This window comes from Melospiza melodia, chromosome 5, assembly GCF_035770615.1.
Source record: "Melospiza melodia melodia isolate bMelMel2 chromosome 5, bMelMel2.pri, whole genome shotgun sequence".
NCBI lineage: Eukaryota > Metazoa > Chordata > Aves > Passeriformes > Passerellidae > Melospiza > Melospiza melodia.
The window spans coordinates 71,630,920-71,775,098 of record NC_086198.1 but is presented as its reverse complement, the minus strand read 5'-3'; the positions used below and the strand labels follow the sequence as shown (position 1 = coordinate 71,775,098).

Genomic DNA, 144,179 nt, shown 5'->3' with positions numbered 1-144,179 from the left:
GTGACTCAAAACCAATTATCTGCATTCTGTATGTACTACAATAACCAGAAGAAATGTATTTTTGTTCAAAGCTCCCACAGAGGTCTGGATTTTGTTTTCCCTACCCTGTTGCCTCTCTTTTTCCTTTTTATATTTTCCCTGTAGTGTGCAGAACCAAAATCAAGAAAGGTTAATTCCTACAAAAAAAGTTAAGTGCTACCAATCTAGTCCTGGCTGGAAAACCACTATAAGAGTTCATACACTGTGTCAGCTTACTTGGCAGAAATAATGAGAATATCTGGCACTTACTAAATGTTAAGAATAGGTCAACTTCTTCTTAAAACAAAAAGCATTGACCCTAAAAACACTGCAAGAACCATGGAGCTGATGGACAGCCTGGAAACATTTACATTCTTTTTATTTCATCTCTCTCTTAAGAACCAGCAGATACAGTGCATTAAATTCATACTGCTAAATTCTTACATTTATATTTTAGACCACAAGATTTGCTGTTTAGAGTCAGGAAGTGCCTCTAGGGAGAATGATAGATCTCTTGACTACTCACAGTGACTGACTCCTGCTCACTTATTAAGCATTACAAAGGCTTACCTTGTAAGAATGATAGCTAAGATCTTTAAAGATAGCAGTTAAAAAAGTATCTTAAAAGCTACTTATACCAGGTACACACACTAATTTCCCAAGTTGCCAGTAGCAGCTCATTTTAGTAACACGAAACTGTATTAAAATAGGACTAAAAAGATTGTTGCTTGAAATGAAAATGTGTTCTAGTTTTTTTTCCAATCCCATTTTCAAAGAATAAAATAAAGCTTCAATATTCATAATTACATGTCTGTATCCATTTTGAAAGGGTAGATATTTGTTCCACTGAAGTCAGCTGGTATTTTTTGTTAACTTGAATTTATTCAGAATTAGAACTCCAAACCCTGCCTCTCCCTCTCACCCTTCCAGTTCCGTTTACTCTGCAATAACTTTCTGCCTCATAAATAGTATTTAAATGTATGCAAAACTGCCTCTTAATTCTTTTAACAAAACAAAAATCACATTTCTGAGATAACAATAAAGCAACTTTCACTCATGTGCTAACAAGTCATGAATCAGCACAAACCAGTAGTGAACATTAAATCCTAGATAATGGCTAAATAAATAGATTAAATTAGATACTCTTGAATTTTTAGTGGTCTACAATGATGTTTTTATGAAGAATTTTGGGCCATGTTTTCTTACAGAAATTCCCTATCAAGTGTCTAACTTGGACATACCTCAGCAAATGTATGCCTATATTTCTTGACAAGTCTTAAGGCTTCCTGCCTGGCTGAGAAACTTCTTTCTATCAATGTTGAAAATACTCAAAACAATCTTTCTCTAACAGTCTTGACTAGAAGATTACATGATTTTTCTTTACTAAACCCGTAACGCTAACTTTTTGTATTATTTACATCTCCATTTTAAAAAGCCCTCTACTGCCTGGCCATTGGTCAATACACAATAATGTTCTTGTCGATGTTACTAGATATTCAGAAATACAGATGAGTCACATTCCTTTAGACCCCATGGTCTTCTGCTTTAAACAGCTGAGAGGTCTCCACACGTTGCCTTATGCAGATGTCAATGCAGTGTCTGAGCTGATGTGCACAGTGGGCCCAGACCCCACCTCACAGAACAGAACCCCTTCCCCAGAAGTCTACTCTTCTACCCTTCTCCTTGAAATCTTTGAATTTTACTTCCTTTCTATTCAGTGCTTTGTCTTTTTATGAGGAAGATTTTTATCACCTCCAGAGAATGGACTCTTCAACTTCACATTAGCACAGGAGCCAGAAATGCATCAACCTTCCAGCGACACAGATCCCACCTGTCATTTGCCCTCGCGAGATTGCACCTGAAGTAGTGTGTCCAGCTTGGCTGTCCTCAGCACAAGGAAGATGAGGACCTGTTAGAGCAGGTGCAGAGGAACCCATGTAGATAACCAGAGGGCTGGGACACCTCTCCTGTGAGGGCAGACTGAGAGAGATGGAGCTGCTCAGCCTGGATAAGAGAAGGCTTCAGAGAGACCTCGTTGACGTCTTCTAATGTCTTAACGGGTCTTATAAAAAGAAGGGAAAGGGGCATTTTATACAGGCAGTGACAGGATAAGGAGTAATGGTTTAAATCTGAAAGAGGACAGGATTAGTTTTGATATTAGGAAGAAATTCTTTATTCAGAGGGTGGTGGGCACAGGTTGCCCAAAGAAGTTATGGATGCTCATTCACTAGAAGTGTTCAAGGCCAGATTGGATGGGACTTTGAGCAACCTGGTCTAGTGGCAGGGGGCTTGGAACCTGATGTTCTTTCAACCCTTCCAACCCAAACCATTCTGTGATTCCCTAATTTTAAAACTCTCCATTTATATGTTTGAACTACCCTACTGACTTCTTGCTTCACCGTTTGCCCTCCCTGGGGCTAAAACTTATTTTTTCTGCTCTTTGGTTGGTTGTTATTGATACGACTTATTGCTGCAAACATCTTCAAAGGTTTTTACAGGCCATAAATTTCTGATTTAGGTTATATATTTGATTCTGTGACCTGTTTTTTAGTCTTGGCCTGAATGCAACAGTGTAGGAGACCGTGATCAGGCAGAGCCTGGCTGACAGGTGTGAAGCTCTGCACTGCTGCAGCAGTCCCTCCATTTGGTTGTACCTGTAGGAGTAGGATGAGGAACTCCTCACCACATACCAGGGTTTACTGTTACTAATCATGGTGATATAATCAATGTGTCAGCTTATGTGTGTTGACAGCTCCTGGTGGAAACGTAGCAGCTATGCAAAGTCACAAGGAGCTTAATCTTTTCATGAACGAAGGTACGATTATAAATACATATTTTCTAATTCAAAGAAGAAAAGGGAATTTTTTTATGTAAAAACACTCAGATATAATTATAGTGAATTTCAAATAAAAGTCACACCCTTAACTGGCATTTCTCCTAAGACAATTGTTTTGGCACAGATCAGAATTTTGATTACAGTATATCTGTTCTGTGGAGATTTAACCATCTTATATTTTAGATTGCTTTTTTTGGTTGCTGTTTAACACAAATATTGAAAAGATTTCTTTCTCTCTTTGCTGAGATCTTATCCTCCTTTTTTTTTTTTTTCTTATTGCTATCTGAAACCAGCAGTGCTGCACCCTTTTTATATCACAAAAATTCCTGAGAGATATTTTTCAAAATAAACGAATCAAATATAGCATGTAGATACATCTTTGTAAAAAGATGGCATTCACATTTCTTGGAAATATTACCTCATCGTTCTCTTTCTTTTGTTCTCCTTTCTTTCTTTCTTTCTTTGGCTTTGTTGTATGTGTGTATGTGTGTATGCCTGGCTGCACCATTCTTTTTTTTTGTGGGTAGTGAACTCCAGCAGCACCCCTGAAAGAAAACTCAGAATTTTATGGCACTTTAGGTTAGCTTTTAGTGGAGTTGGTGTTCTGTACTGTTCTTTAAACTGACAGCTGAAAATGTGTTATGAAACCCCCAATTACTTTTTCCCTCATCTATTAAAACTACTTGTGGCATCATCAGGGTTGTTCAAAGACACTGAGATACTTGTTGTGAAATCAAAGTCAAAATAAGCACTTGACTAAGCTTTGGAAAAAATCACTGCATAGTACAGATTTTCTTGAAGACAACAGACTTTTCTTCAAATTTGTGTTCCCTTGTGTTTAATATTTTTATGAAAATACATTCATTTCAGTAACATAAACATTCTAAAGTTGAGAGAAACACTAATTGAGAAATTTCAAATTGTCTGGTATAACTTCAGGTATAGGTTTGTCAACACAAGCAATGTTATTTTGTACTTATATTCAGGATGCCCTTAAAATGTCCAGTGATGATCCATGAGAAACTTACTGTACTATAAATGATTTACCAGAATTCAGAATATTAGTCCTAGCAAAGAATACTACAGTTGGATAAGTAGGACTCACAAACAATAATTGAGAGGGAAATGCAAATATTAATCAAATCTTGTATTTTCTCATTCCTTCACCCAATATTGACTCAATAAATGTCTCGGATATTCTTACCCACAAGAACTCCATTTTACTGACATGCATGTAAATTGCTTGTTGAATCCTATACACATAGTTAGAGACCAAGAGAGAAACTCAAAATTAATCCCAGAGATACAAAGCACTCATGAGAGCAAACTACAAATAATTTAAAGTTCATCATGCAGCCATGCACTAAGCAAGTAGATTGGATAAAAAAATCACATATTATTGCAATATAAATGTGAATTTCAGATTTCTTCGGCAGGAAAAAAAAGAGCAGAATTTTTGCCATCTCAGTCCACAGTTCTTTCTACCAGTATTTCACCAGTTTTACAGAAATACTTGTCTGAGTCAGTTGATTGTGGTTAAGCCTGTCATAAAACTCAAAAAACGAAAAGTTTCAGTTGCCCATATTTTTGAAATTTCTTGTCTGTGGTGCTTTCTTGCTATACTATTTAAATCAGAGTGACTGACGACATGTCAGCTTGCATTGTCAGTCTGTAAGTTGCTGGCATTCCTCTAAACTCCTGTACATTTCTAATGTTTTGTCAGTTACTATACTGAGAGCCACTAAGATTAACATCATATAGTAGGCTTTCATGTTGATTATTAGTAAACTCACATTCATGATAATTTGTCTACTGCCAATAAAAAATTTAATGCTGTAATTCACTAATTCTGTACTTTTTATTGAAAAAAGTACAGAATTAGTGAATTACAGAATTATTACAAGTTTCTTTGCTAAGCCAGTAAAAGTTTTTCAAAGGAAATTGCTGTTCTACCGACCTCTTGTCCTTCATTGAAGTGCTCAGCAAGTATGTGGGCAATCTGCTCTGAAGAAGCAGGGGTCTTGATGAAAAGTAATCAGCCATGGCATAAAAAAAGTCCTAGTGCAAATAGAAGTATTCTGAGAGTGGAAGCAAACAGTCAGTTTCAGTGGGTGGAATACATCTTTAAAAAAGAAGCCCGCGGTGGAGATGCAGATGAGTGTCTGCTGAGTCCTTTGCTGTTCAAAGCATCCAAAAATGGTTTGGAGAAGCAAGCAGTAAGCCTAAGGTTTGATGGTGACACAAAATTTATTAATGTTAAAATACATACGTAGCTATATTACTGTTATAATAGCAATATGAAAGTTGTATCTGAGGCAAGAACTAACTGCAGAATTGCAGAAAGTCCCTCTGAGACAAACTGTGGGATATTATAGAATAATTCTGGTTGGAAAAGACCTTTAAGATCATCAAGTCCAACCATAACCTGGCATAACTAAAGCCACAACTAAACCCTGTCTCTAAGGGCCACATCTCTACATCTTTTACATAACTCCAGGGTAGGAGACTCCACCCCATCCCTGGTCAGCCTGTTCCAATGCCTGACAGCCATTTTGTTGAAGAAATTAAGATGGCTGATGAAATCTGAAACAAGAAATTTGCTAAAAAATTAGCAAAAATAACACTAACCCCACGCATCATAATGGTTTCTGAAGTCACCCTTTATGAGTAATTTTGAAGCTGTGACAGGAGCATGATCACACAGTAGCTAAGTGCTTGGTGGCATTCACTATGGAAATAAAATATTAGGAATTAGGGAAAGACTGGAAAATAACTTTGGAAACAGAAACACTGAGACCTGCAAACTTCATAAACTACCTTTGGGTATTTCTGTGTTCTTATATAAAATGTTCTGGTAGTAAAATTACAAAAGTGACCTCAAAAAAGTAGTAACTATCCCATGCCATTACCCAAATATGACAAGGTAATTTGTCCTGTCTTCAGTGGATGCCTTTATTTTCCCCTCTGCCAAGCAATGACTAAATCTCTGTATTTTTGCTGGAAAACTTCTTGCAGAGAAAAATCTGTGACAGGACTTTGTGTTTATATATTAAGAGCATTAATTTTTTTCTTTTTTTTAATGCAGTTTTCTTCAATTTATACACTCCAACTAATCCTGAAAACCAGGTCTAGTAGCACATCAGAAAAACCATTTCCTTTTTCACTAAGGTCAATAAAACATTAGCACCTGAGTATTCCCAGCAGATTCTGGCACCAAAATTAATTTTAATCTAGTGGAGGAGAAGCTTACCTGCTACCTATATGGTTAGCTCCCTGCCAAGTCCAAAACTAACCATGACATGTGTCATCCTAAATTATGAATATATTCTTGCATCATTATAAATAAAGAACCTGAAAGATTATAAGTCCCCCTAGTTTCAACATCAGCCATACAAATAGTACTGGTGTTGTGAAGCTTTTTCATTCTATTGAGCGTGCTCCAAAGAAACAGATACAGTCAAGAAACTGACACCATTTCTGAGGTATCAGAAAGCAAGAGTTAAGATAGCCTTGAGCTTTCTACTAAGTTTTGTGCTCTTTGTTGAGATATTTTTACCACAATCTGATTTTCATTTAACAAGTAGATTCCAGCTCTAAAATAAGTCTTTAAAATACCTTTCAGCAATTCAATTTCATTGATTAAAACTGTCAGGAAGGAAATGACAAAGTAGCCAAAACACTTGTATCCTAAGCTACATGATAAATTCTGCAATGAACAAACATACCATTCGTACCACCTCCTACATTATGTAGCTAGTTTAACAAATGTAAATTAAGTACTTGAAGTCAGCAAAATTAACTGCAATAGATGAGGCTTACAAATGAGTAATTTTGTACATCTGCCATTTGCTCAATATTATAAAAGTGCTCTTAATTTGATTTAACACATCTGTAAAGTGACTTCATTCTATAGATTTATCATCTGCATTTGCATTTTTTTTTCTGCTTACAGGAGGGAAAAGAGAGCCAATTTCACTTTGAAATTCTCATTTATTAGGCTGTTATATAAATGTCTTCTATAGTGCTTTGTGATGCAAGCATCAGCAACAGCAGTGAACAGGGTTCTGTGGTAATTAGGGATAAATTAATAGATCTGAGCAAAAAAACCTCTAAGGTTTTGTTTTGTTTTGTCACTCCCTCTCCCTCCCCCATTACACCCCTGGTTACTCTTCTGCTGTTGAGTTTGAAAACCTAGACAGCTACACATGCTTGTACAATTCATAAATCAAGCTAGAAAGAAAGGCTATCTTGTTTCAGTGATTTAGCACTCCTCTATTAGTTTGGGTATAAACCCTACATCCATTTAAAAATAATGCAACCATCCATGTTAATGTCTTCTGTTGTGGTAGTTCTGTTTCTTACCTGATACACATATAAGTAAATTTACTGGCTTCAATGAGGTTAATGCAGAGTATTCTTAGCTCCACCATATTCAATATTATTTTGGCCAAAGAACATCTTTTCAGTCTTAAAAAATAGCTTAATTCTAGCTAACGACATTATAAAAAAACAATATATTGAAAAAAAGTTGCCTTTTATATCATCCATGACATTTTGACCTTAATGTTTTGAAGGACAAAAGGTCTGTAAACATATTATTGATGTTACTGACAGACTGTAATGGATCAGAAGCTTTTTCATAAATCTCTACTGTGCACTGCATATCTGGGGAGATAAGAGCTTCAGAGTGTATTCACACATGAATTCCGTAATTCAGTACAGTTATATTTATTTGTTTTTAGTTCCTTAAAATTCATACTGCTCTTATTAATTATTGGAATGTCCTATGTGTCACCTAACTTTTGTCACTGCAGTGAGGCAGCTGATGCGTGCCATTGGAGGTATTTAGAACTTGTCTACATGGACAGTAAATCAATTACCATGTTAAAGAATATTCTGAGTAGGTCTCACAATAACCTTGCCAATAAACTATTCATCATTCCATGGAATAATTCACTGATCCTGTGGCAGGAGACAGGAGGAAGCATGGCAATAAAATCAGTGGGTATTTCACTCTTCATAGTAAAAGATGAATGATAGACCTGAGTCTTATCTCCAGTGTAAATATAAAAATTAATATATGTTATAAGATCTAAGCTTTATTAGTGTTGTTGTTGTTGTTGCTATTATTATTATATTAATTACTCTGTCAATTTCTATACTAATAATTTTTAGGCCGGCATCTGGTCTTTTCCTGTCCCAGGTGTTGAGTTCCTTTAGCTAATGGGCAGAAAATCTCTCTCTCATTTACCTGAGTCCCTGCATATAAAACACTTTTATTCTGTTTACCTAGCTTTTTTTATACAAATCAGAGGAAAATTGTCTTTAAATCAATGAGAAACTTGAGACACTTAGCATCATGTGGTAAAGTTCCTCCTGCTCCTGACAGTTTTCCTGTAGCAAAGTAAAGTTGGACATTAATCTCAGCAAAATTCTCTGAGTAATAACAACACAGTCACATGTTTTGGCATTATGTAGTGGTTACACAGCTTTTAATTTCAGATTAGCTCCAACAAATTAAGATAATATCTTTTAAAGACTGAGTTTAACTTAAGTGAAAAAAGGTAACATTAAAGCTGAACTATAAAACCCAGCTAAACATTTTAAGGTCTTTTTGTTTTAGTATTTCTGAAAATCTACTGCCCATGATTGAATATGTGGAAATTTGTGTCACATTCAATTCCAGAATGTCACATAACTAAAACAAAATCATATTTGACAAAATACTCTCCTAACATCAGTAATTTTTTTCCATTTTTTGCTTGTACCATTATACTATGAAAATATTTAAAGATTTGTAAGTACTTTTGATTTTTCCTAAAAATTCTGTGATAGGGCCATAATGCTAACTAGAACTCTAGAACACAGTAAATAACAGTTACTTATTCTCATTTGCGAAGTGCTCCTGTTGTAAGGCATATACATAAACAGTCATATTTCTGAATGAATTAATTTTTATGAAAGGAAAACCCAGGTTTAAACATCAACCACTTCACTTAAACAGTAGACAAAATATTATACAATTTTTCCTAGTGTTCTGCAGTCTCTATATGTTTGGAAGATATTTAGATTCTGATCTACAGTCTTCATTTACCACATCACTGCAAAGTGGAAGACAAAGGTGTATCTGTTATCATCCATTGTATATGGCTATAGAAAGAAACAGGAGGAAAATAGACAATAGTTGTGTATAGATACAAGATTCTGTCACCCTGAGCTTCGTGTTCATTCACTGTCAAACAAATGGTTCAAAAAAGGCCTATGGAAATGAGAAGATTTAGGTTTCCTTCATTAATTATGCATTTTTCTATGCAGTCAGTGTAATAAGTAGGAACAAAGTTTCTTAATGTTCCTTGAATATTTTTTGCACATGATGAATAAGACCCTTTTAAGTCTGGAAACAGTGATAATTATATTTTGTACACTCTGCGCTGAATCTATAATTCTCATTAGACATACAAGCCCTTCCACAGTATTTCAGGTAATGAAGAATAACCAGAGCCATACTGCATTAAGAGGCTCATTTTTCCATGAAGCAATAAACCATACAACATTTATATTAGTGGCTCTCTGGAACTGCACACAGTAGACATAATAGCAGTTACAACCATCCATCTTATGAAAAACAGTGACGGGTGTTGCCCAGAGCTCTAAGTAACACAAACATCAAAAAGCACTCAATCTCTTAAAAACTGGTTAGAAATCATACAATGGGACACATATTTGATCCTCAAATAATCAATCATTCACATGTATTTCTTCTACATGCTGAAGAATGTTATGGAGAGAGGATAAAATGTATTTGCTTTGAAGCAGAAATTTGATATAGCTGAACCGATAATAAAAAGCAGATGAAAAAGTCTAGCAATTCCAGAATGTTTGCACAAGTTAAAATCTCATTAGGAATGGGAATACGGACACCTATAGCAGTGAAATTAATAGATCTGGGAAGATCTAGGACAAAACCATATAGCTGTTTTGGTTTTTGTTTCCTTTTTAGAACATTTTCATTTTGTTACTGAGAAAAGCATCCAAGTTGGTTTGAATACTTATTGAATAATATAATATTCTTCATTTTATCTCCTATCCCTTATCTTATAGTGAATAAAATTCTTATGAAAATTAGATTCCTTACCTCCAAATTTGTTTACTAATGTGCAACTTTTAATTGCTGTGAAACTTCATAGTGCTGCAATATTTTCTAAGCAAGCCTTCTTTTCATGACTTGAAATGTGGATCCTGTTCCAGCTTAGGGGATATAAAATATGTTTTACATCATACCTACTTGTCTTCAAGAATTCAGACACTCTTCAAGAATTCAGACACTTTTCCCTCACATACCGTTTGAGCTATATATATTTATATGGTTTATTCACAAGCCTGAGCCCTACTGTTCTGTGCAATATATTGTAACTCACTTTTTTAAAGAAGATAATATCCCCAGGGAAATTTTCTTCTAATAGCAAGTATAAAAAAATATTTATAAAAGGCCAAACTAATATAGCCATGTCTTTCTAGATATAATATGCAAGCTTAGAAGCCTACCCCACTTGCATAGTTCAATGTTCACCAACTTTGTCTCAGTAATTTTAGGAATCTCACAGAGAATAAAGCTTCAAATGTAAAACAAAGCCCTCAAGACAACATTGCACAGCACTCACCCAAACTTGCCACCACAATATACATACTTCATCCCTCAAGAAAGGTGGTTCACAAGGAAATCCACTTCGACTTGAATATTTTTTTATCTAAAATTTCAGCCCAATATTAAAGGGTGCTATCTGCACTGTGCCTGATTCCCATTTAGTATTTTTTATGCCTGGCAGGACTTTTGAACGTGGATCAAAACTAAGGGAACTTTTCAACAACTTGGCAGTGATAAGAAGCCTGAAAATGAATACAAATGTGATGTGCCCACTTCATGCTGTCAGAGAGATACAAAGTGGTCTCAGCATAAATAAGAAACCCTACAGAGCTTGAGCATGTCGGCGGATAGTAGCTCAGATGCCAGTAGTTAAGTATTTCTCTGCATATCAAAGCATTTATAAAGAGAAGATCATTATAATACAAAAAACTGCAGTGTTTGAGTGAATGTCTATGATGAATAGAGGTTTAACTACCTACAGTGAGTCTGAAGGACTAATTTATTTCTTTTAGTATCTGCTAGATGAAAAGATAGCAATTGACTATATTTTGTAACAGGTTTTGTCACACCAAACAATAAAAAGTAAAATAGTAGACAAAATACTGTATCCTTCATGATCTAAAGAACAAGCCATATGTTAAACAGTTTTTATTACAAAAATCTATTAGTTTCTTACAAACTAGAACTTGAGTATTTATGATGCACACAACAAATCTGTCTTGGCAATATCAAAATCCCTCAGAGACCTCATTTACATAGAAACTACTTTAACTTCCCAGTATGCTATTTATAATCATCTCAATCACTGGTTCATTATAATCTATATGAATGATCCCATTTTATTTTCAGATATTCTACTCTCATAAAACCCACACACTATCACAGAAATTGTGATGACACAGTATTGCCCCAGAATCACAGACTGGCTAAAGTTAGGAGATCTGAGGAGTCTGCCTGCTCAAAATCCCTTGCTCAAGCAGGACCATGTGGGTATGATTGCCCACATTCAGGTGGCTTTTTGGAGCTCTCCAAGAGTGGAGACTTCACAATCTGCTGGGCAGTCTGTGCATGTGCTCAGTCATGCTCAGAGTAAAAAAATGCTTCCTGATGTTCAATGGGAACATCCTGTGTATTGGCAATTTGTGTCCATTACCTGTTGTCCTGCCACCAGCCAGCACTGAAAAGAGCTTAGCTTTGTCTTCTTTGCATGCCCCTGCTCATGATCAGGTTATCTATGTCTAATACCAAGTTCCTCTCTGAGGCTTCTCTTCTCCAGTCTAAACTGTTCCAGCTCTCTCATTCTTTCCTCATAAGAAGGATTATCCAGCCTTTTCATCATTTTTGTTGCCTTTTGTTGGATTCTTTCTGGTCTGTCCATGTCTCTTGTACTAGGGAGCCAAGAATTGAACACAGAACTCCAGGTGGGGCCTCACCAGTGCTCAGTGGAGGGGAAGGAAGGATCATCACTCTCAACCTGCTGACAACCGTGTTTTTAATGCAGCCCAAGATATCTTCCACCCTTTTTTCTGGTAAGGGTACATTGCTGGATGATGTGAAGCCGGCTGTCACCAGCATCCCCTGTATATTTTCTGTGAAGCTGATTCCAGCTGTGTGACCTCCAGAATTTCTGGTGCCTGGAATTGTTTCCTATCAGCTGCTGGACTTCACACTTCTGGTTGAAGTACCGAAGGTTCCTTTCAGCCCATTTCTCCCAGCCTGCAAAGGCTGGATGGCAGCATGACCCTCTGGCTTATCATCCTTTAATTCCAGCTCTGTATCATCAGCAGGCCCATGATGAAGGTGTTAAACAGGATTGAACCCAACAGTGACCCCTGGATACACCACTGCCTGATCTCCTGCTGATCTTTGTGCCACCACTCTCTGGACTCAGATATTCAGGTAATTTTCAATCACCTCACTCTCTCCTTATCCAGCCAATTCTTTACCAGCTTGTCTGTGAGCAACAGTTTCAAAGGCCTTACTGAACTCTAGGTAATCAATATCCATTGCTCTCCCCTCATTTACCAGTTGAGTCATTTCATTACAGGAGTTTATTGAATTCCAACACTCCGGTCATGGGAGTAATCCCACAACACCTTTGTGATCCCAAAAACTCCATAGCCCTGGAACCGCACACAGGTCTTTAACTCAGTGTGTTTATTCCCCATACTGCATGTATTAGGGTACAGCACTTTAGAAATGCACCTCAGCATGTTGAGTCCCTGGAGAGGGTCTTGGGGATTTTTGTATAGTTGCTCCTTATAGGCACTTCCTTGCTTACATACAAGCATTGGGGGTGACTCAATTTGAGAAATATTAAGTTTTTACATTTCACAAGTTATGTGATCTCCATGCAGCTTCATCTCACACTGCTTCATTCAAAATACCATAACATGCCTAGTATTTTCTCTACTTATATGTAATACTAACAAATATACTGCAAAATTATGACATTAACATAAACTATATATCCTTTGTTAACTTTCCTAAGTTATAACTTTACTAAATTTAAAATCTACTTGCTACTTTAAATGCTCTTAAATTTGTCATAGAGATTATGAAAGTTACCCAAACTTTTCCAGACATTCTCATGCATTTCTAAAACTCCTTTTGTTTATAATACAAGTGTGAAGAAATATTGCCACAAGATAATAAAAAGCTTGTGTGTAAGGCTTAGATACTACCAACTTAAGAAGCATTGAACTAGATCATTGCTATATCAAAGCAGATACCCAAAGCTGCTGCTAAACCATAGATGAAGGTTAGACATATTCCTACCATCATTTTCGTTTGGGCAAATTGCAGGTATTCCCATGCTTAGTGAGAAATTAACAGTATTAATATCTCTGAAGTGTCTGTGCCATATATGCTGTGGCAGTTGGCAGATTTTCTGACTCAGACAAGAGGAGACCTATTTAGCAAACATGTCGAAATTTCACAGCTTTCACCTTTTGGATGCTCCGGCACAGTTTTGCCAAACATTTCTGCTGTTTGTGTAGTGTTCCTTGCTTCAACAGAGCACAAAGTTATTCTCACACAAACTGCTGGATAGCAGCCCAAGGTGATGACATCCTCAGGAGAGCATGAATGTGTACAAAGGCTGGTAAGAGCTCCCAGAGGCTGCTTGCAGCCCCATTGCATAAACACACTGTTTAGTATAATCTAGAGATTATTCGCTAGAGAAATTTCCTCATTACAGACAGTTTCCCCCACATTGCAATTCAGTATGTGGGAACAAAATATTTACAGCTGAACAATCAATATTACATGATTGATGTCTGCTTTAAACTCTCTTGGCTGCCAGCACCCATGTCTTTACCTCATTCTGTAGTCAGTTTTTCTTTAAATTAATAATCCTCAGTGAAAGTAGGTCCACCTTATCCTCCACAAAAATTTTTACAAATTAACCCCACCATCATATTTGATCTCTATTCAATGTAATTCTTCCCCCTCATGCAGTTACCTCAGCCTGACAACACCTGATCTAAAGGCAACATTAGGAATATGTTGTTACTGGAAGCCACTGTATCAGAAGGAGCTAGTTCTGTGTCCAGAAGGAGGATTGAAACACTACTGCTAAGCTATATCTTATGAAATCTCCCATGAAGAATAATATAAATTGTGGGGGTTTTTTTTTCTCCAAGTCTGAAGATGCTCACCAGACCTTACGAGGGAATTTGTGGTGCTCATACCTTTTGAATCCTACCCAATCCTTCAGGAATAACTGTATTCTTTTAAGCTTGAAAGCTTCAGTGTCTTAATCAAAATCCTGTCCACCACTTTCATCTATTTCCATTCCTCAAATCAGGAGCACTTAAACCAAAGTTAAAAGCATCAGACCAACACTGCCATATTCTTCTCAAATTTCAGTTAAAATTTGAGTTGTTTCTCATTTTTAAAATACATGTACTGACAAAAATAGACATTTTCTAAACTCTGCTGGAAATTTCTGAGATATAATACTACATTTAAAAAGCTTGTTGACATAAGACTTTAATTTCTAAATCATTATCTTTATTATGTTCTTAATTTCTCTCAACCTTCTGTCTCAGAAATGGGAGCAGCCTTTCCGTACTCATGTCTCCATTGTTTACTTCAAATTATCACTACATAGAAGAAGAGTCAAAACCAACTCTGTTTTAATAATTACTTCACATAAAATCACCAATGCTTCCAGTGCTGTATTGCAGAAACCATTCAAACTAGACAAAGAATCTGGAGAACTCTCAAAGGGGAAGGTTCAAACACATCACATTTTTTGAAAAAAACATGGAAGATTTTTATCATTAACCTATCTTTTCTTTTTTTCCTTGTAAAACATTGTTCAACACTAGGCAATTGCAATAAAATTAGGTAAGGTGCCTCAAGCCTAACCCTAATATGGAGAAGCATAGTTGTTCAATTTGCAACAAACAATTCATATGCATCCCAAGAATTTACTCTAAGAAGGATTGAATCAAACTTTCCTGCTTGATAGGACTGAAAATGTGCTACTGTTTGTTGAAAAGTGGTATTTAAATATAAATCAAGCTTCTAAATAGAAAGAATTGATGAAAATTAGATTAAGAAATATAAATCAATAATTAGGCTTCCATTTGGAGACTATGCTGAGATATACCTAAACTATCTTTGTCTTTCTTGCATTTTATCTAGTCTTTGAAATTTCTCTAGGTTTCACCCTTAAATAATAGTCTGCTATGCAGACACACAGAGTTAATAGTCCGTGCACAGTAAGAAGAAAACAAACACCCCATGAACTCCAGTTACAATTCCTGCTAGAGAGACCCTGGTGTTTCCACAGGTTCAGGAAGAGCAATATCCTGGTGGCTTCCCATAGTCTTCCTCTTAGTGCTCCAACCTCACTTCCCCTCTCTGGTTGCCTCCCACCAGCCCCTCAGCAGGCTGTGGGAAACATGAACTCCTGCAGAGGTTGCAGGCTCACTCCAAGGTGTCTGAAGGAGGTCATGCAGCCTGCATAATTCCCAGTTAGGCTGAACAGCCAGCGTGCTTCCTTCTATCTTCATAGTATTCTCTACACATACAACCCCGTGCATAACAGAAAGGTGAATTTCCAGATGTCTTTATTAGTGTTACCATTTATATCAGTAGTGCATGTTTGGAAAACAAAAACCTAAGACATTTAGAGCAGAAAACCATCTCATATAAAGAAAATTCCTTTTTTGACTGAAAAACAATTTAAGACGTACCATATGTGAGAACAAAAAGTGAACATGATCTATTTTAAGCTATCAGACATTGTAGTGCAGATACACTGTGTTGTCTGTGTCTTTTTCAGAGAAAATAAATGCAGATTGTTCTGAAACAGATATAGATTTTTCTGACAATGATCAAGAATTTTTATAGTTTTATTTAAAGTATCCTTGTAGTTTGTTTTCTTTGTGTGTGCAGTTGCATTGTACAGCTGTTTCATGATGACTTGAGAAAATATTGATCTTACCTCTGATCTGCAAAATCTGTCATAAGTGAATTTGATTCCCTTCATGAGAATGCATCACTTGACATGATTCATCATTCGTGGAGAAACAAATTTCTAACAATACAATGTGACTTCCATGACTAGAAAAGAAATATTCTTAGATTTTGTTGAACATATTCATATCTCTGTGGTGGGTTTTACAAGATCAAAGAAGCAACAGAAAACATCAAAGACAGTTGTTTACAAAATGTTACAGGCACAAGGCAGATATGGGCATATGTGTTAGTGCTTCAGAAGCTTGTTATGAGTTAGCTAGTTCCATATTGTGTTGCATGGAAAAGGTTTTTCATACTGTTAAAAAAAAAAGAAAGGAATAGATCTTTGGAGCTTGTGGTTCTGTGCGTGTGATTTCAGAGACTGATTTTTTTTTCCCCTAGTAACTTTCTTACTTAAAATTTTTAGCAATATTTTAAGCAAGCTTATTTAAATGGCCCATAGAATTCAGTGAATATAATATCCATTCATAGTGGTTTTATGTAGGCTGATCCATTTTAAGGTTTTACATAGTCTATTGAAAACAAACAAACAAGCAAATAAAAAGAAAGGGGCAAAAAAGGAAATTCTTATTAAGAATAAAAAAACAAAGATCTAATCACAACAACAGTAGACATCTACAATGGGTCACAAACTCTCTTCAGTTATTAAACCTAGTTAGGGAAGGATCTGATCATATATGCCTCTGTTTTTAGTCAAGTATTGTTTAGGAAAGACTGACTGAGGTCTCTGAATTGGGAAGATAGAGAAAGCATAGTAGTGACTGCAATGGGCTCACAGGAAGAGAAGGATGTAGGTACACACAAAAACAAAGAACTTTTCTTGCTAGAGAAAAAGTCCTGGAATGTGCTGCTGTGGTACTTTCCCCTCCTGGATTTAGAAGGCAGGATGGTAGCATAAACAAATGAACAATCTAAGAGCTAAACCAAACAAAAAAAACCTACCAACACTAACAGAGGACAAAAAATACCAAACTGCAGAGAGGGGTATTTTGTGAACAAACTACAAAATGCTTGATTTTACTCTACTGGGAGAAGAAGTGAAATATTCTAAAGCAAATATCCAAATGTACTAAAGAGAATATGAGAGAAAAAGGCATCGCTCATCCTAAGTTTCAGATGCAGCATACCAGTTTGTTAGTTATTATCATAATATAGCAACAAAAGCTACAAAATAACCTTGTCAACCTTGTCATTTCAATATTTTATGCATTGGATTTCTTTTCCTGGATATGTCAGTGAATTCTTCTCTCCATAACATGTTGCCATAGGCTAAAAGCACATAAAAGAGGTCTGTCAAAGACATGTCACATGTAATAACATTATACCATAAAGAACACTGTCCTTGGTTGCTTCTGGAGGTCTAAATTTCAAAGGTATTGCTGCACCTGAAATACCCCATCTCAGACTCAGCTGGAAGTACATGGTGTTTGTTCCCACGTTTAGACTTTTAGTGAAAACCAGTGTATATAAAATGACCTTCAGAAGGTCTGGATAACATCCAAATTATGCTGGAAGAAAGGTGAAGGGCTTGTCTGGCCATCCTTGTTCGCTCAGGGAATTGTTCTTGATCTCTAGGTTTTAGAGGGGCCACTGCTCCTTGGCAGTGCAGGCAGTCAATGCTGAGACCAGCCCAGTGTTGAAGCTGGAAGGATGATAAGCAGCTAAAACACATCCCAAAATGTCTTTTGGAAGTGATCAGGAGTTCCAGCAGTTTGGATGGCATTACCTTTACCTCAGTGCAACTAGTTGCTCTTTTCCATGCTCCCTTACAATTGCATTTCTTCAGGTTTATTGCACATCTGACCATCTTACCTCCTTCTCCTCTGCTCTCTTCAATCCTTATGTTTATCCTGTGTTATAAAAACTCACCAAAATTTGCTGAAGAGCCATCTGCATTCTGCTTTTGGATTAAGTACCATTTTTCACTTCACTATGTCTATTTAACTCTAAATCTTAGAAGTAAACTAACAGTGTGTGGTTTTAAAGCATCACACACACAAAAAATATACAAACAGCTTGCTTGAATGGTAATTTCAATATGTCATACATGCATGCCAGCATCATTTGTGGAGTAAAGAGTATTTCCAACTTTATTAAAATCTTAATTTTAAGATTTAAATAATGTAAGGATGAAGACCAGTCACTAGTAGATTTTGGCAAACCCTATGCTCTTCAAGGCCTTCATAAACAACCTGGATACAGGACTGGAAGGTATACTAGATCAAATGCAAAGATGATAGAAAATTGGGAGAGCTGTACATTCCCTTTGAGGGAAGAAAGTACCTGCAGAGAGACCTCATCAATTTAGAGGACTAACAAATTAAGAGTCACCAACCATACAAATTTCAACAAGGGAAGATGCTGGGTTCTGCACCTGGGGTGGGGCAGCACCGGATCCACAGACAGACTGGGGAATGAGAGGTTGGAGAGCAGTGCTGGGGAAGGGGGCCTGGGAGTCCTGGTCAATGGAAAGTCAAATGTGGGTCAGCAGTGTCCTGGCAGCCAGGAGGGCCCACTGACAGGCCAACTGAGGGGCATCTGGCACAGCACTGCCATCCAGGCAAGGGAGAGGATTGTCCCACTCTGCCCTGCAGTGGGGCAGCCTCACCTCAGGTCCTCGGGGAAGTTTTGGGAGCTATGATATAAGAAAGGCATTAAACTACTAGAGAGCATCCAAAGGAGGGCAGCAAAGATGGTGAAGAACCTGAAGGGAAGCCACATGAGGAACGGCTGAGGTCCCTTGGTCTGTTCATGCTGTAGAAGAGGAGACTGAGGAGAGACCTCACTGCAGTTGCAGCTTTCTCATGAGGTGAAAAGGAGGGGCCAGCGCTGATCCCTGTCTGTAGTGACCAGTGACAGGACTCAAGGGAATGGCCTGAATTTGTGTCAGGGGAGGTTTGGGTTGGATATCAAAAAAATGTTCTTCCCCTAGAGGGTAGTTGGGCCCTGGATTCCCAGGGAAGTGATCACAGCACCAAGACTGACAAGAGTTCAAGAGGTGTTTGGACAATAGTCTCAGGCACATGGTGTGACTCTTAGGGACAGTGCTGTGTAGCACTAAGAGTTGCATTCAGTATTTCTTGAGGGTCCCTTCCAAACCAGCTTGTTCTGTGATTCTGTGAGAAAAGCTTCACCAAAAGTGCCAAAGACAGGAAAAAAGCATAAGGGAATGATAGAGGGGAAAAAAGATAAGAAAAGAAAATAAATCAACTATTCACAGCATCAGTAGAAGGAAGAAGTTCCAGTTCACTGGAACTTTGTGTTCTTCATGCTTCAAGGGCTTTTGGAATAACAAAAAATTGTGCACGCTTTCTTTGCCAAAGCAAGTTGAAAAGACAGATGTTATCCTAACTTACAACCAGGGAGTCTGGCTGCCCATTTCAGTGGCATACTCTAGCCCATTAAAAGCTGACATCTTTAGAAGTGAGAAGCATTAACACAAGCATGAGTCCAATGCTGATTCTGACTGCAAATTCTGTATATTCTGAAAAGACACAATATTCTGAGCACAAAGGAATGTTTCATTGGTGACATTCTGCAGGCTGCTTTTAGAGTAAATCATGGTTTTAAAGACTGACTGGTATCATTGCTTGGCCTTGAGAGTAGAAGGATAAGTCCAATTCCCATTGAAATTAATGGAAAGGCTCATATTGAGGCAAATGTTTTGGGGGCAGTACTAGGTCTGAAATTTTTATTTTCTTTGTAATGGAAAACCAATTTCAGCAGTCTCCTTTAACACATTACTATTGAGCTATAATACAGGCACATTTTACCTTTTTTAATGCTTAACCTTTATATTAAATGTTAAATAGTTCTTATAATTTTTGCCTTACCGTTCACAGAGACATGTTCACAGACCCTTTAGAAGTGCTTTTTCAGCTCACTTATAACTTTTTGAAAGGACAGTAAAAAAACGTGAACTTCTAAGGTGCACTTCTACTAATGAGATAGAGGAAGGTATTCTGCTTCTTCCTCCCACTTCTATACTACTTTGTTTATAAGCAATAGTTAATATTTGTCTGAAATATTTGTCCCTTCTAAAGTTTAAAAGGGAACTTCCTTGCAAATACTTCTAATAGGAATCCTTTAATAAATATTTTTCTGTTACAACAGTTCAGTAGTCCTACCTGAAATTACTTTTCAATCAGCTGGCTTTAACATTGTAAGGAGTACAGCTATTTAAACCTAGAAGTGAAAAAGAGCCAAGCAAGGCCTCTCCAGAAAGCTGGATTAGACTACCATTAAACACTGCTCTCTGAAGTGTTTCATCCAAGGGTGCACATGTGTATTGCAGTCACATTGGTAGACAGAGCACAGAAGAGCTCCAGTATTACTTGCAGATGTAAAGATTTATTCTCTGTATTTTGCTTAAAACTTGATTGAGTTTCTTCCACCTCCACTGCAACACCCATCTCAATTGTTCTTATTTGTCATGGACTGAGCAGGTTAACAAGCTTGTCACTTGTACTGGCATTTAAATTGCTGTTTTCATCTCCTTCCTCCTGTTTAATTATCTTCTCTTTTTTTTGATAGGACCTGACATTTTTCTGACTTCTCCTTCCTACTGTTTACCGAGATGCTTCCGGAATAAAAGTAAATAAATCAAAATTAATGATGGCATGTATTTGACAGCTTCCAAGATTTGCAGTTATTTTTTTCTATTTCCTCCTATTACTCTAATAACAGATAACAGTTTGACATGGAAACAATGTGCTTCAAAACAGCAGTGGACTTATCTAGGAAGTCAGCATATTTGTTTAAAGTCTTTTAGGCAGCAGCAGTAACCATTTCAAAGCTGTAAGATAATGTCTGAACCTGAAAAGAAATTAAAGGTTGCACCTTCAGGCCTCTCTAAAGATCTATAAATCAGCTACAATTCACTTGTCTTCCTGCTAGAGACATGAGAATTGATGAGTAATAAGATTAGTGAAAACAAACTGCCACCTCACTGCCTACCAGGAAAAATGCCCAGAAAATGCACTTGCACAAAATCTTTACTTTAATTCACCTTCTACTCTGGCTTTGCTGATGAATCTGTATTTCAGTTATTTGCACTTTCACGCACTGCAGTAATTTAAAGGACAATGCCAGATGTCCTGAGTGTGTCAGGAAAAACAACAACAACAATGATAATAATAATAAAAAACCCAAACAAACTAACAAACAACAACAAAGAACAAAGTTATTATTCACTTATGGGGAAGTCCTCCTGATGCCCCTATTAATTTTTAGTCAGTTACCATTCACATCAACAACGACCTAACACAGTAATCTGACTAGCAGGATGGGTCAGCTCAGAACAGCCAACTTAGAAACAAATCAAGAGGCCAATGATGAGAGGTGACTATGTCTATCAGAGACTTCATTGCTAGTCCTTATTAGCACCCATTCATTCTGTGGGTGCACAATTAACTCTGATAAGTGTTAGGAACAAACTAGGAACCAAGGCTATAATGTGATGAGAAAAAGACTGAAGAGATATAAAGGGTATGTTCCCCCATTGCTCAGAGTGAATTTTCCCCTGGCTTCCCACCATGATATTTATCCTGCACAGTTCAGCCAGTTTGTCCCCACACGCTTCAAAATGGGGCATGAGCATGATTTACTAAGACAGTTGTTGACACTAATTTCACAAAGGTAACTCTGCTTTTATCACCTGTTATCTTGCTATTACCTGCCCAGTATTTCTCACTGTGTCTTTTTTTAAACAATTCCTCAGTATCCAATACCAAAACTCTGATGAATGACTGAAACCTTTCCAGTGCTGTTATTAAAGGCACTACATTCTGTAAAATCTTCAGACTTTCAAATGTTTGGACTCAACCTCATGACACAGGTACTCAACTCATATACCCTTCACTAGCAGGCCTGTGAGAGTTATAGAAGGAACAGAAAATTTATAGATTTTGCCACTGTTGCATTCACAGGACTGTTTTAAATATAAAATAACATTTCACTATGGCATTGGGGATGGCACTGGTTTAACACGCATAGAAACCAAAGATAAATCAGAGGTACAAACAAAACACTAAAAAAAAAATTACAGTTCTAAAGAAAAATTGTCATTAACATTTCTTGCAGAACATTCAAATTGTAACTCAGCAGTTTCAATTTGGTTTACACTTTAGCCAGGATTGTCCCACCAAGCATTCCAACTTGGGGATCTGGTTTATGGGTGGTTATGGTGGTACTAGTGGTTAATGGTTGGACTAGATGAACTTGAAGGTCTCTTCCAGCCCTGAAGATTCTGAGACAAGCAAGTGTTGAAGCTGTACAACTTTGCAGCATTAGCTTTGATTTCTTTTGAGTTTTTCTGGTTTGGTTTTTTTTTTTGTTTTGTTTCCTTTGTTTTGTTTTTTATTTTTGTTTTGTTGGGGTATTCTTATTTTAATTCAGGTGTACTGGTGTGCTACAGCACAGGGAGAAACAAGAGCCAGCTGCTTCCTCCAGGCTGGGATCTGGGACCTGAGGTCAGGCTGTGCTGAGACAGCAGGGCTGTGGGTGAGGAGCTCTCTCTAGTCCTAGATGTGGCAATATACTGGTTCAGCATACAAACAGGGAGCCCAACCAGGAGCAAAGGAAGTAGGACCAAGAGGATGGTATTCAGCTATTCTAAGAGGAAGGTCAGGCCTGGGGCTGGACACGATACGGCCACTAGCAGGGTGTGGGGAGGCCTCTGGGCAGGCGAATGAGAGCCATCACCTTTAGCGCCCTCAGGGCCCTGATGTAGTTGTTGAATTGCCAGACCTTGAGATCACAGAACAAGCTGAGTTAGAAGGGACCCACAAGGACCTTCAAGTCCAACTCTTGGCCCTGCACAAGACCATCTCCAAGAATCACACCATGTGCCTGAGAGCATTGTCCAAACACTTCTTGCACTCAGGCAGGCTTGCTGCAGTGACCGCTTCCCTGGGGAGCCTGTTCCAGTGCCCAACACCCTCAGGGGCAAGAACCTTTATCTAATATCCAACCCAAACTTCCCCTGACACAAAGTGAAACCATTTTCTCGGGTCCCATCACCGGTCACCACAGAGAAGAGATCAGTGCCTGCCCCTCCTCTCCCCCTCATGAGGAAGGTGTAACTGCAGTGAGGTCTCCCCCCAGCCTCCACTTCTCCAGGCTGGACAGACCAAGTGACCTCAGCTGCTCCTCATACTATTTCCCCTCAAGGCCCTTCACCGTTTTTATTGCTCTCCTATGGACATTCTCTAATAGTTTAGTGTCCTTCTCTGCTCAAATCAGTGATCTCTCTATAGGCTAAGTAATGGACTGCACTTCTGAAAATTTGGAATGTGTGCCTTCTACCACAGTGGGTTATGTTATAAGGCTATTAAGATTTTAGTCTTTTACTTCAAATCCTTGTCAAATGCTGACCTTTGTAAAATAACTTATACTGAAAGAACCCCATCTTTACCAAACTTGACTTAGAGGTGTCTCTATATTTATTACTTGGTGAACTTTTCCTGAATTATCCAAGCATTCTCAATAGCTCAATTACTAATTTTTCAAGGCAGGTTGTAGTTTTTACAATTCAACTGGACTGTGAATTATATGTGATTTTAATAAAAGCCTGACCTTTGTTGCTGAAACATCTAATCTTTCAAGAAGATTGAGGATTTTTTATGAAGTTGAAACACCATGGAGGCAGCTAAAATCAGCTGCTGTTCCATAGCCCCAGTTCCTCCTTTCTCTATTGTTTATTACATCCTGAGCATCCTTACAAGTCTAAGCTTACCTGCAGATGTTGATGAGAGTTCATCTGAAATGAGAAGGCTTCTGGCCAGGCAGGGCTGGGTTTTTTGTTGTAGGAATCTCTTGCTTCATATACTACAGCAGAAATAGACCATGTCCTAGGAATATTTTCAAAAATAATTGTTGCAATTTGTTCCCAAGGTTTCTATTATCTCATTTTGGATAACTAGGCATGTAAATTGTCTTTGATTCATTCTCAGGTGTTACAGGGCTTGCAAGGGTTTTTCAGGGTGAAGAGAGAGGCGAGAATGATGACCTCATGTTCAGAAGGCTTGATGTATTATTTTATGCTATATATTACATTATTACTATGCTAATAGGAATAGAGAGAAAATTTCTCAGAAGCTTGCTAAGCTAAGAATAGAAAAAGAATGAATAAACAAAGGTCTGTGTCTCAGCACAGAGGGAGACCCAGCTCTGCCGTGAGTGCTCAGTAAATCCAAACATTCGCCCAAGACCAATCACGGGTGCACCTGTTGCATTCCACAGCAGCAGATAACCATTGCTTACATTTTATTGCTGAGGCCACAGCTTCTCAGAAGGGGGAAAAATCCTAAAGAAAGGATTTTTCCCAAAAGATGTCTGTGACACTCAGGTACCTTAAAATATTCACAGCATTCTCCAGGTGCAGTTCACATATTGCTGAATAAAGACACAGTCATTTTTGACATACAAGAATATATTTTCCAACTTCCTCAAAATACAAATGTGTGATTGGAAGGGATATCCTTAATCCCCAGATATACTAATTTGTTTCTCCAGAATGTTGCTCCATAAAATTATTAATTTACAAAGCTTAAAATCTTTTAAGAAAATCTACTTGTTTTGTTTTTTTCATTCTTATTGCTTTCTAGTCCTTCAATAGAAGAAGATGAAACCATATAACTGTCATAAGAACCTGCTGTGTCTTTTTAGCTTATCTTTATTCCTGGCTAGTTTGTCTCCATATCTGTATCATTTATACTTCTCTGTTCACACTGTGTGTCACTGGATTTCTATGATTAAATTTTTCCTTTTCTGGTCCTCATTGTACCAGCAGTTTCAAGTTGGTCACTAGTCACATTAAATTCTCTCTTTTATGTAATATTGATATGAAGAGGTTTTCCTATGATGAGGTTTGTATCAGAAATTCTTGTTGGCACAAAAATCTTCATGCAAAAGGCATTTTTATTATTACTCTATTCAAATTTCCTGGTACTACTAATCCTTATTAAAACTTATGGTCTTTCAGTTATTCCATTTCTTAATGTCATGTGATTTATGCTGCATGGCATTCTGTACAATAATCTTTCAGCACAAAGTTTGCTTGTTAAATATAATGTATATTACTTCCTACTTCCAGTATAATTTTGCCATTCTCCCCTGACATTTTTCTCTTTCTTCTTTTTTCTTTTTCCCTGAAAAAATCAAAAATGCTGGCATGATGCCCTGCTGGTACATAACTGAGATTCTTTGCTTTGTTTTTTTTCCCAGCTAGGAAAGTCTGTCTTGTGGAACAACTTATCTGTTAAAAATATTTCATACCCCAATAACATTAAAAGCAAAGTACACTACTAGATAGAGAATAATTGAGTCATTAAATCTGCAGGAACCTTGGCATTGTCATTGTTTTCTGTATTTAAAATTCACAGACTTTAGTGTTGATGGTTAAGAAATACTTTTGAATTCTGGAATTTCATTGCAGCGGATGGTGTGGTAGAGCTAGGACTTACCTCTGTGCAAGCTGCAAGCTGAATGCTGTTTGCAATATATATTTAACAAAAAGTACTTGTTGGTGAATGACACATATATGACTGGAATTCTTCTGCAAACAAGCCCTGTCAAGAGCTGTTTTCCCTTTATTATCACCAGTATTCCCCTATAGAATACACTGACTGTATTAGCCAAGAGGAAAAGGATCATTATACCATATCAGTATGAAATAGCTTGTGTCATAGTTTTGTGCACAGGTATCATCTCTGGCTGGCAGTGGTTTTATTGTCAGAATAGAGGCAGAGCTGTAAGAATTGCTCCTTGCACTGTGCCCTCCTTCCCCCAGCATTAGCTGGAAGCATGAACTTTAGATCTGCGTTGTCATTCCAGCTGGGGAAAGTTCTTCCAACAGCTGTTCCTTGGCCCAGATGCATGTGATGCGCTTCATGGCACAAGAGACTCCACTCATCAGAGCTGTAGGCTGACCTGGGGGAAGCTATTTAGGGATTTGGGCTGGCCTGCATCGTTATTAGCAGGAAGTTTTCAGCAGATCCCTGGATGTTGCCAACCTGCTGCCTGCACCAGGTAGAGTGGAATGGTAGGTCAGTGCCCTCATTATCCCGTTCAGCTGGAATCTCTAATTCTCTACAGAAATTTTCTTTCATCTCATTCACTGTGCCCCACTGTGCATATTATCTGAACACCTAGTAGAGTAACCATTACTAAAAATAAACTATTGTCATTAAATTCTGTGTGGGATATGCAAAAATTCCTTTTACAGTTTCCAAAGGGAAATTGCAGATTTGTGATGGTAATTAAAATTACAAGCTTAATTTAAGCCAGCCAACTAAGGCAGTGGTTATGATAAAGAGAAAATAATTAACCTCACTATAAAATAGGTGTATAAGGCAGGTGGGATGTATATGCTGCCTGGGCTGACTGCACAGAGCTCAAAGAGAGCCATAACTTAGTCTAGATACCTAATTTTTAAACAGCTAAAACTGGGGCAACCCCTGCCAATATTTATGCATTTAATATTCAGTATATATTAATCTCATGGTGTTCATGTGACTTTACAAGACTGAATTTATATTTCTATGTATCCCGCTCAGTTTATGTGTATCTGATGCTGAGGCAGCATCCCAGGGAGCAGATATTGCAGACTTTGTGTGTGTGTGTATTTATAAAGCTTGCATTTCTTACACGATTGGTATCGATCACCCATGGATTTTCTGGCACTCCTTCCAATCAGATTCTTATATTAAAGGGAAATAAAAAGCTGAAAGTTGATTTCACAGATCAAAGAGCATTTCTTTCAGTTGTACACAATCCAGATAAGAAAAATACCAAGGATAAACTGTAAAAATCATAAACTATTTTCTCCCACTATGACTGTAGGAAAGCTAGCTTGGAAATTTTTTTCTTTCATAATTGGAACATCCTTCTGATTTACAGCTTAAGATCTTTTTAAATCAACAGTTCCTTCCTATTTTTATGTCACCATTGACCTAGAGAATATTTATTCTCCTTCTTTGCCATTTATCTCTCACTCCCAGTTTTTATATAAAGAATAAATATCTATCCTTGAAGCACTGATTTTTATTGGTTAACGAAACAGAGATTTTTCTATATATATTAGCATAGGTGTTCATACCTCTTGACTGGACTTATAAGACACATGGTATTTATAATGCTATTTTATCAGTGCCAAACAGAGGGGCAGTAATTTTTTCCCTCTGTCTTGTAGAAAAACTGTATACAGGTGCAATTGTGTATGGATAATATTAAATTTATAGATCTGTTTGTAGGTTCATGGCTTTGTTGTTTATATTATACCTTTAGAAAATGATAGCTGTTCCAGCTGACAAAGAGAAATTAATCAGATATTAAAAAGTCATTTATTTGGACTTTTCAGGAGGCTATAATTAATTGAAAGAATATAAAGGAATTATACATATATATATATATATTTTATATATATATATATATATACACACACACACACACACACAAGGATTTATCCTCACCATGAGGGCATATCAATAACATTGTTGTGGTTTCAGAGTATGTGTAAATGAAGTAGTAAATGTTTTTAATATTGTTTTCATAGAAATTTAAGGAATTTAAGCAGTATGGATGTTGACATTATCTATCTGTAAGGTCAGACTATGATAATAATGCCACAATGACCCTATTCCTGATGGTGCTGAAGGGATGAAATGCATTACCTAACCAAAGGCCTACAGTCCACTAAACAAACATAAGTAATCTGGTGTTTATTTAGCAGAATATACTTAACAAAGTGATAAGTGTTTCAGTGTCCTATCCTTACATGATGTCCAACAAATAAACAAGGAGGTTGGAAAGTGAAGAGAGCACATGACAGCAAAAACCAATCATGTACAATCAGCCAGTGGTAAGCAAGGGCTCTCCAGTCCCGCCACTTCTTGATAGTATCTTTAGTTGACTTCACTGCTACTCTGCGTGGTTTATTTGTATATCTTTAGCTGACTTCACTGCTACTCTGCTTGGTTAATCTGTATCTCCTCTGTGGATGCATGCCTTGTCTCCCAAATTTCTGTAGCTGATGTCATTCACAGCCTCATTGTTTCTACTCTCTCCCTTGCAATTTGTTTCCATGTTCTTCCTCTTACTTTCCTTTTCCCTCACCCATTCCCCAAAAGTACTTTCCAACTTCGTTGTTCTCATTCCCCGCCCCTTATCATGAATACAGCTGTTTCCATTGAGAGCAGCATAGTCAAGTGAAAAGATTCTGTCTCAATGAAGTGTCTAAGTGTAATGGTAATTTTTCACATTTTCCTTAATTTCTATTGATATATTTCCAGTGACAAAATTTTGATTTGACATATTTGTATAGGTACTTCTTTCTAGCTCCTGGAGCCAGAGAATCATTTTGAAAAGCATTAAACAGCTGTCTTTGTCTGGGGTTTATTATTATTGTATTTTACTTCTGAATGACAGATAAGGAGAAATTGACCTTCCATATTCACAGAGATGGGGTTTTATATCTCAAATGAGACTTTTTTCCCCCCATAGATCTTTTCTACTATTTTTGTGACTTAGTCAGTCATTTCGTCCCCTAACCAAAATGCCTGTGGGGCCATTTCACACAAGGGGATTTGGCTTGTTCTCTGAATTCACAGTGTAGCCCTGAACTGCAGGAGTTATTCACAGGGGGTTCCCCCCCACCATGTTCCAATCATTTTATTGTCAGTGAGTTTCAAAAATAAACATGTTTTATCCCCTTGAGCAACTCACAATATGCAGCTGAACTGAACAATATATTTTCAACTTGTTGTACTTGTGCCAATTTAAATTTCAGGAACAAAACTGCTCAGGAATATGCAGGGTTACATGTCTATGTATATTTCAATAAAGAGTAATCAGATTTCTTTTGGTCCTGAATCACTGTTGAAAAAAAGATGTGTGGTTACTAGTGAGCATGCTTGCTTCAAGAATACTGCATTTCTACATGCTCAGAATAATTTCATATTCATTTTGATTAGAGCAAACTGCTTACTCTCAAGAGGCTGACAAACACTAAAGATTTCCACTTTAGTGGTTTACAATGACATCAAAGTGGCCTTATATCTTTGCAAAAATCTGTTTCCTTGGTAACGTGAAGCAAACTGTTCATTTCAGAGGTGCCTATAGAGAGCAACTGAGATTTTATTTTCATATTAAATATCAAAACTTAATGTAGATAATGACATTGTACAAAATATACTACTGAGTTTAAATTATATTCAATCTTCAAATAAATAATAAAAATGGTCACATTGTAATATCAATAATTTATAATTACATTTAGATAATATTATTTGTTGGAAGTCAAAGTACAATATGTTTTCATGCTTTTTTTTAAAGGCAAACAATAAAACCAGAATAAGGACTGTTGAAAAATCACACATATTAAGAAGTACTTAATGGAAAAGGATTCCCCAACAAGCAAATTTTAGAGTTTGAAAGTTCTGTTTAGTTAACAATGAATGATTTCTCTGTCAGGAGTATCATTCTCTGCTAAAGAAAAGCTTTATGCACACAGAATTGCAATGAAAAATAGCTCTCTTCATACAATCAATAAATGATTAAAACTCCCCATCCTGGCTCCATTTATTTATTAGACTCTTTTGCTGTATCTTAACTAAGGACCTGAACAGGAAATACATCTAAGCATGAGCTTAGCTTTGAAGTGGCAAACATTTGTGTGGAAGCCTTCTGAGTTTAGGAAGGATTTGAGGAACAGATGCAAAACTTAAAAATTCTCATGAACACCATGAAGCTGTTGCATCCGAAATTATCACACGTCTATGTGCAAATACTCTTTTTTCTGACAAATCATCTAAACATCTGTCAGAGCATCTCCACAAAACAAACAAACTGACACTCCAGTTATGATCAATAATCACTCTGGTCAGGGCTCATTAGAGATGGGAAAATATCTCCTTTTTGTCTTGATGGAAAGGGAAGGAATGTGAGGTAGAGATTGGACAGAGCAACAGGAGGAGTGATGAAATTCAACAGGGCCCAGACAGAGAAACTTTATATAGAAACATAAGTATCTCTGTTGGGAGAAAGCAGGGGTGTGCTTTCAGAATCAAGGAGGCAGTATACTACAAAGCAAACTGTAACTTATGGGGGCTGAATAAAACTCCTGCAAAGAATTCAGCCCCTAGCATCTTCCCAGACACTACTCCCATAAATTATTGTGAATTATGCAGGTGTAGATCTTCCAGGGAAACTGGGATTATCTGAATGAGCCCTTGTTGTAACAGAAACATATTGCCATCTTTTTTTTTACCATTTCCTAGCAAGTCGAGCTGTGAGAACGTACAGGAGTCTCATGCTTCAAATTATTTAAAGGTGCATTTAGTTTGCAGAAAATATCTAGTGAGGTTCAAGAGTAGATTGGAAAGGCAAACCAACAATCTGCCTAATAACCAAACAAAAGACTTTTAGCAGATCTCTGACAGGGCATCAACACCAAAGTGTGCAAGAAGGTACTTCTTGTTCTAAGCAGTAAACATTTTTAACAGCAACCATACGGTGCATTATGGGCTAGTATTATGCTATTCTGCTACAGTGCATTATGGGCTAGTATTCTGCTATTATGGGCTGGTATTATGCTATTCTAAATTAATAGACAGAGTGAGGATACAAAACTTCTGTACAGGGAGTCATTAGGGAACAATGACTTTGTTTTCTTCCACTAGATTCCATGCCAGTATTCTATATAAAGTAAAGAACTCCTGTGAAAACTGAAGCTCCTCTCCGTTAAGAATTGTGTTGAAAATACACTCACGCTCTTGGATATTTCTGGTCTGGATTCTTCTTCTGGGTCACAGGAACTGAGGGTGGTGGTATTTGCTTTTCTATACTATAGTTGAAAGATTTATAAATGAATAATCAGTGTGACCCAGTCTGGCATCATGGTTATAACATAGAAGCTAATTAAGTTCCCATCATTATTACATTTGATAGGTTTTGTTAGATTATTTGTTTACTTATTTGCTTTTGCTGGAGAAATTTAATTTAGATACACATTTGGCCATTAGCTGGACAAAATTGCTATGAGACAATTTATTCTCTGTTGTTTTTATCGTTGAAACTACAACAGCATAGGCTATAATTAAGGAATACAGCTGTGAACAATCAGCACCAAAAGGTGACAGGTTATTTAACACACAAAGCATGGGCAGCATAGTGCACCAGGAAAGACCCAGCAGAAAAGATCAAACATTTTCAGAGAAGGTTTACATCACCAAAGAGTTGATGTGTTTGTCAGGAGGAATCACTGAGATGCAACCTGAGGTGCTACGGATAACATGGACATGAGGAGGAGTTACCTCATCTTACAGCTGGGAAAAACATTAAATATAACAGAGTGCTAGTTAGCCAAACAGAGGAAAAACAACAATAGTCAATCTTCACATTTTTAAGAGCTCTTCTGATCCTTGAGGCATTAATTTAAAGTAGGACTACTTTTTAGCAAGTATTTCCATTTTTACCATCCTCTGTTTCTTACAGTCAGAAGAAAACCCCACATGACAACTTGCAAATTGTAAAACCAAGACTTCTGGAAATTTTGCCCATTCCAGAAACTTCAGCAAGGAACAATCAACATAAGTCATTTATAGGTGGTGCTAGTGCTATCAATATATCTAAATTCTTGTAAAGGAACAGAGATGACAAAAACTACTGTGATAAGAACCTCAGTGCTCAGCACATGGCTTCCATGCAGCTCCTCTTGCTTTACAGTTCAAAGAATTCCTCCAACAAGATTTTTATCTGGTAATGGGCACATGAATGTTACTTTCCAGTAGTTTTGTACACTAGACAGGAACCAGAATTGTATAATGCTTCCAAGCCACCTGGGAGTAGAAGGGGAGATTTTCATACCTTGGGTGATTGAGGTGAAGGGAGAGACCTTCCTGAAGAGCTGAACGAAGACAGGATGGAACATTCTACAGTGGTATGGAGCAGTTTCATGGTAGCACTTGAGAAAAGACACAATTTGACAACAGACTCTATTCCCACAGAGCCAACTGCCTCCAGCAAAGACCTGGATTACCAGACATAGTTGTAAAAATGAATTTGCCATCTCCTGGACTTACAACTTTGTATATCCAGGAGCAAAGGAGTATTTCATATGGCATGACCACAGAAACAGTGATGGCAGCGAAAAAAACCATCTTTATTAGTAAGAAAGCTAAATTTCCAGAATAGTCTTTCAAAGATTATTTTCTTCCACATTTTCCAAGTAACAGGAAGTTGCTTGGTAAAGTCACTTTTTTCTCTCCACAAGTAAACACAGCTTTAAATGAAAAGCATATTTTCTGGTGTGAAAATAACAGGAAAATGATTGGAAGTTGAAGAAATCTTGAAAAGATAATTTGGAGATGTACAAGATTTTGCAATTGTTTAACAAATATTATTAAAGCTGATAAGGCCAGAACTTTATAAAATTAGGATATAAAGTTCATTTCTGTAGCTCAGACAAAACCTTTAGTGTGTTTGTGTGTAAACAAGAGTTAAACACGGGGAAGTTTTTAAAAAATAATAAACTCCATGAATAATGCAGATATATTTTTACTGATCATTGGAGGAAAAACAATTCAGTTCAAAAGCGATAACAAAGTTAAATGATAATTAAAAGTAATAGAGCACTAAAAAGACAGAACTATTTAAATATGGAATAACAGATTGATATGCACAAACACTCTAGAAACAAAATAATGTGTGTAAGAACCTTGACTCATGCTAATACTTCTATTTTTTGTTTGTTTGTTTGGTTTGTGTTTCTTACTCTGGCAATTATAGCTGAACAGAATTCAAGATAAAGGCTTAAATTATCATTTTTGTAGATTATTTCATTTTATTAAACCAGATAATATTCATTTTAATGACTTTATTTCTATTAGCAAATAATTATATTTTTTAGTTTTAAAATTTTTTTCCTCTTTTTTTCCTGTGTATCTATTCCCTCTTTTTGTGTACTAGAGATTTTTTTTTTCCTTTAATAGAACTGTGTATTTCTATCTAAACATCTTAGGTAGTTATTTTCACTCTTCAAATGTATTAAGGAAGTGACCACCTGGCAGAAAACAAAGCCACAGCAAGAAGCAAAATTATTTGCTAGAAATTAAATCCATAATTAAATCCATAAAATATTACTGTTAATCAGACTTTTGAGCCTAAATCTTTAGTGCCATGGAGACAATTCACATTCTAGTACCTACCTTTCCATGCAAATTTATTTTATTCTTCTTTGGCTGTTAGTATATAAGCCATATATTTCATTTCTTATTGAGAAATGGTGCAATACAACTCCATATAAATCTTGAGACATATGTGTTATCCTTTTAGCAGTATACACACACATCTTTCGGTAATATCCTCAACACAAAGTTTCAGAGATTTCACAGAAACCCCAGGTCAGTCTTTGTCTTATGAGTGTCTGCTAAGAAGGCTACCGCCCAGCTTAAGTTCCTTCCCTCAGAAAACATTAGCTTCTTGGTAGGAATTGTATGGAAATAAAATGCTTTCATAACCTTATGAGCACTGTTATGAGCATACCATTGCTGCTGGACATGTTGCCTTTTATTTCAGTGTATTAGACGAATGCTCATTTGAACTTGTGCAGCATTTTTTGAAGGTGCATTTCTTGAAGGGGAAGACAGTACATCGTCACAAGCATACACTTCAGCAGCAGAAAAGTTTCATCACCAGCACAAATTCTTTATTTTCTGATCTTTCAGAGATTTTTTCTTCTTTTTCCCTTTTTTTCAAATCAAGGTTTTCTTGTTTTGATAAAATTGCCCTCTTGTGCTACATATTTGGTGCTACCTCTGTCGAAGTTTTCAATCTACAATGACATTTGTCACCTTCAGTAGCTCTTTTCCTGGCAATTCCCAAATCAGTTGAGGAAGTTCAAAGTGTAATTTCCTGTCTTTACACCCAAGAGAATTCAAAATCTGGTAGAAAACTCAGAATAGAGAATACTCCTTTTTCTGTCCCTTCTTGATTCTTCTGTTCTGACTTCAATTCCTCACTACAGTATAAGGACCATCTCTCTTGTCTGTTCCTGCCATGTCCCGTACAGCTCCAGGGATGTACCCTAAGGAAGCTGGTAGCTGGTGTGTTTGTGGTCCTAAAGTTTGTGGTCAACTGTTACTGTTGAACAAGTAACAGTTTCACTGTTCTTCAGTTTCCATCTACAAATTCAGAAAAATCCTTTGTCCTAGTCTTTGGGATTCCTCTGCTTTAAAACTTTATGTTAACAGGGGTAAAAACTGCGCCTCTCAGTTTGCAGATCTCTGTGTGTGAATGCATATGCCATCCAATATACAGCAAATACACAGAGATGGAAATGAAATTTAGCAGAGTAACCATTTTCAGTTTTCAAGTATAAAGAATGCCTAGATCAAGTACATATTTGTCTTCCTCAGAGTTTCAATTTGTCTAGGCATGTAGAATTTGAGTGTATACTGGTGTAACTCAGCAATACACAATATTGCTAAAGCAATTTATGTAGAAAATGGTCTATGTGTTGAAGGCATACATTGCTGCTGAGAAAGTGAAAACCAATTAGCCCTTAGATAAACATATTATGGTTATGATGTGGGACATAAAGAGCAGTCATGAAGAAAATTAAGAAGTCTCCTAGCTCCAGCAACTGTATCAAAGCTTGGTATTTTCAAGTGGAAAGAATAACCTTGGCGTCATGCATTTCATGGCTGCATAGGAAATAAGTCCTCTACTGACAAATCAAAACATGGAAGAGTTTCAAAATGAAAAGCATATGCAGGCATCAATTACATGACAATATTTACAAGTTTATTCATTAAACAATTGATAACAGAATACAAAAATAATAAAGTGAATTTAGAAAGATGTTAAATTATTAAAAAGCTTCAACAAATATGGATTTAAAAAAAACATCATTATGCAAGAAATTAAATCAGACAAAAGTATAATGTAATATTGCATTATCAGAGTAAGAAAAATCTCTTCCTTCCCAAGCTGAAGGGTAAAAGGTTTCAGAAGCTGGGAACACCACTTTCAATCAGAAGCGATGGAGACCCTGCCCTGCCAGAGGGATCTCAGCCGTGCTAGGGCTGATGACTGAGCACAAGGGTGAGCACCTGGCCAGCCTTGTCCATGACTGGGGCTGGGGCAGAGTTTGCCATAAGTCCTGATTCCTGGGAGGTTGCTGGGCATTGCTTGCAGATGGGAAGTAGAGAATGAATTCTACTTTTTTCTCCTTGCATGTGCATGTACAACTTTCAATTTTTGCTCTAGTAAACTGCCTTTGTTGACCTACAAGTTGTCTTCTATCTTGTTTTCTCTCCCCTGTCCACAGGAGAAGGGGAAGTGATGGAGTAGCTTGGTGGACACCTGGCATCCAGAGAAAATCAACCCCTCACACCTGGCAAGAGAACAAATGCCAGAGCCTTATTGACTTGATTTTCCAGAAACCAAGTTACTCAAACACTGCTTAGTGTTTCAGTCACTTGAATGATGAGAGCCAGATAGCCCCAATAAGTTGTGCCTCCATCAGTAAGACACAGAGAATTTTCACTGAATGCTGCTTCCCCTTCCTTAGGTGCTTTCCCAGCACAAGTCATAGTCCACTTATAATCATTCCAGCTTGCTGTCTGTTCACAGATTAAAGTAAAAAAGAAAAGATTAGAATAAAATATTCAGTATTTAATACCAAGTGAGAGAATAGCAAGCAGAAAAATATTTAATACTTACGTACTGAGATAGTACATATACCAAGGCAGGCTAGGCAAAGGAATAAAATTCAGCTAAACTGATTAAAGAAAACTGATCTTTTATTTTTTTTTTTCCCAAGGAGAAATTATTCACTAAGGAAACAGAAGCAGAGGGCTTGGCTCTATAAAAATTACAAAAATCTCAAGCTGCTTCTCCCTGCCTAAAGAAATAAAAAACCAACAAAACCTAAAATAATTATTGATATACTTTTATAGAAATATCAAATGTAGAGGTACATATTGGTATTGATTTAAAATATATTTAAATTGCACCATTTCCTTTTAATTGCTAAACTATTTTAAAAACTGTTTTACAAACTATCTTCTCCAAGTGCCAAGAAAAGTCAAACTGATTTTCTACCCATAGTATGGACCAGTTGCCTTCAATATATTTTAAAACCAGAATCTATTTTCTTACCATATAAAACAGCAAACTGAAATCCAAGTATCCCTTTCCAAAGTCATCTGTGATCAGGACACAAATTTCTTGAGGACACAAATGACTTCTGGAAATCCAGTAGGCTAATGGATGCACCAGTTTAACGAGTAGGCTTCATCACTCCAGTGTTCTCACATCTGACTTGGTTAATTAAACTAAATCCTTTGTAGGAGGCTTATTTTTCAAGCACCTGGCCTCATTTGAGAATTCTGAACAAAAAGCAATTTAACTATGGCAACTTTTTAAGTTAGTGAGTAAAAGAATCTCACAAAAACCCACAACCTAACAAACAATATATAAAATCAGAGTTTAAAATCTGTAATGCATGGGAAATGAGGAAAAGAGAAAATTCAAAATACCAGTCAAGACATCAAACACTTTGTCAAATATATTCCTATGTTCACACTTGAACTGTAAGTATCCAGTTAGAGTATGTGAGAGCCTTTTCCTGGTGAATATGTGAATACTGGACCCTTAAATTCCCTCAGTGCTGAGCAAATGGAGGCTCTCTTTGCTGGCTTCTTTAAAATGACCTTGAGCAACAACAGTGCATCCAATCCCAAACAATAACTTGTGAGTGGGTTTCTATGAATTTGCATCCATTTCTACAGATGAAGACAAGGATAAGGAAAATTATTCTCCAGTTTGGACCAATTGAACTTATAGTGTCATTTCAGTGCTACTTCCATTATGATCTCGGTGTTCAAACTCAAAACTCGGTGCAGAATCCCCTCACAGAGAAGTACAAAGGAAGACAGAACCCTTAGACAAAGTCTTTGCTCACAGGGAGAGGCCTTACCTAAGGTTCCTTTCCCCCAAAATAGCCCTTTCCTCCAGATCTCCAGGAATCTCTTATTTAGGGCTTTTTCTGTAGCAGATATCCTTCACAAAAGCCCAATACTAGTGAGTGTAAGTGGAAAGAGGGAATGGCAAAGAGATTAAAGACCTTTTATAGTAGCTTTAGAAGAAAATTTTCCAGATTAATCACCTCAAGCCATTCTGAACAGGCTACCTACCATATTACCTGTTTTTAATTAAAATTGATTAATGAGCTATATCCATTCACCCATTTAGATTTCTGTGTCATGTATTTTCATTAAAGTACAGATCACTATAAAATATAAGATTCAGCAGAAAAGACACTTCACACAGAAAGATACATCCAGAGTTATCAAAGAAGGGAATTGATCCCTTCTGAGATAAAAGGTTGCTCATTCATCAGTCACACACAGGAAATGATATCTGGCTTTAGAAAAATACTCAAGCCTATGAGGATAAGAACTGACACTAGTGGGGAGGAATGACAAAAGTTCCTTGTGAATAAGACAGAAATTAAAAAGTTTCATGGAGAAAGATTAACTTACCTGAATGGATTTCAAGAATGAGATCTTATTTTTTTTTAAATTTAGGGTTGCCCTACTTCATGAAATTTCTTACTGGATCTAAGGCCTGCAGAAGAAAAGAAAACTTAATGAAATGGAAGTAGAAAAGACTTTGTGAAGTCCCATGGATAAAGGAGTGAGAATTTTCATTCCTCCACCTCTGACTTTTACAAATGTTTGTAGCAAGTCTATATCTATTCAGCTATTGCAATCTTAATATTTTGTGATGCATATTACCTTGAAGGCAGTTTGATTTAAGAGTGATTTCAGGATAACTGGATAAGAGAAAAGCATTTCTCTCCTAGGAGTGTGATAGCTTTAGCTAGCCCTAGAAATGTCTTTTAAAAACATCAGAAATTATACATTTGCATACAGTGCCATTCTGGGCAGTGTGGTCATGCCCACAATGAACAGGAAACATCCGTGTAAAGCTGAGATGTTTTCTTTCTGCAGTGAGGTGCTGGAGCACCTGGGCAAGCTGCCAAGAGAATCTCAGTTCCACAGAGAGTAATTCCTGGCATGCCAGCTCTTAGCAATTGTAAAATACAGTTCCAACACTGAACTCATTCCAACTGGTTAACTGCACTAGATACATCGTCATTAATGGGGTTTAACCTAATTCTGGCTCTGCAGAACTGCTTTGTACAAAAGATAAAAGCTAACCAAGAAAAAGACAAAAATAATACCATATGGAAGCAAGAGCTTAAGCAAAGATTTACAACTAACTAGAGTTATAGTGATTTTAATCTGAGAGACGCTTCATAATTTCCTGATCAATCTATCTTTAGGAAGAAAGGGGACTTAGGTATTGAAGTTGTAATCTATTTTAATTAATAGAGTGATTCCAAAGAGATTTAGAATTTGATTTCCTTGGATTTCGTCAGAGTTCCATTAATATATGGTGGCCTTATAAAGCAGGCTTGAGTTTCTGGTGTTTCAGATCCATTTAGACTTGGTTATTTCTTTTTGGCTACCCTGGGTAGTGTCTTGGAGATGAATCATCTAGCATGTGATTTAGCACAGCAACATATTTTTTGAGAAAGTTAATTCCCTAGTTTCACTGAGAGCATTTTGAAAATCTTGGACTTGCAGAGACATTCACAGTTATGTTACTTTGAATGATTGATCCTAAAGAAAGTTTGCCTTTGTGAGGACATAGAGGGCTTAGACATGAATCCTAAGAAAATTTGGTTCATTGTACTGTCTGAAACATTCCTCTCTAAATCATGTGACAACACAGTTCATTCTGACATTTACAGTCAAGCAGAGTGTTAAAGCACTTTTTAAAATTCCCATGTATGATGTCACTTGAAGAGCAGAAACTCACAGACTTTAATATTTTAAAAGTTAAATTTGTCCATAAGTTTTGCTTTCGGTTTACAGGGCAAAATAAAGCAAGAGTCAATAAAATGAAATTACAAGAACAATGACGTTTCTCCTTTTTTTTTATCTTTACTTGAACATTACATTTCCCATTCCTGTCTTGGATCTCAGTTTAATTACTGAACATCACTTAAGGCAACTCATATATAACTTAAAGATGGCAGGACTTGAAGATTAGAAATAAGACCAAACTAAACTTCTATTTGTGATTTTCTTTTTTTTTTTTTTTTTTTTCCTTTTGTTCATTTAGGAATTTTTGGGAGTTTTTTCGTTTGTTTTTTTTTTTTTTTGTTCCCCATGAAATTATCAACACTGCACTAATTTGGACCACACTGAGTACACAGCACAATTAGGGAAAGTGCTAAATGTGCTTCAGGAATCAATACTAGTGTTTAAATGAGAGCATAAAGTTTGGGTGAATTCTTTGCCCTTTCTTCTAAAATTTCATATTTGCCATACAATTGACATAATTAACATTAAACAAATCCATCCACCAACAAAATAAAAAACACAAATCAGAATATTCAATGATCTGAGCCCATGACATCTAAAGGATGACTTACAAATCCAAGATTGTTTAAAGTTATGAGATAACCAATAGTAATGGGTTGTCAGATAAATTGAAGCAGTACAGTACACCTATATATATGGAGACTCCTTCCTTGGAATACTTTCTAACACTGTAGAAAATCTATATCAAACAAAAACATACCACCACTTTTTAATCTTACATGCAACGATAATTTTGTCCCTGCCTCCAATAATGTAGAAACATGAAACAGAATACAGGTACTTTGGACTAACAGTAAAAAAAGTCAGCACCCAGAAACAGTCCACTGGCCACACTTTTCCCTCTTTCCTAGAGAAGAGACATAGGAAGAAATGCTGAGACAGATGTTAGAGAAAAATACACCACTGGAAAGTTTTCAGATTTGTGAAGTGATGTAAAGAACCTAATAGAACAGGTTCTTAGTCTTCTGGGAAAAGTAAGTTAGCTCCAGAAAATTGCTTTGACATTTTTGTAGGTATTGCAGCAGTGAATCACAGTCTAGCTTCCGCAGGACATATGGCAACACTGTCCATGAACCTCATTATATTATTGAGCCTGTTTAAAAAAAAAAAAAAGGCCCTGATTCTGCCCTGATGCCAAAAGTCTGAGCAGATAGCACTGGAGAATATTCTATTTTGCACAGCTAAAATCAATTAACAAAATATACTGCTACTGGGACTCATGGTCTTGTGCAGAGCAATTCCCGATGTAGCGAATACAGTATGATGATCATTGGACCACTTTCTGTGTCAAACATAAGGTCAAATAGCACTAGTAACTGATGAGCCACAATACCGTTTTTAATTAAAATATAAAAGTATCTATGGCAATAGTGATTTATGGAGAAATCTCTTCCCTCCTCCTCCTTATTAAGAGAGGAGTTACTTTATGAACACATCATTCTCTGGCAGAAACCACCACTGGGCTTAGTTGGAAGGTTTTTCTTAGTACAAAACTTTTCAAAAATTTCTTTGCAGTTAAATTAGGGATATGGAAATCCTAATGAAGATACTAAAGTGTGAAGATTTTTTTCCCTTTGAAACAGCCTCTTGTATGGACAATTAAATAGAATTTGAAGAGATTGAGCTTGGCGTCTGCTCATCTGAGGGAAGGGCCTCAGCCAGGAAAAATTGCCATTGGTTTATTAATTTTTAGTACTCCCCCTGAGCAACATTTGTACATGGCAAGCAACTATACAGCCTCATCTGGGGTATCACTCTTTATAGTTTAAATTGAGGATTCCAGACTGCTTATGAATCACAGCCCTAGAACTGCCATTTTCTCTATACTGTTTTGTTACCAGTTAAACTGTTTATTGAATCTGACATTTTTAATGGGAAAATGGTAATTTTAGTGAGATTTTCTCCAGAAACTAGGCCTGTTGCATGGATCTCAAGCTTTTTCTCCTGTACCTCAGCAGACTGTTGCAGAGCTCAGAAAAGTCAAAGCTTGTGTGTTAATGTTAACTCAGCTCTTCTTAGGCACAGGAAAGAGGATTAGATTTATTTTCTCTTTACATTTGGAAGTACCATTACTTTAGCTGTGTATTCTGAAATGGCCCTTATCCTATCAGTGGAAAAACCCCAAAAATTATTAAGAAATTAATTCCTGTAATTGCTGTTGTTGTAGTACATAAATATGAAAATATTTCCAGCATATTTTATTTAAGTACAGCTGAATAAGTAATAATATCAATTACTGTGATTGGTTGATTACTTTAAAAGTAGCAACATAGTAATTGTATTAGGAGAAGGTGTGTTAAAAATAAATGGCTTGAAATTTGGCAGAATGTCATTGGTTGCAAATGAGGTGAGCAGGTTGTTCTATCCACAAATCAATGCCAAAGGAGAATTACTTTGCTTCAAGCTAATTGTCCAAGTAACGATCTGCTTAAGACAGCAAAGTTCATTGTACATAAGCTAAAATTTGCTCTTGAAAACTGGATCTTCTGTTACACAATAATTTCTCTCAGTCATCAAAAAACTTTGAAAATTACAGAAACTATTTAGGTTCTGCTAGAACAGAATGGGCAGGCTGTATGGCTAGCACTTTGTAATCAAAGAACATTAAAAGTTTTTCCTGTTATTAGAAATTACTTTGACTACCAAGTGAGTCCAAGTAGAATTTCCTAATTTTTTTTTTTTTAATTTTTAAATTAAAGCTAACTATGAAGGATGGAGACTTTCAGGTTCTGAAAGCAAGTAGCTTTAATGAAGTAATCTCATAACCCTGATAAGCTGATCTTCCTGAGTATGAAATTTGGGACAAGAATGCTTTCATAAAATGACAAATTACAGCTCAGAAATGAAGATACATATTGTGGTCATAAATATATCACCTGAAATGAATTGTTACAAAATGGAAAAAAATCAGAAAATATCTCTTTGAGGTGTACAAGGTCTGAGATACCAAACTTATTAGCTCAATATGAGGAAAAACAAATACTTTAATCAAATTCAGCCACAGTTTTTGACAAAAATAAAGAAAATAAAATATATATATTTTTTAATCAACTTTACAAGATATTTTCAATCTTGACTCCAGACCACAGGCTGAATATGTACTTGTTTTAAGAATTACACACTGCGAGTTTTATTACAATGATGGTGCATAGTTGAAGAATTTTACATTGGTGGAATAATGGATTTTTAACCTGGTTTTCTTTAATGTCTTAAATTGTCTGGAGCATATTATTCCCAATACTACCTCAAATGCAGCATCAGAATGTTTCTTTTTTATAAAAGGGGTAGAGAGTTTTCTAGACATTGATTTTTTTAAAGCAAAGCTTCAGATTAAGATTATTTTCTTTCATATTGTATGAGTTTTACTTTTTTAGTGCTAGACATATTAAATCTAATCATAAATGAGTTCATAACAACTGAATTCAAGATTTGAAGGAAAATCTATTCTTCACAGAAAATTTAATAATATTCTAAGCATTTATCTAAAGTGTGATTCAGAAGAAAAACTACATGGCAAACTCTCTTCTTGGCTTTTCTCCAGCAGGAAAAAAAAACATGTCACTAACTACTTAAAGAAATACTACTGGCCTTAGAATGGAGAGACGAAAATACCATTGATGTCACAATGGAGTAGCTCTGTGAGTGAACAGAAATATTCTTAGATACCAAAATAAAACTTGTTGAGGAAAAAGGTATTGAAAGGCACATCCAAGTTTTGGTGGCACGTCTGAGATGTCAAGATTGTAAGTTTGAACAAAAGCACAGAAATTAAGTCTGTGTTTCATATTAAGATTAATATCTTTAATAATTATGTATTGCCTTTAATCATGCTGGTCTGTAGAACACAGTATTTGGCTTTAATTTAATTTTTGCTCATGAGCACAAGTGACTCAAATATAGGCTACTGGAAATCAGTTCAAATGCATTACACATCCAAATAGCAAAATTACTGATGTCCTGCCTGGCACTAGGAATCTTTATTTACTCCAGAAAAGGACCCTCTAACCTTATAGACTGAAAAATAATACAAGAGAAAAAAGAAACTTTATTTCCACAACAGTAGTTTGAATGATATGTTTGTTAATTCAATTAAAGTTACGTAGGTTCATGGTATCCTGGGGTAAGGTCATAAGGAACCCACACAAAATAGAATGTTGTCAGAACAGTCATATCACATCAAACACACAGAGTAAAATTTCCCAAAATAATTACGTTTCAGTAGCAACTGCAGATTTTCCCAGGATTACAGAAATTCAGAGGAAGTTCTTCTAAGCAGTTTACCAGAAAATCAGAAGCTGTACAGTATAAAAGTCTTATTGTAACGTCAGTCACCCAAAATTTCCCCTAATTTAATGCCATGAAACGCAATTCTTGTTTAGCTCAGTTTAACCAAGATCCAAATCAAATTTTGTGGTGAATTTAGGAAGTCACTGACTGCCCCAAGTAAAGGAAATTTCATAAGGAAATGGGGCCAAATATATGCAAACACATAAAACTCTTAAATGTGTTCTTGCATTTTCTGATCTGGAGTTACTAAACAGTCTGTTCCCTCCGTTTTTCCGCACTCTAGCCTTCCTGAGGTAAAAGAAGAAAGGAATTAGCTGAAGGTATTAGCAGTGAAGAAAGAAGGAGCGAGAACAAAGGAGACATATCAGAAATCATCTTCTTCAGCATTTTTGCAGATAAGAAAAATACATTCTTCTGCTAGAACCTTCCTGGATCACTGTAATAAACTAATTAATCTCAGATGGGTAAGAAAAAGCATTAAAGTGACTTTGAGCTTGGTAATAATTACCTGCTGAATGCAGTAGTCACAAATTTCTCCCATCTGCAGGGCTGTCTCCCATTTCCTCAACCTCACCAAAAGGAAATTGTGATTTATTAGTGGAGGTTGATGGGAGTAGGGCATTACTCATTGTAGGGCTTTTAACTTTACTTTCCTAGATGAGAAATCAACTCATCGTTTGGAGCAGTAAATGTGTGGACACAGGGAGGAACATCTACCCCAAATCCTGCTGAGGGAAGCATTTATGTCTAGCCTACTGAGAAATCTAAGGGAACAGAAAAAGGTGTAATGGGAGACGCTGAAAGAAGGAAGATAATGAGAGTGTTGTGGAAGGAAAAAATTGAGGAGCTAGACAAAATATTTTAACGTGAAAGAGAAGCAGCCTTTGAAGCTCATGAAGAGGACAGAAGTCTGTTGGGGACTGCCTAGGGACAGAGACAAAGAAAAGCAGAGGGCCCACCTTCTTTCATCTGGTTTTACAGAAAAGCAAGCATGATTAGTACAAGCTTACTAAAGGAAAGGAGGAACTGTTTTCTTTATCATTAGATATCTAAATAAAACCAGACTAACAGAATGGAAGAGCACTTCTGTCTGATAGAGGTGGAATGGCTCTTACCATCATTAGCCTGGTACCTGTGTGAGTTTTTGCTGCCAGGATCAGCCAAAAGAGATACAGGAAGGGACAGAGGAAGAAAGGGGTGGCTTAGAGAGTTATGCCAATGGGGAAAGAGGAAAGACAGAAGTCTTGAAAACACAAAACTTCCAAACAAATTATTTTATCTATTGTAGATGCTTCACCTTTTTAAATATGAACCTAGTAGTTCAGTGTTTCAACTAAAATTTTAGTGCTGCACAGATTTGTGAGAGCACATAGATGATTAGGAAACATGTACCTGACAGCTGTGGAGAAATATTAATTAATAGTGAGACAGAAGGGCACAACACAAAGGTATTCTAGTGCCTTTGAAGTACACTCAGTGAATTAACAGAACAGTTATTACATATAAACTGTGCAGGTAACACAAAGGGTGGTCACATCATAAATAGTGGTAGGGACAAAGTACAAAGGACAGGGCAATATTCCTACAGTGATAAACAAGGATCAATCACATTGAATGCAGTTTTTTCAGCTACTGACAAAACTACACATAGAAAATATGAAATGCTGAATATGTACTGAAAAAATGTAAAACCATATGCTTTAAACACATCTTTAAATGGTTTTGAAAGAAGAAATATAACTGGGATTACAAAGCAACAACAGCAAAGAGATTTTCACTTCACTTCTTAAGTAATGAAAAGATCAACACAAGCATAATGAGTAGCAATAGGGGTTCATGCTACACAAAAACAGTACTGAGAAATCACAATAGGTGCAGAAAAGTATTCAAAGGCTAAAGAAAATGTCATCCTGAGGGAGATAGAAATAATTCAATCACTATGGTTTATGCAAAAGAAAGTTAATGAGAGTTAATGTGAGTGGCTTCACAATGTCCTACAGAGAAAATCTATGTTAAGACACTTGGTGAGTTATAAGAGAAAGAAAGGCAAACCCCAATGTCTGGAAGCTAAAACCAGACAAATCCAATATGCAAACACACAGAGTTTTAATACTGATTAATGAGTGTAAAAACAATTATCAGAGGAAGTGATAGATTTCCTATTTCTGTCTTGATTGTTTCCCATTAAGATTGGCTTTCTGGAAGTTAAATAGTAGCCAAACCAGTTAATGGGCACAGGAAAGGGATACCTGGAGATCAGCTGCATAACAACCTCCTTATTCTTCTAGATTTAGGTATTTTAAGTCCCTGTGCATCTCAAACTGGGGAGATTAGCAGAGCATACTTGGAGGGCATTCACTACTTCTTTAGGGGAGGGTGATAAGGGGTTAATTTTTCTTTTTCCAAAGAACAGACACAAACCTTTCTCCCATTTGTATTTTAAATGCCATCAATCTGTAATGCTCTTGTGCTTGACAAGAAGATCACATCCACTTTGAAAATAATGACATTTTGAGGAAAGTTATTCTGCTTAGGGAGCTTACCACTGCTTTAAATGTAGAAGTCACCACACGACTTGACAGTGATGGGAGAAGCCCATTTCTTACTGACCTGTATGTTACATTCCTGCAAAAAAAAGCAAAAGGTCCCTACATATCTGTCTTCTAGAATTAGCCCAAACTGGAATATCCTTTAGTTTGTACAAAGGTAAGGAACAATGAATTTTAAATGTATTCTTCTGAGTAATATGCCTATCTGACATGACCTATCTTTAGATTCTTGTCTCTCAGGACATCTAGCACACAAGCAGCTAGAGGATAATTAAGGACAACAGTTGCCTTAATTATGAATGCCTTTGCCTTTATCCATCTTAGCAAAAAAGCTTTAATAAGCTGTTTGTTAAGTGTCTCTTAATGTCAAATGTCCACAGATATCTGTTGTTACAGCTTCTAATCACATAGCTGTAACTTTTTCATACAGATGGCAGAAAATAAAGATGTGTTTCTGCTATTTCTTTATGGTATGACAAAACATTAATTGTCACCCAGCTTGGGTTTACTTAGGATATAAGACATTCTGGGATTGTTTCTTGAAATAAGTTTCGTTTGAGTAGGGATATGTGAGCAGTGGTTTTGCTACCTTATTTTTTCTTGTTATCTCTAATTGTAGCTGCTAACATTTATGCTGTCAGAAAGGGCAGGATACATTAAGGTTTCAAATATATTTTTTGTGCTGATCAAGCTAGTGATTGTTCACTGGAGAACTGGATGTATAGCCACTTTCAAAGGAAGAAAAAAAACTCATTGCAGAATTAATGATAGAAGGCACCTGTCCTTCTAAAGGACTTCATGGGATAGAAACATTGATTTTTAACAACATACTTAACACAAAATGTTGAAAATTAGGCATTTTAACAGTTGCTGCATATTTTATAATTGATTTAATTGCCAATGCCATTTGAGACATGAACGACATTTACGCTGACAAAGTTCACAATAAATTCAGCTGCTGGCAATGTAAGTATCCCCAGTCATTTATTCATCTGTGTGTTTCCAAGCAGCAAGGTTTCTGCTTTTACAGATGTGATGGGTAACTGTGTCTTCTTTTTACAGGATCATATCTATGTTTCTTTCTATCTTTTTATTTCTGACCATTACAGAAGTGCACCTGAAGGCCAGAGTGACTCAGGTTCTTGTAAATCTTTTTTTTCCCTTGGAGCAGATTAGAGTGAAACAACAGTAAATGATCAATGTTTATAAATATGTATACGTGTAGGGTTAATTTTAGAACGATTTGGTTGCAATGGAAAGGAGGTAGGTAGCCATTATGGTTATTACTATTTATAGTAATATAATAATATAAAAGCCTACTTGAGAAAATGTGTAAGGAAAACAAAACAAGAAAGAAAAATAGAAAGAAAAGGATAAAAGTGGAAAGATGTCACCACTCAGGGGACAGTGACAAGACTTGATTATTTCAATTTCCATGTCTGTTGGTCAAAAGTGGTGGTTGCAGTCTTGATCCATTGGCCACAGGGAAAGCCTGTGAAACACAAATAAAATAATATATGCTCAGGCTATGTGAAAACACACAGGCACCTCCCCTGAGGGAGAATTTCTACACTGTCTTTTGCAACACTGTAGCTGTGTGGACCATGGATGGCCCCCAGAATTCAGTTTGAGCATGCTTTGGGGGATCTTTGATGGTATATGAGAGATCAAAATGTGATAACTACAGCTGCCTCTCACGTCAGTGTAGCTGAACCAGTTATGCCCCAGCAGAAGGGATGAACACTGTGCCAATACCTTCCCCAGCTGACAGTGTGAGGCAGGGAGAAGAGTTTTACAGCTGAGCCACTTGTGTGAGGGACACTGGCATGGTGAAAAGCACTATCTCACCCTGCAGGATCTGCTTCTTATGAGCCTTTTCCCTTACCTACCTCAAAACCTAGCTTCTGCTAAACAAAAGTTGTTTTGCCATGGTTAATCTGTAGAGCTCACACCTCTGCACCTGGGCTGTTACTGTGCTCATCCTCAGCACAGCACCTGCTGCTCTTGCAAATGGCTGATCGAGTCATTGAGCATTAACATTTCAGTCTCTTACAGTGACAAAGTCATGATTGAACTTGGTATAGTAGGAATAGTACATTCTTCCTAGAAGAAGGGAAGAGTGGAAACTGGAGCATCTATATTTTATAAGTAATCCCAATAGTGAAGGAGAAACTTGAGTATTGCCTGTCAGAGTTTCTCAATGAAAACACCATACAAAATCTCCTGCATAATCAGTGAAAAATATGTCAACTTAAATTTCAAGAGATAGTTTTAAGTAAGAATTAGCCTTTTTGGATGAAAATAAATCATAGATTTGTAAATACTTTTGTTCATGGTCCAATTAGTGCATCTTGATTACACCTCAGTAATTTCTTCATTCTAACACCAATACTGGAATATGTCATTTTGTGATGAGGCGTCCCAGGCTGAGTCCCACTCTAGATTAAGATATCTCCGTCCTCCGAGTTTAGAGAAGCCTTGGGAAATTAACCTTGCTCAGCTAAAGCTAACCTTTGTGAGACCAATCTACAAGTGCTTTTCTGATGTGCCCAGAAAGAAAGTGGTGCTATAAATTATTCCCCTCATTTTCTGTGGATTAACTGTCTGTGAACACAAACTGTAAGTCACCTGGGTACCTCTGAAATTTATACTCATATTTTTAGCTTCTAAGAACCACCACTTTCTTATACTCAGGCATATAGTCTCGACCTTGGCCAATGTAGAAAAAGCAGCAGTTACTCAAAATCAATCAGTAGAAATACTTAGTCAGAAAATCTCAATTAGAAGAGTTCATTTTTAAGAAAACCTTGAAGGTTCCTGTTGTTCTGTAGTGCTAGCCACAGAGGCAGTAATCACCAAAAGACACCTGTAATTCATGACAAGTATTTACACTAGGCAATCCTGGATTTGGTAATACATTTTTACTAGCCATCTGAACTTAATATGACCTTGTACTAACAAATAAGGACTGATTTTGGATGTGAAGGGTGAAGGCAGTCCTGGTCCCAGTGACACTTGATGGTGGTATTCAGGATCCTGTATGCAAGAAGGCAGTAAGTAGGATTACAACCCCAGACTTCAGGAGAGATAACTTTATTTTCTTGATGGTCCTACTTGGAGAAATTTCACAGGTTTGGGCTCTGGAAGAGAGCTAATTAATATTCAGGCTTCACTTCCTCCAAGCTCAGTATCTGTGTATTTCTGTAAGTAAGAACTCAGGGGTCAGGAGTCCTGCATAGATGAGAAAGACGACTCTGGCAAAACTCCAACAGAAGAAGGCATACAGAATGTGGAAAAAGGAAAAGGCCACTTTGAAGAAATATAGGAATGTTGTCAGAGTATGCAGGGATGGGACAAAGAAGGCTAAGATCCATTTGGAATGAAAACTGGCAAGGGATGTCAAGGACAACCAGAAGGATTTATTCAACTGTATTGGTAAGAAAAGGAAATACTAGAGAAAATGTCAGCCCACTGCTGAATGAAGTTGGTGTCCTGGTGACAATGGACACAGAGAAGGTGGTTACTGAATGCCTTCCTAGTCTGAGCCTTTACCACTAAGTCTGGACCTCAAGAATCCCTGCTCTATGAAACCAGGAACCTCTGGAGGAAGGAAGAGTTTCCCTTTGTAGAGTAGGATAGGGCTGGAGATCAATTAGGCAAACATGATAGTGGCAAATCCATGGGCCTTGATGGAACACACACATAGGTGCTATTAATAAGCCACTCTCCATCATGTTTGAAAGGTCATGGAAAGCTGCAAAGGTGCCTGAGAGCTGTAGGAAAACCAATGTCAGTTCAGTCTTCAAAAGGGCAGAAAGGAGGATCCCAGAAACTACAGGACAGTGATCCTCACCTCAATCCCTGGTGAAGGGTGGAACAGCTGCTCATTCTGGATGTTATCGACCAGATCACGGGGAGGAAAAGGTTAACAGGAGTAGTCAACATGGATTCAGTAAGGTGAGATATTGTTTGACCTATGCAATCTCCTGGGATGGCTGCAAGGTGATGAGGACAATGTTAACTTTGATTTCAACACAGCTTTTGGTGCTGTTTCCCATGACACGCTCATGAGCAAACTCAGGAAGTGCAGGCTGAATGAGTGGGCAGGGCAGTGGACGGAGAAACAGCTGAGTTGCAGGTCCCAGAGGGTTGTGTTCAGCCACAGAGTGTCCAGCTGGAGGCCTGAGATTCCTGCTGTATCTCAGGGGTCAGTACTGCCAGCTGTAGATGTGATTTTGGATTTTTAATTCTCCAAAAGTGTGAAGAATGCTTGACGAATTTTATCAGAACATTTCAAAGCTTGTGCAGGGAAACACAAACCTGCACAAACAGGTTTATATCTTAGATTAAAGATCACTGTATCTTATTTGAATTACTATTAAACTTTAGCAATATTCATTAACAAGAAATTATATGTATAATCAGATGGATTAGCAAAATCAATAAATTCCAGTAGTTTAAGGAAACTGAATGTAATTCTAATTCATTATATATAAGACTTCTGATCTACATAGTGAATTTTCTTTAAATTATACAGCTGCTATTCAAGCTAATTTATACATGACAGATTTGTTAGATGATAACTTTAATTGTACTAGCCTTACAAGGCCATTACAGTGTGAAACTTTTCATGAATTCTCTAAAGGGATGAAGGAAAGAGAAAGCAGAAGAAAATAAGGTGACCCATTATAGTTGTTATTGACAGGGGCTTTAATTCGAACTTATAGATCCAGGTCTGATCTTTAAAAAACTTCATAAGCTTAGAGACATCCCCACTGACTTCTGAATTAGAATGTGCAAGATAAAAGCAAATGCAATCTTTAAGCATTACCATGGCAACATTATTAAAGCTATGTTAGTTAAGATTGCAATGTTTCTATTTAAAAAAACACAAAACTGTGCTTTCTCCTCTTTAATAGTCCATATAAAATGAACCAGTACAGAAATATTTACTTCAAGTCAGCCTCAAAATTAGAGATTATTATCTCAAGTAATGTTCAATCACCACTGAAATAGCATAAAATCCTTGGCAACTGATACATTGTATTAAAAATTTAACACCCTAAAATAACAGATCTAAATATTTTACATACAACTGACCCACAAGCAGTACTGAAAATTCCAATAAATAATCTCATTGGAATGTAAAACTAATATACTTTCCACCCATTCCAGCAGCTGCTACAGAAGGATATCTTTATGTATATATGCACACTGGGTTTCCTAGGTAAAACTTCCAGTATTATTTGCAATTTGCAGATACTCAAAAGTACCCAGTGCAATCCTATTTCTGTATGTAGCAAGGCATGCCAGGTATATTTTATTTTTCTTCTAGATTATCAGAACTTTTTTTTTTCCACTTTGTGAAATGTCTCCTAATAGTAACGTCTCTTTCTTTCCCCAGGAGATAACACCCTGAAACAAAAACATATGTTTGTTAATCATGAAAAGAGGAAGAGTACAAAAGCACTAATCAGGAGATAGTTGAGTGAAAACAAGATAGATATGGTCTCTGAATTGCCATCCTTTCAGTATTACACCAGCATTTTAGTGAGTGAAAAATTAATTTACATCAGGTTTGTTAGACAGTTACTTGGGAGTACAAATGCACACAAAACTCACAGAGAACTGGAATCACAGATGTCCCCAGTGTTCTCATTTTCACAGTGCTTGGATACCTTTCCTCTGCCTTTTCAGATACCTATAATGGAAAATGCACTGGGAGAAGTTGCCATGAAGTTGCTGTGTCAGCCAGAATGATTGGCACACAATGCCCCCTGCCTTTCTTCTTGCATATACTTGCTTCATCCTGGAAGGCATTCCAGGCTGCAAGAGAATCTGAACAAGGTATTACTTGTAATCAGTCACAAATCCTTGGCAAAAAGAGAACAGTGAGTTTCTTGCTTTAACTTATTTTTTTCTTTTGGTGCTGTGTCTTCAGGAAGGGAGAAGCATTCATTCAGGCCTTGTATAAATACAAAGTGCTTCCTATTCCCAGAAGTAATAAATGCTCATTCTGAACCAATTTATTGTAGTCAGCCTGAAATGAATAGCTTCTTCTTAATGCCAAAATCTTCATTTCTGAAATCAACTCCACATCTTCAAGAAGAGATTCTTTTGTTGCACTGAGATGTTGATCTGCATGCTCTCATTTGAAATGACATTGCTTCTAAATGTGCCCAAATTTTCAGAATTTACACTCACATCCAAAGCTGAATTGTTTTCTTGTTGCTTTGAGTTAATGTCCTGGTTTCACCTGGAATTAAGGGTTTGTTCTAGTGGCTGGTACATGGCTATGTTTTGGATTTAGTATAGGTTAATGATGACACACTTATGCTTTGTTGTTGCTAAGTAGTGCTTGCTCTAAGTCCAGGACTTTTCCCATGTTCTGCAGTGAGCAGGTGGACAAGAAGCTGGGAGGGAACACGGACAGGGAAGATGATCCAAACTGGCCAAAGAGATATTCCATGCCAGAGAATGTAATGTTTAATATATAAACTGTGAAGAATGGCCAGGAACTACTGATTGATCAGTGCTTCGGATGGACCTGGCATCAGTCTCCAGGTGCTGGTTGATTGTATGTGTATGGCTTGTCTCTCTTGGAGTTTATTTATCTCTCTTTGTGTGTGTGTGTGTGTGTGTGTGTGAGTGTGCGTGTGTGTGTATCTCCCTTTTTATTATAATTGTTGCTGGTTTGTTTTTTTTTTATTTTATCTCAATTATTAAATTTTTCTTAACCTATAGTTTGTATGTTCTTTTTGATTCTACTCCCCATCCCACCAGGGAAGGAGGGTGTGGGGAGCAGCTCTGGTGCCTAGCTGGGGCTAACATCATGGCAGCTAACCAGATGTGAAACATAGAAGGCTTATAATGAGATTTCCATGAATGCAAGGCATCAGCAAGGATGAATTGTAGCAGGAAGAGTAAAACTCATCATTAGATAGCAAGGGCCTGTCTAATTAAAATTTGCAAAGTGAAGAATGAGTTATACTCTGTGTTCTGGAATGCTGTGAAGATTTCAAGGGGAAAAAACCCCCACATTTTGTTCAGCATGTTACCCAGGCTGGTTGTGTGACCTAGCAGGCACTCTCTGAGTCAGAGAACATTCTGAAAAGAAAATTTGTCCTTTAAAGTCTCAAAGACAGCACACGGTAGAGGTGGGGAAGAAGGTATCAGGTGGATACATGAAATGGAGGTTTTGATTCTTCAATAACAATGAGTGGACAACTTCTCTCAACAATTCTTTTTCCAGTGATGTCCTAAGCTGAGATGTCTCAGAAAACAATGCCATATTTAAGCCTTATACATTTGATTTAAACTTGCTCCTCATTACTAATAAAGCACAAAAAATTGTGATACTGACTCAGTTCACAGTCCTTTAATTTACCTGGAGTATTAAATTAATAACAATTGCTGCTCAATTGTACTTTGGAAAGCTGTTGGATTAGCATTTCAAGTCTGATGATCAATTTTCCCCTCTCTTGCACAAGTGCAAGTGTGTCTGTGTGCAGATAATGAAGCACATGGTAACCTGGCAACCTTACAGGAGTACTGAGGCAGTGTTCCCAGAGCTTTGTTTTTCCAAGTCTCAGGAAGGGACCTGGGTGTCCTGGTCTAAGGCAAGCTGAACATGAGTCAGCAGTGCCCCAGCAGCCAGGAGGGCCAGCCCTGTCCTGGGGAGGGGATTGTCCTCCTCTGCTCTGCTCTGCTCTGCAAGGGGCAGCCTCCCCTTGAATATTGTGTGCAGTTGTGGTCAGCACAATATCAGAAAGATATTCAACAATCAGAGAGCATCCTAAGGAGGACAACAAAGGTGCTGAAAGCCTTGAGGGGAAGCTGAGGTCGCTTGGCCTGCTCATCCTGTAGAAGAGGAGGCTGAGGTGATATCTCATTGCTGCCTACAATGTCCTCATGAGGGGGAGAGGGGGGCAGACACTGATCTCTTTCTGTAGTGACCAGTGACAGGACCTGAAGGATTGACCCAAATTTGTGTCAAGGGAGGCTTAGGTTGGATATTAGGAAAAGGTTCTTGGCCCACAGGGTGTTGGGAAATGAAACAGGCTCCCCAGGGAAGTGGTTAAAGCCCCAAGCCTGGCTCAGTGGAAGTGTTCGGACAATGCTCTCAGGCACATGGTGTGTTTCTTGTCAATGTCCTGTGCAGGACCAGCAGCTGGACTTTGATGATCCTTTTGGGACCTTTCAACTCAGGATATTCTATGATTGTAGTGTTTTTTTTATAGTTTTCTAGTCCCAAAATACATATTGCAAAAGGAATAATATTTTGAAATGGGAATGACTTTCTGCATCCAAGCAAAGTCCCTCTGCTTAATATTTATCAAACATAGTGGTCAGGGGAAAATAGGACCAGCCAAGTGGGCAGCAATGCTTTCCCAGAACTCTCTCACAGGCTCCAATATTTTCAGCTCAGGTACTTACTCTGAAAATATCTATGCTTGAATTTTATAGTATTTTTGGATTTCATTGATTTGCCCAATGTCTTTTTGCACCCATTTAACAGTCACCTCATGTCATGTCATGGAGCTCTGTAGCTCACCTACCTATCATGGACAGAATCACTTCCTTTAGTTCCTCTTGCAAGCGACTCTCAACAGTTTCATCTGGCTCCTTGGTCTTTTACCAGAAGAAATTTTGAGCTGCATTTTTGCCATGATGTGTATGTTTTTACAGGTCATTATGTAGTTTCTTACACTATTTCTTTTCTAAGCAAGAGGTCCTACATTTCCAACCTATTCCTCATAGAAATGTATTCCATATATTTGGTCATCCTCTGAATTGATTTTTGTCCTTCTCTGAACTTTCCCTATCTTTATCATTGTCTTTTTGTAAAGGGAAGAGTGTGGGAGAGGCAGATATTCAGAACAATGCACATTATCTAAGATAAAGGAGTACCTTAGATTAGAACAGTAGGATAAAATATTTTAATTAAATTAATACCAGGATTTCACTTTAGATTACTAATAGCCTTCTTACAGCCTAGTGGGTTTTACATTTCCAGCTAATTCCCTTGCCAACAATGAAATCTAAATTCTGTTTGCTTATTGCAGTAGAAGACTATGGCAATGAAGTCCTCCCACATGCTTCTGGAATCATATGTAGAGTACATAATCAATACTGCTTGGTGTCCTTAGTAACACCTCCCTTCAGTTTGTGCTACCCACTGTGATCAGCCAAAAAGAAGGAATAATTGTTCCAGATGTTCACAAGTTAATGTTAGTGGTGTAACTAAGCTGCAACCAAATGTGATTGAGTAAGGTTAACTACATTTAAGGGAAACAATGGCTTTTCATGGGGAAAATAAAGCTCCTGCTCAGAATCTAAAGGCTTTCAGATTATTTCAACTTTATTAATTTTATCAAGTCTACATGGCCCAAATTATTAGCAGCATTTTCTGCTTAATTTAACTTGCTTTTATCACTCAGTTCTATGATCTGAAAAATTCTAAGTTCTGAATTGGCTTGTTCTTAACAATGTACACTTTGCTTGTACTTATTTTATGCAAAAAACTTTAAAAAAATGGGATGATAAATTATGTTTTCTGAGAGAAAGAATAAGAATTCTGCCTCAAATGTTAAGTGGCCAGAAACCAGAGCTTACAGACTGACTCACTGTCATTCCTAATGATGTACCATGTCTACGAATTTTCATCTTCCTCAGATCAGTCAGCAGCCACATGTGAGCCTCATGACAGCTGCCAAGCTTAAAAAAATGTTTCCTTTCTCTCAAAAATGCATTCAAAATTAAGCCAGATGAAACTGCAGCCCAAAACTACTTTTAGTTTTGAGCACAGCTCTTCCAGCATCCTATTAAAATGCCTGCTTTCAATTGTTTCCATGGTGGCTGACAATGTCCACACTCTGTCCTCTTTGTGTGAGGACAGCTCCTGGTGGTTTGGGGGGTTATTTTCCTTTTGTTTGTTTTTTAATGGAAATGTAACAAAGGTTAGACAAACATTCAAAATTAAATTCTGTTGTGCTATATTCATTGTGTCACAGTGCTTTTTACTTCAATTTCCCCAATGGCAATGTAAAGGTAATTTTCCCTGACTGGAATCCCAGTGAACACATGCAAGGATATGTGGGTCACTGTACACCCATGTACTTGAAAATGCACTCACAGCAGCACAGAGCAGGACAAGTGGCAACCCTTTTTAACTCAGTCTTTATAATGTTTTATCCCTGTAGTAGAATTAAATATAATGCATTATGTTTGAATATTAATGTTACTTATAATAGTGTGACACACCAAAGGAAGATATTTAACTAAAAATAACTCCAGTATTAGTTCGAACTATCATTTAAAAATACCATTGTACAGAATCAAAAAACTGCACAGTGGTACCTTACTCATAATTATGTTTTTCAGCCAGGTTTGTGTTGTGGACAGAAACAACTAAAACTTCACAGAAGGAAAGATGTTTTTAAAAACTTCTTTAACTCTGGCAAAAAGTACCCATTAAGTTCAATAAGTGAAAGAGTTTTCTTTTCACCTTGCAAACTCCTATAAGTCATTATTAATCAAACCCTAAGGCAGACTCCGACGTATGACTGAAAAAGAAAAGGCACTGGCCAAAAGCATATCCATGGGGAGAGCTGTGATGTGTTTTGCATCTCATTGTTTTTTTCAAACAAAGGCTAATTCCATTCAACAAATTCAAGAAGCAGTAGGAAAATTTTATTCTATTTATTCTGTATATTCTATTGCAATTAATATCGCGGTCTCTTATACGATTTGTTAAAATTGAAAAACTAGAAAGTTATTTTTTTACAGGTTTTGTAAGAACAACATGATTTGATCTTTACCCAAGGTGTGAATAACTGTGAAAGCTGAATTAATGTGCAATTTGCCAACCTTAGTTATCACAAACAAAAAATTCAGATCTCAGAGTTTGATAGTCAAGTTTCAAAATGAAATTAAATGTTACAACTCTGAATGCTGCACTCCAGAATGAAAAAAATAACTGGAATGAATATTTTCTTTAAGTGTTGCCAGTGCTCTCAGCACATAAGCGAGTCTGATACCAAAACTTGGGAACAATACCCTATTCAAAATGTCAAGTTTTCTACACCCCAAAGTTTTGTTTTGGGATAACTAATAACAGAAACATTTTAACTGGCAATCTCTGTTAGGAGCACCATAACAATAAAATTTCTATGTGATGTTATTTTCTTGTATGCTAATGTCCAGTCCTGCCCTTGTGATACCTGGGAAGTCCTGGAATCCTGGAGGGTACCAGGTTCCTTGAGGATCACCAACATCCTACCTGCCCCAGGTAGGACAGTAGTAGATCTGTCAAATCACCTTAAAATGAAGTGAGGTAACAGACCTAAGAAGACGTGAACTCACCTAATTTATTCCAGAAGAGCCACAGTGGGAGAGAAGCTGAGTGGCTGAATATTTCAGAGACATGTCTCTTGAAGGTTGCACCTTCTACCATCTTACTTTCTGAGACTTAGGGAAGGATACAGAGAAATGGAATAAATATGACTGGGACAAAGAAAAAGTGATAGCAGTAAATCAGTAGTGTTCCCGCATTATCAACGTTCTTTAGTATCTTTAATATCCATTCGAGATTTACAAATTCCAGAGATATAGAAGGAGATTCTACATTTTTTTCAACTCATTTGACAGGAAACACATTAACAAAATAATTCGGGTGAATTCAGATGAAACTATTTTTCCATAAAAGAGTAAAATTATGTGATATTTAATGAATTGAGCAAAAATGCAGATGCGTGATGAGAAAAAGTTTATGAAGTGATCCCACTCAAATGCTTTGACTGCCCAAATCCATATCATGACTGTGTAATTGCTGCTAGTTAATTTTACTGAACCATCCTTCAGCTGTCTAATAGGAGAGATAATGCACTGTACCAGGGGTTAATCACAGAATGGTCGAATGTGCTGAGTTGGAAGGGACCCACAGGGATCATTGAATCCAGCTCTTAGACTGCACAGGATATTCTCTGCAGGGCCACCCTGCCTTCAAGGGAGTCAACATAACATGTACCTCTCTGTGGCACCTGTAAGCCTTAAAAATAAATTATAAAGGTCAAAGTAAAAAATTTATCTAAGTTGCTTCTGTTTTCTTGTAAGAAAGAGCACTAAAAAAACTCAACTGACAATAGTGAAGTTATTAAAAATTAAAACAATAACAAAAAAAATTTAAAGTTCTTTTCTCAATTTTTTAATTTTTTGAGAATAAGACAAAATATTGATCAGAGAAAGATAAGAAGAAAGTCCTCTGTAAAATAATGAAATACACACTTTGTAGGGAAACCAAAGCTTTCAAGTTCTAACAGCCCTGATAGTGGCTTTGTCCTGGTGAAACTTGCCATTTAGGTTGTAAATAATCTTGCTGTTCCTTTTAGAGCTGCACAGATTGTTAGCATCCTGGCAAAGTTTCAGCTATCAAGCTTGAGGACAGTGAGTAAGGGACAAAGAGGAAAGAGGGCAGTTTTTGCATTGTGTATGAGCCAAGTCAGAGCTAAGGTTTCATATCCTGTGATAGGAGTAAAAGTCCAAGTCCTGTGTTCTGCAAACTTGCCAAGCTGAAACCTCTCTGAAACTATTTGATTCTAATTAAACACACATATGATTAAGAATATTTTTCTGTGGATCAGATATAGTAAATGAGGCTAAATTTGGATGTGCCAGTTCCGAGAAGTTCGTAAAGCAATAGACCCAGTTTTGCTCTCTTATCACAGGTTAATTTTTTTTTAGTGATTGTTCTTTCTATTACTAGTGTTGGTCTTAGACATTATGAATTAGTTGTCTGATATTTAACACATCAGATCCCATCTAGAATTCAATTACTGTTTCTTTTTCATTAGATCAACCTCTTCAATATTTTAATCTATTGTAACAACAAAAATTATCACTCATAATCAGAGAGGAAGGTGGTGTAACTTCCGTAAAATTATTAAAATTACCCACATCAAGGTATTTTCAGATTCCTATAAAAGGCTTTATGACGTATGTAATTATTTATTTATGTATATGTATAATATATACATCAGTATATGTTCATCTCTACATTTACTGGATGAATGAGAAAGAAAGCAAAGTGAGGCATGAAGTCTCTGAGGGAAACATTGACACATTACCAGAGCAAAATAGGTTGCTTTAAAAACATTGTAATCTTTGTTCTTGAAAGAAGAGTCCTTAAAGACTAGCTTACATTTTCCCTGGGGCCATTTCCAAACATGGTTAACCAACACTTATCATTATTATTTTTTTAATATTGGGTAACTATACTAGAATTGCGGTAAAAAGTACTATTTTTTCTAAGATATTATTATTCCTAGACAGTAAACAGTCCAAAATGTCTGTCTCTGCATACCACATCTTGATGAATGAACAGGATATTCAGCTACCAGTGATTAATTTTCTATTGCTGCAGTGTTAGTCACGAGCAAATCAGGTTAGTATGTCAGACAGCACAATGGATGAGACAGCATCACCTCTTCCTTATCTTTCAGTGGGAAAGAGTTTTTGATCATTCATTGCTAGAACTGACAACCACCTCTCATCTCTTCACATTTCCACCCACCTCCCCCCAAAAATACTTTTAAGTTCACAAAAGCAATTATGGAGTCAGCATGGGATTCATTTTTTCACATAAAAAGATTTAAGAAGGTGTTTTACCTACTATATTGTATACTTCTGAGACAAGTGTTGTACTGAAGTCTGTGTGCAGCTCAGAAAGTTTCAAAACTTTTGCATACCTAAGTAAAGATATCTTAGGGAAAAAAAGTCAAACACCACAAACTAAAACAAACAAACAAACCACCAACCAACCACCAAAAAAAAAAATTTGAGCTTTTGCAGCATACCAAGTGCAAAACTTTAGTGACAATAATAATGTGGTGCTTAGGAACAGGTAGCATGAGGTTAATGTTGGACTAAGTTATCTTAGAGGTCTTCACCAAACTTAGCAATTTTATGATTCTATTATTGGACAATTTATTTTTCTTGACAGTTTCTGGCAAAGAGTAAGAGATGTAAATGAAAGAAATGGAAGAGGAGGAATTTAAAGATAATGACATACCAAGACACCTGTCAGGAATCTAAAGGTTGCTGGAAGAGAAGTGAATTACTGAAACTGAGTAGGTTGGGGCACTGGGGGAAGATGTTCAAAGCAGTATTTCTCCAGCTACGGAAAAGAGAGGTGGTAAAGTGTTGACAAGGTAGTCACCACAGGTCTAAGAAGGCTTGATAGCTTGGATCAAACATAACAATGAAAGAATGCAATCCGAAATTCCTCATTTAACTTCTCTCTGAGACTGAAAAGGATAATTTTTAAAAATGGTGTGTACTGATTTTAATGATTTTTAAATACTTGTTTAAACTTTTGCATACATGATCTTCACTGAGTTTCAAAATCTCTCTGGAGGAACAAAGTAATTATTTTGCTATTAATTCATTCAGTAGTTCAGTATTAATACTTAATATTTGAAAACTATTTAAATTTAAAGGGAAACAAATGTGAATATAATTGCAGAGCAGTATATATTCTACACTATTTTAATAGCTCAGGAACTTAAATAACCTAGCAATCAATCTGGACTAGCATTTCCCCAGGGATTATTGGGGGAAAAAAAAAAAAAGAACTGTAATAGTATCTTTCCCAGACATCTGAGAAGACCTTTATTTTTAAAATGAGATTTTTAATCAAGAATCCTTTCATGTTCCTGGCATGGATTTTTCCTTTCGCAAAAGTTGGAATCTGAAAGCTCATACAAGAACCTTTTAAACTTGGTGAAAATACTTATGTAATACTTTAAAAAAACTCAAAGAAAAAAACTACTTTTTTAAGATACATTAACATCTAGTTTTGTAAAAATTTTATGGGTCCTGATAATAGAATAAAAGATAGTGCTACTCCACAGCAAACAGCATGCATACACTCCTTGGACGTCTATCTGTCACCAAAAAAATATAATCCTGCTACAGTGAGAAAAACCCAGAGCTAACGTATGTGTATATTACATGAAAAATAGAATATCCTGAGTTGGAAGGAACTCAAAAGAATCATCACAATTCAAATCCTGGCCCTGTAAAGGACAACTCCAAGGGTCACATCATGTACCTGAGAACACTGTCCAAATGCTTCTCAAGTCTGGCAGGCTTGGTGCTGTGACCACTTTGCTGGGGAGTCTGTTCCAGAGCTCAACTGAGAGATCTTCACCCTTTGGGTGAAGAACCTTTTCTTCATATCCAACTTATATGACCCCTGGCTCAGCTTCATGTTGTTCCCTCAGATCCTGAGGGATCCTGGTCACCAGACAGGAAAATTCAGTGCCTTTGCTTCCCCTAATGAGGAAGTTGTAAAGTTAATTCTCAGTATCCTCTTCCCCAGACTGAAAAATCCAAGTGACCTCAGCCACTCCTCACGCGGCTTTCTCTTCAGACTCTTCACTATCTTTGTTGCCCTCCTATGGATGTTCCCTAATACCATTTTGACTGTTTTATATTATGGTGCCCAAAACTGCCCCCAGGACTCGAGGTGAGGCTGCCCCAGCCTAGAGAAGAGCAGGACAATCCCCTCCCTTGCCTGGCTGGCCGTGCTGTGCCTGACGCCCCCCAGGACAGGGCTGTCCCTCCTGGCTGCCAGGGCACTGCTGGCTCATGTTCAGCTTGCCATCAACCACGGCTCCCAGGTCCCTTCCTGCAGTGCTGCTTTCCAGCCTCTCATTCCCCAGTCTTTATGCACACCCCAGATTACCCCATGCCAGGTGCAGGATCTGGCACTTGCCCTTGTTAGACTTCACGTGCTGATGAATTCCCAGCCCTCTAATTTGTCAAGATTAGAAATTTTGTCCAGACATCAATTAATAGAAGGAGACTTTGATTTCTTAACACTAAGAGAAAATCCTTTTTTTTCATCAGTATTTCAAGTTCTTAAAAGGAAAAGTTAAATAAAATAATTTACTTCCCCATAGTTTTCTCTGTACTGTAGTTAAAATAATGAATTTGGTTTTCAATTACACCAACAATGTGAGTGTATCACATTTAAATATAAAAAGCCATAAATAAGCCCAAACATCTAGTATGAGTGTTAAACACAGTGAATTTTTAATGAAGCAGTGAGAAACACACCCGCAAAGCATAGCTCTTAGGTGACAAAGGAGAGAAGGTTCTTTGCACTAAAGGTTGTAGAAGGGCAAGTTGCCAAACTGAAAATAGGGTAGATTCTCTCTTTTTAACTTCACTTTTGCTGCCTTCTTGGCTTAGATTTGCTGCCTACTTGGACTTTCTGTTCTTACTGCTGGTGGCAAATCTCACATCACCTCTCTTCTGGGAACTGCCAGAAATTATCTCCAGAGAGATCCATAAAGTATTCTGCAAGTAGTGGAAAGTCAAAACATAACTTTTCTCATCTGAACTTCTGTCTTCCATCAGTCATCAGTTGTACTTGCCATACCTTGCTGCCAGGCACAAACCGCTCTTTTGGAAAGACCTCCAGGCACTTTATAAATGAAAAAAAATGAACTTAGGTTAATTAAATCTAAGGTCTTAGTAAAAAAGAAGTTCATTTCAGTATTTGGATAGTAATGGCCCAGAAAAAGAGCATTACTGATATTCAATACTGATTCTCAAAACATAGTCATATTTACAGTTCTAATGAAAAGAAAATAATAGCATTCATTTCTATAAAGGTGGGCAAATGCCTGATAAGTAACTATAACAGAAGTTACATTTCCTACCTCAATTATTTTTAACTAAAATATGTCAGATTGATCACTGGCTCAAAGATATTCTACCTTCTTTAATTAATACTGTGCTAGCATCTAAAAAGCCAATCCACAACTGGATTTCTATCATATCTGGTTTCGCACATACAAAAAACCTATAAAGACCAGAAGGAGCTCTTGTAGGCTCTGCAGTTGTCAGGAAAATGTTTAGGCAATGTGTACCACTAAACAAGCTATTCCCACTTTCATTATGCCAGGCTATTTCCCCCTTCTTTTATCTACAGAGTTCTGTGCAATATAAATACAGAAAATTCAGATTGTTTTGCAAAGTTACCATCTACTGTTGCTGACTAATTTTCTCCTATTCATTTTCATAACGTACTCAGCAGTTTCAAATGGACCAGAAACAGTATTTCTATTGTTTGTCTAAAGGACTTACATTAACACAAATGGTTCTAAAAGTGAAAAGATTTAACTTCATCATTATCTTTTACAGTGCTTCATTATAGAAAACACCATTACCTACAAATGATAGCTATTCAAAGTTTACACACTGTTAGACCATTAAGATAAGACAGCTTCATTATGCACATGGCAGAATGCAACCACCTCTGAAACCAGTACGGAACAGCGGCTTCTGTGCCGTCAGTAATGCCTTCTGCCTCGTCTGCTTGACTTGCAACCTTTGGGAATTGCCTGCTCCTCTGTGTCCTGTGCCCTAACATCACTAAAACAGTGATGTTTAAAAATTGACCAGTACTGCTGGACCCCAGTACCTACTACATATATGTATATATATACACACTATACATATATACTATATATGTATAGTATATATACCTATTATATATACTATTATATATATGCATATATATATGTCTGTGCATATGTATGTATATGTAAATATTTACAGATTTGCATTCTTTCCATTATATGGAACTCTGAGCAAGAAGGAACCAGAGCAACAGATGATACAACCTATGGTGCCAGATGGATGATGTCCAAATGAATTTGCATTGAAAAAGCTGTAGACTTTTCCATAAACATAAATAGTACCCTTTTTTTTTTAAATATTTATACTTTTGACAATACAAATTTGAACAAAATATTGACAATACAAACATCAGCATACTTTTTTTTTCCCCCAGCCATAAACTAGTAACATACAGAGAACAACTAGAATAAAAGGATGAAAAATATGGCAAATTTATGGAAGGATGCTTAGAAGGATCAGATAAAACTATCTCCTCAAGCATTAAAAATATATTAAATTCTATATCTAAAAAACGCGTGTTCTAACAAATAAATACACACGTATAAATTTGTAAGTGTATGTATATATGCATAAAGAAATACAAGAGACTAGCACTGACTGTTTTCATCTGCTATAAATACATTTCCTTTAAACACACAATCTGACATTTCAGGCCTGCCTTCATATTTAGAGACGTACAAATACTAATTTTGAATTCAAAGCTAATGAACTATTGGCAAAGGCTTAATCTATAAACAGTATATGACACCTTTATGTAGTTCTCAATATCAGCTCATAGTTTTTACAAATAACTTATATTAATATTATTAATTTCCACTACTTTCTGTAAAGGGATCCCCTTCTTTTTCCTACATATCAAGATGAATTAAAAATAGAGTTAAATTCCACTTTAAACTGAGCATGGAACAGCAACAATCAAATAAAAGAAAATTGATCATTATGATGGCAAAGATAAAATAGTAATAATAAAAATCCTGCTACTCACCACAATGGAGTCAGGACTGATCTCCTTCTCCACCTTGAATACCAAACCATCTGAATCAAATTCAACGTCTTCTTGAGGTGCATTTGGTTTGGCAATTGCATTACAGATACCACACTCAATCTTTTCTGGTTCCCTGAACTTAACAGTTCTCGTTTGCCCACGAGCAGGTGTGGTGTCGAAAATCACAATGCAGAACAAAGCAATCAGGCCACAAATGACGATTATTCCAGGCAACGAGGCAACCAGAGAAGGAAGGCAATTGCTCATGATCCTAAGTGCCCTGATGTCGTTAACAGCAAAGCGAGCCCCTTCAGAGAGTGCTGCGCATCCATGCCGGCATTCCAGGGACCTGCTCGTAAGCCACAGGCAGCAGGCTCTGCTGGAGCCTGTGGTGAGTTCCACTGTGTCACAATTGGTGACACAGGGGCAGCAAACAAACCTTGCACGTTGACTGTGGCCTCAGCTAGTTCCAGCTCTTATACATCATAGAACCATAGAACCAGAGATTCGTAGGCTGTCTAGAGCTGGAAGGTACACTAAATATATTCTAGTTCCAGCCCACTCGGTTGTGGCTAAACAGTCCCAGCTCTCTCAGACTCTCCTCAAGGGAGAGATGTTCCAGCCCCTAATGATATCAGCCATACTCCAAAGTTATGGTAAACCTTACAATTTCCACATCACCCAAAGGATGATGTGTAATTCCCTCTTAGCCAGCTTGCTGGAATTTAATGTGGACTGGAAACACACCAAATTTAGCTTTCTTTTGAAGAAACACCTAGTTTATCAAAACATTATGCCTTATATTTAGTATAGTCAGTAGTCTTGTTTCTCATACAGTCATTGAAAACAATAGAAAAAGTGTATACTAATGTTGCCAATTAAATGGTAACATTGCACCAAGAATCCATATAAATATTAATGAAGCTTTAATTCTGTTATTTTTTGAGAATGTTTTGCTAAGTTTTCAATGTATAAACCACCATATATACCTTTTGTTTTGTGCTTGAAAATTCTTTAACATACCTTTTTCTGAGTCTACTTGCCAAGACAGCCTCTGTGAAAAAATGAAGTTTGAAACAGTTTTCAACTAAAGTTATGTACAACATTTTTCATACTCTGGGTATGAAATGTGTACTCTTGGTTTGTTTGCTTCCTTTTAATTGCCAGCTGATCTTTCTGGGTATAGACAAGGCCTCTGGAGGCACCATAGGGAATGGGACTGGCACCGACTCAAGCATATGAGCCCAAGGTTTGTATTTAACTTGGAAGGATGTAGCTTTTTCCAAGAAATGAGAAGCCTTTCATTTTCAAAACTTTTTTCAGTCATAATCCCACATCTAAAAATCAACTTTTGGCATTTGCCAGTGGCTTTAGAAGGCATGCTACTTTGCCTAGAATGAAGTAAAAATTTCAAGACACAAACTTTTTGGGGCTTTCTAGTAGGAGGAAAAAGGAGAAAAAGCCAGCCTTTAAAACCTGTATGTGTTGTCTATAGAAGACCTTTAACAGGTTAATGACATCCTGAGAGTCCAGATGATTCAGCATACTGTTTTGTTTAGGGTACAGAAACTTGACAGAAAATAAACTATCTTACTTCCCAGCTAGTCCTCAGAGATCAGAGGGGCTGGGTGCAGCTAGGCTTCATTTCTGATTGGAAAAATTCAGCACCAACAGTTCTGTTCACATTCAATAGGATCTCAGGTGCACAAATAGTGTGGGATCTGCTGTAAGTCTGGTGTCATTCAGAAATAGCACAGTTCTCTATTTCAACACTTAAATTACGAGTTCAATAGGAAACACAGATTCACAAATAGTGGGTTTACTGGAGCGACAGACTATAGATTGCCTTTGATTGCCAGTGATAAGTTCATTAAATCTTCAAAATATAAGGATAGGTTTCAAAGCACTTTATTTGTTATCTTTGGAAGTTGCACAATAAATTAACCTCTTAAAGAGAAAAACTGAACCTTTAATTTTAGGTGGTTCTTTTTTTGCCTTCTCATAAAGTTATGAAAGGATTAGCAGATTTTTTTTTCTGGTAAATTAACACCCACATGTCCCAGTTTTACAGAGCATCATTAACAAGGTCTAGTCAGCACACACTAGAAGATGAAACAATAAGTAAGCGTCTGTATTAGCATTTTAGAGAATTTGAGGACAGCACTTTGGAATTGAACCCTGTGCTTACGACCACCTACTGCACCTTGGTGAGCACTGCGGAGAGGCATGAAAGTGGCTTCAATGCTCTTCTTTTGTGTAAAACCAAACTGGAAAATAGATTTCAGGAGCATATGAGACAAGACCTACTTTGTACCACCTCCAATATGATTAGGATATGTATGATAGGCCCTCAGGGACAAACGCTTCTCAGACCACTTCTGTTAACCTAAACCACTTGTTAATGGAGACAGCCTTGCAACACAACCTATCTTTTCCCCTATATCCATTATTTTACCTCCAGTGAGATCTTTTAACCCCAAGGTTTCCTTGAACTGAACTGGCACCTGTTCTGCCTGATATGAAGAACTACAGCTGCTATTTAAGCCAAGTAAAAATATTTCTGCTACTATGGTAGCTTGTAAAAATCTGTAGACAAAAATATCACTGCAATGGAATCTTGGCTTTTTGGGTTTTGAAACCCTTTTTTTTTATTTAGTACAAATTTAGGTAAGGAGGCATTGAAAATCTTTTCAAGCTCAATTCCAATCATCTGTTCTTAGGTACAAACCTATTCTCTTCCGCTGTAGTGTTTCAAATCAGTTTTTCAGCTTGAAGGGATAAATAAGGTACATCAACCTTCAGCAGGGTTCGCACAACAAAAAGAAAATAGAAAAAAAATCTTAAAGGGAAAAAAATTAATGCATTTTGTTTCAACTCATGAGGGAAAACAATTTTATCATTTTCTTTCATGTATGGCTTATTGATATAAATATGTTTATAGACCTATTTATCTTAAAAATCAAATTCTCTGCATATTCAATTTTTATAGTGTTCTAGACAATACATAATGCATAGTCTAATGAAATTCAAGTGCTGTGTCTATCACGATGAAATTAATTATTGCAATCAGATTGGGTGATTTAGCTTTCTAGGGACAGGCATTTTCTAGGGACAGCCATTTTCTAGCAAAGCAGATAATTAATATTATCATTTGTTTCCCCTTCATAATTAATAAAGAAAGCATATGTTTTTACCTAGAGTAAAAACCTACCATGATTGCTTGTGAGAAAAATATTGTTTGAGAAAAATCTGCATTTCTAGAGTAGAATAAGTGGATGCTGTTAAGTGAATGCACTAATTATTTTTCCAAGGGACTATACAGCTTCTACCTCAGAAGTAAAAAGTAAACTATACCTCTGTGAAGATTAGCTCTAACATGAAGAATCTGAATGAAACATTTTTATCTTAGGTTTCAAATCCCCCTTACAGAGGTTCATAAAAGAAAGGTCATTTTGTATTCACTAGCCTTGTGTCTTTCAACAAGAGAAGAACATTTCCAAAGTACTAGGAAGAAAAATTTGCGTTTGCTTTTATAAAAAGTTTTGATTTATCTATGATTTCTTTTCTTTTCAAGACAACATCTAAAGACGTCTTGTGAATGCATAATGCTTAGATATGTCCATAGAGTTGTGAAGGGAGAGGATAAGGATAAAAAGGTGGTTTTTATTTTGTACATAATGACAATCTATGTCCTTGCTACAATAACCTGAACAACAGAGTTTGGTGTCTCTGCAGGTTCCAAAGAGCAAGACTTCAGAAATTCTTGGTTTCTCCCTATAGAAAGATAAAAAGAAGTCCGATTTATTGTTGGAAAAGTTCCCCTCCTTTACAAGTCTCGAGCAGTTGGAAACAATTCCTCCATGGCCCATTTTTGTGCTACATAAAAAAAAAAATGAATCCTAGTGCTCTTTTCCTTTTAAAATTAACATACTGCAAACAATTACCACACTACTCACAAGTCAGGTAGGTCTAAACACTAAACATTAAAGTTGTAACTTTAATGAAACTGATAGCCATTCCTTGGAAGTTCAATTCTGTTTATTCCAAACTTCTGATTTCTATGTATTTTCAATGACTGGATGTCATGGTTTTGTAGTGATATTCTCCAATTTAGTACTCACACTATAACCTCCACTCACTTCTCCTTCCCCCTCCAACTGGAAGCACAAAAGGCAAAGATCATGGGTTCAGATAAGAACAAGTTATTGGAAACAGCAATGAGATAAGAAAATGAACAGTAACAGCGAAAATATTAATAACAAAATGTGTAAGACAAAGAAACAAATTATACAAAAAGCCCCCCAAAATAAACAAATACCCATTTTTGCAAGCTCAGTTCCAATCTTCTGCTGTTAGGTACAAACTTATTCTCTTGTGTTGTAGAGTTTCATCTCCCTTTTTCAAATTAAAGGGGTAAATCAGGGGGGTAAATCAGGGGTAAACATGGTAGGGGGCTCTCTCTCCCCATGTTTTCTCCACCTGAAGGAATGACCTTCTCCCCTGCTTCAAGAATCTCTTTCCCCCACCCTGGCAATGATGTGAGGTTGTATCCAATAACATCAGGATCCTGGCCACAGCCCTTCACATCTGTTGCAAAAAATTAACCCTGTCCTGGCTGAAAACTTGGACCATGAACCGTCACTCCAGTTATTTCCTTACTTTGCGATCCATGCAAATAACCCTGGAGAACAGCTTTTCAAGACCTCACCATAAAGGGCAATGAACCCCTGAATCCCAGTGTGGTTTTCATTGTTTTTTCTAGTTCCTTCAGCTGTCTTCATGCTTATTCTTTGGGTGGTTTTTTCCTGTATTTATAAGGTATTAATGAAAACATTAAAAGTTGCCCATAATCTTTGCATATGATGCAGACAGGTGTACATTTTTTTTGTCAGGATGGTAATGAAATGTAAAGAAAAGCCAAGTTTCCCTATTTTCAGCTTCTCAGTAAGAAGCGAGAACCTCTCCATACCTGCAGCCTCCCAGAAATGACCATAATCTACTCATTGCAGCATATTCTAGTTATCTTAATGAGATGCAACCTCATTCCTGAAAAGGCCATGAAAAAGGATGTTGAAATGCCATCCCTCATAACCTCCAGGCAGTGAGACTGAAAATGGAGTATGAGCTTTAGGAAAGCCACTTTTGCTGACTATTATTAGATCCATCTCCATTTAAATGACTTGTGAGTTGGAAAATTGTTATTACTACGCTAAATGTGTCATGTTCTTTCCACAAACCACATAATATAGCTCAATATAATAAAATAGTTTAAATCTACAGAGTTTAATTGTCCCTCCTTGTACCACATAATTGTTGCTGCGTAATCAATGGGATATGCTCACTTAACAAAGGCAAATTATTTCAATTGATGTTCATCTGGCCTTATCAGGACGAACCACATCTGTAGCTATATAAGCTACATTTTAAAGTGTAATATTTAAGTCTAAAAGAATAAGAACTTTAAAGAAAATAGCTCTTTATCCCTTATAAAATCCAGAAAAATTTAAAAATTTCTCAATGTTTCACCTATTGCCACATTAATGATATATATCTGGAGTAGCTCACCTTCACAAATGCTGTCCAGTTCTAGAGTGCACAGCAACAGAGAGTCAGTTTCACTTGCACAGGGTCACCCCTGTCCTTTTCATAGGTATGACACCAAACATGTTTATGCTTATATTGATCATAATTATATTGTAACTGAATGTAAATTGCCAATTGTTTTTCTATCAGCCAAGTCAAAATATTAACAACAAAACATGAAATTCTTAAATTACAAGGAAACCTAGGAAAACTAGCAACAAAACCCAAGATATCAAGAGATTATGCTGTGCTACGTAAAAATACTTTAAAATTTGTTTTTCTATGTATGAATGATTTTATACCTACCTTTTCTCTTTGAATTTGTGGCTTACAGAGTGGCTTAATGCAAACTGTGTCAGAGAAAAATATGTTTCAGACATCTCCTGGGACTTACATAGGTCTTAGCCTGCCTCTGACTAAGTGTTTGCTAGCAAGTTGACTTCCATCAGACTGATATTAATACAGGAAACTTTAATTAGGCATTTCATGCAATGGGCAGCATGTAATTGGCATGAATGTACCTTCTGCAGAGCAGTCTGATTGGTCATAAATAAGCATTGCAGTACTGCTGAGGGGAATAGATGAATACTGTGTTTTACTGGTACCAAGACTTGTTGACTCACATAGATCACAATGAAAACATTGCTTTAATGAACTGGACCTGACAAAGCAAAGTAGAGGACAGTTGGCATCATAAAGTTATAGACATTTTCTTTCTATTCCATCTCCTCTGAGAAGACTCCCTCCACTGTAAGCAGCCTAGATTTGATACTGACCTTTATGCCTAAGAAAATGTTTTCTCAATAGATGCGAAAAAGAGGAAGTACTGTGAAAAATAGTCTAAGTCTTTTGTTTCTGAGAATATTCATTCCAGTGCTCTGCACTAGAATTTTGAAAGCACACAGGACTTCAGACACAGCTTATTGTTGCAGTGCAACCAGCAGCAGGTTCATGTATAAACAGCTGAGGATTGCTTTCCTCATAAGAATGAGAAGAACTGAGCATTGCTCTAGTATCTACAGGGGAAAGCTTAGTGTTGATGAAGAATTCAAGTAGAAAACAAAACTAGGGCACAAATTCAAAACAAATCTAAACTCATCTGGGTTCAGCTTTAGCCAGCTGTCATTCATCCATGAGTTGGCCTTTTACATGCTCTAGGCCATTTTTCTAGCAAGCCTAGAGCCTGGAGTTACATGTGATACAGGATAAGATAAGCCACCCAGCATGCACAATCTGCTCATCTTAACTGATAGCTGTCTATAAATTCTGAAAAGGAACAAAGAAAACCAACACTGACTTCACATCTGGGTGGCTGCACACTGGGAGTACAGAACCTGGCCACTGCTCTTTTCACAAGGAACCTAAAAAATACACCTTCTACCCCTCTGCCCCAAGACACAGAACTTTCTTCAAACAATGCATCAGTAAGTTCATGGTCAATAGTGAACTGAAATGACATAAAAGATTAAAATTTAGTTTAAAAAATGCTGTTAATAACATCTAAGGACAGCTTTCAGTTTCACTGTTCTTTCAGTAATGTGACTAGAGCTTTAAAGACATCCTACTCAGAACTCTTTCTGAAAACTGTGGTTTTATTCTACTGTTAACTCAGCTGCCCAGTAACCACTACTTCTGGAACAAGTGTAGAATGACAGGCACAAATCTGTGTTACTCTGTTTCTCCTGACCATCTGAATTTCAAGTAAGATTCTGCAGGAGAATAAGAGCTGATTCAATTTCAAAGTGTAAGTACCATAGCATAATACTTGCCACACACCAAATGAATTCTGCTCATTCTGAGCAGCACTGAAAGGTTTTTTTCCTTTCTTTTACTAGATTTCTCAGTGCTGAGGTGTTAAATAAAGTAATTTCAACCATGATAAATTATTAGAGCTTATTAACAAGTCTACCACTTGCTCTTTGCAAATGTCATGGAGCAAAGAAATTAAGGTGCTGAATTTAGAAACTTAGGAACTTTTGTCGGTTTTGCAGACAAAATATTTGCCTTTCTAAAATGAAAGGCTCTGCTCCTGTTTTAAAGTAAATTTAGAACATGCATTTTTATACCAAATAGTAGATAGTAAAAGTCACAAATTCTTCTTACTATTTTATATCTTTATTCTACAGCCACCAATGAAGCATACACAATTTTACAGGACTTCCGTTTCTTTCTTTCCTTCACATGCCATGCTACTTTGTCATATATATACAAACTACAGAGGAGAAGTTCTAAATAGGTACCAATATAAGAGTACTCACTAAGAACTCCAAGATAAACTGTAAAAGTTTCATACTTATCTGATGAAACCATTAGAAGTAGAAGTGTTGATAGTCACAGGAAACAATGAAAAAATCCCATTATTCACTACAGGATGGAGTCAGCTGGCCAAATCTCCAATCAGTTTTGATCAGTCTGGTCCTCCATCACCAGATTCAGTGAAGAGATGATGTTTACTCTATACTGAATTTAACATCATCAATGGTCAAAGCCGTGATCATTTCACCAAAAGGCTGGAATACTGATTCTATTGGTGAAAAAATGCTTTCACATATGACAAAATTTCCATAAAGCTTGAATTTCTTTGCAGGAAACACTGGTAGTAAAAAGAAAACAAGACAAAACAAGCCCCACCAAAAATAAACACAATCCCCCACCCCCCCAGAACACACAATAATAATTTTCCTTTAATCTGAACTTTAATACAAGATTTAAAAGTTTTGTTTACTGCTTTTCAAAATTTTCTAATTAATAGGGTGTTTTAGAAGTTTTTCTTCTTTGCCATTAGCTATGAACTGGCTCAAAATAATTTGCCAGAAAATTTGAAACCAAGGTCCAAGTTTTAACTGCGGTCTTTTTTTTAAGTGAGAATTCATTATTATCTACTGTCATTTTCCAAATAAATACAGTTTTTCCTTTTTTAGTCAGGCTTTAGTCTGAGCTACCAATGTCTGAGAATGTATTATTTTTTGACTTGTATCACATTGCTAAACATTCTTCTTCTCCAGTTTTTCCATGGTACCTAATTGATGTGAAAGGAAATGTACTGGTGTAAGATCACTGGGAATATTATGTTACAATACCATTGTCATTCCAGCAGTAACAATCTTCTAATTATTATTTTTAATAGTTGAGAATAAGCAAGTACACAGAAATATTCATTTAAATAGCATCTCTTGTCTTTTTTTCTATCAGTTGTCTTTATCTGTATGCTAGTACATAGACACAAATGAATCTCTGTGGAACCAATTGGTCTTTGCAGCTCAGTTGCAGCAAAGATGTTTCTGCATAATCAGAGACAGAGAGTAGTTTCGCCCTCCTAAACTTGTGATAGGCAAAGGGGATTCACAGCTGAGGGGAGATAAATACAGCTGCATTTTATATCAGCCAGAAACACTCTCTTCTCAACAGTCTGACTCTGAGCTTCATCATGCCAACAAATTTCAGGTAACTGTATTCCATAATTAAAGTTATTGCAGGGAACTTTCAAGCTTTTGAAACAAGCTTTGCAGTCCCAAGTCCACAGCCAAGTTGTGGGCACTGTGGGAGTGACAAAGACAACTGAAATGTAAAAACACTTAAGAACAGACTAGGTTTCAAGCCCAGTATGCTGACCTAGCCCACAGCACTTTAAATGGCTGAAGAGAACACTTTCATCACTATTTTTTAGAGTCCTTACTCTATTCTTGTTACCTTTAATCTCTAGGACTCTCAAATCAACATAAATTACACCTCCTGAAATGGAAATATAGTTTTAGGACTCTCCAGTATCACCAAGTCTCCCCTGATGCTCCTTTCCTAAATAGAATTAGGCAGTATTATCTGATGGCATTACATATGTAGGTCAGAGCAATAGAGAACCAGAGGTGAAAACCAGAAAAAGTACCTTTCTGCTGTGTTCCTCTGACATTATGTTTTTTGAAAATGTATCTGGGAATAAAATTTGTGCAACTGTACACATATATCATCAGTCTAAGAATAGATTTTGAACTGACAGAAATTAAGTCAGTGATTTCAGACAGCTTCAAGATTAAGGAGATACAATTTGAGGTCACAATTTTGGATTTCATCACTAAATGCCTGCATGAATCCTGCTTTAGGAATTTTAATCCTTTGTAGTGTCTGGTCCCTGATCCTGTAAGCCTTGCCAAGAACTGGCAAACTTGTGCCAGTGAAAGATAGCTCTATCTGCCACCTTTACAATCAGAAGAGTAAAGCATTTTTGTTAAACAAACTCAGTCTGCTAGTCAGCAGAATGCAAATGGAGATGGAGACAGAAAAAAAAATGTGTCTGGGGAAGGAAAAGGAGAAACTAGAGAGGAAGGAACCTCTATTTCACATTCAAACCTTCTGCTGTGAAGTTCAGCTGTAGAAACACCATTCTGACTTATTTTGGTCAGGTCATCTTCAGAATGAGGTTGACAAAGATCTACTGATGATCAGAGGTGGTGACAGTAGTATCTAAAAAGGCAAAGCACACTGCCTTCAGCCCACCCATCTCTGCAGCTGGGTCATCAGCTGAAGATGCACAGGAGGTGGAAAGCCTATTCCATGTTCCTCAGTTTGTCACACGAGTTTCAATATGTGTATGTGTAGTTCTTGCTTATCTGACATAACCTTAAATACAAAGCTCTGAAGCAGCAGATTTAGCCCATGCCTAAATTGTTGCTGAATATAAACTTTTGTCCATTGAGCTGAGTTGGATTTTTTTTTTTCCGACCAAAAATCACTAAACTTACACATTTCTGAGTACATTTCTAAGCACATTTCTACCATTGAGTAACATTATGTGGCACACATCACTACTTTGGGGTTCCTACAGCTCTTGTTAGAGATTCTTAAATAACTTCCCAAGGGTAAACATGGGGGAAAAGAATAAAAACAAGGTCTGCTCTGTATAAGGCCAGCTGGAAGATGGCAAGCTTCCATAGAAATAAAGGAGCAAGGCATTGAAGGAAAAAAGAATTTTTAATTTTTACCTGCTACTGGATTGTTGAGACGAATGCAAAGCAGAATATGGAAGTCTGGTTAGAGGTTAGCTGGGAGTTCAGTGGGTAGTATTTTTGGGTTTGGTCTGATTTATGGCTGAAAGAAGGAATAGCAAACTACAGAAAAATGGTGCTCGTTCATCTGAGACCATTTTTATAATTGCACTAGCAGGGATTTCAAGAAATAACCATTTTGCATGCATGTAAAAAACTCTCAGGCAGATTTAATCAACTTGAGCACCTCAGAAAGTAGCTCTGGGCTCTAGTTGACTTGATGAGACCACTTATCTTTCTGAAATGGTGTCTTCCAGTCTTTCTAGACTAAATTCCATTCATCTTTTCTCCAACAGCTGTGCTAAACCTCAAGGGCCTTTTCTTAGTCATGCCTTTCATTTGGAGCTGCTGTTTTAAATTGTGTGCTGTACCTACAAAGCTCAGTATTTCTCCAGACCATAACATAATGCAATGCGATGCAAATGCCAGCTGGAATCACTGCTAAAAACAAATGACACTTTTTGGGGCAGACTCAGAATTAGAAATGGTAAATAAATATTCTGCTGTCAGCATGTCTCTGCATCAGGCTGATCAACAGTCTGGCCTTTCCCCGCTGGTGTACTCTGAACAGCAGCAATTTTGCATTTATGTTTTAATAATACTAGCAAATATTATCAAGGGGGCTAGAACTTCAAACAGTAAATATTCAGTCTCATGAAAGATGTTATTCTTGGATAAAACAGAATAAGTACCATGCATCTACAGGGAAAAATCAAAACAATGTAGTCTGAAAAACTATTTAGGTGGAATAAATTATATTCTTCTTGCCAAAGGAAAATTTAGTTAGTTACCAGACTTCATTGCAAAGTTTTGCTAGCAGTAGATTCCAAATGCCTGAACAACATTAAAAACAACTATTAATATGATAATGGGTGTTTTTAACATTGTTCAAACACTTAGAATTATCTAATAGTATGAAAAGATTTTATAAATTGGCCACAAGATTGCAGCTTACTGACTGTCAGAATTTACCTCTAAACTCTGAGTTATACTTGCAGAGTTTATAATTCATCACTGATTTAAATAAATGCTTTAAATCACTGAGACTCGGTGAAAATATTCTGTATTGTGATTAAAAACTATACTTTCAGACTGTAACTGTCATTCATTAAAATGAATTGCAGATTTTTAACCTCCTATGATGAGGAATGTACAGTTTCTACAGCTATCCTTGGGTTCTGGAGGACTTCAAGGGGGACAATGGTCTTCTCAGTACAGTCATGACTGCTTCACAATACAAAATAAAATGTTTCAAAATGCCTTCACAAAGTTTACTTCTCAAAGTAATTTTCAGGCCTGTCTAGGAATTGGTGAAAGATTGCCCACTGGGAAGAGAAGAGAGTTTAATAGACCCTCCACAGGTCAGAGCTGAGCCCACAAGACAAGCCAGCGGCATTTCTGTGAAAACGTATTTTTGAAAAGGCAGAAAACAGCACATGGGCAGTGGAGGAGCATAGATAGGAGTGAAACAAGACCAGAAGAAAAGGAGAAGATGCTCCATGGTGAAGAAGATACTCCTAAAGAACTGCAGGCCTTGAAGAGACAAAGCCAGAGCAGAGGAAAAATGGAGTGGGGGGTGGCCTGGAAAAGGAGGAAGGACAGGTATTATTAGTTTAATGTTTGTTGTTTCATTTCCTCCTACCCAAATCAGTAATTTGATATCTATTTAAATTTGTGATAAGTTAATTTTCCCCAGGTCTAGTTAGTTTTGTTTGTGGTGGTAACTGGCAAGGGATCTTGGCCCTGGAATATTCTCACCCCTTTCGTCCCTATTTTCTCTCTCCTCCAGCGGCTGAGGAACACAGCCTGAAAAGCAGCTGGGTGAAAATTTAGCTGCTGGCGAAAGCTAACCCACTACAGACACAATCATTTCTTCCAGAAGCACTGGAAACAGAGGGGGTCATTTTACCTGTCATCTAAGAATAACCAGATAGTTCAGCACAACAAAACAAAGGCATTTCAAAGGGGCTTGCTAGAATTTCCACTATACAAGTAACAGAAATAGCATGTCAGGAAGGCTGTTCTGCAGATCAATAACAAAGGCTGGCCATGCTGCAATGACAAGAGCCTTTGTTTTCCAAAACTATATCCTCACAGCTTGATTCACTTGTGTAAATGTCACAATGTTAAATGCCTAAATTTATGTGGTTTTTTGTTTCCAGTTTCAGTCTCATTAAAAACTCCTAACAGAAATATGGGTACAAACTGCTAAAGTCCAGTACCCCCACAATGAGATTGTAGCAGTTCTCTTAAGTTCCTGTTTCTAGATGTACAGCACGTTCTTCTATCTACCTCAGAAAGAACAAGATTGTTATTCTAGCACAGCCCAAAGAAAAGCTAGAACGCATACCAAATTCCCTCTGGATGGCACTCTGCTTTAGAGACATCTTTTGCAGGCCAGGGGCTACTTCAGTAAAAGTATGACTCAGTTGTCCTGACTACTGTGTAGAGGCAGTCCCAAGCAGCTGTAACCTACAAACAGATCATCTACTGTTGGAATTAAAAATTTAATTGTAAAGGCATTTTCAATAGAATTTCATATACTATCTTGCCAAAGATAAACCTCAACAGCAGTTGAGATTCTTTCCCTTCAGGTGTCTGTTTAATTAACTTCTCTACACTTCCAAAGGTTGAAACAATCTATAATATGACCAAAGCTCAAGGTAAACAAGCTTGGTAATCTTCAGCAGGACTGTACACAAGATTATCCAAACAGCATAGTTTCAATTGTAAAGGAAGTTTTCCTTAATAATTATTTTCTATTTCCATACTTCTATTATTCTGTTTGTGAACCACAGAATTAAAAAAAATCATCTAGCACCTACAAAGAGACTGCAATTCAATTTAAGTTCAAAGTAAGCTCTATAATGTCCAAAATAGTTCCTCTTGACTCCATTATTTCTTATCTTCTGTTCAAGCCATAGACTTTGTAGCAACAGGGAACAAGACTTAACCCAGCTGAAAGTTTAATTCAGGTCATACAGAATGGATTGCTCTTTCTAATTAGTTCTACAGATGTTCTTGCACCAGGCTTAGGCTAAATCAGTGTCTAGAAGTGCAGCTCAAAAAAACCCTGTTAATTTTGGGTGAGCTTAGTTCCCCACAGAGGCACAAGGCATTTCATCCAGCCAAGATCAACCCACTACATTCACCATTAAACCATGTCATCAAGTGTCGCTTCTACACATCTTTCAAATACTTTCAGGAATGGTGACTCAAGTTCTTCCCTGGGCAGACTGCTCCAATGCTTGACAAACATCTCTATCAAGAAGTTTTTCCTAATATCTAATCTAAACCTCCCATGGTGCAACCTGGGACAATTTCTCCCTGTCCTCCTACTTATTATGTGGAAGAACTGCCTGCCCTCCAGATTGGCTACAATCTCCTTTCATGGAGCTGTAGAAAGTGATAAGGTTCCCCTCAATCCTCCCTTCTCCAGGCTAAATACCCCTGGTTCTCTCAGCCTTCCTCAAAAGACTGGCGCTCCAACCCCTTCACCACCCTTGTTGCCCTTCTCCGGACATGATCCGGCACCACAATGTGTTTTTTGTACTGACAGGCCCAGAACTGGACACAGGATTTGAGGTGTGGCTTCACCAGTGCTGAATACAGAATGCCTGCCCTGCTCCTGCTGGCCACACTGTTGCTGACACAGGCCAGGGTGCCATTGGCCTGCTTGGCCACCTGGGCACATCTGGCTCATGTTCAGCCCCTGTCACCAGCACCCCCAGGTCCTTTTCTGCTGGGCAGCTTTCCTGACACTCTTCCCCCAGCCTGTAGCACTGCACGGGGTTGTAAACCAAGCGCAGGACCTGGCACTTGGCCTTCTTCAACCTCATGCCATTGGCTTTGGCCCACCAATCCAGCCTGTCCAGACCCCTCTGTACAGCCTTGGGGAACAGCACGAGTGACCCACTGCCAACTGGATTTAACTTTATTCACCATCACTCTGGGTGATACATCATCTGAGGGTTCACTGAAAGGTATAGTGTCTTCCTCTGACATTTAAAGTTTTGTTTACCTCCTTCAGTGCTTGGATCTCAATCTTCCTGCCTTCTGTTTCTTCCTCTTTCTAGGAAATTACACTGTAGAAGGAAACTGTGAAGAGACTATTCTTGGAAAGCTTTGTCTGGGTAGAAAAAGGAGCAAGGAGGAGCCCTCACCTTCCATCTCCCAATGAAGGTGTCTCCAGGTAAAACCTGGCCTTTGTACAGCTTTTTCCAGAGGGAATAATGGCTATTAGAAAGCAGTTTTGGATTACCTCATAGACAACTATAATTTCCTCGCTGTATTATGAATTATGAACTAGTGTTTTTTTTATTTTCAGGCTAAATTATCAGCCAATTATTATTTCTCAGGCAAGCAATAATCCGTTTCACGAGGGAAAGCCTTCAAAGGGAATATTTTTAATTGAGAACACAAAAAAGTTTAGAAATACAAAGCAAATAAAGGTTAATCTCTGCTTGGTGTAAGATTTCTGCTTCCTCTGTGAGGTCCAGAGGCTCTAAGGGTGGGAAAGGCCTTGAATACAGAAATTTTCATTTACTCTTCTGCTGTAATCCATTTAAGATGTGCAGTTGTGAACCTGTCTGATTGGTATTTCAAGAGTAGCAGTCTGAAAGTGAAATGGTGACAAGCAAGATAAAACACTAAGAGAAGAAACAGCACTGCTGGTAAAACTGAGGAAAACTCCTAAGTAAAAACCCAACTTGCCCTGGAGAAAGGTAAAATACATGATTTTGTGTTCTCTGATAGCACTGGCCAGAAGTATTCTGCCAAATTACCTGTACAAATTTTTCACCAAGAAAGAAGAATATAGGTATTCTCTCAGATACTCATTTCTAGTTTCATTCTGAAGTACTGCAGCAACTAGCACTGAAAAAAAGGTGATATGGATTGTGTGGTTGGCGTGGGGGAAGAAAGATAATACTCTTCTTCCTGACAGTGAGCCATTAGTCTCTAAGTAGACAGCACCACTGCCTTTCTCACAGGAGAAATGAGACTGGAGCAATAATGCAATACCTCACCATCCTCTGAGTAAAGAATTTCATCCTAACATCCAATATAAATCTGCTCTCTTCCAGTTAAAAACTATTGCCCCTTATCCTGTCACTATTTGTCCACACAAGAAACTGCTCCTCTTTTTATTAAGCCCATTTTAAGCACTGGGATGTTGCAAAAAGTGGAAATTACACCAATGATCTTTATCATAAAGTGGTTCCTACTTTGTTTCTGAAGCACGGTACTGGCTTTGTGTTAAACAAAGATAGTAAGAGGTTTTCTCCTGGAGAGGAGCAATCTGAAATGCTTTAGGACATAAAGGCCACAGAGTTGTCACTAAAGCACATAAAAACAACCTCACAGAGAGAAAAAGTCAAGTGTGCAGTTAAAGCCAGCTCCCAAAACTAACAAACACAGAGGGTGTCACCAACAGAGACACTGCAATGTAATTTAACAGGTCAGAAGTTGGGTGTACCCATCAGGAATATTGTTACCACATGGACAAGAAAACATATACACACACACACATACATGCACAGGGCTCCAAGATCTGATTGCTTCACCCAAAGGGCTGAAGGATCACCCAGGTATAGGCAGTAGAGAACAGTGATTTTTCCCAGGAGAGTTGAGAGGGGAAGCCTCTGTGTGTGCCCAGGGTCACCTTCCCCCCACAGGGCTCTTCCTCTCAGGGACATGACAGCACGTGGCTTGAGGTGGGACCCATAGCCATACATGGCAATGGTCCAGAAACACAACTTTTAACATCTGCACAACTTTCAAGTTTTTGCAAGTTTCTAACTGCTGCCTTTGTTACAGGGCACTGCTTCTGACAGCAAGGGCACCAGCCATGGCTGCCTGCACTCTTCTGGCCCTGCTGCCCAGTTATTGACCACTAATCCCTGGCAGTCTGTAGGACACGTCAGCTTTGATATATCACTTCCCTTAATGTGTTTTTTGGAATGCTGTGGTGATAACACACTCACATTTATCTTCATTGTTGCTGCTGGGAAATGTGAAGGTTGTCTCTAACAGGATTTTCCCATTTAGTTAAATAATTATGTTAGAATTTTAAAGCACTCTGCCTTATCAGAAGGCAGCGAAAAATCTCTAGCCCAACAAATGCTACATGGTGAAAATATTTTAGTAAATTATATTTCAAAGCCCTTTTGCATGTTGCTGTAGAAATTCCAAATATAGGGAATCAAACTCATTTCTCAGCAGAGATGACTCTGTTGTTAGACCACAAATCTATGTACTCAGTGCAACTGACTGCATGGAATAAGTAGCAGCTTCTGATGGGAACAGTGCTGGATGCTCATTGACAGTCTGAATGATGACCATGTGATCTCACTGTGACCTATGTGCTGAGAAGGCTGCAATTCCAGACCAAATACTTTGGTGCAAAACACTGGTTATACTTCTCAGTCACATCAGAACATACAGCTCTTAGTTACAAAATAATTTTGGTCCTGCAGCTGCAGCTGTAAATCAGTTCTATCGATTGCAGAGGAGCAATGCTGCCTTACACTGAGACTCTGATCCTGTCAACTTTTCAATAAAATCAGATCAGCAATCTCACTACAGCAACTAAACTTTGCTATTAACTTTATTTATTGGCTGACAGATTTTTTTTCCCACTCATTCAAACCTAGATGTACTTGCTTAATTTACTGCAACTATGAAGGTCTTAGAGTCTTCCAATACTGCCTATAGGACAAACCACAAATAAGCCCATTATTAAGATAGCATGCTTTGTTATCAGCAACAGACCCAAAACAGGAAACAGATAAGGAGGATAAAAATGCTCCTGTGTATTATCACTAATAACAGAAAGATATCAGAGTTCTTAGTTTCACACCTCTTTCCAAGGAGTTTTCAGATTCAGAATTTACTAGACAGATAGCTCTGCTCCTTATTACTTCCTGAGGGGAACCCTGATTGCTAAATTCTCAGAATTTGTCTTCATTAATTACTGATTTATTTACCTTAGGAAAGTTCCAGGCACAGAAATATCACCCATCTGCTTAATCAGTATACTTCTGACTAAGGGGACGCATATGTTTCTTTCTCAGAATTTAAGTTCACAAATATAATTTGTTCTAGTTTTCTGACAAGTTCTTTACAAAAAAAGAGTGCTTTGCATTCATTTAGTCAATGTTACTTTTAACAGCTTTATGAGTAGCATTATTGACATCCTATAGATATAACCTGAGACATACAAAATTATTTCTCTCAAATAAAAGAGGAAATATTTGAGTCTTGCAGATTCAGTGTCAGTACAGGAAAAGGACAACTTTGAATTCCAAGTCTTAAGGCTCATATCTAAACATTGATTCATACTCTGAGCCCCCAGGTCTTCTAGTAGGGGTCTCTATGAAAAATAACAATTAGGAGAAGGGAAATAAGGTCACTGCTGAGGTGTTGGTGCCCCCTTTTCTTTAGGTGCTGCTGGCAGGAAGCTTACAGAAGTATCTGAACTTCTGCCAGGTTATCCCTCCAAATACAACTTAAGGAATCCCCAGCATTCAGGATCCCAAGCACCTTTGGAGGCTCTACTGCACAGAGCCCACTGACCTCAACAGCAGGACCATGTAATCAAAAACATAAAAAAAAATCATTCTTAAGGATTTTTAGTTCTTTTTGTCTTATGCCATCCTTAGGAGAGTGTTAAGAAAGATCTACTGCTTATTTTCTATTTCTTATCTGTTGACTTATGCCAGAGAAAAATCTCCGAGGTGTTCTTCACTCAGCAGGATGCTGATATACTGCATTGCCTGATGCTGGTGGTGTGTGAGGAAATGTCTCATTTCTTATGCCAGCATTACTTCCACAGTGATCATCTCTCACCCTCCACAATTCTCACTGTGAAAGTGTGAATTAACCCAGCAATAACAGAAAATGAGAAAATAAAGGTGCAGAAAATCAGAAAAGTATGGACAGTACAGTGGAAGTTTAGGAAACACCAGTGATTTATAATGTAAGGAAAAGAACTGAGAACCAGATTTGCTGAGGAAAGTTATGAGAAGATGGTAGCCAAAGCTTGAAACAAGGAGAAAGGATGAAGAAACCTGAAGTGTTTCTGGTGGGATGGAACACAAGAGAAAACAGAAGAGCAGCTCCTGACCTGACACAATCCATGAGGAACTGGCAGTGAAGACATGAAAACATTCAGTTGCCAGCTAGTAGGGTCTGAAAACTGATACCGTGTGCTGCCTGCTCACTGGCCTGTGCAGAAGGACTTCTGTGCTCACAGGCCCCTTCGCAACAGACAAGTGAGAGCACCACAGATGTCACCCTTGCCAAGAAAAGCTCTGTTGGCAGTCTCAGGGCTTGTGGATCAGGTTACTCCCTCACAAAAAACCACTGTGCAGGACCTTAGGGCATGAGAGGGAACGCAGAGACAGCTTTACCTACCACTTTGAAAAGTAGCAGTTATTTCTTTCAACAAGAATTTTTTAATATCCACAGGTTTCATTTATACACTTTGAGTTCCTAATATACACTTTAGAAGAACTCTTTCATTTCAATTGCAGATACTATTGGCAAATAATAAAATTGGGTATTACTAAGAAATATTTATTTATTATGACATTTGTTTACTAATTCTTACAAACTAAAAGGTTATTTTAGATATTACTAGGATGAAGTAGTTGGGAACTCTTAAAATTAACTTTCTTGTTCTGGCTCTGCTGTGACATTTAGTAATTTCAGTCAGCAAGGCTTGTGTCACCCCAAGTCATAGTAGTCTCAGTTTGGTAGAAAATAATTAACTTTGGCTTTTCCATGAGAAATGAAGTCATTTTGGCTCCTTACAGGCATTTATATCTGAAATCCACCCCACTGACAATAATACTGAAAAAATGTTTACCTTAAAAATACAGATGACAGATTTTTATTTGAAGTCTGTACATAAAGGCTTTGCCCAATTCCTTCATTCATCAACAGTACTGTGGCAGCCAGAGGTTTGATTCTTTTGGCCTGAAAAGTCCATTCAAAGCATTTTGAACTCCAAGGTTTGTTGTTATGAAATACCACTGCATGTATAATGGACATCAACACTCTTAAAGAAAAAGATAATAATTTAAATAAGCTGTCATGACATGATACTGGAGGTAGTTACCAGGGAAAAAAGAACATTAAATGCTAAAGGAAATGTAGGGATCCTTAAATTTAATCTGAAAAGGATATGTAAGAGACTGCAGATATCTGTGGCATTTTCCAGAACTACCAGAGACTTTAAACATCTTTGACTAATTTCCCAGGGTTTTTATGTTGAGTGAATCCCTCTTTGATCACCTTTCCACTTTCAGTTAGGAATACATTAAAAATATTTCCTGGGACTGCATACATGAGGAAGATGACACTCACAGGCTGGTGGGACAGTCAGGCCAGAGAACAGAATGTATTTGAGGAAAATAATGAGGAGTGATTTTCCCCTGGATATTCGCTTCAGCATAAGCCCTGCTCCTTGACCTGAAGCACATCTAACAGAGCATTACAACTTCTCCTAAAATGAAAGAACAAGGAAGAGGGAGAGACCTATCATGGCCACAAGGGATTCTGGAATGGGAAAGAGAGTGGTATTAGCTAAGCACCAGTGCTGGCCAAAGTGAAAGAGCTGAATGGGAAAGAAAGACCACTCTTCTTGGCAGTTACAAGCAGGACATACTTATTAGCTATAAAACTGGTCCCAGACAAAACGACTGATAAAAGTGGAATTTTAGTTCCAGAGCTTTATTTCTGTGGCATGACTGCTGTTGTTCCTACATTATTATCAAAGGAAGGAAAGAGGACAGGAAATGAGGGAGGAGAAGGGAAAAATTTAAAGCAAATAAAGGATTGCTGTATATCAGAGCAGCGTGTAAAATTATTTTCACCAGAATGACCATAGTCATCGTTGTCTTAAAGAGAAAAGAATGTACAGCATATAGAAGATAAATAGCATAAGAAAGTAAGTAGCCAGGCACTATTTATTTTTTCACAGTGTAACTAATCAACTTCACAGCAGATACAGTATAAACAATGCATTACAACTGCTTTACAAAATTCAGTGTTGAAACTTTCTTGATTCTTATCAATTTAAGAGACATCAGAGCACAAACATCTAATTTATTCATTTTGCACAGAACACATGTTATTCAATGGTGGGGTACAAATTTATTTTTTAAGACTATGGCTTTCAGAGTTTTACATTTAGAAGATTACAGATTACATCGCAGTAACACCTGTATGAACCATGCACCAGGGTGCAAACACATTTCCTTTCAATGCACAAGGACTAGTGCAACATTTATATGAAAATTCAATAGATGTTAACATTCACAGGAGAGCTATGAACTATAAAACCTATCCTTCAAACCACTGTCAGTCTTCTGGCAAAAGGTTTCTGAGATTTTTTCTCTAGAGGTCCTTATAATCCAACTCTTTCTCATAACCTTACTTCAGAATTTCTGTTTCCAAAGCCTTGTGCCTCCAAGCTCCTTCTGATAATGAGGGCCACAAGCACCTCCTTTCTGAGCCTGTTACTTGTGTTCTTGTTACCAGCCTCAAAGTCTCATTTGCACTTCCATAACATCAGCTTTTAGCAGCTGATATACCATCCTGCATGAGCTACGCTGCTGAAAACAAAGGAAAAGCAAGCAACCATAGGATGAAATCTGTCTCTTTGCTTTCCTCTCTCCCCACATGTCAAGAAAATAATAAAAAAAGAAAATTCCCCCAAAGGCTAAAAAATTCTAGCCTTGAACCACAATTGAACTTTCTGCACTATTCTATAGCAATCTAATTTATTTAAAACACTCAGTGATGCCTAGTTACTTTTTTTGAAGTACTTGAAACTGAATGCTTAAGGGATAATTTTTAAAAAGGGCTAAAATTCTGAAAAGCAGATTTTTTTTTTCTTTCATGTGTTTTAAACTGCACATCAGACAATAGCGCATCCAAAAATTAAGAGTAAACTAAATTGCAAAACTCTGGCTTGATCTTTTACCATGATACCACAGTTCTGAAAATGGAGAGCAGAATCCATCTACTCTGCAAATGCAGATGAAAATGAGGACATTTGCTCCTACCTACAGATATGTATGAAAATATACTATTCACATAGATGATAGTTTCATATTAACCTTCAGTGATATCATTGCTTATCTCTACTCTCTTTCTTCTTCAGTAAAAAGAAGTAAAAATTAATCCACAAAACCCTATAATTATTTTAAGCTTCTGAGCCACTCCTACTTTCCAAATGTAATCTTAAGTGGGTTTTTAATGACTTTTTGGTCACATTTAGAATATAAATTTTATTGGCAGAAGGAATCTTGTTAAAATGACAGTCAGAAACTGATGTATAAGTTCTCCTACCTTGATTTCCAGTCTATACATACATATATATATATATATATATATATATATGTTGTTGCCACTGCCATTATAATTTCTATAACACCCATCATTGTAGCTGTTAATGGGATTTAGCCAAGAGAATCATCTTTTTATCAACTCTGAAGTCTTCTGGTTCAGCCATGATCATATAATAATGTTGTCAAATATAAAAATTATGTTATCAGTGTTTCATTATAACCAGCAGACAGACTTTTTCAAAACTGAGAAGCAAGTAAAACTCAATTTAATACCTGAAAATGCTTTAGTTTTGGTATTACACACAAAAAATTATGGCATTTTAAGAGAGGCTGAAGAAGTCATGGCTTAATCACATTGAAAGACTGTGAGCATACCTTGATGTTTCCAGGTAATTGAATTTAATAATGGATGAATACATTCAAGACTATTAGAAAAGTACCAAAGAACTAAGCAGAACTGTAAATATCAGGATAATAATAATAATAATAATAATAATAATAATAATAATAATAATAATAATAATACCCCAACTGAGGATGTTTTTTGAAGGAAAACTGAAATGTAATAATAAATTTGCTTCAGTATCATGTACTTTATATATAAACCTTAGAAGCAGCACAGAGAGTTACAACATTTATCTTATATTCCATATTAAGTTATCCACAAGGGCATTAATAAATAACTTTAAAAGAAACACTGATGCATAATATTGCAACATTGTCCATTGGTGCCAAAACTCTATCAAATTAAATGCATAGTATAAATATTCCCCTAGGTAGTTAAAAATATTAGGATTTTTTAAAACATTGAATTAAAAACAGGGATGTATTAGTAAGAAGCAAAGTCAGAGTAACTGAAACATTATCTGAACTATAGATGTCAGACAGAGATTTGGATTAAGGGTGCTTTTGAATACTGGGCCCTCAATATAACAAATACTGAGACAAATCATAAATCAACAAGTGTTATTTTTCAAAGATATTTCTGTAACTTTAGTGTTCAGACCATAAATTGCAATTGTTTATAAAACTTTAATGTAGGGAAATATAAAATATAGCAATATTATGCTTAATTAAATTAAGTAAAAATATTCAATTTTTTAAATATAGGAATCACTATGACATTACCAGATTTTTAAATATATTCTATAGCAATTTAAACTGTAATCAAAAATATCATAACACAACTCTTCATGTTCCGACAAAGAGTCCAAGTGTTTGTAGTGGCCAACAGTGGGGAATACAAAAGATACTCTGAATATGCACAAACCATTAAGAGTTTTTTCAGTGACTGAAGTGTGAACATAGATTATATATTAATACTGAGCCTATGAATATGCAAATTTCCATATTTATCCTTCTTGGAAAATCTGAACTATTCAATTCCACTGCTCTTAGGCCATCATTGGGCAGATGGACTAACATGACTTTAAGGAGACCATCACCTTTTTTCTGAATATTTCACAAGCCAAAGGACTCCTATAAACTATCTTCCTAAGGAAGAAAAACATTTCAAAAGGAATAGATATCTGTAGTAAAATGATGACTCATCCTCATTTCCCACCCACGGTAACAGTTTTAGATTTTGTTTTTAAATATCAAATTGGCAAAAGTAATACATCCTCTGTGGAGGCAGCACTGGTCATTGCTTTTAACAGCCTTCAACATTCTCCTGTCTAAATGACATAGGAATCCTAATGCCACCCCTGAGAACCAGTCTGCCTCCTTAGCAGCATCAACTGAAAATCACTTTTCCAGTGTTTGGCAGGAAGCTATTTCCAATCTGCAATGCCGGGACAAGGAAACTTCAGAAGGAAATCTTTCCTTTTGAATTCAGCAATGCTCAAACCCTGATGATAAAGACATTGTATGAAGCCAGAAATACACAAAAGAATTACTTCCAACCTGAAAAATATTTTGAATCTCAGGTAGGCCTGCAGTGATGTATGGAAAAACAGCTACTACAAAGAATTACAAAAGAGAAGCCTTATTACTGTGAGCAGTCTCATCCCTCTTGATCCTGTCAGTGGGACCCAGGCCCTGTTGTCAGTAGAAAAATTGTCATTTGCACATGCCATACGCCTACCCTTCTGAACCTCTTTTCTTGACTAAGAAAAGGAGCTGAGAAAGGTAGAACAGTTTACAGGTCTTCTGTCTTACATCCCCCATGGCTCTCCTCACACAGCCTAAGTGAGGTTGATGTCCTATAAGCACAATCTGCAGGCAGAGCAAGATTACTCACTGAGAAGGGGAATAAGAATTTTACAGATTTTTTTTTTACCCCTTAAAATACCATGAAGCTTTCACAGTTTTTTCAGAATCAACACATTACTAGTGAACTGGACCCATCTATGGTAAAAAGGGCTATATCATTTGGTCTGCTTCAGTTTTAGCCAATCTCCTCTCTCCAAGGGCCATCTGAGATTCCTGCTAAAGCCTTCATTACCCCTCTGGCTTTTTCAGTGAGTTCTACTAGTAAGTAAAATCAAAAGTTCATTTACTGCCTTTTCACAGGCATCATAACATCCAAAAGACAACTGTGACTGATCCCCATGACAAGATTTAAACATTTTGCCCAGGAGTGCCACCAAAACTCTTCTATAGCACACAGGGAATATCTCAGTGCCTCACAGCAGGACAGTCAATTCAGTGAAACTGCTCTTGTGCAAAGATAAACATTAAATGCAGGGATGCTTTTCCATCATCATGGAAGTCACAGCACAGATGCATCTTCTGAGGGAAGAATGTTTCAAATTACAGTCTGAGGCAGAAATGACCCTTCCTTTTAACCAGAAACCAACCTCCCTGGAGCACCCCAGCCATCCTAGTTCATGTCTGGCATAATCACAATTCATCTTTCTCACTTCCTGATGGAAATAGGGGATGATAACTGAGTGCAGTCTGAGTCAGGTTTCTGTTCCCAAATGTTTTAGCCCTTGAGGGGACTACAGCAGTTTAGACTGGGTACTAGGCGCTTCCCAGTCCCTACTGCACTAATTAATGCTCAGTAATTTTAAACATGATTTTATCTCCAATGATAAATGGAGAATTAAAAAAGTTTTTTCTCATTTAACCTGATCTCTGTTTTCTGTTCAATATTTCACCAGAATGTTAACTTAAGATAACTTTCTATTGCCTGTTCAGTCAGTAGTTAATGCATAGGAAATACACAGTATTTTCCTTTTTATTTAAAACATTAGAAATATTTCATTATGATGCAGAGAAATCAAGGGAATTATCACGAATACCAGTGAGAAACCTATGAACTAAATATAAGTCACTCAGATCCATGTAACTTGATTCTGGGATTACTGCCACCATCAATCTTTCCCTCATATCATTGTTTCCTCTCCTCCCACCAGTTTTCAGTGCAGATTCGCAACGGAATGAAAAATGCCCATCACAACAAGCCATCCTTCAGCCTCCAGCTGCAAACTCCCACCACCTGTCTTGGAGAAAAACTTGGTCATAATCTTGTGTGTTCAGTCAGATGATCCCACCCATCTGTGTGAAATATTAACCAACTAAGAGTAAAATAAAGACAATTTTTCTGATTTTGTTTCATCTGGCAGCAAACAGAGCATTTGAACTGCTGTTGGTGACTGAAATGAGGCAGAAATAAGAGATCACTGAAAAAAAGAGGACAGATCCATTCCTTTCCTTCATTTGAACCACTTTTGTAGCAAATTCATGGCATGAACCAATGCAAAAGTCTTTTCTACAGTCTGGAGAGTATTCTACCACTCCCTGTGAGTCAGCCTCCCCCTCCAGTGCATTCATGAGGCATGTGGACATCTACTGAGCTTTTTTAGGAAGAGAAGCACAGTAATTCTGATTCCTGGCTTTGGAGTTTTCAGCTGTGGAATTGTATATTAGTTTCTATCTTCTGTATCTATTATAATGACTAAAAATACCGAATTATTTCATAAACATGAAAGATCATATTTAAGTTATAACTGAGAGAAACTACAATGAATTTTTCCAAAATAATTATAGTAACAGAAAAATGTATTTGCACTAGTTCTCAGCTATTTGGAAACAGCAGACAGAAATTATGACTGATACAATTAAATGAAACATATCTTCCTTTAGGCAGATAGATATTTAAATCCAGACTCCTCCTGTTCTCTTTTGATTGTAAGGTGTTCACAAATTACAAAGCACAATTCATATACCAATTTTAAACAAATGTTTTTACTACCATACCAAATAAAGAACAGAAAGTTTTAAAAATACTGTTGGAGGTGACTCTCCTTCAAAGTCTAACACAATCCTATATCTCTGAATGCCAGAAAACTGGATAAGGTTAAAGTCTTTGAAGCACATCAACATGTGAATACAAAATACGTTACCCAGAGTTCATGCTTTGGTTGCACTGCCACTACATAAAACAGATTTATTCAGACACAGAAGACATGCACTGAAGTTCAGTGAGCTACAATCATAGACAGAACCTTACTAAAAAATAACACACTGAACTGTACTCACCACTAAAACAGAAAACTGGTAAACACTAATACAGAAATATCAAGGAAAAGTCTCTTTTTTGAGAAATACATTTCAGGATATGCCAAAGATAGGTGCAGTATAAAACAGTTTTCCCAGACTTTTTCCCCTCTCTGCCTTTACAGCAAATTCTCCTCTTATGTCCCTCTCTTTCCATGAGAAAATCTCCTACTGAAAAGGCTCTGGTTCACATCCTTAATGTTCAATTATTTGAGCTACTGAACACTCATTATTGAAATTAGTGCAAATTAAGCATGTGTTAACGGCATCAATTCGTGATAGCATCACTCTTTATGACAGTACATAAGAACTCCCTTTTCTGAATTCTGGTCTAATAACAGTACTAATTAGGAATATGTTTAAGTGTGTGCTTATGCAGTAATGGTCAGAATAATATGACTCCCAAAAAATATGATCCCAGCTAAGAGTAAACAAATTTTTTATCCAGGTAAGTTTGAAAAATGATTGCAGCACCTAACTCCAATTAATTATACTGTCTGTTTCTTGCTATTTTTTTAAAGTATCACTTAAGGTTTCTTGGAATCAAGTGCTTACATGCAGATTAGAAAGAAATGCATAGGACTAAAATAACACATTTATTACATGCCATGTAACAGTTCACTGCATTCTCATTCCTATTTGCACTCACAGTACTATGAGAAACTAAAATTATTTCATCAGAAACAAATGAAGTACACGGAATAGTTTGTCAACAGACAGAAGCAAGTGTAGCCATAAGCCAAACAGCCATAACACTCAATAGGTTTAATACTCCACTACATTGTTCCATAGAAATTAGAGTTGAAAGACTTCTTATGCATCCCTTGCCAATTCTGAATGTTTTCAGTTCTCCAATTCAGTCACTGGAGGCTGATTGGCAACTGACAACCACATGAATAGAAAAAGCTAACTAGATGAGCCAGAGGAGAGCAGGCTGTGAAATTTGTATTTCCTCTAGTGAAGTGCCAAGTTCTTTTAAGTTTCCTTAGTTTAAAGGTGAATTAATGAACCTCAGGAACTCACTAAATCTGGGCCTTGCGTTGTACAGCAAGCTGACTGCTTTTCAAGCACACATCCAACATACTGCTGAAGCCACCTTCATCCCTCCTACAGAGGAAAGTGTTCAGCATGCTGTCAAAAAGCATCAACCTACATTATGGAATAAAAACTGACATGTTTCTTTTGGACTGAACATTTAATGAAAATTAGACTCTAAAAAACCTGCTCAATAAATTAGAGCAGATCAGTGCCATTAATGATGCCGCACTTCTACACTCGGTCCAACAGTCAGGAGAGCCGGTACTCAGAAATGTCATACCACAAATAATGTCAGCCAACCTCATCATCAGGGCTTTCAGATTCTCTCAACCACTCCTACATTTCATCAGCTAAATACTGGAATAAAGTTTTCATTAAAGTTGGATCTTTTGTCACACCTCCTTCCACAACAACTGCACATAATCTCGCATTCTCTATTAAACTTTGGGGTTGAACACTGGAATAACATTTCCTCTGAAAAGTGTATTGTTTATCATATCTTACTATGCCTGGTACCAATTAGACTATAAATACAGTAATCCCTTCTGAGAAATTCAGAGGAGGGAGCATATTCAACAGAAATATTGGGGGGAAGAGGGGGACCCCTTAATGGAACATTTTCTATTCTTAGCTATTAATCATGTCTTTATCTTTAGCACTTAACATCCTTACCTACAGCCAAATACTAATCCCATTAATCCTCTTTAAAGATCTGTAAGGTCTTCTGTGTAATGCTGACTTTTACTTAATGCATATCTTAATTTTACAGCGATTTTTGCAAACTCACTTGAGACCAATTTGTCTTTAAGAAAGGAGGAAATACTACACTTTTCTATAATGAAGACAATGGTTTTAGAAATAGAAATTGGATACCAAATGCTGCCAGGCAGCAATAGTCAATACCAAGAAGTCAGTCCAGAATGACTACTACTGAAGGATTTCTACCAAAGCTCTACCACGGAAAGGATGGGCAGCTGGTCCTATGATTTTGGGGGGATGTATCCCATCTTGGAGAAGGTTCAGCAATGAATAAGGATTATTTTAACCCCCACCCCTCCCTCCATAACACATCTTTTCCATTAGAAACTAACAAATATCACGAAGGTAATTACCCAGCAACCCACTCCACACATTCAATACATTCATACCACTTGGCTTTGGCTCAGTGAGCAGCATGTGCAGTAACAAACCAGATCTACAAAACCACACTGAGTGCAAAGGGGACCAGATCACACACTGCACTCTTAGGACTGGGGATTTTACACAGTGACTTTGAGTACAATGGCTACAGCACTTCCAAATTCTGCTGATACAAATTCTTCCAATTGTAGAGTTACGACTTTTTCTCCAACACTGAGTATGTGAAGATCATTATGCTTAATGGCCAGAATCTGGGCCAACACCAGTCCGCTTTCCATGAAATGAGCAGGCAATGGCAGCTGGATAAGAATTTCTGAAAATTGTAGACCTCTTGGACAACTTTGGGGAACTCAAGACAATGAAGTAACAGGAAATGGATTACAGATATAAATGTAATCTAAGGTTGAAAGCCAAAAGTCTCTATCCATGGTCAGGATAAGACAAGCTCAGAATTATCCTTGGTGTTTTGATAAATCCATTCCTTGCTGATCTTATATCTGCATTCTGTATAAATCTGAATTGATTAATTATCATCTAATCACACTTTTTAACATACTGGAGAGAAAAAATGGCTGATTGAAAAGAGAAATGTTACATTTCAACTTTTTAAAATCAGGGATTAACAAAATCATCACCTTATGGATGAAATGGATGAGAGTAACTAATCCCATTTAATTAAGGCTTTCTTTGTAAAGGTGTAAGAGATGCTACAAAATCCTTCTGCATTGTCATCTAGGATTAAAACTGAGAGCTTATGTAGGTTGGTTCAGTTAAATAGCATAGCCTGTGATTCTGCATTTTCTTAGAGCTGGAAAAAAATGTATGCATGTGTGTTAAGGAAAGAGAAAACTTAGGGATATTTATTTCAAAATGTTCTCTTCAAAATAGCAGTATCAGTTCTACAGTTGATCACAAGAGGGAGACTACATCATCATATTTCCTTTCATTGTTTCAAATTTTTAAAGCATACAAACAATTTGAGTCATTTTGGACCAGCTCTAACCTTTGCTCAGTTAAAAGCATTAATGACTATTCAATTAATATTTTTTTTCTGAGTTTGTCAAACCTCTGAAATTTACAGATAAAGATATCCAATCCAGTAAACAAGGTTGAACAATGCAAAGGCAGTTGGAAAGAAGATTCGAGAATAGGAGTCAATTTTTGCTATCCGGATGTGTATTCTTCCTTCTCGCCAAGATCCTGTGCGGCAGTCTTCAAAACAACAGAAGAAACTGGCACAGTCTTTTCCTTCTAGGCACTCATATCCATAATCATCATCACGTTCAGGGAGATGATTAATGCTATTCATTGGAATTAGTGTTGATCCAGGTCGAACAGCAATTGCAGGTGGTTTCTTAAGAAAAAAAAAAAAAAAAAGGGAAATATAGTTTTGTGTGCTTTTATCCTCACATTAAATAATTCCACAGGATTTCCCCAGCAATAAAATCACCTTCACTAAAAAATACAGAACTTCTCATAGTAAAGAAAACAGTTTGGGGAGCTTAGAAAATTATGAACTGCTATATGTAATTAGTGCATGCAGGCAAAAGACCATGAACTACTTTCACCTGCCACAGTGAAAATTGGGTTGTGCTGGGATTTGGGAATAGTAGATAATTAGTCACACAGACAGGGTTAGCTGATCCCATCTACAAACACAGACAAACATTTTGAAGTCAGTCACTTCTTGACAATTGGGTCACAACCAAGTCCACAAGCAGGCTATAATCACCACTAACAAAGGAATGATGGTCCTCCTATCTTTTGGGTCCTTAGGAGACTAGATTCTGGAAGCTACATTTTCACAAAAAAAAAAAAAAAAAAAAAAAAAAAAAAAAAAAAAAAAAAAAAAAGCAAGGGGTTTTACACAGCATCTCTGGGGAAGTTTATCAGACTGAGACATGTAAGGCCAGGCTATGCCCTCTAACCCTCAGATATTAAATCCCTAAACAATACAGCCCACCTTCAGAATCCAAGACATGACTCCTTAGGAGAATGCCACTCAAGTCACCAGTGCATTTTGTTCTCAATTCTTATTTTTACTTTCTATGGTCATAACAACCTTCTGGTATCTGATAAAAACTCAGTGTAAAATGTTATAATTCTCATAGAAAAAATCTGGGTGGCTAATTGCCTAGTACATATAGTGTTTGCTCTTCCCTTACTTGTGACTTTTGCCTTTGCACCTTTTAACTCACACTAACACAACCCACATTTTCCCCTTTTATTTCTTTGTTTCTTCACAGTTTTATATGCATCATCCTTCTTTTCCTGATTGTTTCAAAATATATTCTCTTTCCTCATCTGTCCTTTATCTTCTCTTTCTAAATCTCACAGCTGTTTTAAACTATTCCATAATATTCTTTCAACTTACCCCATTCCACATTTGGCATCTTTTCTAAAATCTTCAGACCAAGGAGAACGGTTATATTAACACTACTCTTATATTGTGTTCTCTCTTTTCCACATTCTTCATATTTTGTTATGTAAGGATATACCAGCAGGAAAGAAAGCAGTGAGAAAATCTAACTGGATATTATTAACCAATTATACATGATAGACAATAGAAACACATGAAAAAAAAATATGGAAAGTGGGAAGTCATCATTTAGCTTCTTGTTACGCTTTAAAGGCCTGTTGTCCCACTTCCCGGGAATTACTTTGGCCGGTACACAGACTTCTGAGGTGACATTCTTTTGCTTCAGGGGCATTTTACCCAATATCCTAAGGGATGGTGTTAATGCAGAGCAGTATCCACCATGTTTTCAAATAGCTTTATTTAATAAGTGTCTCTACCAGAGAAAGTTTCACACAGACTGCTGTTTCAAAACTGATTATACATGATGACCTAGGGAGCTAATTATCATCCTTAAGGACCTCATTAGTCTTTTCAGTTATGATAAAATACTGACAATGCCAAGAAACAGGAGTTACATGCCTCCATCCTAATTTGAGGCATTGCAAAGAGGGGTTATTTTTACAAAACATGAAAAATAGGTTCAGGGGTTTTTTTTTTAATTAAGAAAAAGTCTTTAGTCTGCTGTAGATAAACAGGGAAAGATGCCTATTTCTGATTCACACCTACTCTGCTCTGCTCACTGTGGGTTTTGCCCATGTAAGATTTATGGCATGAGTTATTTCTACTAGTGGGGTAAAAGAGGAATCCTCAACACAGAAACATGATGGGAGAAGGAAAAAATTACAGTACTGCTCTCCACTGTTCACATCACCAGCACAGACTGGAGGTGGCTGCTGAATTGCAAGTTTGAAGAGGTGGCTTAAGAGAGGCAGACACAGTCATCCTGTAGGCTTAACTACCTACAGGGAATACATACAATATGTCTAAGAGGCAATGAGAGGGAAAAGAGGAAAAAAGACCAACACCTAACAAGAAAATGCCTTGATATAAATTGGAAGAAACTGAAAAAAACCAAAACCAAAACAACAGAAGACTCACAACATGCAGATATAGAAGTACACACTGACTTTTTATGGATATGCCTACTGAAATTGTAGATAAAACAGCATGTATTATGAGATCATTTATAATACAGTCTGATAGGATCAAACCCCAATTATTCTGCAATAACACTAATACCAGTACAAAAGAAAGCCATTGTCTGTGGAGAACATGGCACAGGTGATACACTCATTTCAGGTGAAATGATGATCAGAACAAGATCCATAACTAATTAAGTTTAATCTTTCCTGCCCAAACTCATTATCCTTACTAACGTGGATTTGCATAAGCCAATTCATACTACCTTTCTTGAATGATGCCAGCACATATTTTGTAAGATAATACTGATGTTATAATTTGCAAAATCTTGCCATTTTTTCCACAAGATCATTTATTGTGGCTTACTGGCATCAGTTCCTGGAATAGTAACCATTTATTGCATTTTGCAGTAGAAATAAAAGATCTATGCAAGGCAAGTTTCCCAAGGAAAAAATAACTTGTGAGTTTTCAGAAAGAATTAAACTGACTTTGAAAATTAAACTGTTGTTTTGAGTTGCATATCCATAACTACAAGACAAAAATAATTAATAGAAGTCCTTGACAAAAATAAAGGGGGAAAAAGAAAAGAAAAAAAAAGAATAAAAAGAAAAGGATTTGTCATGGTATGACTTATTAACTAATTAGATGCCTTCTTCATTTATTTGGAGCAAGAAAAGTCACAACTTTTTATAAAACATCACCAGAAAAGCTTTTACCAAATTAGAATCCTTGCATCTAGGTACATTAAATTTAATTCTCCCTTTCTTTGTGTAATCTCTTTATTTTGTATGGTCTTATAGCCATAACATGTTTAAAAAACTCTGTGCAAAAAGATTTTTTTTCAACTTAGAAATAAAAAAGCATTGTTTAAGAACCCAGTAAAACACAACTGAACAGTATTTTAGTATTATATTGCTAATTTTAATATTAGTGCAAATTCCAGCTATTTATTCAGTAAGTTTCATAGTTTCTATCTCACCATTATTTTGCATTTAAAATTTTCATATGCACTGAAAATCTCAAGGCCCTTGGCAGATTATTGCACACATGGGTGATGTGTGAACAGATTCTGCAAAGTGGCATTATTTCATTCAATAGAGCATACTTGCAAACTGCCTCAGTGTCTTTCCATTTGTCAGCAGCTGATCTTTAATATCTGCCTGGTTTGAATACAGCAGCACATCCAGCACATCCTGATATCTCTGCCTTCTCTGCGTTGTGCATGCCTACTCAGACTTACTCAGCTCCCTGCATTGTTGAGACCTCCCTGCAGCAACAACCTGAAATTGAATCTGCTGTGCTGACACTGGGATGCCCCCACATGCTCTCTTACCTTTTACCCTCAAAACTCAACTGTGCCTTTGCCAAAGCCTGTGTTCTCCTTCTGTTGCTCCCACATGTGTTTCTACCACTAACAGGAAGCAGGTTTGCGGTTTCCATTTTCCAGTTTTCCTGACTGTGAAGGATTCCCTGAGGATCACAGTAATATCCGACCAAGGCAGCACAGGGAAGTATTAACACTTCACCACTGGCCTTGTCCTAAACACACAGCTGATCCCCTTGGAACAGCTCACCAAATGAAGCCTAAGGGCTCTCATTTCCCTGCAATCAAGCCCCAACAGCCTCAGTGTCCCCATAAAAGAGAGGCCCACAGCAGGGCTGCTCAGAATGGGTGCACCAGTCCTTGCCGATATGGGCTGCAGAATGGATATGGCTCATAACAGGATTTCTGCACTTCCATACCTGCAATTACTTCTGTAATTTCTTATCGATTTCTGTTTCACCTCATACAGAGCTGGTATTCAGTCTTCATCCAGAAAAGACAACTGGTATTATGGTTCAGATATGCACCTGCATCTTTTAATGAGATGATTTGGAAAGGGGCTTTATAACATTTTCCTTTATCTTATTCTCTCCAATGTTTTCTTGCTTTAAAGACTACCTTTAAGTATTTGTACTGACTTCCAACAAATTCTTTGGAAATTACAACACTTTTACTACACAAGCAGAAAGACTCTTAAAATTGAATAATACTTGATCCTGAGATGTGTAGAGGTTTACCATAAAAACATCAACTTGTAAAAGCAGAAGGTTAATTTAACCAGAAAGAAACATGGAAGCCAATTTAGAAAAGAATTAAGATAGAATTTCTGTAGTGGGATTCAGAATACCGGCCAATAACAAGCATTTTTTCCTTTGCAAAGCTCTGTAAGACTTCAGTTAGGTGATGCAGATCCAAAGAAATCCTCATACCTTCAGTCCATGCACATTATCTTTACTGCTACAGTTTTAGCTGTGGTCTGCCAGGGGCTGTTTTCAGAAGCCCTGTGCCCCTACAGAACCATCTCCGTGGGCACACACTTCATGGGCAGTTCTAGAAGCACCAAGGACATGGAATATTATATCAAACCTCTCTCCACCTTAGGCTCATGTGTCCTCATTCACATATGTGAAATCACCTAAACCCTTTGCTTACTAGTTGTATTTACATAAAATTAGTACAAGCCCCTAATTGCAAAAAAAAGAAAAAATAAATATTAGTGTTAATTATCTTTTAACATTAGCTTTTCTACTTAAGAAGCAGTCATTCAAAACGAATGCTACAATAAAAACCACTCTGTATTTTTTTTTTCCTGTTTGCCTAAACTTACTGATGGCTTTGATTTTGCCTTCTTTTCTTTTCCTTTGACCCCTTTTCTGTTGCTGGTAAAGTAATGTAAGGTGCCATATTCCATCAAGGCAGCAAACACAAAAATAAAGCAAACTGAAACAAAAAGGTCCATTGCCGTCACATAGGAAACTTTTGGGAGTGACTTCCTAGCAATTGTACTCAGCGTTGTCATGGTCAGCACTGTTGTGATCCCTGTAAAGAAAGAAAAAAAGACAGAAAAAGGGAAACGTATAGGTAATCAAATAATATTGTCACCAAAAAAAGTAATCATATTAGCTCTTATTTAATTGATGAGTCATATAAGGAGTGACCCACAGGAGGGGCCAGGGGGTTCACCACTGATTACATTCATGTACATTGGTGCTATGGTAAGAATCCCTCCCTATGGACGCAGCATCCTCCCTGGGATCATAGAGAAAGCAGCACATTTCCCCTTCCCTTTAAATCCATCCTATTTTCAGCTCACACTGAACAAACAATGAGATTAATTTTGTGAAATTTTATAAATCTGACATGAAATGTACACATAAATACAGTAGAAAAATGGGTACAAATAAGCACACAAACTTTATAGGCACAAGAAAGTCCCTTAGCTCAAGCTATTAAAATGTTAAAAAGAATGCATTCAGAAATAAAAGATGTATTATGTATCAATGATTTCAAGCTTTTGGTAAACAAAAGAAAAATTAATAATGTTTCCAATTGTCTCCTTCTGAAGAAGACATAGAAGATCAAATTTGATGACATTCACAGCTTTCTGGTCTCATTGTCTAAGTTACCAGATATGCTTTCAACACTGTGTCCTAAGTAATAAAAAATGTTTCCCCTGATTCTTTTACATACAAGCTAATTAAAAGAACAAACTGGCCGTAATAACTTATTAAAAGAACAAACTGGCCGTAATGTGTTCAAAATATATGCTCAATTGTACCACTCTTCATTAGTTTAGCATTTACAAGGTTTTAACACTTTCTTCATATATTTGATGCTTCAGGGAGATGCAAATCCATTTACACAGTAGTCCAAAAGTGTGACCTTTCCTTTGAAGAGCAATACTTGAACACACAAATAATTTGTTATTTACATGCACAAGATTATTTAAAACTAAAACAAAAACAACCAAAACAAACCAAATAAACAAAACAAAAAGCATTACACCAGGCAAAAACTGTCTATGGCTCACAAATCAAATCATGGAATCACTGGTCACTATGGACTGCTCCTACAGCAGGAAGGCAATAGTATTTTTCCAAGAGATTTCCCAATTAAATTATATGCCTAAAGGGGCAAACAGATAACCAGTGTTCTTCAAAAGTGCTTCACTCCCACCAGATACTTTTGAAAACTGATTTGGCATTTCCTCTGTATAACTGAATATTTAAATATCTGTAATCACCCCAAATCTTTTGCTCTGGGAAACCACAATCTTCCAGGATCTTCCAACAGATATGAGAAAAAAAGGTCCAGCCTTTTCAGTGTACCAGACCCCAGCACACCTTACAGTGGGAAATGGCACCCACCGTTCCCTGTACCAACATCCATTCAGAGAGGACAAAAAGAGACAAATTTTTCCAGCCTTGTCTGCTATGTGAAATGCATAGGGGGCTGTCACAGGGAGCAAACCTTCAACAGCAAAACAGCTACCTGCCATAATAAACCTGGCTTAGGTTTGGCTTGATTTCTCTTTCCATAGAATTGTGTCTATTTTACAGGTACTCTCTTTCTCCTTCTCCAGAACATTTGCATGTAAGAAAAGTCATTCTACAAGCTGTCAAGTGATGGATTTTACATGTTTACAAGGAATTCAGAGTTACCTGCAGGGAGCTGTAAAAAACATATTACAAAAGTTTGTATTCCATCTCGAGTAGATGAAGGCTAGTAATGCTGAACTGAGAGCTTGAACTCTTCAGCTTAACTGTGACATCAGTTTCATGGCATATAAAAAGTACTTTGTGAAAACAAAAAACTGGATGCAGAACTAGAAGGATACCAACAGAATCCACAATGATGTTCAATGAGTCAAAGAAATCTGATGAAATTTCTGCATCAAGTTTTAAAACTATCAAAAGTAATTTTCACTTATTTATTCAAGACTTTAGACTCTCTTCACTAAATTTTTCAGCACTTTCAAACAACATAGAGTTCTAGACTGAGATTTTCTTCCCTTACCTTTTCATTAGGCTACTGAGCCATGCTTGTTCTTGCTTGCTTTCTCTCTTGACTCATTAATCTGGCAGGCATGCTGGTGGTCCAGTTTCAGTGGGAAAGACAGGGAGTTAAAGTGTGGGCTCATGCTTCTGGTAGCAAATGATCTTGTAGGGTGGGAATGGTGTGCTCACAGCAATACAGCTGATCAGGAAAATTAACTCACATCTCTAACTTCCTAAGATAGAACTCTCAGCTCTTGACCCCAAAATAGGTCAGACTGCTGTCACTAGCTCTGCTACAACTATCTGTCCCTGCTAAGCTCAAAGCTGTGTCCTGTGCACTCTGTGTACCCGTTTATTAGGCTTTATGTGGGGACTGCAACTTTTCTCCAAGGCAGCACAGGAATCCTAAATAGTCAAACTTAGCAGACTGAGGCTGTGCTAAACAGGTCAGCCAAGATGGCACCAACACATAATTATCTTCGTATTAGAACTTGCAAACGCTTCAGACTGTCTGTAGTAAAACCAGGAGTTTTTGTGAATTATAGACTTAACTTCTTGAAGTGTAACTTTGGTTGCAAGTTTTCTGTCCTATCCTTGGTCTAAAAGAATAATTGAATCATTCTACTAAAAAAAAACCCAAAAACCCAAAAACAAACAACCCCCCAAAACAAACAAACAAAATCCAACCAAAAACCAATGCCAAGAACACAAAAAAAACAACATAAAAACTAAACCAGATTTTTGCCATTTTTGGTCATGTAGTAATGACTTCAATTTGTTCCATGACGCTAAGTGTCAGATTAATAATTGCCTCATGACAGTCCTCAGAGATGATAAAAAAACATAAAGAAGAAAAAACATATTTATGTGAACAACAGCAGACTGACAAACTCGGATCATGATTTCCATGCTCAGCTTTGCTTCCTTAAATTCTGCCACACAACTACAGTAGGATTCTCCTACTCCTAATGTTGCAGTTCAAGAGAGAATGACCAATGGTCACAATCTGAAGGGGAATAATTGTGGGAAAATAAATGTGCTACACATTTGTTTTCTTTAGGAGCACCAGATCCTTCAAGGCTGAAAAAAGACATTCTTACCCAGAGAAGTCCTTGCAGGAACTGCATCCTTATTGATCCAAAATGACACCCATGAAAGAACAACTGTGAGTATACAAGGAATGTATGTCTGAATAGTAAAATATCCCATACGTCTGCTGAGATCAAAGAATATTGTCATAATAATATAATCACCTAAAAATTGAAAAAAATAATAAAATATGTTTATCTGACATATAATATGGTTTTCAGTTTTATCTTCATATGTTAGTTTGGATATAGATATAATAATAGATATTCACAAAATAAATAGATATAAATAGATATTCACAAAATAAAACTCAACACTTTGCCTTACCAGACAAGGTATGAGAAATTTCAGTTGTATTTCGTAGCCCTACAAATGCAAACTGATACAATCTCCAGTATTTTGGATCTGCCACTTCAACAGAGGTTTTCTTCCATTTGTATTCAATTTCATTCCTGGGATATCCATCTAGAATGAAACAAAAAAATCAATCACCAAGCCATAGAATGTACACAGAAAGCACATTTTATGATCTCTGAAGTTTCTTATAAATTAAAACAGAGCTGTACATTAAGTGGATTTGAAACCATCTATATTCCTTTTGATACACTTAAAATTTAACCACAAAATAAATGGTCTCAATTTTAAGTCGAGGTAAATGTACAATCAACCAAAAACTGTGTAAATACAAATGTTTATAAAATATCTACATGGTATTCTCAAACTCCAATAATAGAAACTGGCTCAGAATCATCACTATTAAAACATAGATGTCATTACATTATCATTAAATTATCAGAAAGAGCTCAAAAGTACACTTCTTAGTACATACTTTGATTGTTTAGGGAAGACCACCTGATAGAAGGCTGTAGCAATACAGGAGCTGGCCTCTTCTCCCATGCAACAGGGTGAGAGGACATGGCCTCATGTCTGCATCAGGGAGGTTCAGGCTGGATATTTGGAAGAATTTCTTCACTGAAATGTTGTGAAGCATTGGAATGGGCTGCCCAGGGAAATGGTGGAGTCACCTTCCCTGGAGGTGCTCAAGAAACAACTGGACACGGCACTTCATGCTACGGTTTAGTTGAGATGTTGGTGTTCAGTCATAGGTTGGACTTGATGTAGGAGTTTTTCTCCAACATTAATGGTTGTGTGATTATAATAGCACAATTCTCTAGGATTTTTTTTAACATAGTTTGCATCAAAAATAGAGCCTGAAGGTAGTGGTTTTGCTCATATAAACGAAGTTCCACTGAAAGGAAAAGGACTTCTACTGATTCAGCATTTATAGAAGCAAGTTGAACAAGACATATCTTATTCTTCCCTTTAAGTACACCATATGGAACTAATTCAAAGTTGCAGGCATAAGGAAACAAAGTTTTTCCAGGACAGTGCATTTCCATTAACTGTAATAGCCACTGTATTAGACTCCTAAGTAAAAAGACTATTTTTAAAGTTGCAAAAAATACATGTGATTCAAGTAATTAATTAGTGTATTAAATAATACAATAAATCCAGTCAAAACATGAATGGTCGGTTCTTTATTTTGCCTCAAGGCTTTAAAAAGGAAACATTTGCTCTCCTGATGACAAAATTTAAGTAAATATAAAGCTGAATGTAAAGAGGATGAAAGTATTTTACCACGTACAGCTTGAAAACTCCAGAGGACAAGAATGTTCATCCATAGGAAAATTATGAAGCTGAAGATAACATTCAGCATTAATTGTCAACCTAATTAGAAAAGGAAGGGGAAGAAGAAAATAGGTTATATTCAAGAATTCAGATACTTTATACTGCATAGTAAATAACATACACTGAAATAAATTATGCCAATTAATGGATATTATGAATAGCCTCCTGTGTATCAGAAAAACAACATCCAGTATTAGTACCAAAGAACAAAACAGGAATTATTATTGCATGCAACTTGAGAATCTGTGTTGTTTCAAGTGGTATTTCAAGCCATTTCCAAAATTTCAATTGATTTTGAGGCACCTCTCAGCTCTACAAAAAATAGGGGATAAAAATTAGGGTCTGAAGACAGGGGAAAGAGAGAAGATTATGATAGCACAAAAAGGAAGTTTTTGTAGAACACATTTATGAAGTCACACTGCATTTGCCATCATTGTATCTGGTGGCTTTGCATAAGAGAAACATTGTGGGACACATTGGACTTGCTCTATACTCATGGAAACAGCTCTGGCGAAAAAAGCATTTGGATAGGAAAAGCAAACTATGTTTCTACCTATTTAATGTCTAAGGCATTCAAATAATTTACAACTTATAAATATTTTAGAATTGATTAGGACTCATAACTGTCTGGACTAAATCCCTTTCTGCTTTTGAAAATGCTATCACGAATTTCCACATGACTTCCAAGGAATAAGTGCAAAACCCAGTCCTGCTACCTTTCACTAGTAAGCCAAAGCAAGGGGCTAGACTTCAAACTGACTTCTTTGCATTTAAAATACCTCCTCCTTTGTTGGCAACACTGTATAGAAAGGCAGAATGTCTTCTAAAATCAACTTTAAAAATTGCCATAACGCTCACATACTTTAATGTGTGCAATGCTTACATATTAGACAAGAGATAGGAAAAGGCTCTGAGACATGCTGCCAGATAGTTTTACAAGTCTCTGAACAAAGTATTTATTCTACACAAACTGCCACTATGACCTGACCAAATGTTTACAAGGAACCTGTGAGAGAGAGGAAGAAAGACCCTTCCCCACACTTTCAAGCAGAATACTTGCATCACTATGGAGATGCTTTTCACATTTGTCAGCTATGATCTATGCATTTATTGCCTTTACTTTCCACTTTCAATTTTTGCATAGTTAAACACTCAAAGAAAAAGAAAACAAGCTGACCCTTGTGTACAAAGCACCACAACTAGATCTGGAATCACAGACGGTGCAATGGACAGACCATGGGACACCCTCAGAGGAGATTCAGTAAGGCTGGTTCATATTTTCACCACATCTGCCCCCTTAATTACCAACAAGGAAAGAGTGGTGATACAGGACAGCCCATGGACCTGGAGAACTGTCAGATCCTATTATTGTTCCTTCAACAAGCCAGATATGAACCTCTCAAATGCTGTTTTACCTTAGGTCAAATTCAGGCCATATCTTCACCCATACAGATGTTTGTGTGTTGCAGTGCAGGGTAAGAGCGTGTTCTGCTGTTCTGTTACCAGCTCATTGCACTTTATTTCTCATGCTCTGACACAATAATTCTAACCTATTGCTCTTTGAGGGCTCACATGATTTTTTTTACTTTCAATCTCTTTAGAAGAATTTTTTTCATTGAAAATGAATGGACAATGGAAGGGTAAAGTCCAAGTATGACTCTACAATTGCTAATTAGAAAAAGAAAAAAAAAAAAGCATGTCAACATAAGAGGCACTCTAGAGACTTTTATAAACACCAACTGGCATAATAAACCATTTAAAAAGTGCTCTTCAGGGATGTCTGTATGCTCCCAAATAAGCACAATAAGAAAAAATTAAGTGAAGAGAATCCTTGTAATGCATTCTAATTCTTACATTTGATACATGAGAAATTTATACATTGTTCATACAACATATACTGCATATGAACAGAGCATAAATGATTGAGAAGAAAGTAATTTAAAGTGCCACTTTCTGTTTTAAATAGATAACTAAATAAACAAACTCTTAAGAGCAAAATCATATTTATGGCATCCTCTGCATAGACTACTTCTTGATCAGCCCTTGACTTATTATAGGATTTGTTCAGCATATTTAGAAAATATGACAGAGATGACCCTAAAATACTTTCTGTAGACTACAGCCTTTCACGAACTGTTTGAAAAGTGACTCAAAAAGCAGTACAGATAGCCTTAAGGTTAAAAGAAGCACAATTATCTCCCATTTGCCAAGTAGAATTATCACCAACATGTTTGTTTATGCCTATTCTGGATGAATAGATCTGCTGATTTTAATTGCTTACAAGGGTACATATGTTAAGTAGTACATACAGGGCTGGGGCCTTAGCTTTAATCAAACTTTCAATCAAACATTATTTGAAGCATTTGATATTTTACTTACAGAATATCATTTGGTGGAAATTAGATTTTAAAGTATTTCAACCAAAAATAATTTATCTGCAATATATTAGTGACAGACCGCCTAGATGCTATATACTATATAGCATCCTTTTTTAAATCTTGCCTGTACCTAAATGAGATCAAAATTTGCTATTACCTTCACTTGTCCTTAGTCAATTATCTCCGCATTATATTTCAATACTATTAATTTAATTTTTTCATGATCAAATGATCTTTTTTTTTTCTTGTTTAATCAATTCCTTGCAAATTCCTATTGTCCATAACAAAAGAGACGGCAGGAATTTGATTCATATTCATTATTTTCATATTCCTGATCATAAAAGGAATATGTTTTGATTATTTTTCTACCCAAATAATAAAAACCCACCTTAGAGTGTACAATACTCTTCCATCGCTCCAGATTCGAAGCAAACGGTTTGGAGTTGTAATCCAGTGAGCATCAGATTTCCTTGAGTTCCGGAAGAAAGTGTCTGGAATCCAGATTTTTCCAACCATATTGCTATTAAGCATAAGCACCTTCATTGAGCTGTTAAATTTTAGACGACTGTCATACCAAGTCTGGGCAAAAATTATATCTATAGTGTATTCCTAAAAACAGAGAAACAACCATATCTATGTTTACGTTTCCCAACGTCTGCAAGCCAACTGTTTTCTGACCCATATACAAATCCGAAGCCACTTGCTCTATTCTCTTTTGTATTAGCATTTGCATAGCAGACAGCAGCCAGTGAACCCAGAATGAGAGACAAAAGATGCACACAGCCTTCTGTCGCTACCTCCTCTCCCCTGACACACACTGATTACTTCAGGAAGAAGGTATGTGATGGGAGTGTAACTTGGAGGTTCCCGCATACTGCAATCACCTCTGGGGGCCCTGGACAGAAATTTAGGGGCAACCTTAGTACTTCAAGGTTAGATTATGTTAAGAGAGATATTCTATACTTTTAAGAACAAAACAAAGCAAGCTTTCTATGTTTTCCTCCAAACTTTGCAACACACAAGTTAACATTTTTCAAGAAATTTCAGATTATGAAGAATTCATTAATATGTGGAAATCAAACATGCCAGTTTGCAGAACTCTGTTACCATCTGCCTTGTACACCTACCAACATACACACAAAAGTATACATAATCATAATCAAGAAGGAAATTTCCCTAAAGAAATTCAACTTTACTTGTTAAAGCCTCAAGGAAGGTCCTTCTGTAATAGAAAATCAAATTCCTCTGTAGACTTACGGCCAGAAAAGAAAGATGAAAAACAAAATAAATAGATAAAAGGTAACCCCATCTTATGAAATAATTCTTGACACAGTAAAACTTGAGAGGGATATCAATACAGATGCATAAAAGAATTTTTCTTTTTGAAGAATCCAGCCAGTTGTTTCTGCACTTCAGCAGCTCTGTGTGTTGTCAGAGCTCCAGACCATACTCTGACCTTAATGGCAACAGTCTCAGTACCCCATAGCAGATGTGATCTTTCCTGCACGGCTGCCCCATGAGGGCTTCAATGAGAACTGGGCAGCTCCCCTGCAGGGAAAGAGCTGCAGGCCAAGCTGAAACACTTGGTGCTGGTTGTTCACCTCTCAGTTATGGGTTGAATGGACAGGAGAAAGCGAGGAAGAGATGGTGTCCGCACTCTTGCTTGAGCCAAAGGGGTTAGCACTTGTTTACTTGGTCAATAAAAATCCATAGTGTAGTCAATCAATTCTGTTTTTAAATGAAAGCTAAAGGCTTTATTGATTGGAGTGGATTTTTTTTGTTCATTTTCCTTTTAAGCAATCACAGTGGCCAACTGTACAAGTTACAGATTCCTCACTAGCTTCAGCAACTGATAACACCCATCTCTTAGGAAAGTTTGAGAAATTTGGCACTTCATCCTTGAGAAGTACCAGGGCAGATATTCCAGGACTATCTTAATCTCTCTTGATTTTCCCACCTCTCCAGATGGAAGAAGTACAAATTCAGGAAACAGATATGCTAGAGGGAGGTTTCCTCTTGCTCTATGATGTATGGCAGATGAATTACCACCTGGTAACTCAGTGTTTTCCAAAGGTTATGAACAAGTAATGCATGAGGCAAACAGTGGAGAGACAGAAAGAACAAAAATACTATAAAAATGTAGTTTTAAGGTGACTTTGTTCTAAAACTTTGCGTATTTCTTGAGAGTCACTGCCAGCAGAGGAAGATTCTGAAGGTCAAAACAAGTCCTTGACTTATTTCTTCTTCTGCAAACAGAATTCCAGGTACCTGTGAAAACCCTGGAACTGTTTAACCTTAAAATTCAACTTTCTGTGCTCATTTGTAGTTACAACTGAAAATGAAACTTGTCTTGCTGTAGTATAAAGGAGAGCCCAAGGCAGTGCACAAGAGAAGTGTTTTAATGGGCTTTAATGGGACAGAATGAACAAAGATTTATGCATTGCCTTTACAATACAAATAGGAGAAATGAAAAAAGAAGTGAGCAGACTCAACAGACATGATGAAATGTATGAAAAGTGAAGACCATCTGAGTTTGAAGGTGCTACTCTTTGCAGCCACTTCACAGTAGCAAGGCCTGGTTTGAAAAAAAAATTATCTAAGTCATTATAGTCAAATCCACCCAAGCAAGAAAACACAGCTTGTTATAGAATACCAGCCATCCTAATAAATTAGACTAAAAGAGGAAGATTATTTTGAACACAAAGAACAAGGGAATGGCCTCAGCAGACTCAGATGCTTGTATTCTTTTGCCTTTCAGTTTTAAATGTGCAGGTTTGTATCCTGCTAACTCCAAACAGCAGCACTCTGCCAGCTACTAAGCAGAAAATTAGTTCTATCTCAGATTAAACCAGCATGTATTAGAGGAGCTGTTTAAAAAACCCTTGGGGAAAACAAAAAACAGAAAAAACCAACCAAACAAAAAAAAAAAAAAAAAAAAAAAAAACCCAAACAAAAAAAAAAACCAAGAATAATTCTTCATGATACATTTATAACTGTTCAAAAACAACCCAGTACACAATAATTTAACGTCAGAAAATTAGTAATGTCTTGTTTCCAAGCATCTTGCTGAATGTCAAAGGAGATCCAAGTGCTAGCCTCTTGTAACACACCTGAAGAGACTTGTCCTCCTTGTAAAAGCTCACACTTCTTTACTCAGACACATCCTTCTCCCTCTCCTGGAATCAGCCAACTACAGGCATAATCCTACCATGCATCCCACCTGAAAGACATGGACTTGCAGCCTCATGGTGGGTGGCAGCAGCAGCTCACCCTGCTCTTCAGCAGGGACCCAGAGACAGTGCTCTGATTTCACCCAAGAACATTTATTCCACGTCTACCATCTGCCTTGCTGACATTACTACCTACTTCTTCAGCGTATCTATTTATCCTATGCCTCCCTAAGACCTCTCTGAGGGTACATAACACATATTGAGGCAGCACATATTCTTCACAAAATGCATCTTACATGTGATCACATTCTTACCCCAAAATATTTACTACTTCCTTTTAAGAAGGGGAAATCGGGGTCCCTAAAAGTTATTAAAAATAAGGCAGAAAAATCACCGTACTGTCTTTTCTTAGAGTACTTTATTTCTGAAACAAGATGAATAAAAGCCCTATTTTTTTTTCAGAGATTGCACAAGCAAGCATAAAAGCAACAAGATTAATGCAATATTCTTTTAGTGCAACAAATCTTTCTAGCCAACTATCTCGCTTTCTTTGTTTTCTTACAAAATTTAAAATTAACACTCCTATCACTTCTACTAGTCTTTGATGAAACTCAACATTTGATGCCACTGTGCAACTATAAAAATTGGTTTAGTATCCTCTCTTTCAAATTAAACTAATGGCAAAATAGGCATGCAGAATAAAGTGGAATCCATCTATGGCTGTGTTAGTCACAGCTTATTCATATTTAACCTCACAGGGTCCAAGAACAATGGCACATATTGGCTCCTATTTGGCATTTGATTAAATCTCTGAGTACTTTTTATTCACAGCTGGCATGAAGTGCCCACCTGCCTAATTATTTGCAGATAACTTCAATCCTCCTCCATCTCTTTCCTCTCTAAAAGATCTTAGCAAACTCCAAAGGCTGGGAACAGTGTGACTAATCAGAGATTACCATTAAAGGGCCAGGCAGGGCACAAACTGTGGCTGCTGACAAACAGATTCATGGCCTGAGTGATAGTCATTTAATATAAAAAAACAAGTACTTCAAACAAAGCAGGAACAGCTACTGAAGGGGAATAAATAAAATCCTCAATATGTTACATTGTCATGAATTAAAGTCAGACTTCGAAAAAGGTCAGTGGATTGCTTTTTTATTTACTGGAAAGCTGTGAAAGAAAGAGAGGCAGATATCATCTAATACAATTGTTTCTCTTTATAAACTGCAGCACACAAATTCTAATATAATATCAATAAGGAAAGGAAAAAACGCAGCAAAAAGAAAAAAAGAATTCTTGTATATTTTTCCTGACAGTCCAACAACTGATTTGATATTCCAGAATAAAAAAAGAATGGAGAAGGCAAGTAACAAGTAGCTAAATTGTTGGCTGGATTATGTTAAATGCAACACATTTTGTCTGAGAACAGAAGAAAGTTGCCTAGTTCTGTTTTCAGAAACAGAAAATCAAGGAAGAGTTCCAAAACCAAACTCAGAACTAAAAAAATTTTTTGCAAACCACAGACTTACAATACAGCTAACTGCCAGCGAATTTAATAGAAAAATAAAAAAAACATATTCCTATCATTTCATCTTTGCTCAGAAACCCACCCCAGCTTTTCTACCAGATCCAAAATTTTGTGTGAAGGGCACCTCACTGTTCCTGTAATGGCACATTTTGAAATCTGCTTCATATGGAGCATCTCAAAGCAGTTGAACTAACAACTTGATATGACTTTAGTCAGGTGTTGTATCATTCTATTCAGCATTCTAATTTCTTAAACTGGAATTCAATGTCAGTGAGGAAGGGAATTTTTCAGAAAAAAAAAAAAAAGAAAGGGAAACTAAAGAAAGCATTCTACCAGCCTAAATGTTTTCATAATAAGAGATGTGATTTAATACTAAATATCAATTTAATACTCTGATGAAAAGATTTTAAAAACAAAAAACGTCATAAACAAAACCAGTAACCACATGCTTTCCTAAGAGGCAAGCACAAAATAAAGCATCAAGCATTAGTCAATTTATCTTCATCTGCCCAGGGTGGTGCCAATAAACACTCGTAACCTTTACCTTTTCCCTCACCCAAATTTCTTTGAACATCAATAAGGGGCTATAAAGTAATTTATTAAAATACTTAACCTATCCTTGATGTATAACCTTTCTTAACAAAATGTTGAAAATGTGGCTACTCTGCATGGTCGGTTACTTTAAAAGCCCTTTAAAGAGTTTTTGTTTAGCTGCTTCAGGGCCAACAATGGTTTCAGAACTTAGTCCCCATGGCTGAGACCAAAGAAAAAGTAAAATTTTTTTGGTTTATTACACCATTTTTGTTTGGTCTCTAAAGCAATCTGAACTTACTGACCTTAGGGTGAAACCTAACAGATCCAACAAACCACAGTGGTTCTGACACATACCTGTAATATTACATTAATGATGCTGCAGCCATGCAATGAACAGAATTCATGCAGTGAACAAAGTGCATTGTGTCTGCTTCCAGAGTTTTAATCAGTCAGATTGCTGTAACTGTACAGATAATCACACTGGAGGATGCTATGAGAACATATGCACAGGGTAATTGGAAATATGGCAAATCATATCTACAGAAGGTGAGGGAGTACAGCAAGACCTACATAGTCACAATTCAGGAAAAAATCTCACTCTTCACATCATAATTTGGCATCTGTGCTAATCTAGTCCTCATTTTGAACATGCAAATTGACAGATGCAAACAACAAAGGCAAGACTTATTTCAATGTTTAGTAGACTATGAACTATCATTAAAATCTTGCCAATAGTGAAAGGATTAGCTAGAAAAGAAACTTAAGCACTACAGCAAAATCTACGCTTTTTATTTCATCAGATTTGGTCATTTGAAGAAAGCATAAGGAGAGGAAGTAGACAAGTTATATACATAATCTATATACGTTCTCATGGTAAAAATTATATTAAAAAAATTGATTTACTTTTCAACAGAATATTGAATATTTCAGCCAGTAGCTCTCATGAACAAACATTAAACTCTAGAAAAAACTAGAGAACTCAGAACAAAACAAAACTAAAAACGACAACAACTACCAAAAAACACCCAAAAACTGAAACAAAAAACCAAACTGAAACAAAAAAAAAAAAACACAACTAAACAAAAAAAAAAAAAAACCCAAAAAAATAGAAACCAACCACCAAACATGTAAATACATATATATATATAAAACCACATGAATAAATGGATTAAGGATTTGGCTTAGAGATTGTCAATAGTGATTTATCTGCTCCATTGACTGTACCTTCTAAAGTAAGCAGCTACATTTACCTTGCTGTAATTAGAGACACTCTAGCCCAAACTGGACTCACAGGCAACTTTAAAAGCAAAGCCTTACATTACTCAGGCATACATGGTTTTGTCATTTCTCTTTATAAGCAAAGGGAATACTTCACCATTCAGTATGGTGTAACTGTTTTCAAAGCAAGGCTAACTGCACACTTACTGTTTGGTCTTTAACGTACATGGTTTTCCTGCCATGGTTAAAAACCCCAACACTGATGTCAAACAGACTTATCTGTGGCTTGGTTTCTACTCTGCAACTCCTGTAAAATACATGATCCCACATGAAATACAGTATATCTATTTGGTTTTCTGTTTGATGGGGCAGGAATCACCTTCAAACACCAATCATCTGCTACACTATACAAGATAAATAATATATAAGAGCATGTATAGGCATGAAGAACTTCATAAAAGGAGCGTCTACTTCCTTACTGGTCTTAAGAACATAACCTGTTGTGGGGATAAAACTCTACACTTGAGACACCACTGTTATTCAAAAAGGCAACATCTCAATCAGCATTTTCTGTATGCTTGTGAATGGCACACTTCAATATAGCCCAAGAAAAAGTGTTTTAAATGTGCATTCTCCATGGTGGTCTAAATAAGCACCCAGATGTGAAAGACTCCGTGAAATTTAAAATCGGGCAAAACCAGAATAAAATAGAAGCGAAGGTCAACAGGCAGTGAAGCTGCACTCACTTATCAGCAAAAGCATATTCCATTCCTAAAAACTTGGTCAGTGCAGTCAGCCCTGCTGCCAAGGGAGCAAGGAACGCTCTCTCCAGGGGTAGGGTTACTTTCTTTGGTAAACAGTTTGGAGGTGCTGCTGCAGGACAAGGCTTCCAGAGCATTCCCCTGTCAGCAAAGTGAACTTTCTGTAGCACACACCATGAGGAGAGAAACCCAGCTGTATCTGCCTGGCTTTAGAGAGAAGGAGGTTCTGTAGCGTCAGCCCCCTTGCAGGGGCCAGTGAATTACAGCAGCTCTCGCTGGTGCATGGCCCGGAGGCAGCCGCGGAAACCCCTGTGATAAGAGCCCCTGCTGAGGTCAGCCCCTATCACAACAAGATGTTGTACAACCCCTATCACAACTACTGCAACAATCAAAGCACACCCTCTGCCTCTTCTCCAAAACCCAGCTCAAATCCAGGCCAGCAGAATTATTCACACAACTGGAATGCAGCACAACGTATGTCCATACAGACAGACAGATAAGGAATTAAAGAACAGGTGTGTAATGCTCCTCAAAATATTTATTTTACAGCTGACACAGAGATAAGAGGTACAGACAAAAAATTAAATGGATCTTGTCTTAGCCGCAGACACAAAGGACACAACACAGCTGAAGAAGACAGAAAGTATTTGGAGAGGATATTAGGGCACAGCAAGTAAAGATAAACTATACATCAGAACAGAGACATAGTCTGTGCAGCTTTAGGGTGAAAAGAAAGAGTAAAGTGCTGTTTGGGTTATCTTTAACACTAGTAAATACCCTTACCTTCTCAGTGAAGTGCTATGTAATACTTACACTAACATTACTCTTGGTTTAGATCATCTCAGATCATAACTGAACTATGCAGGCACTCAATATTGCTTATACAGGACACATAACCTCTGCAAGCAGCTGATGGCCTGAATTTAACATAAAAGGCAAGATTTGGAAAGCCAATGGGGGCATAATTACAGACAGCAACTTTAGCACAACATGAGCTTAATTCTTTGTGATATTTTGTAACCTTCACAGAGGGGGAAAAATGGGAAATGAGCAAAAGGAAAAGTAAGTTTAAACAGAAACAAAATGAGAAACAATGAAGTTGCTTTGCAGACATTTATAGGAAGTTTCTTTCAAGCATAAAGGGCAGCTTGGGAGAAACTGATGTAAAAAGTTGAAAGTATGGGAGCAGAAACTAGCAAGATCTGAGGCAGGAAATGGCCTCTTGAGGAAAAAAAAAACAACTAAAAATCGCTGAGGACAGGTTTTGAAGTACCTTGAAAGTGAAAGGGAACAGTTTATGTGTGAAATCCAATGAAAGAGAAGAAGAACCTGAACAAGAGATCAGTCAGTAGGAAAAGTGGAAAATTCTACCTGTAGGACATCTCTAGATGCAATGAGTGGAGCTAAGCTGCAACTGGAAAGGTTACAGAAATATGTAGTGTAACAATGAGGATTTGGACAAGAGTTTTTATGTAATGGGTTAAAAAATAAAGAAATATAAAATCCCTTTGTATTCAGAATTTGCAAGACAAAATTGAGACTACTCCTGGTTCTAAGACCCATCACATAATAGAAAATTTTTAGATTCCAGTCCTCAATGCCATAAATTAATGATTATTCACAGCAACTGAGAGTGAATAAGAGGTGAAAATTTGTAAGCTTTAAAGCTGTAATTCAGTCATATTGAGCTAACAAAACAACTGTGAACACATATGAGTGACACAGGACAGAATTTAGATTCCTTAGAACAAAAGGAGACAGAGAATAACAGGCTATTGACAAAGAAAGGTGTCTAAATTTGTGCATGAAACTTCCAAGAAGAAACAGCACAGGAGAAGAAAAGGTGACCGTGGAAGACATACTGTGCAGAAGCAACAAAGGAACAGCTGTAGGAAATACATTCACATCAATACTTAAACAGATCAAGTGGTACAAACACAAGAAACTAAGAGACTTTATCACAACACACTGACAGACTGACCACAGGTAAAAAGGAAGCTTTTTCAGAATTGTTGTCTGGCCCTATGCATGTCCACAGCTCAGCACCCCTGCCATTTCTTTAACAAGTTACAGAATCACAGATTAGCCCCGTGCAACTACAGAGCACTTATGTCTGAAAGCTCAGGCACTTCAGAGGCAGTTTGGTTATTGCTCTGGCTGTGAATGCTATGAATCTGAGAAGAAACAAACAGTATTTCCAAACAGTATGCTGGCACACTCTACTGAAATCAGAGGAGTGAAGTAAAAATAAGCAGGAGTTGTAGTAGTAGTAGTACTACTACTATATTGATTATTATCATTACTGCCACCATGCCAGCTGTGGCTTAAGTGATGCAGTGGTACAATACAAAACCAGTATTTCCTAAAGCATGAACTAATCTAAGATTTCAGAACAAACCACAGCACAAAAAGACTGCAGCCTTACATAGCAATGCTATTACATGGCTCATAGAAGGCCATACTTTGCAGCAAAGAGCATAAATTTTCCTAGTGACTTGTGTGGAACTTTCAGTACCTCTCCTGGCTTCACACTTATTAAGGGACAATGGGTAAACTGCAGGTGAAAACAGGAAAAACACTGAATGCTGTTTAAAGTGAGGACTGAAAAGAAGTCTGTTGTCTGCTTTGGTTTCAGAAGGCTACAGCAACGCTTGTGAGTACAGTACAGTACCGTACCTGTATTTTCTGTACAGTAACTGTTCAGCACATTAATTGTACAGTAACTGCATTTTCCCTCACCCCTCACCATTTTCTTCAAATTGATCACAGGAATTGGGACCAGCTGCTGAAAAGGAACTGCTATGCTGTCCCAGTATGAGCAGAATACTGCATGTATTTGGTCAATTCTCCCTGAACAAGAAAATCTTAGAGGTATTTTCCAATTGCAGTAATCAAACTGCAAGAACCAGATTAATCAATTAAAGCTAATTTTTTTGGAGAATAAAAAAAGAGAGAACAATCATTAAATAGTACTTGTGAAGTATTACTCAATTTCTAGAGTTGGTAACAGAAGAAATGCTAGTAGAAATATTTGGTTTGACTTTTAAGTATATTCCATAAAAAAATCCCACAATGCTCAAGGCTACTGAAAAAAATATTTACTCAGCTGCTGTACATGAACAGCATCCATCAATCTCAAACAGTCATCTGAGTAAGCCAATTAACCATGATCACTTGCAGTGCTGACAGGCACCACAATGATTGGAATCTATCATCTTCCCTACTGAACTAAAAATGTACACTGGGAAAAATAATATAATTCTAACTTCTCTCAAAGAAGATACAGTACAATAAAAATCAGGTAATATTCAAAGACCCGTTGCTACTTTTGTCCTGTCTTATGAACAAATTGATCACAGAATTCCTGCCATTTGAAAGAGAATCAAACCAAATTGCATAAAGTATATATACTTGACTTTCTAAAAATTTCCATTGCTTGCACACTGAATCCACATAACCTTTAGAAAACCTCACAAATTCTCATGTATGGGCCAAAGTGCATCCTTCATGATCTTCCTTTCATTCAGGAAGCTGCCAATTTTCCCAGGAAGATGGTGTGGGAGATGGTGTCAAATATTTTACTGAAGTCTAGATAGAACACAGCCTTTCCCTCATTTACTAAACTGGTCACTTTGTCATAGAAGGAGATTTGGTCGGTCAGCCTGGACCTTACTTTCACAAGTCCATGTTGGCTGGGCTTGATGCCCTGGTAGGCCTGAATGTGCCATGTAACAGCACTTAGCTGCATTTTACATGGCTGTTGCACAATACATAGCACAGACTAGCTCTAAAAGACAGATTCAAAAATCTTTAGACTTAGTATTATAAGCCTAAATACTCTAGTGATCCAGAAACTTGTTTAAAGTATCAAAGTACCACTGGATTTTCTTGCTTGGCTTCCCATCACTGAAAGTTGCTGTTCTCTACCCCCACATGTCTAAACCACAAGATTCTTAATAATAATTGAGAACTACTGCACTCTCAGGAAATGCTCAGAAGCCCTCTGCACTGGCATGCTCTAGCCTCTGAAAAAAACTTTTCTCTGTCATGCAAATTCAATACTGTCAGCAATTCGGTAGGGAGGAAGTAAAGGAGGTAAACTCAAAATCACCCAAAGACAAGGCCCCTTCTTAGTCCTGGGCGGAAGTCATGCCAAAAGGCCTTTCTAAAGCCTCCCCCATTTCATACAACACACAACCTAAGAGAACTAAGACAATCCTACATCCCCAACTTCCTCCTAAGTGCTGTTACTTCAGTGTTGGTACTGAACAGATGGGTCAGATCTCAAAGGTGTACCACAAACTAGGTGAGAACTTCTAGGAAACCACTCATGTATACATACACACACTGAAAAGAATACAGAAGACTAAATGGAAAAAGAAGGACAAAAGAGTTAATTCAAATTTTGATTTCTATGAATTTGAAGAAAAACCAAACAAACAAAAAAATCACTTCACTGAAAATATTTTTGTTCAAATACTGTGTCGATTGTTATTTTTCTTAGACTCTGAAGAGTAGCTCCAGGAAATCAAACCAGGCCAGAGACAAACCAGATATGCACAAATATTGTGGAAATGTTCAACACAAACTAAAATAAGGACCTGATACAATGGACTCTGTGTGACCTCACATTTCTAAAAGAAAAACTATTTTTAAAACTACAACAATTTCAGTGCAACTTAATGTATCTCTGCAATAACTACAATCATATCCAACAGCATAAGAACACATAGTAAGAAATAAAGAAAAATTTGAATGAGATTAGAATTATTTCATAATATTAACCCATAGCAACATGCAGATGATATTTTGTGTCAATAATCAGAACTTACCATATTAATTGGGTCAACTGGACCGATGCTGTTAACATAGACATCTGTTTCAATCACCGTAGTTCTCACTAAACAAAATAGTAACCATAATAATTACATATTTCATTAATTCTGTGCATTGTTAGCGCAATTTAATTTATTTAACTAAAAACAGCGCATCTGGTATTTTTTTATTAGATTCAGAACAATTTAATTTCTGGTTTGTTCATTTTGTGAAGGATCATATATGACTTGGCTGTCTTATTTCATATGACTTTTTAGAAATATCAGCTTGAACATTTTAGTTCATAATGCAATCTCCACCTGTGCTTTTTGATCAATATAAGATAGATAAAAAAGGCAAAGAAAAGAAAAAAAATGAAACAAAAAACCCCAAAACTCTCTTCCAACATAAAAATGCAGTCCTAAAAAGAAAACAAGTTTGGAACATTCTTTTCATAAAAGAAACCATGAGGTCTGGGACAAATGTGTTTATCAGCTGCAAGGAATCAATATCAAGAGCCTTCTATCAGTTTCTGAGAATATGTAACAGATAAAAAATAACTTTTCACCACAGGCTTCTTCAAGTCATAAACCTAGGGATTACTAATGCTCTTTCATTAGCTTGATTATTACACTGGTTAAAAGACCAAATTGAAAGCTCATCAATTAAAGTTATTTAAAAGGTAAACATTACCAAAATTATTTTTCTTTAAAAGCAGGGGAAACACACTCACTGTGCAAAAGAAAAACCAAAAACTTTTAAAAATGTATTCCAGTACAGAATATACTCTTTACTCTGTGCATTTTCAGAAGGATGCAAAGTCTAAGAGTGTCCATAAAAGGCACACCTGAAGTACAGGAAGCTCTCATAGCTCATTTTTTTTCCTCCTAACTGGTTTATACAGAAAAAAGGGCACAAATGAAAGAGGAGAGGACGCATTCTAATTTCATCATTTTACCAAGCATCTTCTGGTTTGTGCTGCAGAACCAGAATGTGGACACAAGAGAATTTATGTCCTTGTACCCAATGGAATGAAGAGGGATAATAATAATAGAGCTCTGCTAGTCCTTTTATGGTATGGCACAATAAAGAAGCATCTCTTTCAAGCTGCAGATAAAAAAAATGGGAAGGTACAAACAAAAAGGCATTTTGATTTCATAGGAGAGGGAGCCTCAGTCATCAGATTTAACTTTTTTATACAGCAAAAGCCAAGGGTTTAACAACAAACCAAATCTCTGAAAACTTTAACAGACATACAGAAAGCAAGACTGTAACAGTGACATCCTTGCCAACTACAATGACAGGCAAGATGCATTTCCTAAATATCCCAAGATACTTTTTCCCTGCCAAGCTCACTTGGGAGGAAATTTGCCCTGATTCCAAATCTGGTTAATGGTGTGAACATAAGCCTGACAGAAAGACACACTAGTGAGGCTGCACAAAGGATTTTCTGTATGACCACAGAGCACAGAGTCACTTGATCACCATACCATCCCCAGCATGCTTCAGAGAAAGTTTAAACAGATTCTGGAAACCAATTTATCTCCTAGGAGAAAAAATAAGTACTTCCTGCAATGATACTTATGGTCCCTTCCAACTCAAAATATTCTGTAATTCTGTTATTCTTTGATTCTGAGCTGCAAATGTTTCCAATTTCTGCAGAGCTCATAAAGGAAGGGAGACAACACAAGGACCCATACACACAGACTGAAATATCAGAGTAAGAAGAAAGTTCATAATGTATGTATTTAGTCATATGTATGATGAAATCCTTTAGACATATATCACATTCTGCAAAAGGATATCCTCTTCCTTTAATTTTCAATCCTATTTATTTTTACAACAGCAGCCCCACTGCTAGAGCAGAACACAAGGAGGTGGATCAAAGTGTATCTTGCCTTATTCCTCAAGTAATGTTGAATACTTCATTGAAATACAACTCACAGGATTCCTTCTCCTCCCCCTCCTTTTTTTACCCTCTCAATTCCAGTTATACTGAAGGAGCTAAATACTCTGCAGGTGCAGCCACCCCCTTTCCAACAGTCTTTGTGTCATCTGCCAGCTTTACTATAGAAATGAATTACTAAAATAATTCAAAATATCATTATTCTTGATCAAAAATTTCCCATGAGACCACACTATAGATATCCCAGCCACTGGGATGTTTATTAACAACTAAATGTCAAGCTCTGTCAGTGACACAGTTTTTAATGGAGGCTGTGTCAATTTTAAGAAATTCATACTTGCATCGTGCAGTACTTCACCTGCCACAAGGGCTTTCCTGTAGTGAGCTACTCAGCTAATTTTGCCTTTTCCATACTGCTCTGAGTAAGATTATAAGAAGTATTAAGAGCCAGACAACAGTTTAAAAATCTGCCTCTGTTAAAATTATTTTAATTGACATAAATGATCCAGAGAGAGAAACTCAATTTGAGGATTGGAAGAAGCTTATTTTGTTACCTTAGTTCTTCTTATGGTACAGAGAAATATGCTTCTGATTTAGAAGGATTAACTAATACTTCTTGTGTTCTTGAACTAGATGTGGTAACAGTTCATAAAAATGACAAATGCTGAAGGAAAATACCTTCTTGATACTTTGAGAAGAACAAATTGAGAAGATTTTCTGACCCTGGCTGCTTCCTATTTTACTCTAAAACTTGCTATCAGCCCTGAAAACACAAGTAAGAAGAAGGCTATTTAACACATCCTGCATGAAGTGCAGAGCAGCAGTGTTCTAAACAAGGGGAGAGAGGGAGAAAGGGCTTGAACACTTTAAATATTTAAACTGAAAGACAGTATGATGCAGGCTAGAGTAAAGCAAGAAGGTGAGAGTGCATATTCCAGAGGAAGGGGGAGACAGAGAAAGAAGAGCACAAAGGAGCAGCCGAACGTAAGGTCAGCTTCTAATGCAGCTGCAGCACACAGGGAACCTGTTTGGCAAGCCCAGTCTAGAGAGATATACTCACTTTCTGACTTCCTGTTTTGACTTTTTTTTTCACTAGACTAAACTTCTTCTGGGTTTAAAAAGTTTTGGAAAATGTTTATTCCTCATAAGAAAAATCATAGCAATAAAAATCTATCTCAATAATTGACAAATTATTTTAGTAATTGACCCTGATATTTAAAGTTCCTGGTTTTTAGCCTATACTTTTGCAGGCTCAATTTTCAGCTTTTAATATTTGATATATCTCTTCTTGCTACACTTAACAGCTCTTCTTATCAGCTATTCTCATCTATTTCCCAACACAAATAATAATCATTATTGTAAAAGTCTAGAACATTGCACTTTTTATTCCTTAATTCTGCTATTTTCACTCCTCCAATCCATTCAATACATTAACCTAGAGCATGGTAGTCCACCTAAATTCACTAACCCCATAGTTTACCACAATTCCCTCATTTTCTAATGAAGGTTTAAGTCACATCACTTTTGTTTTTAATTAATACTTCTTATGCTCTTTAACTAAGACCACTTTTGTAACTTCATCCTGGCTTATTTTCTTTGAGCATGTTTTCTGTAACTCCTCAATACTTGCCTAAAGAAGCATCCCCTATAGTGATAAGGTATTTATTCAGCAAATAAATTCGGTGGGTACCCTATGCAGAAATAACAGAGTCCTTCAATTTGTAATAGCTTTTAATGGAACAATACAATTCTAAGAATCAGCTATCTAAGATTATTACTTAAATGGCTACTTATATTGAAAATTTAGTCTCAAGTGTCTACAGCAGGCTTCCAGGTCAACCTCTGAAGAATTTTTTCAAAGTGATTTTGATGAAGGCAGAGCTCTGTTCTCTAAACTTTTTATACTTCTACTTAAAAGAAATTCATCTTTTGCAGATACTCCTACCGCACCATTTTTATAATTTCCATGATTTTCTATGCAGTGCACACGTCCAATACCTTCAACATTCCCTGAATATGTGCTTCTACATTTTGCTCTTGTATTTTGATTTTCTTCAATTCTTGGAAAATATTCTAAAAATACATCTTTCTCTAACTTTCCTTGGTATTTTCCTGCTTGTTTTGCTGTCTGGAATAAAATTAAAAAACTTTCCAAAGAGTGTTATAATGAGAATGCAAAAGCAAGTCCTTAATGCAAAGCATTCATAGTGGCACAATATGGCAATATGCACATGTGCTGCAGTATTTCTACAATTTTTATAAGGTTGTTTAACTAGTATATCTGAGAAATATTGTCTAATTAGAAGCACAGTTGGCTAGGTAATTTCCCCCAGGTCCTGCCCCATTGGAGCTCCTTGATCTTTTAACCCTCTACATTATTGTATCTACAATGTATGGTGCAAAACTAAGTGTCCTTGCTAGACTAATAAACAGAATTCCAAGAATGTATTACTAAGAGTTTGTTGAAAGATGGGAGAAGTCAGGAAAAGTACTAAAACTTATAACTATGCATTAACAGTCTGCAAAGTTACAAATATATGAAAAATATATAAAAATCTTTAGGCATCATTTTGAGCTTACTACTTTTCTGCCTATTTCATACTTTCATCACTGCTACACTAGGAGCACCTGTTCAACAGAATACTTTCTAATACAGTTATTTTTTGAGACTTAGCACTTCAGTTTGAAAGCCCTGTATTTTCCATGTATTCCTGATGTCTCTTAGAACATGACTATTCATATTAGTGCACTTGAGAGATGTAATTATTTACCCGTGTTCTGCTTATGGGGCAATAACAACGATCCACATTTCTCTAGGTATCCAATTTTTCTACATCCATGAGCAATTATCCTTAAATTCCCTCCCAATTATCCCAAATTCATAAGATTTCCATCAATGATGAGTTGTCTTAAACTGTTAATGAAAACACTCACTAAAGTTGTAGATATGTGATGACTGTTTCCTATTTTTAATTAATATTTCAGGTAGTGCAGTTGTATTTCGCACATATACTCATCACTGCTGGAAAAAATTATCTGTACATTGATAGGATAATATTAATAGATCAGTGCCTGTCGGATGAGAGGGGTAAAAAATGAGCAGCCAGAATTCTTTCCTTAAAAAAAGAAAGATCATGCACCCAGAAAGTAATGTTACAGTGAGAATAATACTGCTTCATTAGTATATCAACACTCCAATGTTGTATCTGTAATTAAACATATTTATACCACAGATAGGAGACTTTATCTGATAACTACTTTTACTTCATACTGAGTAGAAGAATGATAGAACATTTATGCTCCAAACACTTCAAGCCTACTACATAACTTGAATTAAAGGCTAGTAAGATTACTAAACATAGCAAAGGGTAGAAGAAATTACTACAACTCATAGTTATTCGAATGAGACAAGCAGAAAATTACAGAATGGTTTTCCCCTATTAAATTTCAGTATTGCATCCAAAACGCCAATTTTCATTTGGCTCTCCTTTAGCATGTCCCTCAACTAACTGCATGTTTAACAATGAAACTCTTATCTCACTGCGAGATGCTGAAATTCTGTGTCAACACCAGGAAGAAAACTAAATTCTGCCCTGGGATTCAAACCCAAAAATCCAAGTTCAAAACAAAAAAAATGTTGCTATTGTAAATGAGCTTTGTAATTCAATCATAAGAATGTTCAGTGGGATTCTAATGTTTTGAAAGATAATGAAAATTCCAGTTCAATAACCTTGTTGTACAAGAACTGACATACACTCTGAAGAAAGGAATCTGACACCAGATTTTATCCAAATACTTGAAGCAGATTAAGATGAATAAACTATAGTCTGATTTTGTTTTTCTGTCTGTCAAATATCAGCTGCAGTTTCCAAACAACTGGACAGAATGCAGAGCTTTCAACTGAAGTCAGAAATTTCATCTTATGTTGTCCAAAATTTCTTCCTTGTGGCAGAATCATGCTTAACATTTCTTCAAATACCCCCAAATGTTTCCTTTTTTCATTACTCTGGCTGATTATTCATGAACTTTATGTTCTAGTATAGTGGATGGATGCAGGGCCCAGATAGCAATGTCATATAGGTACAGAACTTTTGAGAAGAGGTACATTTATGAGAGAGAAGTTAGAACTAAGTGTCTTCTTTTGGGAACTGATATTTTGAATCCAAGAAGCTGCACATTGAGTTACTCGCAGAAAGACAATTCTTGTCCTATCAAGACTCAGAACATAGCCATGAAAATAAAGTTAAGAATAACATCAAAATTCTTCCATGCCCATCTAAATGCATTTGACATGTCAGAATAAATCCCTCCTCTGTATTTGTTCCATTTACTTGTAAGTTTTATGGGGAGAGAAGAGAAAGAGAATTCTCTTTTCTTTCATCCCCACCTACAAGCTAATCATTAGAAGGAATCCTAGAAGAGACAGTTTATTTCCTCACAATCACTTTTCTGTCTGTTGCATCAAATGGGGAAAAACCAACAGTAAGCTATACATTTGTCACACATTAAGAATTTAAGGAAAAACATGCTGGAGGACTTTTTGTGTTGCCTAAATGTTTTTAGTAATTCAATTAAATGAACATGAAGGAAAAGACTCAAACCAAACTTTATGAGATTCATATGTGATTATATTATGACAGGGAGAGAATTATTGCCTTTCAACACCTCTAAGATAACAGTCACCAATAAAACAGAACTAATAAGTTTGGGAAAGAAAACAATTTGTCAGAAGCTTTCAAAGGAAGATGCATAATTTGAGATTGTGTCTTTTTCTTCCCCTACATAAATGAAACAGGTCTAGATTGTTGTTTAAAGTATAAACAGCTTACAGACTTACATGGCATTCCTTTGATAAGGAGTGCCAGGTACATCACAAATACTTATGTCTTCCACCTCTTCCTTCACATTTCAGGAAACAAACTCAGAGAAAATATATTGCTTTTTTATTTGATCCTGCATGCAAGGAGCTGGCAAGGTTTCATGTACTACATGTTTTCAAAACATGATTCTTCCAAATATTTTTGCTTAATAGTTATATGCAAATTGATGCTTTGACTATTGAAAGACAAAATTGCCTTCATATAGCTGCAAAGTTTGATCTATAGTAATGCAGTTTTCCTTCCTATATTCCACTTAAAAATGGGTGCTAAGTTATATTTTTAGACTCCTGGGTTTTTTTTTCAAAATCTTAGCTAAGGGAAGAAGACAATTGAGTTGAGCTATATTTGCTCAAAATAGACACAACGAATTTCAAAGAGTAAGAGTAAAATTTCTAGGGATAATGCTTTAATGAAGTCCTAAAGACTTAAGATCAATTCTTGAAATGGCATGGCTGGTTTATATCTGCAGTTCTTTCTGACAGAAGATCTTTGTTAAACAAAGAAAATTATAATTGCCTTTCAGTGATTAATTACAGATTGCTCACTGTCCCCCAAAACCAGTACCTTCCATAAGAAAAAAATATTATAAATAGAAGATGAGGTCTTATCTTGCATAGAACAATTTTTTACTAGTTCCAGAAAAATGACTGCATTTTATTACTCTATATTTAGCTTGCTATATTGAGTTTTAAATATTGCAACAAGCATAGTTTTGCCATCTTTGACAAAATGCACACCATCTCTAGTTCACATTTTCTAGTAAACTGAATCATTTTATGAGCTTACCCCCAATATCTGGTCGAAGCTTATTGTCATATCCTTGAAGTAAGGAGTCCAGGATGTGAGTTACATCACCACCATGAATCTTTGGTGCAAGGACCCATGTTTTATTCACCATTAGATCTTCATCATCCTCATCATCTGCTTTATCAGCCCTATGTTGTGTGATTAAAAAAAAAAAAAAGGAAATCAAAATTGGGAAAAACACAAGTCACGGTGAAACTGAATACACAAGAGTTGGAGAAGAAAGAGATAAAAATATTGAACACCATTTAGAATAGTTTGTGCAAACATAAATGCATTCTCGTGCCAGAAGAAAGAAGCAGGCCCTTATTTACAATATATATATATATATATATAAAAATATTTACCAACATTTTGTTTTACGATGGTGGAGAGTGTAAGTGTTAATAGAGGCATCCACACATGGCCCATATAGAAAAACTCAAGCCATGAGTCAAACCCACAAAGGCAGCAGCAGCCATCAGCTTACTGTCAGCCTTTTCCTGTTTTAAAACAAAAGTATAATTCCAAAGCTTTTCCCTACATGCATTTCTTTCTCAAGCAATGCTGCTGATATTTCTAAGAGATGCTTAATCTTCATAATAGCATATCTATTGTATGCTATTTTAAAAAGCATCAACAGAATCTCCTTCCTAGTAGACTCTGTTATATGATGTAAAAAAATAAGACTTGCATTCTGATTAAACTCCATTCACATTTTAAGCAAGCAAACATTACATCCATGTGCTACAACTAAGCACTAGGAGAAGCAGAAGCTGCAGACATATGCCAATTACGTCTCTGAATGTATACATGGTATAGTTAACTCAAAGGAATGGTACTCCATTTTCAGATCATTTATTAGCTACCTATTTTATCAAGATGAAACAATTGTACAAGGAAAATAATTACATATTCATTTATTACCTATCTTTTAATTAGATAAGCAGCAATAGATAGTGAATCCCTAGATCATTAAAAAAAATTGCAATACCTTGGTTGCATCTGCAAATTCACTCAGATATCACCAAAAGGTCAAAGAATGCCTGAAAGTAGTTTTCTTTCCATTTCAATCAAATGAGTATGGACTTCAATATTCCTCCAGTGCTAAAAACTGCTATCGATATTACTCATCTAGTTTATTTCAAGGAAATGCTATGGGCTTGAGGTCAAGCAAACTGCTTGAGACTGACAGCAGTAACTAACAGTCACACAACTTACCTTCACAAATGGGCACTGGCTAGCAATTACAGAAAATATGCAGCCCCTATAAATCAGATCCAATGTTAACACAAGCACAGTATTCCAGTAAAAGAAAAGAATTAAATTACTATCCTTGTGACAATTCCCATTGTATATCAAAACTAAAAATGTTACTGCTTTATTAAGGGTTTCTAAATTACACGGACATATGCTGCCCTCGAAACTAAGAGTGGAAATTTTCAGCAAATTTACCACAGGAAAGAAGACCACCAGTATGTTCCATGTGAAGAAAGGACAGAAAAAGTCAGGAAAGGACAGAGTGAGATAAGGCATGCCTGCCTTTTATTGCAGCCCTTTGTGGAAATGCCTCAAACCAGTCTGTAATAGAAAGGCCTTGTATCACCTCTTGGATAGCACTAGCAAGTCTCACTGAAAATCAAAACTGTCATGGCCGTGGAAACTCTCAGTGGTTTTGGCATGCCTGCTTAATTTGGGAAAGGAAACCTTGCCACAGCTCAATAGGTTTGCAGAGGATGAACAAAAAGCACTGTTCAGATATCAGAGCTTTCATACCTAGCTTGCTGCAAACAAGTTGAAAGAGTCTATTATAGCAGAAAGTAATACGCAGTCTAAATACAAGGCTCACTGACAGCTTCCCTGTAACAGCCTGAAAAGTGCTTTCATTCTTTTAAATTGAAATGCACCATAAAATACTTAATCTTTACTGCACTACATAGAGAAATGTCAGATATTAAATATTTAACGTTTCCCATTAGCAGGATCCCACTAATGGGAGCACTAAAACTAGGAAGTTAAGTTTCATAAATGTACACTCTTTCTCCCTCAGAGCTACCTGTTTCTTTCATGCATTGTTGCCATACAGCTTTTTTTTAATTATTATTATATCTATTTATGATCAGCTTGCACTTTTTGGCATCTAATTACTTTATAAATTAGCTTACAGTTGCTCAGAGTGAAAAGGCAATCCCAGACTTTTCCCAGAGGCATTAAGATGATGAGGAGTTAAAAGTTAATTTATAACTAGCTCTCTAAGGAAACACATAACCGCCAAAAAACTGACCTTCTTTTTTTGTCTTCCATCCCATAAACAGTAGAAAGTATAGTGAAATTAATAGAGTTCCTTACATATACAGGGCACCTGATTCTCTGGGTCAGCCCAATTATTTGCAGAAAATCTGAAGTGATTATGACTCTACTTTGTTCTTCTTTAAAGTTTTTTCCACAATGCTATTACGAACAGCCAAAATGGAAAGTACAAGAGGTCATGCCATGACCACCTAAACCAAATAGGAGTTACAACCACAACACCTCAACTCACAGTCACTTGAATATCTTGACATTTCAAAGAGTCCTTAATTTTATTTATAGATTCACAGGACAAATCACGTCAGAAAGAGATCATGAGAGGTCTCTCTAGTCCAGCCTCCTGCTCAAAGCAGGGCTTGCTCTGAGGTCACAGCAGGTTGCTCATGGCTTGATCAGGTTGGCTATTGCAGACACTCAAAAATGGAAAAATGGAAGCTGCACAACTCTCTGAGCAACCTGATCTCCACTTGGCTCTTTTCTATAATTTAATATATTTAAATACACTGGAAATTAACAAGAAGAAACAATGTAAATAAAAACAGATTTCAGATTTTCACTTTTCATTTTTTCACTTTTTGTCTTACTTAATTGGAGTATCTCTGGTCCTCCTCCAATTTTAAAACACTGAACTACGAATAGGTGTACAATGACAGCTTACAGAAAGCTATTAATGCAATTCCACGGGAAAGGGAAAAATTCCATCCCAACATCTGAGCGATTTTCCAGGCACCAGTAAATAAATCCATATAAGAAGACAGTTTTATTAGAGGCAACATTTCTTTACTTGGTGTCTGACAAGTATTGGTTTAAAATGCGCATTTCTGACTATTTACACAGAACTAATTGATTTTATCTTGGAAATACTGTACACTGAAAAAAGTGCCAACTGCACAAAAAGAAACAATTGTTTTCTACACTAGTACACAAGGCCAACAAGAGCTTGTGACCCACGAACCCATTTGGTAAAAGGGCAAAGAAGCCAACATGAATCAGATAATAATGTAACCAAATGTGGAATACCTGAATTACTGCTGTTCTTCAAGGTGAAAACAGCTATTCTCACTCTATTCCTCTCTTACCAGCCTTTTCAGAGGTGCTTGACTGAGATTAACCCATCTCACTACCTGACTACCATCTTTTAAACTTGTCTTTAAAATGTGCCCAAGGTCACCAAGCGTGCAGTAGAGACTGTAATATCTCTGAAATGCTGATGGAACCCGGTTCTACAGTTCTGATTCCTAAACCACAGCCACTGACGTGCAGCAACAAGACTGTGGTAAGAATGAATGACACTGGATGGAAGGAGGAAGTGACCAGAATATACAGAAAGCCTTTTGTAAACCCTTCAGTGAAACAGAGCACACCACCTGCCAACTTGAATTGTCAACCCAGTCGGTTTGGGGGGAGTTGCACAAAGCTCGCTCAAAAGAGCACCTAGTCATGTGAAGGCAACAGGACAGGCACTGTGTCCATATTCATCTCCAGCAATCTGAATTACCAATATGCTAAACAGATTTGTCATGCTAAACATTTGTCATGCTAAAGAGATTTTAATTAGTTTGTTTTAAAGATAGAAATCCCTTCAGATGTAAAAAGTCTGCAGGATCAGTTGAGATGGTGTTATCACTTAATTGACCTTGCTAGGCCATGTTCTATAAAGAAACATTCACTTTAGAAATCAAGATGGGTCAAAACTATTAATCTTTTACCAAGTTTTTGTGTATCTCCAGCATTTTCTTCAGGATTTGGAATGGATAGAAGGAAAAACAGAAGCCAGCAAACTTCATTCTAAACCAGAAAATGAAATGTTAAATTCAGGTATGCCATTCAATTATTTAATGACAGTTAACTTGGGCTGAGGACTTTTTTACTTCTTTGCCATTAAAATAAATCTGAAAAACCCATGAAGATTAATGCCAATTAACTCCACTCCCATTTTAATGGTAGCACTACCCTGTCTCTTTCACAACCCCAAGAAGAAAGGCAAACTTAATTAAAGAGGAATTCTTTTCCTTTCCAAGTTCATCTAAAGGTTATTTCACTATACACAGAACATAATACTTGATCATCTCTCCATTTAGTGTAAAATGTATTTGTTCCAGCTAAGTTAACTCACTATCTTTTTCAGAATGTCTACAGAGATTATGATTTAGAACAAAAATACATCATCAAACATTGAAACATTTCTGTTCCATGGCACAGTGCTACTTTATGTCTAATAATGCAGGTGCTAATTCTGATTTTAATGATTTTATAAGTAAGAAAGAGACCTCACCTCTCAAGATGTTTGTTGTTACAACACTTCAGCTACCCTCATAAACTCAACAGTATACTGCATGTACACAGCTACCAGCAATTAGGCAAAAAGTGCCCCCATTTTGCTCTCTGTCCTTCAACTAATTGGAGACATTACCATGGCTAATAAATCTCTGGGCACAAGTGACTAAAGACTAAATAAGTCTTTTCAACATCAGGCAACGTGCTTCTCTTCAGACACTAATATCATAGGTTTTTATTCTCCTTTAAATACGAGAAAAATCAGTCAGGTGACCTTTGTGCTGCAATTAACATCTGTCAAGTTATGCAATGAACTGGAAGAAAAACTAATATAGGGAAACTGTTCTGACTGCTCCTTGCATCATGCATGTCAAAGTATTACGCACAGAAGTACATGTATGGCATAAGTGAGAGAATTTAAATATAGCTAAGCATCAATTTAGTTGTCCATTCCCAGGCTCCTATTCCTATCCAGCACACAGAAGGATATCCAGTCTTCCAAGATGGGCTGATTTATAGGGAACCTGTAGGCCTCTGGAAAAGTAGACACTTGTCAAGGAACCTGAGTTATCTCTGCTGAAGCTTTAAGTTTGTGCAGAAGCAACTCAGTCAAGCTCTTGGTACCTGTGAGGTTTAGACAACCTTCACAGGGGCCTCGTCTATTTGGAGATAGTGATCCTTCTGTACAAGAAATACTCTGATGATTATTTAATAAATAAATAAGGAGGAAATGGAGTGTTTCAGATAATTTCCATGCTGAGAGAGCTAAAACAAATACACTTCTTTCCTTGTTGCCTTACATATGTGAATGAAAACAGTAAGGTTAGTTGAGTTACTTCATTTACGTGAGGATCTTCAGTTGCTTCAGGAGTTTCACCAACACAGGGGTAGGGCACAGTAACACTTACCTAAATGATGAAATATGACATAAGACAGCTGTTATTCACTGGCTGTGCTCCCCAGGATACATCCTTTGTCTAAATATAATGCAATTTAACCTTTATTTTGTATTACTTAAAAAACCCCAAAAAACAAACAAAAAAAATTTCTTGAAGTGTTAATACTACAGATTACTTTGTAAACAATAATACCGGCCTTCATAACAAGTCAGTCAAGACAGGTAAGGTTCCCAGGGAAGTTTTCCAACAGATCATCTAACCAGACACTAGCTTGCTCCAGAACACCAAGCACTGTATGCTTGTATGTGGTAAAGTGTATTTATTTCATGGCCCCATCAATGTGAAGTCAGAGCTCACCTGAACTAGCCAAATTCCACACATGAAAAAAGATCTAAAGCTCTGCTGAAAAGCTAAACATGGTCACTGACACACCTATGTCCAGAGTCAGACATTTGTAAAGAGGCTGGTGATGATTCTAGCTCAGAAGACACAAATGTAAGTACTTAATTGTGCCATGTGAATGACCAGGGCATAGGACCAGGCGTAGATGAAAATCGGAACTCTGGCAGGTTGATAAGTTTAAGAAATGCCTGAAGCAGAGCAAAGTTCCTTAAATACAGAGAAAAATGCAACTTCAATGTGGAATGAATAATTACTCTCATGTCAGAAATTTAAATTATATATTTGCATATGTTCTTGAATCTTCTTAAGATAAAACATGGATGGATGTCAGATAGACTCGTAGTACCCTCAGAAGCTGAGAATTTAGCGGCACTCCTTCAGGTATGCAAATACTACTCTCAAATAGAAAAAATAATTAGGGCCACATAATCATGACTCATAAAATAGAACTCAATTTCATTTTTCTAGAAAAGACTTGGAAGCTCACTATCACTGCTAGCTGTCAGTAGTGAATGGTTTAAAGCATTCACTCTCAAGGCTCATCTCTCAAGACTTATCTTTCAGACTTTATGGCTGACTTCATAGTCATCAGTTCCGTTACAATTCTGTGGAAGTGAACTCTTGCATTTCATCATCAGCATCTTCACTGATATGGTTTATGTGTCACAGAAATTTTCTGGGAAAATAAAAGTAATTGCAAGCAAAAAAAATACAGCTATTGAAAATATGCTTTTTTGGAAAAAGCACTACTTACTCCTGGTAATCCTGTGGGATATACAGCCACTGATATTAAAGTCCTTCCTCTTTATCCTTCCCCAAGTGGTTTAGACATTCTCTTGACAAAAATCTCTTTTCCCCCCATCTCCAACGTTTTCACCAATTTCCCCCCCTTTCTGCCTTGCTACCCTTGGGCATATCCTTTTGTGTGTCAAAATGTATTTCTCTCTCCCACTGAAGTATGTTTTGCTTATTCCCTATATCTTTTCTCCAGTACACCTACCACATACTGTTAGGTTGATTCTTCTTCTGAATACACATAGTCCCTTGTGCTATTTGTTTTATTTCATATTTGTCTGGCTGTTTATAATTTTCTGTCCTGCTTCTTCTTTCCGTTCTTCTTCCTTGTTGTTTAGTAAAGGGATTAATTTGGACATTAATTATCAGGGAAAAGTGTGGAAAAAAATATTCGGAATTCCTACACAGAAATATTTGAACACTAGATTAGAAGTATAAGCTACATAGGGAAGTTCACTTGGTATTAAATAAGCTTTTTTGCAAAAAGAATGAACAATCATAGCAGTAACAGAATAAAAACATGCACCTCTGGTGTTCACTCCCTGTAAAAAAGTGCTGCCTATGTATCTGAGTGCTCAGACTATTAACCTTGTGATATCTTCATACATATCACAAGTACTGGATGATTAAGATCGTTTGAGTCATTACATCTTTGAAGCACATCTCAGAGATATTAAACATTTTCTCCAACACATAATAACTTCAGTCCAACTAATTTTAATCTCAGTGATACCTTCACTTAAAAGCATTATCACATTTCTCATAAAATCTTCAACATCTTTGTGACACTTACATATCAAAAACTAATTCAAAATTACTGAACAATACAACCAGACTTAACTCTGAGCACGGAATAAAGGTACAATCTGACAAAAATATTTATAGAAACGTGGATTTTTAACAAGAGGAGCAACAGATACTATTAAAGCTATATTCTGAGAGAACAATTTTGTTCTGAGATCCACACAAATTGCTCTTCTCCAAGTCAATTTTCACATAATGCTGCATGCTGTTTGAAATAACACTGGTCAAATGTTATTAATTCAAATGGATTTGAGAGATCTCACTAAATTGTCATAAAGACTCAAAGTATCTCAGATATTCTTTATCCATCAGTCTTCTAACATAATACAAAGTTTATCTCCTTGAAAGTTCATCCAAAGGCTGATATGGTCAGACCAGTACAACTGCTGCCTCTACTCCTATCAAGCTGCAGCCCAGAAATCAATTGACAATTTTTCTCACATCTCTGTAGCCAAGTACAGGTAATTCTCTGTACCACTTCAGAGCTGCTGGATTCTCAAACATATTCAGCTTGATTAATATAGCAATCTTACTTTGACCATGTCTTTATCTCCATATGTGATGACAAAAATCCTCAGTTGTGGAGACCTGAGGCAGAAAACTACTTGTTTCTACAATTCTCTTTTTGTGCCACACAATAGAGAGCAAGGATTTTGCACACAGAGCAAAACAAAACAAAAAAACACAAGCTGATTTCTGCAATTTTCCAGAGAAATTACTAGTTTTCACATAAAATTTAGAAGGAATCTTAAGAAGTTTACTTCTAGTCAAAGGGCCGAATCTGAATTTAGACTAGGGTGCTTGCCTAATCCAGCTGGTATACAAAATTCCATGGAAAGACATTCACTGGATATCTCGTTCTGCTGTTTAATTATCTTTCTAGTAATTTTTTCTTTATATCTAGTTGAGATTTCCCTGTTGCAATTCATCACCATTGTTTCTCATTTTCTTACCATGCACCACTAGGAAGTGCCAACCTCTGTTTTCTGGATTGCCTCCCAGTAAATGCTGGGTCTGATGCTGAATCCACACCAAGTTATCTTTTCTCCAGTCAGATCAGCCCTTGCCTCTTAGGGACAGGTGCTCCTGCTTGACCAGCTTGGTATCCTCTCCTGAGCTCCCTCCAGTTTAAGCCCTGAACTGGATGCAGTATCTACATGCAGTTTCACAAGGGTTGAGCAGAGGGAGACAGTCAATTTCCTCACCTTACTTAATGTGTACCTGATCCCACAGCCCAGGAGTCTGCTGTGCCAAGGTGCCATGCTCTCCAACAGCAACTCCAGGTCCTTCTGGAAGAGCTGCTCCCCAGCTAGCTAGCTCCAGTCCTGCTGAGGGGGATTTTCCATTCAGGTGCAGGATTTTAGCACTCATCCTTGATGACTTTTATAATGTTCCTGTCAACACATTAACCCAGGGTCTCCTGCTCCCTCAGAACAGCAGCCCTGTCTGCAAACATACAAATTTGGTAAAACAGTAATATTTCAAAATGGAAAAAAAATGTCTTTAAGAAACATTATGCTAAAATCATTATTCCTGACACTCTGAGGAATTCTTGCTCCACCCCAGACAAAGGAGGAAACAGGGCACAGTTCTCACTTCCCTTCCCTTGCAGCAATTATTTTGTCTTCTGATCACAAACTTGAAGAACATGTTATATGATGTCTTTTCACAGAATCATGGAACCATTTAGTTTGGAAAAGACCTCTGAGATCATCAAGTCCAACCTTTGACTGATCATCACCTTGTCAACCAGACTACGGCATCAAGTGCCACAGAGTTGTTTCTTGAACACCTCCAGGGATAGTGACTCTACCAGGACCCAGCTCAGCCCCCTCCAATGCTTTCTGGGAACAAACGCATCCCAATGTCCAACCTGAACCTCCCCTGTCACAGCCTGAGGCCATTTCCTCTTGTCCTGTTTCTATTTGCCTCAGAGAAGAGGTTGACCCCACCTTTACAACCTCCTTTCAGGCAGTTGTAGAGAGTGAGTGATAAGGGCCCCCTGAGCCTCCTTTTCTCCAGGCTAAACAACCCCAGCTCCCTCAGCCACTCCTCACAGGACTTAACCTCTAGATCTTTCACCAGCTCCATTGCCCTACTTAGGACACACTCCAACACCTCACCTTTTTTCTGATAATGAAGGGGCCCGGAACTGAACACAGGACTTGAGGTGGAATCTTGTTTTCTCAGTCGGTAAGTTTTACCTTCTTTGTGGGTTTTGGCCAAAGCACGCAATCAAATAACCAGAATGTAAACACCCATAGTGCACTGTTCATCTAGACAAAGCAGCAGGAAACAAATGAAGACTTGAAAAGAAAGTACGAGGATAACCAAAGCAAATTATAGAACCCAAGTAGTGTCCAGGTTTAGAGCAAATTTGGGGAAGAATCCCTCAAAGGAGCTCCAGTGGGAAAAAGAGATTCAACCGGCCCCTGACCCCCACTGGTCCGGGAGGGAAAAAATACCTCCTTGGAGAAAGGTGGAAAAAAACTAGTTATTAAACAATAAAACCAAAACAATATCAAACACTGAGACCCCTTGCCACTCGAAAAGAGATGACAAACTGAGAAAACCCCGTCCCTGGGTTGCAGCTCACTCAGTCTCTGATCAGTCCCTCCGGTGCTGGAATAGTCGCAGGCCAGGCCCGGCCCGGTGGGCCAGAGATGTGAGCTCTGGTGCTCTCCCGGGTGTTCAGTCCAGAGCAGGTTTCAAGAGGTCCAAAGAAAAGAAAAAAAAACCACAGTCCAGGGAACTTCTTTGCCTCAGCTAGCTAACACTAACTAAAAAGCAAAAGAGCTCTGTCCTGCTGTCTATCCATGGAGGAGTCCAGGAGGAGGAATGTGGGGGAGTGGAGTGCAGTGTCTGAAAACAAACTGCGCGCTTCTTCTCTCCCCACCCTTCATTATCTGGAACACTCTTAAAGGTGCAAAACTTATTATTCAACATAAACAGAATGAGACGACTGGGGATAAAAGCATCATGTAGTCAACCCAGGACAAGTATATATAACTGAAGAGGGACAACAGGTATTATATAAAGGTCAAAATATCCCCAAAGTGCTAAGGAAGGACCCAGTGTTGATAACGTCACTGGTTATGTGAAATACGTACTAACCATGGCAGTACCAGATCTCCTGGAAGTTTCAGACTGATCACCACACAAAGACACAAAGACAGGAACACATAAATCCATGTGTCACACATCAGCACACCATTCACACATTATCTACACTTGACTCATGAAATGTTAATAGCCATCAAATTCAAAATGAGCAAATACACTGTTGATGGGCTAAGTGCTTTGATCTAAGATACACTTTCCATAGTTAAACTAAACTTAAAACAAACTTTTGATAAATGAATGCTGAGAACTATAACTTCAAAAAAAGATGTTAACCTAATTAAATGAAATCCCACACTAACTATAAAATTCACCAAATTGCAAAGTCAATTTTCTACCTTAAAATATCACCAGCATCTCAAAAAATGTATCAAATGAGCAAACCTTTATAAGGTTTTTTCAGTCATTTAAGCTGATGGTATTTCAGCACATCCATTTGAATATTTGATCTAACACAATTCATCATATATTTCCTGCAAAATCTTCAGGTGACAAGAAATCCACTACAACCCTTCACAAAACCAAACTTCTGTGAAATAGTTCCAAATTGTGCTACACATGTGAGCAGGTGCCATCCTCCTCCCACAAGAGCCAAATAAATATACATGGACTGAAGCAGCAACAGAACCAGAGACTTGCATTGAATTGCACACTGTAATTGCAGCATATAAGTAAATTCAGCTTGAAATTACAGAAAAAGCCATGCAACTACAATAACTAGGCAATGACAACATGTACCCACTAGAAATATAATTTATAGGCTCTACTGAAATTTTAGTGTAAAATTAGGAAATTATAGACTAATCCAAAGGTCAGTTAAGTTAATGAATAATTGTATAGAGAGATGAATATACTCTGTAAGGACTAATGGAAATACCTAAACCATGTAATCAAAAGCTTGCTGTCTCTATGCACAAAATTGTCTTCTCTGATGTTGTGCATTACATTACACATCTCTTTCAAACAGAAGAATTACACCTCTTGTTAGATGGTAACTAAAATGTATGGTAGTCAGAGTTATTCCCTGCTGGACACAACCCACAGGCCATCAGCTGTATGGCCCTCACTGGCAAAGAACCTAAGGTACAGGTCCATAGGTCACCTGCAGCAGGTCTAACACAACCCAATCCATATCCAATGGCTGTATGGTGATGATATTAAGAACTGTTCTCCTCCAGAGAAAACAATGAGGACACTTTATTAAAAAAAAAAATGCACATAATTTATTCTGTCATGCAAATTTAACATTGGACAATGAAATTAAAAAAAAAATTTGTGACTTACATTGACAGTTTACCACCTAAATGGACACTGAATGCTACATTTTTTTACTAGTATAAATTCTATCCAGTCAAACTTTATTTAAAAAGAAAAATTGGACAATAATACTGCATTACACTACTAATAATAACACTTAATCCCTCATGGTACACTGCCTTAAACAAGAAGATAACCATACTAAAGGAAAGGACTAACAATCTATTTGAGACATCAAATAATTTAATCCAAAGAGGATGTATCCCCTTTGTTCTACCTCAGATATTTCCTATCCACTAAGTCTGTCTTCCTTAAAACAAAGAAAAATTGCGGCATATAAATTTAGAAACACAGAATTAGCCATTCACACCTTACCAGACATGAATGCAGTGACACAGAAAAGGATTTGACAACCAAGGCAAAAGAACATGAGTTACACCTGAACAATATTGGAGCTAATCCTGTGAGACAGGATCTGAGCAGTATGAAGCAGCAGTGAAGCAATATTCTGTGCGTATCTCTTCTTCAGACAAAAAAATGGAAAGCGCTTAAAAGTGGTCAAGCAAATAATTAAATATTTTCTGAAGAAATGCAGGTATCTCAGTTTACTCATGTGAGAGAAGAATGTAAGTGGCTATCAAGTCATCTCTTAAACTACACCTACCAGGGATGTGCTTCAAAGATTAATTCATATGACTGCAGCATGGCTAAACCCAATTCAGTGGACATTTCCACACTGCAGAGAGTCTCCAATTGTGACACATTTGTACACAAGTTTCATTTTGAACTAGATCATTCATCCTGCAACAACTCCTTGGAATCTAACCACACTGGAGCTTCTGAGGTGAGGAGGTTTCTACAACATATTATGGAAGACTAGTCTGGAAAGAGAAAGACGCCAGGATGTTTTCTGACCAAAATACTGATTCCTTTAGGAATTTTCGAGATTCACTTGAGATGCTCTGAGTTCTTGTCAGGGCAAAACTTGGCAGAGGCAATCAGAACAAGGAGGAGCTTTGATGACTGGTTATCTTGTCAAAGAGCGGATGGATGCAGACCACACTCTGCTCCTGAAGAGCAGCTGCAGCCATTGGTCTATGCCTTGAGGCTACCCTGCAGAATCAGAAGTATGAAAGAAGATGTGGATTTCCCCACAAAGAGATGGACATGGTAACCCAGTGGCTAAGCCAGGTGTAGCAGGTTACACTGGGAACAGGAGATCCACTGGCTGGAAGCCAGAGAAACCTCAGATTAGAAATACTGTGTAATATTTCATCAGATTCCTCCTCACCAAGTCTGTAAGCAGGGACTTAATTAAACTGAAGGAGCAGACCTAATAGAGGCACCAGGGTAAATTCTCCAGTTTTGTTTAGCCTCTTATACATTCTTATATAAAACCAGATTATCTCAACAGATCCTACTGACTGGAAAATCCCCAATTAAAGCATATTTTAGAAACTATTTATTACTATCATATCCATATAACTGAAATTGCCCTCTTCTTTAAAATAAGTTCAGTTCTGTTGAACTCCAATGACCTTCCTAATCTCTCTAGTTACCTCTATTAGTTCAGTGTTGCTCCATGATTTACCATTTTAGTTTTATAAATAAATAAATATATATATATATAAAAATCAATTTTTTACATAGGCCTGTAGGCCACTGAACTCACCACATTATTTTCAGTCTTAAGTAATGTTTGCATGTGTAAAAATTCAAAATCTGGACTTCTGTGTCATCTTCAGATTAATTCAGTTGCATCTGAATTACTCTGTACAAATTATTGCTATTCAGAGAAATTCTTAAGAAATAAAAGTTAGTGTCATTGTCATCCACCAACCTTTAAAGGTTCCTGTCAGTGTGTTACAGTCATTTGTAATTTGTACTTGTCTCTGCTGCTCTTTACCAGCTAAGTTATGATATTGTTATTTTACTCATGCACACGACCAATTCAGGGTGCAGTGCAAGAAAGTTATGCAGGTAATTCAAAAAGTGCTACTCTCTTCTACCATAAATGGTACTACAAAAAAGGGGTTTGAGACAATCACTTTTGGTTTTCTGTGAATTCAACACATATGACTCTTTTAGTTTATAATATATGTATGACAGCCCAAACCAAAGCTACTCACTTTCAAACAGTGCATATACCTAGTCCATTTAAGTGGTCCTAGGTATTAGGTGTTCTGTTTTAACCAGATTAATACAATCTGCCTAGAGCTTCAAAGAAAAAAAAACCTCACTATTCTCATGATCCCCTTGTAATCTGCTCTGTGGATAGACTTCTGTATTCAGAAAAAGAACAAGCTCAACAAGTAAACCTGTAAACTTTTCTGTCCAGCTCAAAAAGGCTTGAATTTGCAGCAAAGGCGCCTTTTTTAACATCAGGCAGATTTAACAAACAGAAAGTTAAGAATAAATGAAAATTTGTTTCAATTTGATGAGAGCCTTTTCTTTACTTAACAGTTTGACATAGTTTGAAGGTTTCCTTGAAACCACTGTAAGAAGATTATGTGCAAAGACCGTAAGTATTTCTCAATATTTAGGTCTCTTTAAACTTTATACCAACAAAAGAAAATATTAACAAACTTTCAATAAAATAAACTGTATTTTAAATCTGGGACTGCTGAATAACAAGTTCTTTGTTGTCACATCATGAACAAAGCACATAAGAGTGAGGATAATAATGAATAAACATCACAGATGTTCAAATGAAACAGTAAATCACTATTATCAAGCACTAAGAAACCAACATTGTTATGACAGGCTTAACTCTGATCCAGGAATTTATATGAGAGAAAAACGTAGGCTGTATCATATATTTTCCTAACAGATACTTTGAAAAGAAAATATCACTTGACATTTGTACTTGCTGACAGTTGCATTTCAATAGAGCATTTATAATTGCTTTTAAAACATCAGATTACAAATTGAAAGGAAGATATGTCCAAAATTAAGTTAAGCTTAAAATATACCTTTAGGCATGCTGACCAGCACATACCATTTAAAGAAGTATAAATTGGAAGAAAAGTTACAGTTATGGTGTACTTGTATGGGTGGAACTGAGAAAATAACATTAATTATATTGTCAGTTCTTATGCTCTGCCTATCAATTATCTGTTTATTTGAATTCAACAAGAAAAATGGGTTTGTCAGACATTGAGGACTGCAGTAACTGCTGGGTAAGTATTCTTTCCCTGCACATATTTTGTAGAAAGGCTCACCGCCCAATTTCTGCTACAGAAGAGACATCTCCAATTGACAAAAGTAGTCCTTCAAAATATGGACCCCTGGAATTAAATCAAGTGCATTGGTCATTCTGATCTGTTAGTGCTGAAGGTGAAGAACTGGAGGTAAACAACTGCTTCATGGGAAAGAGTTCCCACACTGTGGTGTGAGAAGTTTGGTGTAATGTCATGGAACAGCTTTTGGGGCAGTATCTTAATAGAATAAACTCTTGGTTGGGCTCAACTTCCAGTGCCTTTGCTTAGGCTTTAGCTCCATTTGTTGCAGCTGAAGCAACTTTATTCATACTCAGCACAAAGAACTTTGTGTATACATGTGTACTAAAAATGATGCAATTTGCATCCTTTTAAAAATATCTGTTGGAAAGGCAGACTGGCTCCTGCAAGATAGTTTTAGAAAAACTGGCAAAGTTCATGCAGCCTGGTTTACTATTGAGAAAAAGCATTACTCCTGTGTTTTAGTTTGAGCTTCAAGGAAAATCTTGGGCTGAAACTATAGAGAGGCTTCCAAAGAAGCAGAAAAATAGTATTTCCATCCTACTTTGTAGCAGACTTTAAAGAGTGCCAAAGGTCCATGAATTGCAATGCACTACATACCAGAGAACCATGATCTGCAACACATGTCCATTTGAGGTCACTTAAAAGGGAAAAAAAGGAGGGGGGAGAAATCTTTCAAACACCATTTTTCCATGTAGCCTCTGAAAAAAAAAGTCAAGGCTGAAAACAGTTGATTCAGATACACAGATATTCATACCAAAGGTTTCCTCTATCTGAGATGTCCTGGAACACAGAAAAAAACAATGCATGTAAGTTACCTCTTTTTCTCACTTCTTATCAACTTATATATAGATTATAATGCTAATGAGATGCATCCATGGTAATCTACACCCAATTTTATAATCCCAACCACAGTCTGACAAGCAAAGCAAAATAATTTTTTTTTTGGCTAGTTCTCCTCCTTTGTTACAAAGTCTTTGAACTGATAAATTAGCATGCATATTCTTTTCTCTCAAACCACTTGATAATTTCTTTCACACCTGAGGTACACTACGATCATTAAGAAACATTCTGAAGACGCACAGCTGCACTGGTATCATTTTCATCAATGCCTTTGAAAAACATTTCCATAATTTATCAAGGTTTTAAAAGACACAGGTTAAGAAAAGTATAATCAGGGGTTTTTCTACTAGGATAACACAGCAGCCTTCTGAAGATGAGATGCGATGAGATCAACATACCTCACATCATTCAGTGTGGTGAAGGAGTCTAGATGGACTTTAAAAATGTTTAATAGATTTTTTTCCCTTTTTTCCTCTTTTTTGCTAGCCTTTACACTACATATTTTTATATCCTCTAGAATGATAACTTCATCTTTCATTTAAAAGAAACACACACTGAGCAACAGTCAAATACCCTTTATTTATACCTGAAGTGCTGTTTTGTGATTTTTATGAGTGTAACCTGTGGAATTGTTCACATTAGTACTGCATCATCAATGGAGTTGAATTATCACATTCCTCTTCGTTGTTATGGGTACTAATAAGACATGTACACAGCTGTACCAAACTGTTGTTTCTTCAGAGGTCTCCAGCTCAATTTTCTAACTCTCCCTCAAAACGCACCTTCCAACTTCGGGGACTTGAGCAGCTGCCCTGCTCCATTCCTCATGTGAGCCCGATCATTCTCCCAGCGGCAGGAGCCGGTGCCGCGCTGGGTGCCCCGCACGGGTCCCATTGCTGCTGTGGGTGCTGCTGTGGGTGCTCCGCACGGGTCCCACTGCCGGGCCGGGTACCCCGCACGGGTCCCATTGCCGGGCTGGGTGCTCCGCGCGGGTCCCACTGCTGCTGTGGGTGCCCCGCACGGGTCCCACTGCTGCTGTGGGTGCTCCGCACGGGTCCCATTGCCGCTGTGGGTGCCCCGCACGGGTCCCATTGCCGGGCCGGGTGCCCTGCACGGGTTCCACGGCCACCCCGCACCAGCCGCCGCAGGAGCGGCAGCGCTGGCCGCGCTCCCGGGCCCTCTCCCCGCAGCCGCCGGCGGGAACGGGCGGCACCGCGCGGAGAGCTCGGGGCTCCGGGCCGCCCTCGGCATGGGGGGGACTCTTCCAGCGCCGAGCCGAGCCTGCACTCACCAACCCGCCCAGCGAACAAGTGGGATGCGGCTGAAGTTTTACTTTGCCGGAGCCGCCTCCGGCCGCAGCCGCCCGCGGGAGCCACAGCGGCAGCACCGACACGGTTTTGGTTGAAGTTTGGCGGCACAACACGCCGCCCCTCCCGCCCCTGCCCCCGCCCGGAGCCCCCGGCTCAGGTGGGGCGCGATGCGCAGGTAGCGGTCCCGGCGGGCGGGGGCAGCGCGGCTCCCGCCGTACTCACCCGCTGCCCAGGCGCACGGTCAGCAGCAGCAGCAGCAGCCGGGCCCCGCGGCGGCGGATCCAGCGGGGCGCGGGGCCCCCCCACGCATCCATGAGCGAGAAGGAGCTCTCCCTTGCCCGAGTTTTCTCCGGAGAGCCTGGGAAATTGCGACCCTACCGATCCCACCACCCCCCGACACACGGCAGGGAGGGGAGGGGAGGGGAAGGGAAGGGGGAAAAAAAATAAAATAAAACACCCAAACAGGTAGAAACCCACTCTGCAAGGACCGAGCAACTCGCCCAATAGGCTCATCAGGTTGCTTCATAAATTATCCTAAAAACTGCTGGACGAATCAATCCCTAGCAGAGGTGGAGCCTCCTTTACTAGAAGGGAAACATGCATGCGAGAAAGGGTGGCATTGATTTGGTATTTTTCTCCAAAGAGGGAAATAAAATAGACCTTACGTATGTACATATACATGTAAATATAAATAGGCAAAATGTATAAAATGTTAAATACATGCTTAAAGCTACACATATACATTCAAATATTTCTATATAATAATATTCTGAGGGCGACTCTCCGAGGGGCAGCCGGTCCGGTCCTCCCTGCCTAGCGGAGACCCGCAACCGGGAGCTGAGACCCCGGGGGACGTGCAGGGACACCCGCGGGGACTGCGCGCCTCCACGTCTGGCACGATGGAGATTTGCGGGGGGCGGCCCTAGGG

At 37.2% G+C, this 144,179-nt stretch overlaps 1 protein-coding gene across 1 annotated transcript; it reads right to left on the bottom strand.

Moving 5' to 3' along the window:
* Positions 1-84,836: 84,836 nt before the first annotated feature.
* Positions 84,837-143,729, bottom strand: GABRG1 (gamma-aminobutyric acid type A receptor subunit gamma1). Its single transcript, XM_063157346.1, has 9 exons — positions 143,474-143,729; positions 125,999-126,147; positions 118,444-118,511; positions 106,789-107,009; positions 103,979-104,061; positions 102,661-102,798; positions 102,345-102,497; positions 99,075-99,286; positions 84,837-94,278 (listed from the first exon to the last, which is right to left on the bottom strand). The coding sequence occupies exons 1-9, from the start codon at positions 143,563-143,565 to the stop codon at positions 94,000-94,002; spliced, it is 1,395 nt and encodes a 464-aa protein (XP_063013416.1). The 5' UTR covers positions 143,566-143,729; the 3' UTR covers positions 84,837-93,999.
* Between the last annotated feature and the right edge of the window lie 450 nt (positions 143,730-144,179).

Bases quoted from the DNA above. Each gene is read 5' to 3' on its own strand.
- GABRG1 (XM_063157346.1), bottom strand. From the start codon at position 143,565: ATGGATGCGTGGGGGGGCCCCGCGCCCCGCTGGATCCGCCGCCGCGGG. The intron at 99,287-102,344 runs GTAAGAATGTCT...CTTTCTTTACAG, and splicing joins TCCTGCAAGGACTTCTCTGG to GGATCACAACAGTGCTGACC. The intron at 94,279-99,074 runs GTAAGTTTAGGC...TTTTTTCTTAAG, and splicing joins AGGCAAAATCAAAGCCATCA to AAACCACCTGCAATTGCTGT.